Genomic DNA, 144,179 nt, shown 5'->3' with positions numbered 1-144,179 from the left:
GCAAAGAGGAAGGTCTTGAGGTGCTCCTGGTACCGGAGTTGGTTCTCCTCAGTTTTCAGAGAGGCAGGGAGGCTGTTCCAGAGGGAGGCCCTAGCCAAAGAAAGCGATCTACCGCCAACTCGTTGCTTGTAGAAGTGACTGACCCTGAGGGAGTTGGAGGCGGATGAGCCAAGAGCTCGATAAGGAAGATATTTAGGAAATGAAAGTTGAAGGTATTGAGGCCCCAAGCCCCAGAAGGCCTTGTGGACAATACAGAGGGTTTTGAATGTAATCCTCCCAGCCACTGGGAGCCAGTGAAGAGATTTCAGTCCTGGAGAGATACGATCCCTGTGCTTGATGCCAGGGACAAGTCTTGCAATCCTGTTCTGGATGAGTTGCAGAGGACAGAGAAAAGAGGAAGGCAGATTTAGAAAGAGGCTGTTGCAGTAGTCCAGCCTGGAGAGAACCAGATCTCTGGAGACAGTGAGCTTCTGGGGGAAGGAGAGGAAAGGAAGAATACCTCTGAGGAGGTGCAGCTGATAGTGTGGCTTCTTAGAGACATCACAAATGTGAGCAGAGAAGGAGAGTGTGGAGTCCAATAAGACCCACAGGTTTTTAGCCTCACAGGTGGGAATAGGGAGAGGGCCAAGAGAGGCCGGCCAGAGAGTGACAGGAAAGGAGGGAGCAGGTGTGCCGATGAGGAGAATCTCAGTCTTACTGGTATTAAGGCAGAGATCATTGGTGGCACACAACTCCTGGATAGCAGACAGACAGTCAGAGATGAGAGAAGGAGAAGAGGTGGCTGAGGGGAGCCTGAAAATGAGCGTCACCCGCATAGCACTGAATGTTAGGGCAGAGAGTGGTGATGCGGTGGGCAAGAAGTGCCAGGTATTGGTTGAACAGCCAGGGCGAGAGGTTAGACCCCTCGGAAACACTACAGGTAGAGAAAGAGATAGAGGAGAGGAAGGACCCAAGTTGGACATGGGAGGGTCGATCAGAGAGGAAAGAAGTCAGCCAAGACAGGGCCAGATCGGTGATACCCAGGTTATCACGGAGACGGTACAGCAGGACGCCATGGTTGACCATGTCAAAGGCAGATGAGAGATCAAGTAAAATGAGGACACAGGGGGTGTTGGAATCAAGGTTGGAGAGCAGGTCTTCATAGATGTTCAGGAGAGCAGTTTCCGTGCTTCTGGCAGCTCTAAAGTCAGACTGATGTGTGAAGATTAAGCTGGGATATGGGCAGCTTTTCCAGGAGTTTGCCCAAGAAAGGAGTGATTGAAATTAGGGGCTAGTTAGCAGGGCAGGATGAGTCAGCGGGTGGTTTCTTCAGAAGCAGGTGCACAATGGAGTGCTTCAGGGGGGAATTGTAGACCCAAGTGGTGAAAGAGTGGTTGCAGAAGTCCGCCAGAGCAGGAGCCAGGATGTCAATGTGGTCCTTGATGGTCCTGGATGAACAGGGTGAACCTGCTTTGATGAAACTTTCATAGATCAGACTTGTCTAGACACCTCGTCAGGAGAGAACAGGGGAATGGCAGAGAAGGAGGGAGGAGAGGTGGCTGAAGAAGGGGCAGAGAAAAAACATGGAGCAGAGGAAGGAGGGGGGAGGAAGAGATAGAGGGCAGGATGTCCTAAATTTTAGAGATGAAATGAGAAGCAAGGGCCGTGCAGAGGGCCTGGGAGGGGGAAGGAGAGGTAGACACTGCAGCAGGATTGGCCAGTTCCTTGCAGATTTTAAAGTGTATGCCGAGTTGTTTGATGCCACAGAGACACTGGTCTGGATCTGAGCTCTCTTCTTGGTGTGGACTGAGAGCCGGTATTGCCTTTTTTGGAGCAGGTGGCAGGCCGGTTTGTCAGAGGATGTACCGGACACCCGCCATTTCTCTCAGCCACCCTGCACTTGCGTTTAAGTTATTAAGGTAGTTACTAAGGTAGTCTTAGTTTTCTTATTCTGGACAAGATGTTAGTACACAGGCTAGGTGGTATGTTTTGGTTTATGTCTGGCAGTAAGTGAGGTTGCCTAAAGGCTCCAAATGACATTGGAGTGTCATTTCCAGACAAGGTATTAATTGGCCACATGGGTGTATTCTGGGAGATGTAGTCTTGGTTTGGTTCTCTTGATGTATAACATGTTTCAGGTCGAAAGGTGTCCAGGGCAGCACTGTCAGGGAGGCAAGGAGTCCTTTTTCCTACCTCTTTTGACATGACATAACACTCATAGGCTGCTGGGGGGGGTGAATACTGGGAGACAGGGCACATAGCTTCCGTTGGAGGAGGGGTAAGTGTGAACATCCCTGGTCAGCAGGATCATAGGATGTCAGGCTCAAATCCTCCTCGAAAAGCATTTATTATATTCACTCTTCTGTTTCTTTGCTAAAACGATTGTAGAAAATAGTGCTTGGTATTTTTTCCATTGGCTATGAACTCACCATGCCGGAGTATGGCTTTGAGTTACTTTCATTTCAGTCATGTTACTGAGCGACCCCTGGTGCTGGTTGTGGTTACTCGGGACACATAATTGCCAACATGCCCCATTCCAGTCGAGAGATGCCAGTGCAGTCCCGGTTTAATTATTGCATTCTGGGACTTGTAGTCGCAGGTTTCCCCATTGTAAACCCAGGATTGCAAGTCCCAGAACGCAAAGTAAGGCCAGGACTGGACTAATATCTCCCAAATGGATTAGGACATGATGGCATGTAAGCAGGAATATTCTTCAAAAGGGGCCAATTTAGAGGCACTCCTTTAGAATGGGGTTGATTGAAAAAGCCTAGTGTTCCTGCCGGTTTCCCACTGGCGTGCAGGATTGTATTTGCAGTTTGCACAGCTCTGTCTTTACACCGGTAAGCCACTGAGGGAAAGCTGGTGGAAAGTCTTGAATTCTCCATGAATGGCAATGGTGACTGGTGGCTTTACCTCCAGCGGTCCTTTGGTCAGTTCCTGTTGGAAGCTTTACCCATTTCCACCCGTAGAACACGGGCAGGTTTGCAATCTGACACTCTCCCAACTCCCAGAGAGTCAAGACACCCTCCCAATGCGGTTCTATGTGTTCTGATCCAAAACATTTTGGCCCTGATTCACAGAGCTTTTTCCTATGGGATTGCACCAAGATAAAGCACTTCTGTGAATCAGGCCCTTTGTCGTAGAAGAAATCATCACATTTCTTTTTTTGACAAGTTGATTTTGTCGCATGTATGTGTGGGTGGAGACCCCTGCATCCTACTTAACTCCCCCTACATTAATTATTTCCTTAAACCGACCCCTAACATATAAAGGCAGGAACATCAGTTGTAGAAAAAACTCGAATCATTCTTCTTGGGCGAAAATGTACTGCGGCAAAAACTCCCATTCCCTTCAAATGCAGAGCCTGCCCTCGCATGCAGGCACCCTCCATCCTTAATTTATGCTGAAGAGGCTGGCTCTTAAGACACAATCATATAGAGCACACGCTAGGGTACCCTGTTGAATGCATGAAGACATTTAGAAGGTACACGTGATCCTTCTGGACATCTAGGCGCTGAAGCGTATCCCTGATCCCCTCCTTGAGGGAGCATGGGATCAAGCACAGCAAACAGGATGGCCCTGTTGCCCCGTCAGAACTGCAGCTTCTTTGTGCTATCCAAGAAGAGCTGCATGGAGACCCGGCATGGCAGAATGCTGGACGCTCATACGCTTTTCTCACATTATTTTACCCAGACCAATGTTCTTTGCCAGGAAGGGGGTTCCTGAAGCTCAGCATCAGTTGGTTTTGGAAGAAGCACTGGTCTCACATGAACATCAGTCTGGGTTTACCTTGCCCCAGATGGGCTGGCTACATCTAATGACTGGCCAGAGGCTGGTCAATGGCAACTGGTGTTTGCTTCCAGACGATAACTCTCTGCCCAATTTTTTGTGTGTTGCTTGTTGATACTCATCAGAGCAGCGCTCATTATCTTCTGAAGTTGCTCCCACCAGGATGCTATTAATGGAAAGGTCAGTTTATCTTTTAAAAGGTTGTCTATGGACAACCAAGTGGTTGCTGTTTGCCAAGTGGGACACTTTCAGCTGAAAGTATTAAAGATGGTTCTCCCTCTGATTCCTGCTCCTCTTCACCCACCAGTGGTAGCAGCCCTGATACTATGACGGCTGGACTACAACAATTCACTGTATCTGGCCCAGCCAAAAGGTCTCATTCAGCGATTACAACGTCTCCAGAATATGGCAGCCCGGTTGGTGACCGGCACCTCTTACGGAGCACACATCTCCCCGGTGCTACGTTCACTGCACTGGCTCCCTGTTAACCAGCGCATTAATTTCAAGGCACTATGCATAGTCCATCGCACTATACATGATCAGGGCACTGAGCTCCTGCAAACGAAATGTTCACGCTATTGTCCTATCTGTCAGCTGTGTTCAGCCTCTGCTAACCTGCTTATCATTCCCCTTAACCATCGTATGAGGATCGGAGGCAGGGCTTTCTCTATAGCTGGAGCAAGGCTGTGGAACGAACTACCTCCCTCAATAAAGAAACTATTGAGTCATCTGGCTTTTAGGAAAGCAATTAAGACACTTCTGTTTTAGCAAATCCTGTCTCTACTCCGTTAGTAGCTTCTGCTATGGATGTGTGCCCATCTCTCCAGCGCCAAGATGCCTCTGGCGATCGTACGCTTAAGAAATGTCTATAACATAACAAAAGGGCACGTGTGCTACTCAATTTGGAATTTTGTGCTAATTCCTTTGGGGTATAGACCTCAAATTCCTTGATGACGCAAGTTTGCCCCGTCTTTGACAGCAGACGAAGCATCATCATTTTCATTCCTTAGTGAGATGGAGAGGAATTTGTGACCTGCTCCTAGCCCTGTTATCAAATAAGCATCACCGTGAGGAATAAGGACAGCCTACAGAGGGTTGCTCGTCCGAGCTGCCCTTCAAAAATGGTGAAACTGTTCAAGAGTTCAACACGCTTTCTCATTTCAGGACTTATTCTTTGCCGCACCTCTCTGTTCAAGCTTCCAACATTCATCTCATTGGCATTCATTGATGCCACAGGTGCAAAGCTGGGCTAGAAGTGGTCTGACTCATGCCCTAATTTATCTTCTATCCTGGAGACACCTCTATCTCTGAGGCTTTCAGTCTCCTTCATTTTCGAGCATGCGGCTTGCTCGGGAACAGTTCTCCATGCGATGCACGGGTAAGCTCCTTGTGTTTTCTCCGGTTCTAGGCCTTAGTCAACTCTTCATGGGGTGCTTCCACGTCTGGGTGCAAAGCCCTGCCTCCTCTCCCCCTCAGCACTCCTTCATCCCACACACTGCCCACCCACCCAACGCCGTATTGGTGTTCCAACACGGTCAGGTGACCAGGCACCTTCACTCTGCGTCAGGCGAGGAAATCCCTCTTTTGGAGCACCTTGGCTTCTTAGAAGGGCCTCCCAGGGCAGCCGGTGAAGGGCATAGGTAAAGGGTGCTTTCCTTTAGGCACTTACCTTGTATTTGCAGCACTTGGATTGTGCCTGATTAGAGCTCCTAACTCAGATTACGTGACACAAAGCCTCATACATTTCCCATGCACACTATTTGCCTACCCCCTACACTAAACATACATCACCTTCGGCCCGAGCGCCACTTCCCATAGAATAAAGCTGAGTCCCATGCAAAATACGTATCTAAGTGGGGTGCAAACCCAAAATTGAGCGCCTCCTTGTCGGGCGCGAAAATCATTAGTAGGGAGAGAACCTAGACTTGTAACGAAGACTCGTCACGGTCGCTGACCCAGTCTTCACTGATGTCCACAGCGGACATTAGTGATGACTGTGTCAGTGACTGCAATGAGTCTTCATTACTATGAACCAATGAGATAAGATCGCGGGCAGATAATAGATGCCTTGATGAAGGACTTATGTAGTCCGAAATGCATTGGCCAATAATGCAACTGCCTATGATCAGAAAATAGACACATGTCTACCTTGAGGAACATTGGGATATGATATGACTGGTTATTTATAACGCGCTTAATACCCAGAGGTGTCTAAGCGCGGACCGAACCTGTGTTGGTTGGTTTCGTATTGCTTCGGAGGTGAGCATGTTGCCGTTGAGCTATCCTCCCAAGACAGTGAACTAAACTTATTTGACTTGAACGTACCTCGAATTCAATCACTTATTTACATGACAGAAACAGATGACAACCACTAAGTGGATTTAAGGGGGTGCAGCCAACACCGAAGGCCAGGGGAGTTGCTAGGTCTGGAAAAGACCCGGGGCTAAGCTGATGTCGGAACTGTTGGGACTGGGGGCTAGCTAGCCTTTTGGCTGTAGCTCCTGAGATTCTATCCGGGGCTACAACCAAAAGATCAGGGGCTATAGCCCCCTTAGCCCCCCCCTAGCAACGCCCCTGCCGAAGGCTGAGAAGCCTAGGTTCTCTCTGTGCTAATCATCCTGCAAGCTGTCACATTAGGTGATAAACAAATGGCGTTCCATGACACATCCCCGAAATGTATGAATTTAACATAACATCAATCTCGGAACTTGCACCCAACACAGCAAGCAAGTGGGCCTCAGTCTAACACCAATACAATGGAGGCATTGCAAAAGACCTCTGCACACACACCGCTGTGGAATTGGTGTTGCAGTCAATAAATTGAGTACAGCTCTGCGGGATAATAATGCCTTCCGTTATTTGATATTTGTTATTTTGTTATTTGGTTATAGGTCAGAGGTTCGAATGAAAAGGATCGAATGACAAAATGGTTGAATCAAAAGGACAGAAAAAAAAGGGTTGATTTATTTTTTTTAAATGTTTTTTTTTTGGGGGTGGCTCCACCCTAAACCCCCTTTTTTGGGTAAAAAACACTTTTTTTCCTATATGAAAACCAAAAAAAATATATATTTAAACAAAAATATTCAACCCTTTTGTTTTAGGACCTATTGACTCGACCCTATGGCATTGGATCCTTTTGGATTCGAACCTGTGACCGGACACCCTTTTAGACCTATGGGTGTGTAGCGCTATATAAAAAATACATTATTATTATTATGACGACAGTATCAGGACCGATACAAGTCAAAGGAGTGTCCGCTAATCCAAAGTCTATACCCGCTCACGATCCCATCATAATGTCCATAAAATAGAGCCAGGTGCCGGGTGTCCGTTCCTCCACAGAGGCAAAACAATGTTTGAAGTGGAAGAACAAAACCTTTAAATACAAAAATAAATGTATTTAAAATTACAAAAACATATAACTTGTAATAATAAGAATCATAGGGTTGTTTATCTTTCACGAGACACAGAGGGGGTCATGTTCCATAGCGCTGTAACGTGCAAAGCTTGAACGCCCTGCATTCACGCCACGGCTCATTTTCTAGGATTTGTATGATGGAGGGAGAGGCGGAGTGCAACTTGCATTTCCGCCACCTCCTTCTTCTCCGCCATACAAATGCTCCGGAATTTGCGTCAGCATGGATTTTCCTGCCAGCGCAAATGCTGGAGATCCCTAGGGGGTCCGCCTGCTTTATACATTTTGAATAAAGCAGGCAACCCCGTAGGGATCCATTGGACACGCTTCCCAACCTGCTTGCATGTCGAGTAGGGTTTACTTATATTTTAGAACACTGCTTACCAAGTGCGCATGATAAACAGTGTTCACAATTGAAATGTTACCCTCCCCGTCATGCGAGCATAATTGTAATTCTGAGGGCCGCTTGCCATGTGAGCATAGCAAACGGTGGACACAATGAAAAGTAAATTCTGACTGAAATGCCGGCATACCAACCAGTATTTGCACACTTTGCGCTGCGGAGTGCAAATGCGAAGGGCAAAAAGCGGCATACGCGCCATTTGCACCCTGCCGTACAAATGACGAAAATTTGACAGTACAGTGACGTTTAAGTTGCTGTGCAAATGTTATGGCTCTCGCCCGCCAAATTACACATTTCGGGGAAAATGAGCTCCAGAGCAGGGGAAAAGATTCAGGGCTAATCTAATGTCAGCACTGTCGGGACTCGGGGCTAGCCAGTCTTTTGGTTGTAGACCCCATAAGCCCCCCTCCCCCCTAGCAACGCCTCTGCTCCAGAGTGTGTCAGTGATAGCGTTTATTGTAGAACAAAAAACTGCATGATTTACCATGGCTTATCAGTGGGGGTCATGTTTGTAATGACGTACAGTGAAATTCAGGCGTAAAACGGACGTGCAAATGCTTTACACATGAATTTTACTTCGTGCCACATGTTCATTCATTTATAAGGCAGATTAAGAGCACGGAACAGAATATCCGTTTCATCTCCCTTATCCTCTCCGCCATAATGCAGGCAGCAATGCCAAGGATTTCAAAAATGTATTTTTGGGACGGAAGGTATACATTTACTTGGATTCTAACATTGCAGCTAACGTTATATTTAATTAGCATATGTTCTTTTTCATTTAAGTTATTATACATGATCTATTTTTCCGAATCAAATCAACATGACCCTTCAAAGACAACAACCAGCAAGATTTTAATTCCGATCCTTTCATTGATATTAACCGTAAACAACTTCCCACTCAATTAGCGCTTATGAATTTTGCATTTCATGTACGTGACTAACACGATTGTCCTAATTGGATAATACTCTGCGCCTGTCACGCACATTCATTGTGTAATACATGCAACAAGACACAGAGGGGTAATTCATGGAATAAAAGTGCGCCGAAATTTGTGGCGCAAGCATGAAAAAGCTAGCGCACGCGCACGCATGCGATTCATGGAAGGCCCTGCGTGTGTTTTTCCCGGCATGTGCGCCAAATCCGTACGTGGCGCACACTGTCACACACGTCACTGTGACATCCTGAATTCAGTGCGCGACGCATACAACAAAAGAGCTCACTGTGTAGCACACACACCAAAAAGGGGGTGGAACACGCAGAATGTGGAAAACGCGTGAAAATGAGGGCGTAACTGGGGAAGTACTGCTGGGAAATACACGGAATGGCCACACGCTCGCAAACTGCCCATATTCATGGAATTGAATAGGGGAACCTGCACACGCCAAAAGAAACACACAGGTGTAAACACGTCCGCCACACAAAGGAAGGCAGAAGCATCCCTGCGCAGTATAAAAGCACGCGCAAACAACAAACATGCATATACAGCTACGATGAATGGCCCATTTCTCGCAGCCTTGATCGTGGGACTCCGCAGGAGGAGGAGAATAGCCAGGCCCCGCATTTTTTTTACCAGGACCAGCCTTTTTGGGATGCCTGATGACTAGGTCTATGACAGGTATAGGAATCCACCTCATATCATCCTAGACCTGGTCACTGAGTGGGAGAATGTACTCACATAACCCACCCTGTGCTCCCAAGCATTGAGCCCCTTGGAGAAGATGCTCAATGTACTGCATTTTTTGGCCACTGGGTCATTACAGCGGACAACTGCCATAGAGGGGGCGTCTCACAGCCCACGCAGTCACGTTGCCTACACCAGGTGTTGGCAATCATCACTGCGCGCTCCTCAGTCCTCAGGCACATATACATGCCCAGAACACCCGCAGAAAGGCAGGCTGCGGTCCTGGACTTCTACAGGGTGGCACACTTCCCCAAAGTGCTTGGTGCCATAGATTGCACCCATGTGGCCCTACGTCCACCTAGGCCCACTGAAAACATCTACCGCAACCACAAGCACTGGCATTTCATGAACGTGCAGGTTGTATGCAATGCCAAGGGAATCATCCCCTCTGTTCATTCAAACTATCCAGGGTCCACCCATGACAGTTTCATATACAGAATGTCTGCCCTGATCCGGGCCCTGGAAGCTGAGAAGCATGGCGACACATGGCTCATAGGTTAGTACAAATGCCTGTGCACATGCATGCATGTCACACACAGACAAATACACAAACCCAACTAATGACAACCATCGTCACCTCCCCAGGGGACAGTGCCTACCCTCTGAGCACCCACATGATGACGCCAATACGGAACCTCACCACACACCCCCAGGTAAGATACAACACACTCCATATTGCAACCAGGGCCATAGTGGAGGGCACATTCAGAGTGCTCAAGTCAGGGCTACGCTCCCTTGACCGCTCTGGCGGCCAGCTACTATATGCACCCCAGTAGTGTGCAGGATCATTGTGGCAGCACGTGCCCTGCACAAAGTCGCAACACAGCGGGGCGTACCGGTGGACATGGTGGTGCCCCACATCCCCAACACCTAAACTCCCACCCCTGCGGAGTGCACACAGGCCTGGCACATACCAGGTGACTACACCTAAACTCCCACCCTGCGGAGTGCACACAGGCCTGGCACATACCAGGTGACAATCGATGATGACAAAGAGACAGTCAACTGTCACAACCTTAACAACCTAAGAATGTTTGCACGGAAGTGCTACATTGTGTGTATCCTTAGCTACTTAAACATAACCAAAAGGAACACATGCAAGGTGAATATCCCACCACCCCCCATGCAAAACAGGTCATGTAAATCACTGGTATCTCACCCAAACCCTCCCAACACCTATGACCCATGACCCCTGTCCTCCATGCCACACCATGGCATGCAACAGCTGAACAGCCAACCAAATGCACAACACATGACACAATCGTCATTGAGTACAACGTGAGAAATGTAAACAGGCATGAGATATTCACATCTGACATGGGACCTGATGAACTCACTTGGCAAAAATCTACCACACATACAAAGGGGGTCATTATGAGTATGGCGGTACGCCATAGACGGGGCCGGTACGTCACTGGCACCATCCATACCGTACCACCATATTACGTGTAACCCTGGCGGGTGGCGGGCTGTGTGGTGGTCGCCACAGCTGCACCTGCAGCTATCACTACCGGTGGGCCCATGTCAGCACATGTTACATACTGTCAGCTCGCAAGGGTGCCAAGGTTGGATGCAACAGCAGCATCACCTAGAGCCGCAGGGGGTGGTGGCATGGTTGCATCAGCATGTGGCTAGACATCCTGTCACTGTGGTGCACCCCTGCCTCTTCCCGCTCTAAGGCCACCCTGGCCACCCTGGACTCCACGCACTCCCTGGTCACCCCGGCCACATGCCGGACCACTCCCAACACTGGCAGGACACCCAGCTGAGCCCCCCATAACCTTTGGTGGCCTCCCAACCATGGCACGGATGTATTAATGCCAAGGGGAGGTGCACTGAACAATTGTCCTGGTCAATTGGGGTGAAGGTGGCAGGGCACGTGATGGTAGACGCACCCCTGTGCTCCTGCAAGGCTGCCTGTGGACCCTGGGGATAAATGACATTCACACAATGCTCAGGCACCCCAAAAATACAAGAAAATGTAGATGCAACCCCTGTAGCCCACATGCATGTAAAAATAACTCATGCAGTATGCTGTGGCACCCAGGAACACAAAAAAGCATACGCGATTAACACGCTACAATGACGTTAATAAATGGGGTACACGACAAACAGGGGCACACGCAGTGGGAAAAATAGCATGCAATAGAGTGCGTAACTCACCATTTGCGTGGAAAAGAAATACGCGTAGGCACTGTAACTGCTGTGAAATAATCGCATATGAACCCCAAAGTAGGAAAAACACACGCGTTGGTCTCCACTGAAAGCATGTACAGCACGCTGCAGACCAGCGCGGACCATTAACATGTGCAGAAGGAAATGCCTGCGCGCGTTACGTCACTTACACGCTTAGGCCCTTTCCTCGAATTACACGCTGACGTGCTGTTTTTTCATGTGCCAATTCACTCTGCATCAAGCAGGCCACGCAACAACACACTGAAGACCACGCTCCTGCCCAGAAGGCCATTTTATTTCCCCCCAGAGCCCTGGGGATCCTCCTACAAGCCATCTGCTGCTGCCTGCCTGCCTGCTTGCTGCCAACAGTGCCCTGCCATTTGATGCCTGCACATCAGCCATCTGCAGGGGTCCAGTTGTTGTGACCACCCCTGCTGGAACAGAAGACTCCGGACTGGTATCCCATCGCTCCACAGCCCAGCCCAAGGACACAGTTGCCCACCCACACCTGCCTCGGGGGTTGCCATGTCCGACCCAACACCATCCGGCACCAGTAGCAACACCCCAGCAGGGAGGCAGAGGGCTACCAACTTCAGTGCTAATGAAGTTGGCATCCTGGTGGAGCAAGTCCTGGGGCATTATGATGCCCTCTTCACACCATTGCGCGCCGACAAGGAAGGACGGAAGAGGATCTGGAAGGACATAGTGGGTGCCATCCACGCGAAGGGGGTGGCACCCCGTGACATCAAACACGTCCAGAAGCTCTGGGAGGACTATAAGTCCAGGACCCTCAAGAAGGCCCGGCGCCTCTTGGACGCAGTGGATTCAGTGGGGCGCCGGGTCCACCTTACCACCCAGCAGATGATGGTCATGGAGCGCATTTGCCCAGTGCTTCATCACCAGATCCTCAGGATGCAGGCCCCTCTGGAGTCGAGCGGTAAGTGCCCATGCATTCCCGTTTTAAACAGTGCATGTTGCAGTGTGGTGGTAGTTAGCTACTTGGCTGTATGTGTGACATGGGTCATGTATGGATGTGTGAGTGCAGGGACATGATGGTGCTGCATGTGAGTCCAGTCAGGCGTGACCCATATGTGTTACAATGCATCATGCGGAGCAGCATGCGGAATGCACACATGTATGCATGCCTGTGTTTGTACTTGGACATGTTTGGGGTGTGAGAGATGGGTGCTGCTGTCATGGACATGCATGGTGTACATGTCCATGTGTCTGAGTAGTGTGTGAGTGACTGGTGAACACCATGGATGCATGACACATGTCCATGACGATGATTTGATTCACTGATACGCCTAGTCATCCTTGTATCCACTCTGTCTGGGGGTAGACGGGGCCAGGTGCATGACCCTCCGGTGATGTGTGTGCATGTGATCAGCATGTCCCATTATGCATGTGAGTTTCAGCCCACCATTGGATGTTTCTATGGTGCCTTGGACATGGATGCAAATGTTTGTTGCATGTGCCATGCCTGTTCCTGCATGTGTGTTGCCTGCACTAACCCATGTGTTGTGTAGAGACATGATGGAAGTGACGTTTGACAGTGCCAATCATGTGCTATTGCTATCTGTCTAGGGGACTATTGTACAGTACCCTGATGCTTGTGTTCAATGTCTCCCTTTACACAGCGGCGATGGAAGAAGAGTGCAGAGACGGCGCCGTGGAGGAAAGCAGCAGGGATGCCTGCACCAGCTGGCGATGCAAGGCCCAGTCACCCTCCCAGGAAATTCCATCATCCGGGAGTGAAAGGACTGGTGCTGCGTCCGCCACTACGGCTGCAGCAGAAGGGGCGGATCAACCCCCACATGGGCTTGCGACAGCGGAAGACGGTGCAGAGGCATCCAGGTGGGTGGTGTGTACGGAGGAGGAGGAGGCTGCTTCAGAGCCGCACATGGGGCCTGGTGGGGGTGGTACCACTGGTACAAGTGGTGCAGTCCAGGGGCAGGAGGCAGCACAGGTTGCCGCAGAGGGGCCTGTGCATGTCACTGTCCCTGACACTGTGACTGCATCACCATGCACCAGCAGGGATGCCCCGTCCCAGGCCAGTCCGCAGGTAGGGGGGAGGTCCACGTCATCTGGCACACCTCTACCTGCGGACGTGGGGACCTGTGACAGGATTGAGTCTGTCCTAAATGGTGTCGCATTGTTCACACGTGACATTCGTGATGACGTGGGTGGTTCCTGGGGAGACCACGCACGTCATCATGAAGAGCTGTGTGGCAACATGGCCCAGTTGGGAGGGATCATGGTTGGGGGTTTCCTCCATGTGTCGGCCAGCCTTGCGGCCCTCTCCTCCTCTATGCACACTATATGCCAGTCGTTCTCTGTGCTGTCTTCCAGCCCTGAGGTCACCAGGGCCCCCTGTGGACCTGCCCCAATCAACGCAGCCAGCCTGGTGGAGATCCCATCCCTGCCACAGTCGGGAGTCAGAGGTCCAACAGGGGTGGCCACCTCACCATCTGGACACCAGCAGATGGAGGATGTGCCATCATCATCGGGCAGGGCATGTGCACGACGGCGCCTGGGGATTCCATCAGCCCGGGGGCCGTTGTGGTGGCAGAGGCAGTTGCGTGGGAGGCAGCAACAGGCTCAGTGTGGGAGGCATCATGGCTTGGGCCATCAACACCCCGGGGGCAGGCATCGACCGAGGAGCAGGAGGACCCGGGCTGGGTGTGTCTTCTGTGTGGCAGCAGTTGGGCCAGCAAATAGGAGAGGCGGCGGGCGGAGAGGGCACGGCTCAGGATGGTCAGGGCGGAGAACTCCATGCACCAGGCTTTGAGACGGGCAGAGGGCCTCTAGGAAACTCGCAGGGAGTTGAGGGATTCCATGGCTGCATCCCTGCGAGACCTCGAGGCCAGGGAACAGGCCCGCCTCCGGAACATCGATGTGGAGTTTGATGATGCCCTGGCCCGGAACATCGCTAAATGAGCCATGGGATTGGCCCGCCGCCTTTGTAAATAGTTATGTAGGTGTAGGTTTCCTTTCTTATTGATTTTTCTTTGGGGCGCATGGACTATGCCCCGCTTTTTTTTAAATAGTTATCTATTAGGTAGGTGTTTGGTTAGGTTGTTTTCTTTGGATTGTTGGGCTCATGGACCCTGGAATATTCATTTGTATGTAGTTATGGACCTGGATTCAATTTATTTTTTGACCCATGGAGGAATACTTTGCTTTTTTTGGAACTTTTTTTTATGGACGGACGCTTTGTGGTCATTTTACTTTGGATTTTATTGTTTTCAGCCTTCATTTTTGTTGCTTAATTTCAGATATCCGGACTTGGATTTATTTTTTGTTTTCTTGTGTGCTTTCGTTTTATTCATTCAGTTTGGTATTTAATACATTTTTATTTTCTACTTTATTTGTGTGGTCTTCTCTCATTGGTTTCGTGCATGACACAATGTGGGTTTTCTCAGTCATGTGTCGCCATTGTGTGGGTCTGACAGACATTTATTAATGGGCATGCTGGTTATTTGGTATCTATCATGACATGGGATATTCAATGTGGAGTGGATGAATGCTTGGTTGGGTGTTTGGACTGGGGTGGCGTGGGGTGGGAATTGGGTGGCCATAAGGGCCATGGGTCTGGATTGTGATGACGTGTTGGGTGGGGGGATATGAGTCAGGGCCTGCTGGCAGGTTGCCATCACTGGGGGTGGGGGGACATGAGTCGGGGCCTGCTGGTAGGTTGCCATCACTGGGGGTGGGTTGGGGGGACATGTGTCGGGGCTCCCAAGTACATGGTGCCATGTGGCCTGCCTGCGGGGTATGGTCAGGGATGACGCGCTGCCTGCGGGTCATGGTCAGGGGTGATGGGCTGCCTGCGGGTCATGGTCTGGGGCAATGGGCTTCTTGCGGAGCATGTCCAGGGGTGTAGGGTGGTCCCCTGTGGTGTGGGCTGCCTGTGAGGCATGGGGAGGGGGAGAGGGGTACACTTTATTCATTCAGTTTGGTATTTAATACATTTTTATTTTCTACTTTATTTGTGTGGTCTTCTCTCATTGGTTTCGTGCATGACACAATGTGGGTTTTCTCAGTCATGTGTCGCCATTGTGTGGGTCTGACAGACATTTATTAATGGGCATGCTGGTTATTTGGTATCTATCATGACATGGGATATTCAATGTGGAGTGGATGAATGCTTGGTTGGCTGTTTGGACTGGGTGGCGTGGGGTGGGAATTGGGTGGCCATAAGGGCCATGGGTCTGGATTGTGATGACGTGTTGGGTGGGGGGATATGAGTCAGGGCCTGCTGGCAGGTTGCCATCACTGGGGGTGGGGGGACATGAGTCGGGGCCTGCTGGCAGGTTGCCGTCACTGGGGGTGGGGTGGGGGACATGAGTCGGGGCCTGCTGGTAGGTTGCCATCACTGGGGGTGGGTTGGGGGGACATGTGTCGGGGCTCCCAAGTACATGGTGCCATGTGGTCTGCCTGCGGGGTATGGTCAGGGATGACGCGCTGCCTGCGGGTCATGGTCGGGGGTGATGGGCTGCCTGCGGGTCATGGTCTGGGGTGATGGGCTGCCTGCGGGTCATGGTCTGGGGCAATGGGCTTCTTGCGGAGCATGTCCAGGGGTGTAGGGTGGTCCCCTGTGGTGTGGGCTGCCTGTGAGGCATGGGGAGGAGGAGAGGGGTACACCCGGGAGGGCCCACACTGCCAAATCGCGTGTGAAACTCCCTGCGCACCCCCAGAATACACGTACCCCGCTCGCGCCAGGCCAATCGCGTGTGAAACTCCCCACGCACCCCCAGAATACGCGTACCCTGCTCACGCTTGGCCAATCACATGTAAAACTTCATGCGCACCCCCGGAATATGCGTACCCCACTCGTGCCAGGCCAATCGTGTGTGAAACTCCCTGCGCACCCCCGGAATACGCGTTACCCGCTCGCGCCAGGCCAATCACATGTGAAAGTCACTGCACACCCCCGGAATATGCGTACCCCACTCGCGCCAGGCCAATCGCGTGTAAAACTACACGCACACCCATGGAATATGCGTACCCTACTCGCGCCACGCCAATCGCATGTGAAACTACCCGTGCACCCCCGAAATACGTGTACCCCGCTCGTGCCAGGCCAATTGTGTGTGAAACATCCCGCGCACACCCAGAATACATGTACCCCGCTCGCGCCAGGCCAATCGCGTGTGAAACTCCCTGCGCACCCCCGGAATACGCATACCCCACTCGCGCCAGGCCAATCACGTGTAAAACTCCATGCACACCCCCGGAATACGCGTACCCTGCTCGCACCAGGCCAATCGCGTGTGAAACTCCCCGCGCACCCCGGAATACGCGTACCCCGCTCGCGCCAGGCCAATCACGTGTAAAATTCCACGCGCACCCCCAGAATACGCATATCCCGCTCACGCCAGGCCAATCACGTGCAGAACTCCAGGCACACCCCCAGCCCATCCACCCTCCCCATGCCCCGCAGGAAGCCCATCACCCCAGACCATGACCCACAGGCAGCCCATCACCCCTGACCATGACCCGCAGGCAGCCCATCACCCCTGACCATGACCCGCAGGCAGCCCACACCACAGTGGGGACCTTTTCCACGCAATTTGCCTGGCACAGGTGGAGTACACATATTAAAGGGGGTGTGCAAGTTTATTTCCACACGTATTGGCTGCCACGGGGTACGTGTATCGAAGGAGGTGCGTGGGGAGATTTTCACACGTTTTGGCTGCCGCAAGCGGGGTACCCGTATTCAAGGGGGTGCGCAAGTACATTTTCACACATTTTGGCTGCCGTGAGCGGGGTACGCATAGTTTTTCACACAATTACAGTGTAGCAGGCCTGTAAACTGGTCCAAGGTTAGCACAGCCCTTTTTGGGCCGTATTGGGGATTTTGATGGCTTTTCCTTGTGCAAGGGGCGTTCTTGGGGGCATAACTGGTGCTGCGGAATGTTCGCTGCACCACGGCTCAAAATGGCTTGGGAAGTCCATGAATACGCAGTGTGCCAGAATGCTGTTTAGCGCACACGGCTGGCGCACATTGGCGCACACTCCCTCTCTGCGCCAGCCGCGTGCGCTGCTTCTGCACTGAATTCTATGAATTACCCCCAGAGAATTCGGAAATGCTGGAGGGTGGTAATGAATTCTGTTATTTTTCCAGGCAGGTTTTTATGGTTTTTGATAGTTAGGCACATGTGACCTTAATGTATTCCCCTGACCATGACCCGCAGAGAGCCCGTCAACCCTGACCATGCCCCGCAGGCAGGCCACATGGCACCATGCACTTGGGAGCCCCGACACATGTCCCCCCAATTCGCACATTTTTGTAAATGCAATTTTAATGTGTATAATGTGTATGTCGTATGTTATAATATGAACTTGCATTTTGTTAATGATGTATTTATAGATTGTTAAGCAGTGTAAAGTTTTTATTGGAAAACCAGACATACTTAAATATAAAATATATATATTACCATAAATCTGTTTCTTTGGTGAATGGAAGTAGTTTCTACTTGTATCTTTTGCCATTATGTTACTGAGAGCAGTGGCATTGAACATGCATTCTCCCAGGACCCTGGATTGATGGGGGACAGAAGATATGACCGTGTTAATAAAACACCGGGGTTTAATCACCACATTAAAGTTCTGAGTCATTTGTAGACGGAGTATCATAAATTGTCAACGGCAGAGCCCACGCGACGGTGGAAGGCTCGTGGATGGAATAAGAGAAGTTAATTGCTAGATTTAATTAACTTGATACAAACCACACATTAAGTCATCCCATTTCCAGGAACACCCATTGCTTTACAAGACTGAATTCATAAAAAGAAAGTTCCTCAAGCAAACTAAAAGCTTCTTAACAGTGACTGGCACAGAGTGAATCTGCAAGCTGTGCAAAAGCACACACTGCGAGTGATATTCAAGCAAACTACTCTCTCACACACACTGCTCAGAATGGAAAATATTTCCTGGGGGAGCTGTCACCTCTGTGATGGGGACCAGGCTGTGGGAAGGAGGGGGCGGGGCCAATGGGCAGGGCCCTCGGCCAGGTTACTGAACACAGTGGGCCTCATTACGACCCTGGCGGTAGCCGTGCCCTTTTTAAGGGCACGGTTGCTGCTGGTAATTCATTTTTACCGGGGCCCAGAAAAGGGCAATAACCGGGTCATGCCGACCTTGGCGGACCTGGTAATTGCCCTTTTCTGGGCGCCGGTAAAAATGAATCCCCATTCTCATTTGAGCCCGACAGGACCAGGCGTTCCTTAGCGGGTCCCGCTGCAGACCTCGTAATAGTACGGCCCGTAATGAACGGTGCCCGTCCCTTACCGGCACCGTTTATTGCAGATCCGCATGGCTCCTAATGAGGCCCAGTATCTCTTCATAGAACCCAATTATGGCAATTTACATAAAAGCAAAGAGCATTATGGGAACATCATAATGTCCACGATTTTAAATGTTAAACATGTCTTATAGCGATTCAGTAAGAAACCCTTTTAAGCAAATAATGGACTCTTCTGTTTTGATAGGTCTCAATATTTACCCTAATAAAGAGATGTCTGTAAATTGCAGGCATATATACCAGTTTGGACATTGAACTTTTGGCAGTTTCAGCATACAGTGTCCAGTGCTGAGTCTTTTGACAGCTCAGTTGATTCAACTTTAGAACAGGTCTGGTTGGCAGTGTTCTGTGCTAGCACTTGGACCTCATTATGAGTTTGGCAATATTTACAGACTTGTTTACATATACGTTTGTGGTAAGCATGCAGTAACAGGAAGGATCTGTATGATAACGTGTGATTGAAGACCCTTCAGTAAGCCACTGTTTTGGGTGTTACAGTGGTCTCCATTGGAGAAATTCGATTTTACAGCATGTGGTAATAATACATGGGCACGAAAGGTAGATAAGTGCAACAAATCGACCAGAATGGTAAGCTCTGATAATGCTCAACCCCCCCTAACACCCCTCCGATAAGAAGACCTTGATGACAGAATACACCATACTTCTCCGACAATATCTGCCTTGAACATGGTGATTAAGTCTTTCGTAACGCTATAAGATAACGCTAACCAAGAAGTTAAGGATCACTTGAACTACCTAGACGCTATTGCACAGAAGCTATGCCCATAACACGCACAATGACTCGCCAAGACAGCCACCAATGGAAGACGTTTGGATTCCCTTATATGGCCATAAGATACCTAAATCATGCCTTAAACATTATCCCGCTAATACCTCTGACCAAGCATCCCAACAACCTTTCTTCCAAGTAATGGATAACATGAACATAGGTATGCAAGTGCCCTACATCACCAAGCCTGAGAATCACCGGTGGAAAAACCTGTTGTACCCTTGACGAGTGGATCTGAGACATTACGGATCATTCAAAGGGAACTACCTCTGTGAGAGAACAGAGAAAAAGCTTACAGTGTTAAGACTGTGCCATCTGAATCAGCAAGTGCCCAGACAAATCCTCCAACCTTCTACTTTTCAAAAGTTAATGATCAGCCAGTCTTTTCCCGAAACACAGCCGCCCCCAGAGGATCAACACAGAAGGCCCCAACCATGCAGTGGACTTGCCAGAGGTCGATGACAATGCTCCTCGACCCTTGAAGGAAGCTCGTGAGGAGACTCCAGAATGGCGTGGAAATTAACACACCCGACAAGTGTCTGACGACCTACAATTTTGTCCCTGGATCAAGTCTCGATTCCAGCGGGGGCAAGTCCCTCTCCACAACCAAATTCAACGTTGATATGGAGACTCTTCTGGAGAAACTTTAGTGGCCCAGACTCGACAGAAAGGAAACTCACCTGTGTCCCACAACTGTGCCCCTCAGAGGGTGCTGAAAATAGTAACTCTATGAGACCAACAATTTCCATGCCTAAAAATCACTTTGATTCCTATCCTGTACATGGAATCACTAAGGGGAGGATAATTTCAACTCACAGCATCCTTCAGGGAGGCAAGAGTTCAGACACCAACATGGATGAATGCACCATGGGCCAAGGTTCGGAAACAGTCTTGTTCCCCCAAGACGAGACAATATGTAAAAAAAAACTTCTAAAAAGGTGCTTTTGACCTGTCAATTGCCATGTGTTCAGAATGTTTGTTTGAATCATTACAATTTGCTAACTATCTTTTCCGAACTTCCTACCCTGCGTTCCATCTCCTCATTCGATATAGAAAGGATACATTTTCCTAATAGACTGCATACGAACAGATGTGTTATTCACTTCTACTTGCACCTAGTGATGGGTCTTGTCCTAGCAGAGAAAACTACATTTGAAGATCTTGGATTTATCATTGTAATATGCCACGATTTAAATGAAGGTGATAAGCCAATGATGATGAGGAGTGGCCAACTACTAGAGGTGGAAAATCGCTGGGAATAGTAGATAGACTCCAGCATAAGGAGTATACCAGGACGCAGGGCCGTGTGTACACAGATGTAACCTCAGTCTGGTGGGACACTGAACGGAAATGACAAAGAGCATCTAGTTGATTTCAAGAGTTTGCTCCTTAAAATAGTTGGAATACCCATGGCTATGTACACTTAGATGGGACTGTTGTAGCCTGGTCCCGCCTGAAACATAACAACTTAATGCTTCTACAAGAAACCTGGCTAGCAACCTGACCTCAAGTAGACGGTTGCAATCTTTTCCATCAAGCAGCAAGGTCAGGCTATATGGCTAGACCATCCGGGGGATTAATCATCGCAATACCAACCAGCCAAGGCTTTAAGGCGAAGCACATTTGTAACTTACCTTTTGGGATTTTGGCTGTTGAAATGCACTCCCCTGAATTGTGTTCACCCATACTGTTGGTAAATATTTACTGGCATAGAGGTATAGCTGCCCTGGATGATTTCCTAAACAACTTGCAGCTGAGTATGTCTGATTGGAAAATGTTGAATACAAGAGGGTCTATTCTGGTGGCTGGAGATTTAAATGCTGACTGTTCTGACACTCTGTTAGATGAAGTTCTTGGCCGTGTTAACATCGAGCCTGTCCCTTACGAGTTTAAAAGCTTTGTCACAACCAAATTGGGTGACTACCATGAGGTCATTAGACCACATATGATCAACAAAGTAGATCAGTCTATGGGCAGAGAACTAGCCACCTGGCATAGAAGGCAATGCTACTCTACGCTGGAATACATTTCTGCAGATCCACTCATACACGAGGCCTGCACTGAGTTCTCAGTCCTGAGGAATGAGTGGAGTGACCACTGTATGATAGTGGCCAGTGTTGATGTCTCCTATGCTGGGTTCATGATAAATGGTCCAGTCAATCTGACTGTGAACAATAGCAGGAACAGGCTGAGATGGACTCATGGAACTACAAGGCAACTAAACAACCTACTTACGGCCCTTGTGCACCACTCAACATATAAATGGAAATTGGGCCACTTTGGAGTGGAGCAATTTGCACACACCATATCTCTCTGTCATCCTAATATAATAGCGGGCCTCACTGCCAATCCCAGACGAAGCCAAAGTGTGTTCTTACATCTCTATAACGAGAAAATGGCCACCAGAAAGCGGTTATTCAGAAGAATGCATAGTTTAATGAGATATGGGTCAGGTGAGCAATCTTTGAAAAACTGTAAAATAAAACGTTTAAAACAAGACCACAGAAGCTTCTGTAAACACCACAATGCAGTTTTATTTATTTATTTATTTATTTATTTATCTATAACAGGCCAAAAACCCGCAGGCATCAGGGCGTGGGTGGACACACAGACCAAACATAGACAGCCAACAGGCTAAATCAAGGAATGGAGAAAAGGCCCTAGCAAAAGAGCAGAGTTTTCAGTATCCTCCTAAAGATGGTCAAGTTTTCCTCTAGGCGCACTCCCCTCAGTAGCTTGTTCCAGGCCAGAGCTGCTTTCAATGGGAAAGACCACTCCTGCCGCACCTACATTTACATTTTGGACAAGTTAGTACCATTGCATCCATGGATTTAGTACCTTGTCCAAGCGCTGGATCACAATTTGATCCCTCAGACATTTAGGTGCCTGTCCATACAGACACTTGTGTGTCATATGGTGTTGATTTTGACATTTATTCTGGCTTCTAATGGAAGCCTGTGCAACTTTTTTCTATAGTCTGAAATGTGGTTGCATCTGGCTACATTTTTTATAACACGAATGGCACCATTTTGCAGAATCTGCAATTTTCAGATACAAGCCTTGCTGGCACCGCCCATCAGAGCATTACTATAATCTATTCTTGGTAAAATAAAAGCTCTAATCAGTGTAGCACAGTTTTCCTCTGAGATATAAGGCTTAAATCGGCGGATAGGTCTCATATAATACTGAAGGTTTTTAACTACACTCACAGTTTGTAATTCTGTGTTTCAGGATGCTTCCAAAATTACACCTAGAGTTTTCACCTTTTCAGCTACATTTATGGTGTGTTAATTTATACAGAACTCTGCATATGATGAACTTAATTTCTCTCGTGCTTGGGCTGACCCAAATACCAGAAACTCTGTCTTATTACCATTAAGACATAAACCATTTTCTGTCATCATGCCTGGATCACTTGATATGCAGACGAGATATATTCAGAATCATTATCATAATCGCCACTCAGCTAAAAAATGGGCTGAGTATCATCGGCATAATTAGTGAAATACAACCCCAAGGAGTCCAAGAGATCACATACAAGCCAACAAAAACATTGAAGAGACTGGGGGATAAACAGACCCCCTGTGGCACTATGCATACCACAGCTTCTGGTCTTGATAAAGCTTTTCCCCGATACGAGCTTTGCCATCCTATCACTGAGGAAAGCCATAAACCAAGCCGCTGCATGTGCGGAGCATGAACCAACTGTTATCAATCTATCTACCAATGCTTCATGTTCCACAAGAACAAAGGCCGCTGAGAGATCCAAAAGCATCAGAAGCCCTAATTTGCTCTGGTCCATTATATTCAACATTTCCGTCTGCAGGTCAAGTAATGCAGTCTTCGTGCCATTAAAGGAATCGTTCGGTCAGAAAATATTATTGTCCCTATGGTTCGGCCATGTGCTTTTAACCATAATTCGATCGATTGTACAAACATTTCCTATGCACCTTACCCGAGTTTTCGTCTCTTGAACACAAGCAAACACAGGCAGCAGGGCGCGGCCATCTTGTGATAATCCTATCACTTTCCGCATCGCCCTGGGTGACCTGCGTTTGCAGCACTAAATCATATCCCCCGCCCCTGAGCCTGACATCACTAGACGCACACCGCCCATTTCACAACGCCAAAGCACGTCTCGTGTCAACATTCTCTGCACCTCAGCTAATGACGTGTCACCATGGAAATGGCAGGAAGCTTCTTTCCTCAACAAGTATAAACAGAGCGTTTCACAACACACAACAGCAGATTTTCTTCTCCATTCCTCTCGCTGTATTTCTTTGAGTATTCTGTGACTCGTTTCTGTGCTCTGGTCAGATACCTTCGTTGCTTGTAGCCCGTGTGAACAGATACCAGTACGACCGCTATAAATTATTTTTGTTTCTGTACCACACAATGGCAACAATAATGCCCTACCTTTACGAGCCCGAGTATTCCGAGGAGGAATTACTGGAAAGAGCAAGCTCTGTAAACGATGGGGATTTGGACAACAGTTAGGCGGACGTTTCAACAGATGAAGAGCCTGGGCCTTGTCGCATGGACGGTGTTTCCACCTGGTGTACCTGCAATCGGTGTGCGCCAATGCCAACCGAGGTGGAGAACTGCTGCTGCTGAGAAAACTCTGGATGCTTGTCCTACATATCGCAAGGCGATCCACAGCCGCAATGCGTTACCGAGCTGCCAGACTTCACGGCAGTCTGTCTCACACGGTCCGTGTTGAGGATTTTGATGGTGCTTATGCACGAACCTCGCGCAACAGTTCGCCCTCTTAATCCAAGTAACGAGTAAGTGTACTCTGGTTGTGATGTCAGTTAGGCCACTACTATTTCACGGTTGTCCCCTATATTCTTTCTCGTAACTTCAAGATATCATTGTCATATCCGTTTAGTCTTGCAATTCTCTAGTAATAGACGCATAAAAGTTGTTCAATATTGTGCAGTGTCTAGTTAGCATTTGTCCTGGCAAAAATGCCAATGCATACAAGAATTGTCATTGACAACTAAGGTTCAATACACTTATCTTGGTCATTTAAAAACAGATTGTATCTTTCTCTTTCATAGGTGGTACCGGCTGATGGCCTATCGTTCGTACACATGGTGGCTTCATGGGAGGCTTGGACACCGTGTTCGACGAGTAATACCCGCCTGTGTCGTTTGCGCCATTAGACAAACTTTCCCCAGCGACAGTGGTCAGTACAGGGGATTTTCCCTCACTGAGCTGCAACCAGACCTTTACAATGTCTAGTATTTTTGTGCCATCAAAATAAGAAACCAAATGGTTGGTTGTTTCAGTTTTTAAGTAAATCAAGTGTGCCTCCATTCAGCAGTGTTCCGGTGCCTTGTCTGCACGCCTCCTGGCCCATCCATCCCACCCCCCACTATTAAAGGCAGTTTGCACCAGTAGATGTGCGCTGCCATGGGGCGCTGTCAGGGGCACGAACGGCCAAGGTGCCAAACAACATGTACATTTCAAAAGGTATCCCACGCCCAGGGGCCATTGTTCACATGGCCTCCTCAGAGCCCGTGTCTCCAGGCAGGCCTCCCCTGAAGCAGACCGTGCCCCTGCAATCCACATAAGTGTGTCTCCATTCAGCAGTGTTCCGGTGCCTTGTCTGCACGCCTCCCGGCCCATCCATCCCACCACCCACTATCAAAGGCAGTTTGCACCAGTAGATGTGCGCTGCCATGGGTTGCTGTCAGGGGCGCGAACGGCCAAGGTGCCAAACAACATGTACACTTCAAAAGGTATCCCATGCCCAGGGGCCATTGTTCACATGGCCTCCTCAGACCCGTGGCAGGCAGGCAGGTCTCCCCTGAAGCAGACCATGCCCCTACAATCGGTTCCATGTAATAATGTCACGACATAAATCTCGCCATGCAAAAATATCGCCGAAAAATGGCAGTTTTTTGTGGCGACATTATTGCATGGAACATGCGGGGGACACCCCCGCAACCCTGCAACCCCGAAACCTTTTTTTGTTGCCCCTGTCCCCATATATATGGTCACCCATATAATATCGCCACAACCTTTTCCCAGCGATATTATTTACGGCGACCATATATATTTGGATAATATTACCTGATACCCCACAATCCACATAAGTGTGTCTCCATTCAGCAGTGTTCCGGTGCCTTGTCTGCATGCCTCCCGGCCCATCCATCCCACCCCCTACTAACAAAGGCAGTTCGCACCAGTAGATGTGTGCTGCCTTGGGGTGCTGTCAGGGGCGCAAACGGCCAAAGTGCCAAACAACATGTACACATCAAAAGGTATCCCACGCCCAGGGGCCATTGCTCACATGGCCTCCTGGGAGCCCGTGTCTCCAGGCAGGCTTCCCTTGAAGCAGGCCGCTCCCCTGCAATGTACATAATACCACGACATATACACGTCGTTCATTCACAAACACACCCCTTTTTGTTATTCTTTATAAAACACTGGATATTTACCATGAGAACATCTTTGAGCACTGCAAGTCAACTCGTGAACGTGCTACTCTGTGACCGCTTCGAGTGAACTCGTCAGTGTGCTACCTGTGAACATCTCCCTGTTCTCCTGCCACTAATTACTCTGCTTGCTGAATCCAACTGTTTGTTGGTCAAGGTAAAGGCATGTATCCTAATCATATCTCCTTAATTTGTAAATGTATATCTATTCCGAAGTATCGACCTCCGTAGTGCTATGTTAGTTTGTATCATTGCTATTGACTTGAGTTTCTTTTGTTATGTTATCGATATATCAATTTTTATCAGTGTCAATTGGCATCGTATTGCATCTTTCGTGGACTGTGTCTATAATATAAGCATGTTTCCTTTTCATGCACGATAGTACATTCAAGGGACAAGTAACATGTTCTGATTTTCCACACAACAATGAATCGTTTCTGCAATTTATCCCATAATACAGCCACACACGCTGCACTGGTTTTTCTGTGGTGTCCAAAAGAAAGCCTGCAATGAACAATGTATGGTCCAATTCATTCTTTCTCACATGTTTATGCAAAATAATTTTCTGATAATGTTGACCTTTATTTTGAAGAATTTACAAGAATGCCTGCATGTTCTTTTTTCGGTTGCCCTTCGAAGACCCATGACAAATCCGAAGGCATTACAATGCATGTATTGAATAAGTGAATGGGTCAGACGTTGCGGATATCCACCGGAAGAGCTTGAAAGTAGAGTCAAACAAGTGTTGGAGGACAAGAGGGGTCATCGATACCGCATCTGCAGCCTGCACTTCTCCCCGGATATGTACGACACATCCTTTTACACAAAGAGGAATCAACTGAGAACAACTCGGAAATTGCTCCCAAACGCTATTCCGACTTTATTCGTGAAAATGCCACCACAGGTGAGTCACGCTTCCGGATTTAGCTTTACGCCTGTATTTATGGTGTAAATGCCACTTATAGTACTTTCCATATTTATGTGATTGAATAGCTGTTGAAATAATGACTTTTTTGCTAAACATCAGTCCTTGTTTTGTAGCACCCACATAGAAAACTGATTTATGGGGACGGATAACTATGCTTTATTATGCATTTCAACAGGTGTAATTTTCTCGCATTCAGTCTCCTTACATGCTATTTTGTAATGTTGGAATTTCTAAATCGAATAATACTTTCCCTTTACCACTCCATTACTATCCACCGAATATGAAGAAACAAGATTCAACATCCATGTCTTGCCTGGAGTCATCAACCACTTCGAGCGCGTATCAGGTAATCTTACCTAGCTATTCTGTTCCAGACTGGTTTTATGCACGGAATTCTGGATGATGTGATCATATTTTCGCAACGTATCATTGCATTACACAATGTTTCTTTCCTACTTTACTGTTGATATGTACCTTTGTCGTCTTTCTAAATTGTGTGTCCCATTTCCAATCTTTCCACCTTACTAATGCAAGTACTGTGTTTCAGGGGGAGGCTGAAGCGTCTACTACAATTAGAACATCCATCGTAGTAGATCCGGTGTCAGAGGTATGGGTCTTCATAGCTCAATAGGGCGAGATAATCTGATCATATTTTCATATCGTGTAATTGTTTTACACAATGTTTCATTCCTAGTTTACAATTTATATGTACCTTAGTCATCTTTCCAAATTTTGGGTCCCGTTTCCAATCTTTTCGTCCTTACTAATGCAAGTACCGTCTTTGAGGGAGATGCTGAAGCGTCCACTACAATTACATTATCCCTTGTAGTTGTTCCAGAACCAGACGTTGCAGTTGATCCGGAGCCAAAGGTATGCGTACTGACAGTACCATCTTATGAAAGAAAGTCGGTCTAATTAGATGTGTAATCCCAATGACTTATTTTAAATGGATACTATTTATTGTAGGGATGTATACAAGATCCGTATATTGAACCGGAGGAACGTGTATCTGAGTCGGTGCACCATTTTGCTGATGTTAGAGTAAAGAAGGTTTCAAAGAAAAGAAATAAAAATAAGGTTAGTTATAAACACTTTCTATTGTTGGCAATAGTTTTGTGCTAAGGCCTTCATTATATGTTTTTTTAATGTAAATTTTACAACACTGTATGTTGGATTTACACTGAATATCACTTTTCCTATCTGTCCTGTAGTTGCCCGATGGAGTACGGGCTATGCAGACACAGACAGCGATACAAATGACAGATGCTGCTTGCCAAACTGTTTTCACCATGGAGGAACTATTCATTGAGGCGCGCCGTGTTCACACTCGAGATACCTATGTCCAATGGCCAGAAAATGAATTTAATAAGACCGGCAAATCCAGCAAAGTGTTCTTGGACCATTGCTACAATGCGCCCGCTCCACCAGAGGATGGTGAAATTGAATTTATAGATGATAGTTTAACATTACTAGATGAGCACTTGACACAATCGACACCCGCCAAAAAAATGCCCCCCAAAAAACAGTCCACATTGATGTTTTCTCCTATCCTATCATCAAGTAGCAGATGTTGAAATGACAGAAACTGAAGCATCAACACTATTGACCAACGAAACAGACAAAGATTTCGACTATAGTATGTCCGGTTTGGCTGATATGTCCACAACGGTTCAGTCTGAAACAACAGGGTTGCCAGATGACAGTATAATAAAAGAGGCCAAATACAACAGTATTCGACAGCAGCTTAATGGAGATTTTAAAGATGCTGAAATGTGTGCATTCAGTGGGAATAGAAGTATGTGGAAAGCCATTGGTGAGCGTGACTCGTCTAACACAAAGCAGTAACCTGAAAATACATGCTGTGAAAAGTCACATAAAGCATTTTCATGGTCTGCTCAACCGATGCTGGGGAAACTGACAGCTGGCAATCTACTGTGTGCAGCAGTTTTACTTTTTAGTGGCTCTAGTTTCAAATACTACGTGATTATCTATTGCCTGCCATTAGTGAAGCTTGGAAAATTGAAAAATTAGCTATTCAAAGTACATTCACTGACAAACGGTTCAGGCTAGCCGGCGATGGACAGTGTGACAGTGTGACAGGCCCAGATTTTCTGCTAAGTACTGCACCTACCATCTTCAGGACATGGAAAGTAAGAAAATTGTGAGTTTGGTGGTCGTGCAGGTGTCCCAATGTAAATCCTCAGTGGCCATGGAGAAACTTGGTTATATAAAATCACTGGAAGATCTACAATCAACGGGAATGCAAATTGACCTCATAGCCACGGACAGACATGTTTCAATAGCCAAGACAATGAGAGAGCAGTATCCAAATATTAAACATCAATTTGATGTATGGCATGTTGCCAAATCAATTAATAAAAAAATCTCTGCTGCAGGGAAAAAAAAAGGTTTTGAAAGTATTTCACAATGGTCCCAGACTTTCAGCAACCATCTTTGGTGGAGCTCCAGAACATGTGATGGGTCTGTGGAAATTCTACTGGAAAAATGGCGGTCACTAATGCACCACTGTTCCAACGTTCACCAATGGACAGAAAACCAACATTTCCACCAATGTGAACATGGTCCTTTGTCCCCAGAGCAGGCACGGAAGAAGAAGTGGTTGATCCCATCTTCACCTCCACACAAAGCCCTTGAGAAGATTCTGTTTGATAAAACTCTATCAAGAGATCTTAAGGGACTCACAGAATTCTGTCACACAGGAGATTTGGAGGTGTTTGACAATATGTGCCTAAAGTACAGGCCAAAGAGATTGCATTTTGGCACCCAAGGGATGAAATGTAGGACTTTACTTGCGGTATTAGCGCATAACGAGAATGTAGGCCGGGAACAATCTAGGACTGCAGGAAACTTAGGGATGCTTCGCTACACTATGGCCTTTACGAAAAGAAGCAAAAAATGGGTTGTCAAACCAGTATATGAGAAAATGGAATTCGATTTTGTGAAAGATCTTATTGTTAATGTCGTCGAGATGCATACTCATGGAATTGCGCACAAATCTGTTCAGAGCACACATACATTGGCACAAAACATTGTCAGCGTGCCATGTCCACCCAAAGCAGAGCTTGTTAAATCGTTCAAATCCCGGTTGTAATGATTACCGTCTGTTTTTATTTTTGCAAAAAATGTTTCTATAAACTGTACAAATAAAGTGTGCATTTTGTCTTTTGAAATCTATCCTCTCAGTCCTTTTCTTAAAAATATATTACAATTATTACGATTGCTTTCACATTTCACAGTTTAGTCGAGCTACTGTGGGACCTTCATTTTTCGTGTTAATGGGTAACAGTGTGTAAGAATATTTGGGTTTTGGCAGTTGACTTGCAATAAAGTTCCGCAAAAAGCTGAATAACTGCTGGTCCTAGAAAAGGGATTAGAACTAGGCCACAAAACATTCTAGGCACGCAAAAAGTACTGACTGTGAAAACATGCCATGGGGTAGGAGGCCATGAGATAAACAGAGGTGAGCCTATCACTAGACACATTTTGACTCATTTTATGTGTTACATCGACTATAATTTCGGAATAGGGGGCATTCTGTCATTGGCAATTTTTCCCCTACAGCTCAGCAGCGCGACGAAAAACGAGCAGTGCCAGCCCCCAATTCCCTGTGCCCGTGCTTCAAAATGAATGTTCTCATAGATGAGTTGACACGGGATGTTGCAAAGTAAGAATGTATGTTCATTTTGAGTGAAGTTCACCAGCTTTGAATTTTTGCTTGGGAGCTGGGAGGCCCAGTATAAGGTTCTATTGTTTTTTGACCTTGAGAGGCAGGGACCATTCCGAAAGGGATTGAATTGGGGGGGGAGTGTGATAACGTATGATATGATAAGGTTGCCCATTCCAAAACTGCACCTAGTTACATATAAGTTCAGTTTATGAGAAATCGTTGACACGAACTGAGGAGTCTGCATTACGGTCTGCATTACGCCTAGAGAATGGAAATGCTGAATATAATGTTAGTTTCTCTTTAGACGATTTCATACCAGAACTAATCAAAATACGAATAGCTGACCGTTACTGCTGGGTGACATTGTACTTGTTCATTCTGTTTGGCATATTGCAATGAAGTGCTAGTACAACCTTTGTGTGCTGGGCTATCTACCGGGCACATGGGCAGGCCAAAATCAAGACGCATGTAGACCACCATTAGTTTCTCCCTGGCTCTACGCTAATAAATCATTACATTGTTTTTGCACCTCGAATTCTTGCCCCAGTTTACGCATTGCGTTTAGAGCTCAACATTCTCGATCGCACTATCCTCTGAAGCAAATAGCAGAGTACTTTGATATTCCACGCTGTATTCTCTCGGTTCACATTGTGGCACCTGTGCGCTAATAAAGGAAATGATTAATTGCAATAAAGATCGGCTACTGAGACACTTTTTGATTTTTATCTTTTGCAACCAGGTACATCATGCCGTTCTGCAATTGTCATCTATTCCAGACCCCGACCGATGGCTTCTTCAACCGCCAGCTGCAGCTACATGTCAATCACTGGATCTACTTAACCGTCTTTTGGGACGACAGACAAGGTCCAATGTGTCCGTACGCGGTACCGGCGATTAGGAGCAACATAACAACCTTTACTGTGGTCTAGTGCCAAGTTCATGCACCAGCCTTGCTATTCTCCGAGCGACCGAAGCGCTTCATTCAGACAACACGAACACCCTGTGTACCCAAAAGGAACAGCACGTGACTCACGATAAACATTTGCGGATTTATGAAATGAGAGCAAAGAAAAAAAGTTCAATTTTAATTGATTAGGTCAGATGCCGAATGTTAAAGAAACTTTTAATGTGAAATAAATGTACTTTACCAATTGCACAGTTTTGCTGTTTCCTTTTAAAGTTCAGTTTCATATTCCTAATTGTGACGCGCCGTGCTGTGAGATGATGTGTGTTGTTTTCCAGGTTCCGCGTCTAGTCACGTAGGTGACGACTGGGCGCGTTTGGCCACGCTGCCCAGCAACATCACAGAGAGAGGCGGAGAATATAAATGATTTGGTAATGTCAGGCTCAGGGGAGGGGGATATGATTTAGTGCCGCAAACGCAGGTCACTCACTGCGATGCAACAATTGATAAGATTATCACAAGATGGCCGCGTCCTGCTGCATGATTTTGCTTGAGTTCATGATACAAAAACTCGGGTAAGGTGCATATGAAATGTCTGTACGATCGATCGAATTATGGTTAAAAGCACATGGCCGAACCATAGGGACAATAATATTTCTGACCGAACCATTCCTTTAAATGACCTGAAGCCAGATTGTCTGAGATGTACAATCTCTGCACTCTCAAGGTGTTTTTGAAACTGAATAGTAGCAACTTCACTCAAGACCTTTAACAGTAGAGGAACATTTGTAATAGGTCTCAGGTTTCAATGACTATTAGGGTCTAGGTTAAGTTTTTTTTTATCAAGGGAGAAACCGGAACTCGCTTTATCCAATCCAGTACATTAGTATAAAAAAATAGCGCATTAATAAATCGAGTAAATAAGGAGGCACACCGTTCTGGATGCTCTAGGACCGTTTTTGATGGAATGATGTCTGTCTGGCATGTTGTAACATGTATTCCTTTTAGGATTTTCAAAAGGAAATCTACAGAAATAGTTTCAAATGAGAACAATCTCTTTGAATGGCCAGTGGTTTGTCTATCATAGACTGAGTTGCCGGTTTAGTACATCCTTTTGGACTATTGCCAATGCCAGACTGTGCTTTGCAGATTTTGTCGGCAAAAGCTTTCTGCACTGCCTCTCAGTCTTCATTAGTAGGGGTGTACAGTTTTGCCTGCGCTTTTGGTTTCTCCAGTGCTCTGTAAATCTCAAATAGGTTTCTAGTATTATTGAATGAGAGACTAATTTGACTGCCAAAGAAGTTTCTCTTTGCCAGGCAAATTTCAGCACAATATTTCTTCTCCAATGTCTTCCAATGTTCTTTATTAACCTCAGTTTGTGATTTCCCCCACATCTGCCCAGCTTTCCTCTTTTCTTTTTTAAGAGCGTTCAGCTGTGGTGTAAACCATTTTTGATTTGTTCCTCTTTCTCTCACCTTCTTAGATTTAAGGGGTGCCACATGATTTAGCATCTCTGTTACATGATTTTCATAGCTAAAGGCAAGAGAGTCCGAAGAATCGTACTCTGAGGTGGAATTCATCAGAGTGCTGAGACATTGCTTTAGGTCGTTTTGCATAATCCTGCTAAAATTTCTATTGATTGCTTTTTTAAATTCATTAGTCTTTTGATCAGCCTTATTCAGGAGAGTAAATTCAAAAGTGACAATATAATGGTCAATCCAAATATAGGGGGCATCCATACCGGGTTCTGTGAATGAGGATTTACCGGGTCATTCCAACCTTGGAGGACCCGGTAATTTCTAATTCACAAAACCAATCCCCATTCCCATTTGTGCCCCCATAGGGCTCAATGGGAATGGGGATGGAGCTAATAACGGGCCCGTTTAAAACAGGGCCGTTATTAGCTCCTTGGTCCCCTTGCGGGCCTGCAAAGGACACCTGGTCTGACCAGACGTTCTGTGTGGGTCCCGCTAGGTGACCTCGTAATAAGGCATCCCGTAATGAAGGGTGGCGGTCCCTTACCTGCACCCTTCATTACAGGAGCGCCATGGCCGTAATGAGGCCCAAGGTCTCACAAAAAGCAGCCTAAGGTGTATATTTTCGGCCACCATCCAGTCTAGAGTATTGCCCAACATTTGTGTTGGTTCTTTACTTAGTGTTTCGAAGTCGTGAGCACAAAGCAACTGCTCTAGCTCAATGGCCTCTGGGTCTTTAGGACTACCAAGGCATCTATTCAAGTCTGTGAGCAGAATGGTAGTGGTATGGGGTTTATTGAGATGGGACGCAATCTTAACCACCTCTTCCTGAAAAGTGGGGGTTTCATTAGGGGGCGGTGCATCAGAACTATATTCAAACAATCACTGGAAGTAGTGGTGACTTTTAAGAGCATAGCTTCACATCCTTCACATGTAATGAGAACCTGAAAGAAGTCTAACTCTTGCCTAGTAATAATTGCCACCCCGCCCCCTCTACAATTTTCCCCATTCTGTGCATGATATTTATATCCTTCCGGTCTAGCAAGATCAATGGTCAGTCCACTCGAATCTTTGAGCCATGGTTCAGTAAGGCACATGATATCAATCTTGTCGTCCAGATTGTAGTCTCGAATATCAATTGCATGCTTGTCCGGGGATTTAGTGTTTAGTAAGGCAACTTTTAAAGTCTGTCTGTCTTTACCCTCGGTGTGTGCATCAGCTAAGCAAGGAGAAGCAATTGAATAAACTGTTTTTCCATTAAGAGTTGGTTAAGAAGGTTCACTAATGTATTTGTGTTGTCCATTATCCAGTAGTTGACCCTCATGCAGTGTATAACTGAGTTTACTGGCTGATTGGAGTAAAACCTGTTGATTGCTAAGTTCATTTTGTTCTTGAGTTTCATATTAATGGTGGCTGAAGAAACGTATTCCGGTTCAGCAAGGGGATTCTGGTGTTTATGATACTCTCAATACTCGCCTTGAGCAAGAAAACAAAACGTTAAAGTAGAGGTGGCACTAAATATCACCTTACCTGTGTGACATTCATTAGCAAAGACAGCGTGTTCTAAGAAAAAAAAGAGCTGTAGCAGCTGTAGGCCCGTGCCGACTTGTGCAGACTGGCACCTCACTGACACGCCTTACCAATAATAAGTATCTTGAAAGAAACTACAAGTCTCCTGGGAGATGTAGTTTCTTTGTCAACAGAGGTACGGAGTCAAAGAGCTAGAAAACACACACAAGCCTTCCACTAAGCAGGCTAAAAAAGTTGCGTTACAATTTAAATCTGAAACAATAAAATGTTAATTAGGTAAGTGAAGGAATTGATGTTCTACATCACCTTGAAAGCCCATATCCTATTTACATGTTTTCTTCTTATTTTCTTACCTTGTTTTGCTCATGGTCGTAGGTTTCCCTTAGATGTGTTGTGCTCAGGCCTGGAGACTGCATTGGGACAAACATGGCCGCTATTTATGACAATGTGATGATGCGATTGCGTCAATCACGCGCAATTGCGTCATCATGCAGTCCACCATATTATTTTGGGCTATTTTCTTAATAATCTGTATATAAAGCTGACAGTTTCCTGCCTTTTCATACTCCAATGTTACCAAGTTATTTTCAATGTGCTGTTGCACAGTGAATTTAAAGATGGTACTGAATTGCAAAAAATGTATAAATTAGCCGCAACAGTGTTTTTTATACTATATGTTTGCTTGAATAAGCAGGAAGATTTTGCCAATTATGGAGCTGTGTCTAAATTAAGAGAATACTAACCATTCCGTTTTCTCTATACATTCTTATTAAGCACGGAGCCTAAGGGTAAAAAGTGGATGCATGAAGCTGAAGATGGTTAGGGTGACACATTATAAACATGAATGCATAGAGAAATGACAGACATTATGGTTGCATCATCACAAACAATGGCTCATCAAAGTTGAGTCCCGTATTACAAGTGTCCAAAAGGTTTAACCAAAAGGCTTCCTTATGTCTCAGGAGATTTTTTCTGTTGCCTCCTCTTGGGGGCATTTGGATACTTTCTAATCCTAAGAATTTGATTTTGTCAATAGGATCTTTATTGTGTTCACTCTGAAAATGATAAGCTAGAGGGTATTTTAAGTCTTTGTTTTTGATGGATCTGACATGTCCAACACATCTTGTTTTGAGTTGACGTATCGTGCCACCTATATATAACTTGGAGCAGATATATTCGATTCCATAAACAATGTATTTGGTGTAGCAATTCATGAATTGTGAGGTTTGACGTATTGTGCCATTTGGAAGATGGATTTATTTTTTCCCATTGTCTGAGGTTGCACACCGATTACATTTCCCACATTTGTAGTAGCCTTTTAAGGGTGGTTGAATCCACATTTGTGGAAGGCCAAGCTGCTGTTGCTGTGCCTGAAAGTGTGATGGGCTTAGAATGTTCTTGAGATGTTTGGCCTTTCGGAACGTTAGGCACGGTATACTATCCAAGAATATGAGCGCCCCCTATAGTCCTCAGGCTCTCCCAGATAGGACAGCTGTCCTGAAGCTCATAAATTTGCTTATAGTTTGCAGCCACCGCTAAAGGCTAATGACTAATGACACCCGCTAAACTGGTCCCCGGCCTTGCCTTTGGATTTATGCATGTAAATACTCTGAAACTTGTACTCTACTGAAACGTGTAACATAGACTACCCTTTTCCCCCCTGTGTGGATTTGATGTATATCTGCACTGTAAATACTGTTATAACATGTATGCATTTACTGTATGTAACCAAGCTTAAGCATTCTTTTACTGCTGCGCCCGGCTACCCCTGGGTTTTGGTGCGCATTATCAAATAATAAACTAAACTAAACTAAAGCTCTCAGGCTCTTACAAAGCACCCAGTCACCCCCTGAGGTTCACAGGCTCCCCCACACAGCTCTATCGCTCTCACGTGTGTGGAACCTAGGAGGACATCTCTACCCCCATTACCTTCTCATTTCTTCCCCCTTGTAGTTACCTACTGAAGGGAAGGATGGTATGACAGCACAGGCCTCTTGGTGGCAGCCACAATTGTCACAGAGCATAACTCCCTCTGGCTGAGAGACATGAGCAAATGCAAGCAGTACATCCATGTATGCCTCATGACCCATTAGGTGATTTTGCTCAAATGTGGGCATATGCCAGCGGCATATTGCCTCCAACTGTATCCAACTGCTTCTACGGGTGGCACTGGCAACATAGGTGTGCAGTTGCATTCATTTTCCAGTGCCGGTGGCACTGATTGGCAGGTGGTGGCAGAGTTTGCCGATTATGTTGTGCTGCACCGTGTCCCTAGGATGTGCTTTGTCACCACCGCTGGGTGAGGTGGTAGCAGGTTCACTGGTGGGATGAGTGTTGGGGAGGGAATCATTCTACATGTAAATCTCTTTGTGGAATTGGGGAATGCAATCCCACAAGGTTGCTGCCCCCAGGGCATGGACCTTGCGTCTTTGCCCCAATGCACTTCTTTCTACAGGCCTCCACCTCGCAAAAGATTGCACATTCATCACCTTTGCCAGTCTTCCATGTAACAGGTCCAAAAACCTCAGCACCCAGGACTATGAGAGCTGCGTGAAGGGAAATTAGGTTTTCACGCCCTGGCACTGCTGTGCCAGCCTTGCCCTCTAGGCAATAGCAGATGCAGAGTGAGTCTACTCCTATACGTCCCGAAGGTAGATCTGCTGCCTACTGGGGGACCATGAGAGGCTGGTCCTACCACTGAGGCTCCTCCTACGCACAATGCTCCTCCTCAAGTATCTCCACCATAGTTGCACCATCACCCTGCATGTTGAAGACCACTTTCTCCTCTGAAATTTCCCCCGCCACTGTGCTCTTCTCAGGTGTTTTCAGTAACTACCTCCTTCCGACTTCATCTACATGCTCTTGTGCTCCCTTCAAGGCCCTGCTTCTGTGGGGCGTCCAGCGGAACCCCTTCCTCTCCTGTATCTGATCCTCCTCTGGTGGACTTGCCTTCTTTTCCATTCCTCCTCCTTCTGACCCACTCCCCCATGCATCAGCCTTCCCCTCCCGACATGGAAGCCTGGAGTTGCTGCATGACCCGGGCCTGTGAGCTGATGCCATCAGACGGTCTTAGGTGAACATATCTTTTTTTATTAAACATAATCGAAAAAGATTGATTTAGAAAGACCTTTCGGAGACTGCTTCATGCGGTCATCCTAAATCGAACTGTCATGTACCTGGGCACACACGAGTGCGCACCCAACCTGACAGGTGCAACAGACAGCAAGTGGGAAGTGTCGGGTGTCCCAGGAACCAGGTAAGTGAGTGTGCATGTCAGTATGTATATGTTTGTGTGGGGGAGGAGGTAGAATGCTTGTCATGGAAAAGGAGTGGGAGGGGCAGAGGAGCAGGTACATGTTAGTGTGTTTGCGTGTCAGTGGTGGGGTCTGAGGGGGAATGCGTTGGGTGGCGAAGTATGGCATAGGCAGATGAAGGCGGAGTACTCAGGGGTGAACCCCCAATTTATGAGAAAACCCGAGTGCATGGGAGAGGGTGGGATCACATTCACAGGAGGTTGAGAGGGGTGAAACCCCTCCCAGATTGTGATAATTCTGCATTTTGAAGGTCACACAAAATCAGTCAAAATGAATCAGTCTTTTTTAGTGTTCGGCATTCAAAATGCGGAAATATCACATAGAAGCCATCAAACAGCACAAGGCTTCCACCTTCCCCATCAGGGCAATCCTCTTCCTGTGAGGAGATGTGCAGCTCCTCCTCCTCTCATGCCAGCTCCTCGGCCCAGTGGTGCAAGAGTGCCATAACCCTCCTTAAGAGGAATGGACATTTGGAAAACTAGAAAAACAGAGATTAAAAAACACCCAATCAACTGCATCCAATTAAAAAGATACAACTTAAAACACAGTACAAAACTCCTAATTAACTGCACATAGACAAAACAAGATTGACAAACCAGCACAACAGATATGTGGACAGATTATGACAACAGAAAACACACGTGGGAAAACTGGAAAGCACCTTTTTTGTTCCGATTTTTTCGGGGAAAGGAACAGGGACATAACAGTTTTTGGAACTTTTAAAGGGGCAACCCTTTCCCGCTTTTGTTTCCTTGAGATGAGGTGAGTATACCAAGGGTCAAAATATATGGGAGAATTAATAGAGGTTGTGAAAATTGATGCAGAGAGATAGTTTACAATTGTAGAGGTTTCAAGCACGAGGAATCCTGACCATCAGTCACTATGTCGTGGAAAGCCTGTACTCAGATGCATATCCATCAGTTATTGAGTGACAGAATGGTGTCCTTCTTTGACTGATCATCAAAACACTTATCATCAAAGAGACCCAAGCAGTATGGTACCCTCTTGGACTCCTCTGCAAAATTAAGCCTTCCACCATTGCCCAGGGGTTCAAAACTGCTGTCGAAGCCCAATTCATCTCCCAACTGGACAGGGGCCACATCCTACTGCTGGAGTCCGAGTCACCACTCTGGCCCTTCTGAAAGCCTTCCAGCATATCAAAGGACTAAGAAAGCTCCAGCACATCATCCCGATCTTCAAGGCGCTGCGCTGGTTACCCCTTCCTGCACACATCATGTTCAAGACATGGAATAAGCTAATGCTGTTCAGAAAGGCAACGCTTGGTAACTGCCTGCCGCAATTTGAGGTTCTTGGTATGAATAAACCTGGAAATAAAGAACAGGTACTAAATGAATGGAAAAGCGACTGCGAACAAATCATGACCAATCTTGGAACCACCCCAGATACTTTAACCAGAAATCCTATGCTGGTAAAGAAGATCCTCTGGGAAGACGATTGGAGAACATCTGAAGAAGCAAGAGCGAAATCTCAGATACACACTCTTCTGAAATCCAACTGTGGAATGATGAACATAACACCAGGTTATTTCAAAAGATTCCCTCATAATAAACAATGAGACCTGCTACTAAGATTCAGATTAAATGTTTTGCACAATGAAGCCACGCTGCAAAGATAATGAAGACATGAAGAAGGTGCAGAGTGTCACCTCTGCAACCTCGAGAGTGAAACTCCAAAACATTTGATCTTATTCTGCCTGAAATTGAAAGATCTTAGGACGACCAACTTGTATGATCAAATAATAGACCTGTGTGGTCTAGAAGCTAAGAAATGGCGGGAACTAACTAATTTATGAATGTCGAAACAAATGCTTGAACTATGCAACAGTAACATTCTTGGAAGCAGCACAAAAGAAATTAAGAGATAAAGTGAAGTAACTCGAAATACGGTGAACCAGTTGGATAATGGTAACGATAAAGAAAATGAAGAGTAAAGTAATAGGAAATAAGTTTTACTTTTAAATGCAAAATGAAATAGTGGAAGGTTTGTAATAAGCTACTTACACTGTAGTAAATAAAATAAAATAAAAAATAAAAAAAACAATTATGTTTTCTCACCTAATATCACTACTTTATGCACACTTATGTTATATAAGTCCTGTTGTTTTTATCATATGCCTTTGCTCTTCTTATTATAAATGTAGGACTGCATGTACCAGAATGCGGTATGATGTGTACCCAAACACTAGGTTGGGTTTTACTTGTCACCTAATGTGGCACGATTTTGGATCTCTGAAAAATACCACATTACAGTATTTATGTCAGAAATATACACAACCCAGAAAAGCCAGTATGATAGTCACCTGTTTGTAGCCATTATTTCACACATGCATGCATCTTGGTACTGTGTGTAATGTGCATATTTTGTAAATCCTAAAATAAAGGTGCTACAAACTTTTTCATTGGATGCCTAGGGGAAGCTCTCTGATTAGGTCTGAGCTAGCACTATTTATAGTTATTACTGGACTTTATTTTAATTTTACCAGCAGAGTCTGTCTGAAGGGATCCCCGGTTATTTTCTTTATAGCAAGGGGCTCCATATGGGAAATAACTCTTATTATTGATGTGCAGCTCCTGCGTATCACAGAATGAGCATCCAAAATCCTGCAGTTAGAGATAGCAAATACTGCCCCAGGCTCCATTTGCATCCAGGGATGCCAGAGAAATAGGCATCATTAATAACATAACATCATTGGATTTTATATAATTGAGGAGACAGAGCTGCAGACAGAGACTTTTTCCTTCCAGTCATTCCTTACCCTTTTATTCTGTCTTCTGTGTGCCCTGTGATATTATTCCGACTCTTATGTCATGAACCATAGCTGCCCCCTCCTCACTCATGCCATAGCCTGTATAAAATGTCGTAGGTTGAACCCTGGGGAAAAGAGGACGGGCCTTACGCCTCCTGTGAGGAATTGCCATTTGGCAAGGGTGCTAGCCCTGGCTTGTTTGATTTTTAATAATACACAAAATGATGTGGGTGACTCCTTCTCCAAAGGGGCAATCTGCTAACCAGATCCCCCTTTGTCGGAACTCCATGGCAAAATCATTATTGTACTTGTGCCCTGCTGTGTCAGTAGCCTGATCCACAGCAAACGCTCTACTCATGGCGCAAACCTGGTTGCAAGGTCACTCAATGCCCACAGAACCGCTGCAGCGATAGCAAAGCCACTGCTTCACAGGGGCGGCAATTAAGATATGCCCCTGTACAAAACTATGATGCTCATGAGTACGCCATGCTGGTATCAGAGTAACCTCTAAAAATAAGCTATGCCTGACTTTAGGCATAGTGCATGGTGATACTTATGATCGTGGCTGCCACATCTCAATTGATATTGCACATGTGTCAGCCCCTGTGAGTCAGCTCTGCAGTGAAAGGGAATTGGTACTCGGGTTAGATGTGGTGATATGCACACAGCAGGACAGAAATCCTGAGGATCCAGCCTCTCTTTGATTATTTTTGTGGGGGCTGGAAACATCCTCCCCCAGAGACAGCCACACCAAAGGCAGCTGTCCTGGCCTAGGTATCAAATGAGCACCCTCATTCAGGAGGAGTGACTTCACACCAGGGTGCTGCATGTCTGAAGGTCTTTGTTGTCAGTAGGAGCGAAGGGGTGGGGTAGGATAGGCAGGAGTGCCCTGGACACTGCACGAAGCCTTCCACCATCTTGTTTATCGCTGTCTCTATTTCCCTTTCCTGTTTCTTCCACTTCCTCTGGAGCAAAGCACTTTGTGTGTGACATCAAAATCCACTTCAGCCAGGAACAGTGATTGGTCCACTAAAGCAGGCTACCTTTTGACCAATCACCTGAAGACATGTGCCTTTAAAAGAAGCAGGTTCACACCCTTTCATCAGAATTCCCTCAGTTCCTCAAGGATCCTTTAAAGCCAGAGAGACGTTCTGAACATTCTCACCTGCACTTCCTTTGGGACAGTTGCACTGTCTAAAGCCCTCAGCGTGAGGTGAAGAAGGAGCCGTCCAAGCCAGAAGGAAGATCTGTCCCCTAACCACTCCCAAGGAACATCGGGAGTGATCAGTGCTGTGGACCAGGACCAAACATTATGTAATGGATCGTCTGAGCCAGAAGAGCCGACCCTGAACTGGAGTATCTTGTCTTTAAGTCCTTTGAAAAGGCCTGACAGCAACCGGAGGGCCAGACCAGCCGAGGCTCCCTGAGCCGAGGCTCCATGTTCTATTGCCCAAAACATCTCGTCATGGGTAGTCTTTGAGCTGTCTTTGATCAAGCCTTACCATCAAACTTTGCACTTGAAGTGCCTGCAAGTGTTTTCACAAAGCAGTCTTCTGAGAGTTAATGACTTAATTGGAGCTGTAAACCTGCTACTGGTGTAATAAAAATGCATTAACCAGGTCTGCCTTCAGCCACACTATTTACAAGCACTATGTGTGCCCTACACTGAAGTCCTGTTAAAAACAATTATAGGCAAAGCCAACAGTTTTGGCTTGTGTATAAGTAGTAGGCATTTGCCAGGCACTGCTATTAGATGCCCAGGTGCTCACACCATTTTTCACTTTATGCCATCAATGTCCAGTTTATTTATTGGTTATTTATAATTCACCAATAATACCTTTATGGCAGTGCCTGGCAAGTGCCTTTCCCATGCCGTCACAAAAACCCAAACTGTTGGCATTACCAATGCTTGTTTTCTATGGTGGCCATTATTACTGATCGTCTTGGTGAATGCGATCGGGGTGCATTTTCCTCTTATGGCTGAAAATGGAATGAGATTCTCATGACCTATCCACACTAGATGGAAAATAATGAAAACTTGGTGGACTGCCGGCACGGTTGTTGATGCAATCTCCTCTGCCGGGAAAGAAACTGAGGCTGTTAAATGGAACAATGAAAGACCGTTGCAGGAGGATCAATTCGCCATTCTTTTACTTCACTAAAAGCGTATTTTGATGTGATGTGATCCTCTGCACCGCAATGGGGGAGTGCCGCGGAAGGACACTTTGAAGCGGCCCTTCAGTATTGTTAGGGAAGTTTTATATATTTTGCATTTTTAAAGCACTCACCCAGCCTGGGGGAATCGAGGCGCTGTTACAGGAATATATCTCTTAGTGGCGTTTTTATAACGTGCTTAATACCCAGAGTTTTGTAAGCGAGGACCCAGGGGATCGAACCTGTGTTGCTCCGTGGCATCTTGTTTCCAAGGCGAGCACGTTGCTGCTGCGCTATCGTCCTGGGATTCTTCTACCCCACTAGTACAATAGTTTGCCTCTGGTGGTGCTGGCTCGTAACTGCAGTCAAAACTAAACAGAGGAGGCAATACTTGATGGGAGAATGCTATTATAGAACAGGATTTCGATTATGTTTGTTGTTTGTTTGCTTATTTATTTATATAGCGCATCTAACCCAGAGATATCTGGGCGCATTTACAAGGTTACATATAAACTAGGAACAGAGATACAGGTGATGAGGATATTAAAGTGATGAGAACAACATTAAAATGACTATATGCTTCCCTGTGACTTTAAAGATATGCCAAAATAAAACTATTTATTTATTTACAACCTGCTTGAGATCAAATGTATTTCAGCGCCTTCGGTCGTAAAGACAAAATATATTTACAGTAAGTATAGTGGTCTTGGAGGGTGATTACATTTGTAATGACCTGAGGTGTTTTTGCGTCGCTTTTCAAGCATAAAAGCCGTGAGAACTTCTTGCCAAAAAAGAAAGTGCAAACCCTTCTATTGAGCGGCGCTTATTTTTTGTTGGCAGCTTCCGTCCATTAAACACAATTGATCGACCGTTTGGCCAACGCAAGCAGTGTTTGCGCGCCTGCCACTTAATATCGCCCTGTCTGGCAGCATTTTTTATTTGTATTAATATCCAGATTGACTTGTAAAAATGATCTGTTGCTGTTGTGTTCTTTTCTATTTACAGCCCTGGCTGTGCCAACTTGTTCATTTTCATTTGCATTACAACGGAGGGAAGAGTGCGTTCTGTTTACAGAGCAGTGAGCACAACAGCCACCTCCTTCCCCTGAACAAATGGGCCTGCTGGCTGCTGCCAACTTTCTCAACCTTTGCAAAGGATAGTTTCTGAAATCCAGCAAATGTTTACAGAGGCAATTCTAGGCACACATAGGACTCCAATGAAACTGTAGTCCTACTTCTATGTCGGTGGCCTTTTCCATACAAAGTACGTGTAAATAGGTGTTCATTGAAAGCTCAAAGCTATCATTGTTCGAGGGTCGCCAGCAAAAACCGGGACAATAGCCAACCATACCCAAATCCAAGGACAGGGTTTCAAAACTCAAAAAAGTCTTGAGACACCCGGAACAAGGGCAAAATACAGGGACGGTCCTAGCAAAACCGGGACATCCGGTCACCCTAATCCATGGGTGCACAACTTGGGCTCGCGGGCCAGTTACGGCCCGCCACTCTGTTTTGTTCGGCCCACCAGGAACAAAGACTTTCCTAATGGAGTGAGGCCCGCAAGCAGCATCGGCTGCCCTCCATTAGGAAAAGTCTTTGTAACTCTTCCGGGACGGACAAAACACTGACCCTCATTGGCTCAGTGCACAGGCACCACGTAGCTCCTATGAGTCACGTAGTGCATGTGTGCTGCACCAATGGAGTGCCAGCACTTCGGCTGGCGTGGTCAATAAGGTTTGATGCCGGAATGCATTTCAGCCTTGCCACTCCAGCTGTAGTAACAGAGACCTCGCCAGAGTGGCAGCACATCTGCGGTAAATACATATTTGGGAGGGGGGATATCTGTCCTACCTGTTTCTGTGTGTGTGTGTGTGTCTTGAGATGCAATGGTGGGGGGATTTGTCGGGTCTGCGTCGGGTCTGCCTGCATTGTTGTTTTTGTGTGCATGTTGAGATGCAGGGTGGGGGGATGTGTCGGGTTTGCCTGCATGTATGTTAGTTTGTGTAAATTGAGATGCAGGGGTGAGGGGTTGTGTCGGGTCTGCGTTGCGTCTGCCTGTATGTTTGTTTTTGTGTGTATGTTGAGATGCGGGGTAGGGGTATGTGTCGGGTGTGCCTGTATGTTTGTTTTTGTGTGTATGGGCAGTGTATGCTGTATGTTGAGGGGTTTGGGTCTGTATGGGTGCATGGTGTATGCTTGTTAGTTGTATGCTGAGTTTGGAGGGTGGGGGTATTCGGGTATGTATGCATGGTGCATGCTTGGCAGTCTGTACGGGGGTTCGGGTCTGTATGGGTATATATGCATGGTGCATGCTTTGTAGTCTGTATGTTGGGGGTTCGGGTCTGTATGGGTATGTATGCATGGTGTATGCTTGTTAGTCTGTATGCTGGGGTGGGCGGGTTCAGGTCTGTATGGGTATGTATGCATGGTGTATGCTTGTTAGTCTTTAAGCTGGATTGGGGATTGGGGGGATCGGGTCTGTATGGGTATGTATGCATGGTGCATGCTTTGTAGTCTGTATGTTGGGGGTTCGGGTCTGTATGGGTATGTATGCATGGTGTATGCTTGTTAGTCTGTATGCTGGGGTGGGCGGGTTCAGGTCTGTATGGGTATGTATGCATGGTGTATGCTTGTTAGTCTGTAAGCTGGAATGGGGATTGGGGGGATCGGGCCTGTATGGGTATGTATGCATGGTGCATGTTTGGTGGTCTGTATAGTGGGGGGTTTGGGTCCATATGGGTATGTATTCATGGTGTATGCTTGTTAGTCTATATGCTGTGGTGGGGGTCGGGGTTCGGGTCTGTATGGGTCTGTATGCATGGTGCATTCCTGTTAGTCTATATGGTGGGGGCGTTTGGGTCTGTATGCGTATGTGTGCATGATGTATGCTTGCTAGTCTGTATGCTGCGGTGGGGGGTTCGGGTATGCAGGGGGAGAGGGGGAGATTGTGTGTTCAGGATCCAGAGTGGAAGGGGTCTAGGTGTGTGACGCCCAGTGAAGTACAAAAGTCAGACCTGCTGGTGAGGTAGCGCGAGGCAGCACAGACGGTGATCGGGGACTCAAGCCCACATTCCTGGCCTCCTTTTTAGTCAGTTCCTCTCTCCCCTGGGTAGCACTACATCACTTACCCACGGCAGCAATTACTTAATCTGCTGCAAAACATAGTGATGTAATGTTTTAACAATCATGTTTCTCAATAAAACTAACAACTCTATAAATGGCCCATGCATCCTACCTGAGAAACCATCCAGGGGTTATCTCAGATGGAATAGCAGACAGAGGAGTCCTGATGGCCGCTACCAGCTCCATGCCGTGCGCTATGGGAAAATACCTCTCGAGATAGAGGCACACACATTTCCTTTTTAATTTCTTTCTCCCCGCCGTACCACCAGTGTAAAACCTATTGAATTCCTCGTGTCTATTTGACACTGCAAGGCCTTTCTTTCCTTAATGTTCTGCTCAGTGAAAAAAAGTATCTATTTCCAGTGATTCACCGTGCCCTGGTTGGGCTCTCCCCATCACCAAACACAGAACATGTATTGCTGGTCATCCACCGCACCCTGAACAGGCTCTCCCAATCACCAAACAGAAAACATCTTTTAGTGTTTGGTTGGGGGGTGGAGGCCATGGGGCACAGTATTTGGTCAGGGGTGGGGGCCATGGGGCATAGTTTTTGGTTGGGGGCCATGGGGCATAGTGTTTGGTTGAAGGGTCGGGGGTAATGAGGCACAGTGTTTGGTTGGGGGGTGGGGGCAATGGGGTGTAGTGTTTGGTTGGGGAGTGAGGGCCATGGGGCATAGTGTTTGGTTGAGTGGTGGGTGCCATTGGGCATAGTGTTTGGTTGGGGGCCATGGGGCATAGTGTTTGGTTGAGGTGTGAGGGCATTGGGCATAGTGCTTGGTTGGGGGGTGGGGGCCATGGGGCAAAGTGTTTTGTTGGGGAGTGGGGGTGGGGGCCATGGGCCATATTGTTTGGTTGGGGAGTGGGGGCCATGGGGCATAGTGTTTGGTTGGGGGTCATGAGGCATAGTGTTTGGTTGAGGTGTAGGGACCATGGGGCATAGTGTTTAGTTGGGGGATGGGCCCATGGGGCACAGTGTTTGGTTGGGGGGTGGGAGCCATGGGGCATAGTGTTTGGTTGGGGAGTGGGGCCATTGGGCATAGTGTTTGGTTGGAGGCCATGGGGCATAGTGTTTGGTTGGAGGTTGGGGCCCCAGGGGCACAGTGTTTGGTTGTGGGATGGGGGCCATGCGGCACAGTGTTTGGTTGGGGGTGGGGGCCATGGGGCATAGTGTTTGGTTGGGGGCATGGGGCACAGTGTTTGATTGAGGTGTGAGGGCCATGGGGCATAGTGCTTGGTTGGGGGGTGGGGGCCATGGGGCTAAGTGTTTTGTTGGGGTGTTTGGGGGCCATGGGGCATAGTGTTTGGTTGGGGAGTGGGGGCCATGGGGCATAGTGTTTGGTTGAGGGGTGGGGGCCATGGGGCATAGTGTTTGGTTGGGGCCATGGCGCATAGTGTGTGGTTGGGGTTTGGGGCCATGGGTCATAGTGTTTGGTTGAGGGGTGCGTGCGTGGGGAATAGTATTTGGTTGAGGGGTGAGGGCAATGGGGCATAGTGGTTGGTTTGATGGTGGGGGCAATGGGGCACAGTTTTTGGTTGGGGTGGGGGCTATGGGGCATAGTGTTCGGTAGGAGAGTGGGGGCCATCGAGCATAGTGTTTGGTTGGGGGTCATGGGGTATAGTGTCGCACTTCAAGAGTGAACCCAATAATAAAGCTGGAACAGGCACAATTAGGAGATGTACATCCTTTGCTTTTTGTGGAAACCTGACTCAACGAAGGCCATACTCCTCTTGGCCAACCCAAACAGCAAAGTATAGCAGTCCAAAATAATGGAATGTCCAATCAAGGGTCAATAAAATATAAATATACTTTAATTAAACAGACGATATGCAATAACTAAATAGAAATAAATGATAACAATGGAAAAAGTGTAGTACAAAATATAAGTTTGAAATACAAATAAACACTGTTACATCTCAAAAACGTATTCTTTTTCCATGTGTTTAACGAAATGGGGGGGAGTTGAAAAAGCCTCCTGCAACGCCCCACCACGCCTACTACCCCACCCACATTTACTTTTCGGCCCACTATATGCATCATGTAAGGTTCTTTCGGCCCTCTGTCAAATCAGCTGTGCACCCCTGCCCTAATCAAATAAGACCACTTTTCTGGAAGCAGGTTGCCAAAATGCTGCTTCGCGTGATGCGGCGTAAGATCCTCCTTTGTGCCATCTCTGCTTGATCACAGCAAGTTAGAAAATGCAAAGGCCAATTCAAAATGAGTAAAGTGCATGTTTAAAGTGTTTTGTGTGAAGTGTTGTGGTCAAACATGTAGTCTAAGTGAAAAACGTGCACTTGCACTTAATTTAATCTGCAATATTTGCACAATTATAGTATTTCCTGATATGTGTCTGTGGTTCTGATTGTCTGGGATTCATAAAGTGCAAACCGAGCTGGTAAGGAATGGTGCGATGTAACACTTGTGTATAGGCGTGTTATAAATGCCAAATCATATCATATCATGTCATGTACAAAGTAGACAAAGTCATAGGTTGCAAGTAGGCTGCAGGGGACCAGATACCCTGGAATGGTTAGGGAGATTATGGGAGAGGGAAAGGTCCAGAGGAGGGAGAAATCTTCAACTTTTATTTTTGGGTCCTTCCGTGACAATATCAGCTCAGCGTCAACAAATGGTAGTTTTGCAACTCAGGGTCCAGATTTCTCAAGAGACTCTGCAGCTCCATGGGCAAGCCTGGGCAGTTGAAGCAGGGTTTCAAAGTCCAGGGGTCAGTGTATGTGCAGATGTTGGCTGCCTCAAAGTTTGTGTTTATTGCTAAACTACACAAGGGCAAGACAGTGATGTCTGGTGCCGATATGATATGATATGATGTGCCATTTATAACGCGCCTGTACACAAGTGTTTCTAGGCGTGACAAGACAAGGAGGGGGAAACAAAAGGAGGGCAAAATAATGATCTTACTAGGCCTTGTATCATTCAGATCGTGCAAGCACGGGGAAGAGGGAAGGGGAGAAGTGCCAGGGGAAAGTGCAGTTAACTCATAAGTGCAGCCAGTGGTTGGCTCATAAGTGCAGAGAGAAGGGACTGTAGAGTTGCAGATACAGACCCTTAAGTTGTTGGGAGGGTTCCCCTGAAAGGCCAGAGGCAGGGGTGTTGCTAGGTCTGGAAAAGACCTGGGGCTACGCTAATGTCGGAACTGTTGGGACTCGGGGCTAGCTAGACTTTTGGTTGTAGCTCCTGAGATTCTATCCAGGGCTACAACCAAAAGACCAGGGGCTATAGCCCCCTTAACCCCCCTAGCAACACCTCTGGCCAGAGGTCATCTAGATGTCCGCCCGACTCTCATGGGTCCAACAACCCTTCCCCAGAATAAACCGGGGACTCAGCCAACGGCAAGTCAAAACTGCAGTTTATTACAAAAACCAACAGGGATCATACAAGACAATCAAGATTCTCCAGTACATCTCAACTTTTCAATGCATGCTGCCCGTTTTTTGTGGTGGCATTGCATCATCACCTGGGCCCTTCTGGCAAAACCTATCCCCGATGCGGATTGGGTGCTAGGAGTGGTATCACTTATGGATGTACCCTATAGAGTTTATTCTACTGGTCCTTGCATGTCAGGTGGCTGGTCTGTCCAGTCCCCAAGAAACTATGTATTACATCGCTGCAGAGTAGTGGGCTTATCATTGGTTCTTTAACCCTTGAAAACCACACCTGATGTTTTATTTCATGATTGGCTAGAGCTGATCTCCCCATGCCTGGGTCTCAGCTCTCTGTGCACCTCTTCAAGGTAAAGTGAAAAGATTCTGGCCCTCATTACAGGTTTGCCGGTCCTGAATTAATGGTGCCGGTAGAATTGTAACGGCACCGTTTTCCGGACTGGCAAACTATCAGTTCTGCGGGTGGGTGCTGTCCTGCCCAACAGGTCTGACCTGCAGGGCAGAATGGCACCCGCCCGCAAAGATGCACGGAAACACCAGCACCATTACAACATGGTCACAGTGTTTCTGCGGTCCCCATTCCCGTGGAGTCCTATGGGACTCCACGGGAATAGGGATTTACAGAATTGGCGGCGCCGGATTTACTGGACCACCGGGCTGTAATGCCCTGGTAATTCCGGCAAGTCCGGCACCGGTAATTCACTACGGGTCTGGTGGCAGCCTGTCGGTTTTACCGGCACGGCTACCGCCCGACTCGTAATGAGCCCCAATGTGTCTGTATTGTATCTGATAGTGTACCACCTTTGCCTATGAGAGTGCGTATACACGTTGCAACACTTGTTACACTTTGTGTCTGGTTTGCTGCGACCTGCTCTCCTTCCTCACTGCCGGTGAATGCCCATTGTTTGGGTCTGCTGTATCACTTGCTCGTAGACAACAAATCCGAGCTCTTGGGCCTGCATTTACGAGGATGTATTCCAGTTTTCTGCAGCTGGTCCCTTTGTCATCTAGAGTTTGGAATGTGACCGTGTATCTCTGACCTTGGCTGCGAGTTTGCTTTCTGCTCCGTGCAGCCTGAGTCAGCTCCTATTGTCTCGTGTTCTGTGGCTTGAGACCTCCTATTATCTTCCTTTAGACTTACAATGTGATTTCTGCATGCTCATGTTATACTAGGTAAACTATAAGTTAGTCACACATGGTCCTACCAGGCTCCATATATACTCCTGTAGTTCCATAGGGTTATTTTGCCATACGCATATGCAAGCTTGCCCAGGATCTCTTGGTGCCTGACACTTCTGCGTTACTGCATTTGGCTAGTGATAGAAATAATAAAACTTTGACAGTATGTACCTGTTTCTGTCCTCTAACTATAAAACTGTGTAAGCATGTTCTTGTATGTGAGTGTGTGTTTGTGTAATGCGGTGCAGGGCTGCGAGTGTACTTCATGACTAACGCTGCTATGCCGTGGTGTCTCTAACAAGTTCAGCATAATTGCTTCTTGGTGATTAATCAAGACTGTCCATTAGGGTATTCCCATCCACAACCTCTGTTGATTCCCCTATACTTGTAAAGATATGTACTGGATTAGGTCTGCAGGGCTGACTGAGGGGATAACTTTCTGTGTACATGTCAGCCATTGGTGCCATTGGTGTTCGTCTGAAACATGATGAGTGACTTTGAGCGTTCCTGGCTCTCCGTCCTGGCATTTCCTTTGGGGTGAGGAGGGGCATTCCTGGGACCCTCTCTTCCGTTCCCCCTCTGGTCGACCTGTTGACCACTTCACTGTATGGTACTACATTTATCTTTGGTAGCCATATTTGAATCAGTCCTCTGAGGTGTCCATAGTAGTTTGCACGATCATCAAAATTCCAGGTCATGTACTTGCCCTCTCCTTCTGGGTTGCACCATTGTAATTGTAATTGTTTATTTGTAAAGCGCTTATTCACAAGTGAAGTGCTTCAAAGCGCTTCAAGGCGGGAAGAGAATGAGGGCATATCGTCGTCATTCTTAGGCCTTGAAGATTCTGAAAGATCTAACAGAAATAACTTGCATACTAGGCTAGGGCATTTCAACTAGTATGTGACAAAGATGGGGGGGAGAAGTGGAGGGTGAGAGGAACATACAAGACAAAAGGTTGGCCATCAATGCACCTATGCATGCAGGCACAGCAACGCTGAGGAGGGGAGATAGAGGAAGACAGGACAGACAAACACACTAAGTCTAGTACATTCAAGGTCGTGCAAGTGAGCAGACAGAAGTGCGAGGGAGGGGGATAAGTGCAACTGGTTCAGAAGGGGCCCGGGTTAAGGTCAGAGAGGGTGCCTCTCTCATGGAACATATTCCAAGTGTAGTAATGCAGGCAGAGTGCAGAGGCCTGCAGGACCTGTGAGGCTCTGGAGGTGCACCAGATGACCAGTCAGCTGAATGAACAGGTTAAGGATAAGAACAAATGAGGAAAGCAGGAGATAAGAGAAAGGAGGTTAACAAGGAAGAGAGAGAGAAAAAGAGGAAGAGAAGAGGAATGTCTTGAGGAGTTTCCGGAATTTAAGGCGGTCCGGCTCAAGCTGGAGAGAAGCACGTAGGCTGTCCCAGAGGGAGGCACCTGCAGAGGATCAGGATCTACCCCCAAATCTCTGTTTGGAAAATCGGCTTACTCACAGAGAGTTGAAGGAGGCAGAGTGGAGGTCTCTGGAAGAAGAGTATTTAGGAAGAGAGCGTTGTAGATAGTGGGGACCTCATCCACAGAAAGCCTTGTGGACTATGCAGAGGGACTTGAACTTGATCCTTGCAGCCACAGGGAGCCAGTGGAGGTATTTCAGCTTTGGAGAGATGCGAACCCTTGGCTTGAGGCCAAGGATAAGGCTTTGTGGTTCTGTTCTGGATAAGTTGAAGTGGTCGAAAAGTAGAGGTGGGAAGATTGAGAAAGGCACAGTTACAGAAGTCCGGTCTGGGGAGAACCAGGGCTCTAGAGACAGTGAGCGTCTAGGGAAAGGTGAGAAAAGGTAGAATACCTCTGAGGAGGTGCAGCTGGTAGTGGGACATTTCGGACATGTCCGAGATGTGAGAATAAAAGGAGAAAGTAGAGTCAGAGATAACCCCCAGATTTTCTGCCTCACTAGGCCTCACCATGCCCATCTTCCTCCATACTTTGTGTTGTCGTATGGATTGTCCAACTTCATCGTCTCCTGTGGGAATATTGGACATTCCCTTAGTCGTGCTCTTAGCTTGTCTCTTTCTTCCACTATCTTGTCCTTTTCACCTCATATATTCACATCCATCATCACCTTCATCCCTATCGTTTTCTCTGTCGTCTTGCAGCATTGAGTGATGCACATCTTTATCACACCTAGTCCACTAGTACTAATATTAGTGCCCCAAATAATACTTTCAGTCCGCCAACAGCCATGAAGGCATCCATGACCAGAGGTACGCTATCCAGCTTTGGTCTTTTCCAGTCCCCTTGGCTTCTTTCTCCATTTTCGTATGCATCTTGGACAATTGTGTCACTGCTTCGGTCAGTGTGCCATTCTCTCCATCATTGGCAGGTACGAACATACAACAGGAACTCCCAATTTTTGTGCAAACTCCTCCTGCCATTTCCGTGAGAAGGTCCAGAACATATCTATTTTGGAGCCCCATCAACCTTACTACTCGTAGCTCTTCCTTTATTGCGTTGAATCCATTAACTGTAGAGTTTATCATCAGTATCAACTTTTGCTTTGTAATCTGCAACCATTTTGCGTTTGCACATATCTGTACGGCTGGAACCACTGACGCGAAGAGCATTTCCGTCCTGTTCAATAACCTATGTTCAGATGGTACATCATCTAGGGTTGTTTCTGACTCTGATGAGAAATAGTTGTCTCTTTTCACTCTACTCACTTGCACTGACCATGTCCCTATTCCTTTTTCTTCTACTCCCACAGACCTCTTCTTCTTTGTATTAGTGTCCATCTTTGGGAAGTCATTGAGCGTTATATCCTTCTCGGGCACTACCAGTGATGGCATATTGATGTGTACCAATGAGCAAACTCCTCCCCACTTGGGTGGCAGATTCTCATATGCCTTGGACCCACACGCCCATTAATGATCCATCTGTACTACAGTGCCTATCTTCATTGCTGGATGCTTTTCTGTGTACCTGCATTCTGTGTTATCTCCAACTTTCACTTCTCCCTCATTCTTGTAACCCAATGCTGGTTTCTTCAGAGGTATTATGGGCATTGGTCCAGCTTCATTGTCTAACCAGGTGAGCAGTTTTGCACTTGCATTAGATTCCTTCAGGTACTTGTCATTCTCTCCTTGTACTGTATTCACTGTTGATTGTACTAGTGTGTGTGCTTTTCTTCCTACTACTCCATGCTTCCATCCTTCAAGCATCTGTGGTCTCTCCCAGCATCCTGCTTCTCCTATTTCCTTAACCCCATCGATTCGGGCAGGGCAGCTCCTTCAGTGTTATCGGTTTCGTGTCACCTTTCTGTGGCCTGGCAGTTATATATTGTATAGCTTGGTCTAACTGCCAATATTTGTTCATCATGTCAAGAATCTTTATGTAATTGTCTTCATATGGGTATGTTGCTTTTGACATCAATCTCAATGTTGCTGTTTTCCCTTGAAACCTTCCTCGAGTGGCCAGGTACATAAGGCATTTTGCTCTTGCTGCTGGTATTTCAGTTGCTATGAATATTCTGGAGGCACTCATGGCGTAGGGGATTAGTAAGCAGACATCACAACTCTCCCCAATGGTTTCCTTACCTACTTTGGTCATGTGTTTGTACCACATGTTATTAGACACTCAAGCAGCGTCAGTGAAATATAGGTCCACTCCCTTCATGTCTGTGTCAGCACTGCGCTTACCTCTCCTTGCAGTGCTTTCAGTGCTCTCCTGTCCACCTAACATGGTCGTTCCACTAGCTGGGGTCAGGGTAATGTTAGTAGAGGATACAGTGCTTTCACTAGACAGTACTAATATTCGCCAAAAGACAAATGCAAAGACCTCACTCAGGAATAAGAGGCACGACAATATAAGCATATTTTTATATTTTTTTAACCCATATCTGTGCTGCTGGATCCTTGTGCAGCTTGAAGATATCAGTTGCCCCCCTGAAATGCTCAAAGATTGTGTGTTATTTTGTTGGTGTTAGATTAGTTTTAAGACGTATGGATCATGTAGTCATTCATGGCAAAGACAAATAGCTTCTCCTACACAGTTCTAATTCTAGAGTCACGAACTACAGCGAGGATTGATGGGTTTCCTCGTTCGAGTTGTGGAAAGCTTGTGCCAAATATGTCAGAAAATGTGGTAATATATACCAGGAGGACGTGCTCAAAATCTGTTGGACCTTCTAATAAAGTGGACAAATTGGCCTGAAAAGCTATCAGGTTCTAAATCATAGGGCAACATGAACAGTCATGAAATATCACAGTCACACTTTCACAAAGAATGTATGTAGAGAATAAAATACCAAACAGACAGTGTATCCTCACTCTGGATGTGTAGGAAGTCCTTGCCCTAACTCTGTTACCCATGAGCGAGTAACCATTGGGTGTTCTCCACTCGGCAGTGTAAGTTCCAAATTATTGTGTTGTTCTACTTGCTGATGATCGTTGGACCTGTCGATCTCATTGCCAGGTGAGGCCACAGCTTTGTAGGGCTTGATGTCTGTGAGATGGTTCTGAACTGACCTCCCCTCCAATCTCATTGCTCATTCAGATAGTTCTTGCAACAAGTTCTCAGGGCCGTTGACACAGCTGTTTTCCCCGTTGACCACAGGGGCTCTCTGGTGTCGTTGTATCTGGCTAGAGATAAAAGAGGCACTAGCAATCAAGGAAGTAACATAGTCGTACATTTCTTGGCCTAAAACAGTCACACTACTCTCTGCATCTTTTAGTACCCTAGTGGGAGGAGTCAGGGGAAGTTGCATGCACCATTCTGTCACCACCTCATGTGGGGTTACATGGTGGTCTGACCCAGCATTGTTGCCCAAAGCAAATAATGCTAAGGGTAAGCAGTGGAGCCAATTATTGTTTGTACTTTTTTCATTTTTGCAATGCTTTCCTTCAAAAGGCCATTGAGGCATTCACACATTCCATTTGCTTGGAGGTGATAAGCACAGGAAACATTTTGTTGAATGCCCAGCAATGTTGTGATATGCTTGAACATCTTGTTGGCGAAGTGAGGGACATTGTCAGACCACAGGACCTCACACACGCCCCATCCTTGGAATACTTTGCAGACCAGAAATGTCACAGCTCTGAAGGCGTCAGCATGAGAACAGGGGCCTGCCTCAATCCACTGAGAGAATGGGCATACAACCACTATCATGTAGCAGTATCCTTGGCAGACTTGGATCATGTTTACATTGTTGATGTGGAGGTGTTGAAATGGACCAACTGGGCGAGGTATGACTCCTCTCACAACTCTCAACGTATATCCTGCAGTATACTGCTTGCAAACTAGGCAGTTGGTCATAAATTCAGCCACATGTTCAGCCAAATTAGGACAGAACCATGTTTCTCCAATATGGGCAACCAGCACCTCCTTTCCTGTATGTGTTGGATAATGAAACTGTGTGAGTGCTGTGTGCAACAACGTAAGAGGCATGACCACCTTCCCTGTGTTAGTCCTCCACCATAGGGCATCTGTCAGATATATTGTACATCCCATCCAAATCCATAGGTCTTTTTCCTCCCTCGGTGCAACTCCCTGCAGCTCCATTATTTGTGTTGCTGGCAATATATTGTATCCCACTTTTAGTATCATTGTTCTTGCATAATCACGGCATGTGACAAAGCCTCCATTTCGAGGAGCTCTCCAAAATATGCAGCAAACTTTGCTTCAGTGACTATTGCTTTGTTTCCCCATGAGACAGGGTCCTCCTCTCGCATGTGTGCTTGGCATTTCACTATGGCTATTTGCTCAGGATAATATATGACTTCTACTAGACTACAAAATAAAAGTGCAAGCTGTACTGTTGACCCGTCATCCCTCCTGAATCCCTCCCTCATCCATTGTGACAGTCCTGAGCGTACTGTGGATGCCACGTAGGTGAAATCTGAATAAATTGTCACCTCCTTTCATCTGCTGTGCTCCAATGTCAATATTAAGGCCACTAGTTCTGCTACCTTTGCTGAATAACGGAATGGCAATCGCGCACTGACCACTACCTCACTGGTTCCATCCTCTCTTAGCCTCACCACTGCCATCCCTGTATGTCTGGTGTCATCTGTCTGGTTAATTGTCAATGAACCATCAATTTAACGCATGTCTCCCATCTCAAGTGCGTCCTCCTGTACCTTGCTGGTGTCACAGAATTCATGTATGTTTTCTGGGCAGTCATGTGCGTAGTCACCGTCCTATGAGATGTCGGTGAGAAATGTTGCTGGGTTAACAAGTCTGCACCTCACTACCTTAAGTGATGGGTTTGATAGTAACACCTCGTAACTTGATGTCTCTGTGTTGTCAGTGCGCTCTTTGGTTTCTCCAGTATTGCAAAGAGGGCATGCGCCACGTAAAGAGTGGGTCTGCACCATATGGTAATACTTGCTGATTTGTCCACTGCAAATGCAGCAGCAGCCAAAGCTTATTCGAAGGTAAATGGAGCAGTTTTAAAATTTAGCAGGATATTGGGTGGGTGTTTTCTTGAGACCATGCACCCTATGTGTAATGCCAAAGCTGTACAAACTGCCGGCTATGAGGCTGTCATATGTGGCCACTGGTGTATAACTCCAATTCAACATGAAGCAAATCAGTTTTTGAGTTGCGTGTTCCATCTACCATTAGGTGCTCCTACATATTTATTGCACTTGGAAGCAGGTTGGTGCTATACCTCTAATACCATAAGCCTGAAACCACTAATATTGTGGGTAAGACTGTGGTGGACCTGAAGGGGCCCTTGAGGGACCCTTGGATGTGGAAACAAGGCACACTCACCACACATGAATGGATACGACAGACACAAGGTTCTGTTCCCAAAATCTAGGGTTTATTGCAATACAAAATAGTCCCAGTTGGCCAAATGGTCCCACGCCCCACGACGTGTGTCTAACAGACCTCGGGGGATGCAAGAGAGTGAGAAATGTACATCAGTTACATATATACAAAAGGAGCACCTTACAATCAGCAATGACACAGTATGACACATTCGATGCCGCCCCCAGTTCATTTCCCTTTGAATTAGAGGTGACGATTGACCATTGTGACAAATATGACACCTTAGACCACCATATTTAGTAACGGTTTGCAGTCTCCAATTTTACAGACACCATTCTTTATTTGCAAGAACACAGCGTTTCTGTTTTCATGGCAAGCTGCGTGTAGGAGACTGGCATATACCAGGCCTCACTATCTCTTAGTTTTGATTCTCGCTCTAGAGGTCAGCCCGCTCTCCGGGGCCTCACTGTGCTCAGAAAGGGGGGCCGTAAAGAAGAACATAATTCAACTCTTTAAATGCTAGTTTCATACATTGCTATTTTTTCAGGAGACTCGCTGGCATTCGTGTACTGATTAAAATGCCTTGCTCCCTGCCTTCAAGGATATGTGAGGGAGGGAATTGGGCATTTCTGTCTGGCTTTCCAGTGTAATGTTTCAACATGTTTCTTAGCCTTGGATCATTGAAGCGAAATAATATCTACAGCAAAGCAGTTTTACATGAGGCAAAGTGGCAACGTTAGAGAGAGCAGAGAGAAAACAAAATGACGATTCGGATCATCTTAAAATGGCCTCACTCTAGTTGAACTGATAGCTACGTAATAACTAATGATTATATATTCTTAACACTGTAAATGAGGTGATTGGTCTTCGGCCAACCAATTAATCATGCATTTCCTTCCGCCGAAGGGGTATTTAGTATTTCTGGACTGACAAACCCTCCTCTTGGCTGTATGCCAAATGCCTCATCCATACATTGAATCCTCCTCCGATCAAGTATTTGGATCAGATTCGGAATCTGATTCAAATTCTGCAACATATACACTTCTTTTCTCCTCCTTATTATTATCAATGTCGATTGCCATGAATTTGTTAATGGTTTCAGATTCATTACTATTGTGAGTGCTTGATTTAGTAATGTTTTTTCGTTCCATCATTTGTACACATTCTTCACTAATTTCAGTACATACTATAGGGAGACAATGTATGCAACAACAACATGTCACGAATATTCCTAGGATTGCTACTAGGATTGCAAATAGCTTCCATCCCCAGGATCGTAACACTTCCCAAAACCAGGAGCTTATGTACAATTCACAGCCTCCTTCAGGGGGGTGGAGATCGAGCTTAATACATGCAATTTTCTTATCGCCTCAAAAATCGTGGGGGAGGAGTCACTTACAAATACGCAACACGCTGATCCCACGATTTTGCAAACACTGCCGTGATCAACTAAGATAATATAAAGGGCCATTCTATTTTGCAGTATCAATCTAATTCCTTTCTCTTCAAGAGTCATATTATATAATATATCAGTGGTTCCATTTATTGTTTCTTCCAATATCCTAGACAGTCGTCTTATGTTATAAGAGTTTATCGCCCGGCCCCAAAATGGTATGAATGATTTTGCTATGTCTTCTGCAATCAACCCGTCCTCACTATTCCGGCGAGGTCGTGACCTGGTCAATCTGGTTATATCTGATGTTTTTAAAAAAAACACCCCAGGAAACTGAAATCCCAAATAACACGTGCCTCCCCAGTTACTAGGTAACCAAGGATATGCTTTTTCTCCACATATGAAATACACAGGATCTCCCACATATATTGGTTCCACTTCTTTATCAAGGAATGCTATGTTCCTGCATCTGGCAAATGTTCCTACCTGGAAAGAACCCTTTTTCTTTAAACAGAATGGGACAGAATGAGGGTTATAATTCACTGTATCTGAAGGGGGTTCCGCATTCTTATTCCCCTGTGGGTTCATGTGGAACGTGATCACAGAAGTTTTATAAGGTACAGACAATCTATCCTGTGGCATTATTGCTGGTGTAATTAATCATCTTTTATGGAATATGGAGCAACCCACCGGTTTCATAACCACTTCCTCAAATTCATTCATGTTTGTTTTGTCTAATTCACCAGTTTCACTTTCGTTCCATTTCCCATAGTATAGGGCACTCAGAGAGGCATAGCATGCGGAAGTCAATGGCAGGGGCTGTACATACCATCCTATTCCTTTGCCACCATGTTGAGGAAAGTGGGCACAAACCCAACAATTGTTTTTTCATAGGATTGAGTGTGTCATATTCATTATTAATAGCAATGTGTTGTTCCCATAGCCTTCCCTATGTTTCTCTTCCATTGGGGACAAGGTATAGGAAATCACATGGACTGGGCTTTCCGTTGTGGAAATGTTCACAATAGGCAAAAGTACTTCAAGAGGGTGCGTTTCTTCTAGGTACCATAATACTGATATGGTCAAAATTGGGGCTAATATACTCATTATACACATTATTATGGTTAGACCCAACATACAATTCTTTCAACCATGTCCTTTTTTCACCTTACTATGTACTGCGTTTAACTCGCTATCATCATTGGTGCAGGAGGGGGCATTTGCTGGTTCCGACATTCTTCTCTCGTCCTTCTTCTTCTGCTGTGCTCGTCGTGAATATCTTATGTTCATGTGCTTCTCAGGATGTTGAAAGAGTTCAATCAATGTCTACAGTCTTTCTATGCCAGTTTGCTATCTGCCTGGATTGCTTATTCATTTGGCAAGGCCTCCGTGCATTTTGCACATTGCTCTAGAATTTCAGAGCAGCTGCCTTTGTACCACGTGCACCTCGCTTGTTCGCTCGGGTTCCTGACACATGGATTTAGCACCGAGGAGTTGCGTTTGGTGAGCTGTCTGACTTACGCCACCCTCCTATAGGCCTCCGGTTCCCACTTCATCCGAAAATATGAAACAGAGGCAAGAAAATCACAAAGAGATGAAAATGTGATCACTCCCTTCTTCTGCTCCGCAGGTTGTACCAATTTACTCCTGGTATCATCTGATCGACAAATAGTGCGGGTGCATTTCCGGTCTCAAGCTTGGAGTCAGCCTGGGGCACAATGGCAGATGATGATGGGTGCCCAGGTGACAATGCAGGCTGTGGCGCAACAGAAGATGGTGGGCGCCACAGAGGTATGTGCTTGATGTCCGCCAGCAGGGGTGCAGCATTTGTTGGACAACGTTGAGGCACTCTTTGCCCTTCCGCTTCTATGGCAATCTCATCAGGCTTTGTTTCAGGATTAGGCAGCTTCTGTGGCAAGGAACTGGCAATGGCATTTTTCGTTTCTGGAACCGCTGCTGTCTCTTTCTGATCTTTGTCCCGATCAGTTGACGTGTCAAATGGCGATGGGACTTTCTTGGCGTGCGTGGCATGAATCCACGCCTTCCGTCCACCCACGCATATCGCTGTCTGCGTGATCAGTAGTATTTGGTACGGCCCACGCCACCTGGGTGCCAGCGATGTTTTCCGTTCGTAGTTTCTGATCAGCACCCAGGTTCCTGGCTCCAATGCATGTCCTGGGCTAGTATACCGCACCAGTAATGCCTCCTACACCTGCTGATGAATCAAACGCAGATTGTTTACTAACAGATTACAATAAATGCTGAGTACAGGGTATTCTATCTCTCTCATTCTCTTCGGCTGAGGTGCGCACCACACATTCGCCGGTCTCCCCATTATGATTTCATATGGGGAGAGCCCAGTTCTGGCCTGCACTGATGTTCGCATACACAGTAACGCTATTGGTAATGCATCTACCCAACTTAATTTGCTGCCTGCACAGATCTTACTGATTTTGGACTTCAAGATTCCGTTGTGGCGTTCAATAAGACCGGCCGACATCGGATGTCTCGAACAATGGAATCGTTTATCGATCTGTAATCCTGCACAAATCTGCAGTATCACTGCACCTGTCCGACCATATGACACTGGGCAGACCGAAGCGAGAGAAATACTCTTTTAGCATTACTTTCGCCGTGCTCATGGCTGTGCAGTCTTTCAATGGATATGCTTCCACCCATTTGCTGAATGCACATATGATCACCAAAACATACTTCAGATTTTGCCATCTCTCCATTTCTATGAAGTCAAAGTGAATCATTTTGAATGGCATAGAGGGAGGTCCAAAACTTCCTGTTGGAGTCACCGTTCCCTTTCTCACATTGTGCTGTAGGAATGTAATGCAGTTTTGTACCAGCCTCTCGGCATTCTTTTTTATGAATGGATTTTCCAAGTCTGTGGCTAAATGTTGGACTATTTTCTTCGCACAGATGTGTGTGGGACTGTGAGCCATTGTAACCATTGTGTTTACATAAGCATTTGGCAGCATCCAATTCCCACTTTTCTTGTCCACCCAACAACCCTCCAAGTCCAGTTCTGCAGAGCCCTTGGCCCATCCCTGTATTTCGTCGGCGGTAGCTTCCGCCTGCATCTCTTTAACAGTCACAATTCCATTCTCTAACATGCAGGGCACTTCCTCCGATTGTACTGTCAACATTTTTGTATTCAAATCAGTGGCAGTCTGTTTTTCAATTTTGTCTGCAAATGCGTTTCCTTCTCCCACTTTACATGTCACCTTTTTATGCGCCTCGCATTTCACTATTGCCAGGTGCTTTGGACACGTAAGTGCAGACAGTAATCGTACAATCAGAGGGCCATGTTGAATTCTAGCCCCATGGGATGTTAAGAAACCTCTCTCGGCCCATAATCGGCCAAAATTATGAACTACGCCAAAGGAGTACTGGCTATCAGTATAGATATTCACGCTCAAGTTCTCTGAAATTTCACAAGCTCTTGTTAAAGCAATTATCTCTGCTGCTTGGGCAGAGTTATAAGGAATTATTTTACTCTCCACAACACTTTTTAATGTCGTAACAGCGTATGCGGCAGTTGATGTGCCATCAGGTAGTTTAAAACAGGAGCCATCCCAAAACAATTTCCCTTCTGGTTCTTTTAGGGGTATATCACTTAGATCAATTCTCCCTTTTGTTTCTTCCTCAGTAACCATTAAGCAAACATGGGGAGGCAATTCAGTCCCACCAATGTTTTCCCCTGGCGTTGCCATTAATTCTGCTGGATTCAAAGCGCTACACCTCATAATTTGGATGTGGGGCGCGAACAATACAATTTCACATCTAGTCAATCTAGCAGAAGTGAGGTGTTGCGTCTGCGTTCTATTGAGTAGAACATCTATGGCATGTGCCACCATTAAAATTAAAGTGTGCCCCAAAACCATCCCTTCTGTTTGTTTCACTGATGCAGCAGCTGCTGCAACAGCTCGCAAACATCGTGGTAGTGCGCGCGCAACAGGGTCCAGCGCAGAAGAAAAATAACTGCACGGCCTATTTCTTCCACCTTGTTCCTGTGTTAAATCAGAAAACGCGCATCCTTCGTTCTCATGCCAAATAGCCTAAAAACCTTTTCATAATTCAGTGTGCCCAAAACTGGAGCAGAACTCAAAATGGTTTTTAGCGAATCAAATGCTTTCTGACATTCTTCATTCCACTGCAAAGGCATCACAGCATCCTTTTTTGTCAATTCCACCATTGGTTTCACAATCAAAGCGAAGTTTATAATCCATTGATGGCGATATGAAGCCAAACCCATTATTGCTCTCACTCCTTTTTGTGTCGTTGGAATAGGCATACCAGAAATGCTCTCTATCCTCTCTGGTGTTAATCTTCTCCCTTCCTTTGAAAGTAGGTAACCCAAATAAGCTACTTCCTTCTGACAGTACTGGAATTTCTTTAGGCTTGCTTTATGTCCATGCGTAGCCAGATGAGTCAATAATAGAACAGTACCTTTTTTACATATCTCTTCCGTGTCAGCAGCGATTAGTAAATCGTCAATGTATTGTAACAACACACAGTCTGCTGGTAATTCTAACATGTCTAGCTGTTCTTTCAATGCCCTACTGTATATGCTCGGACTTTCAGTATAGCCTTATGGAATGTGTGTAAATGTGAATGATCGTCCTCCTAGAGTGAAAGCAAATAAATACCTGCTTTTTTTATGTACTGGAATGCTGAAGAAAGCATTCTTCAAATTGATAACACTAAAGTATTCTGCCGAAGCAGGGATCATTGTCAAAATCGTAGTGATGTCTGGCACTAACGGGAATTGGGGATCTACTACTTTGTTCAGTGCACGGAGATCAATTATTAAATGTACACTGGAAGAATGGGGCTGTTACATACACTACCTGTAATTTCTTCAATCACTCCCAATTTGACCAAATCAGAAACAATACTTTTCAATCCTTTTTCTCCTTCTGCTGAAATTTTATACTGCAGAATACGCAGTAGCACTACTCCTTCTTTTATCTCAATTTGTACTGGCTCTATTTTCAAGCATCCCACATCATTGTCATTCACGGCCCAAATGCAAGTTGGTACCTCACTCAATTCCCCTTTTAAAGGCTTTGTCACAAATTCAGAAGTCAGTCTAGTCTGGGGAGAAATAGTCAAAAATACCCCATCTGGTGTACAGTGGATAACTGCGCTTAGTTTTTTCAATAGATTTAATCCTAAACGATTCTCCCCACAATGCTCTGTTAAAAGAAATGGACAATGTTCAGTAAAAGGCCCTATTGTCACTGCTACTGATTTGGACACAGGGTTTATTACTGGGGTACCTGCGAACACTAATGAGATATTCTGTCGCCCTGACAGAGGTATGTCTGGAACCAAGTGATGATCTATCGAGCACTTTTTTGCCCCCGTGTCTACGAGGAATCTATGCTCTTCATTCCCGATTTTCATCTCTACATAGGGTCCTTTCTGATTCACGGGAATTGACACTGGTTCCGAACCCTGTCCTGGGCTATCCTATTGGTATAATAACACATCATCTGATGTGTAATCACCACTGTTATTATAGTATGCACCTGTCTGATTATCAAAAATGTTCCCCCCTCTTCCTCTATTTCCAGTTTGTATACCCTGCTGATTTTGACTTTGAGTAGGAGTAATTTGATTCGGAGCCTGATCTTGATTCTGTGCACCATTCCCTTGATTACTTTGGTGTTGTGAAATCTGATTTCTGTTGTGACCATTTGTTCCCGGGTGCCCTCTGTGAGGGCTTCTCTGACTATATCCGCCTCTATTTTGCAAATGCGGACATTGTGCCCGCCAGTGTCCTTCCTCTCTGCAATATGCACATTGGTTTAATCCCAAAGGTCCTCCATGCATATTCGAATTTCCCCTGCTTTGTGCATTTCCCCTTCCCCTGTTGTGTCCTGCTACCTGCTGGAGTAACACCCCTACTATCGTCTGCAGGGCTTCTATTCTTATTTGCAAAGGGTACTCATTACATATCTTATTTATTTCCCCTACCGAAGTCCTAGAGCTTGACATCCATCTCATTGTTTCCCGCACACACACCTGCAGTCTTTGTCTATCACCTATCTGTCCCGGTGGCGGCAAGGATTTTTGCATATACAGTCCTGACGCTCTCTTCCTGACCCTCTCAATATGTTTTCTCCTATTTCCCGGTGTTGGCGAGTACTTCAGAATATTCTTCATCCAGTTCAATCTTTATTTCCAACAGTCGCTTCACATGTTCTTCTATTTCCTCATCTCTCCCTCTACAACGGGCTATTGCATTTTAAATCCAACAATCGTTGCGCTGGTAACTTCCCAATTAACTTTTTCCATTGTCCTGACAAATATTCCCCCATGCATTCCAACAATACCTGTCTTTCATTGTTCCTTCTGAAGTCATATAGTGACGCTAGCGTGGATGCCCCATCATTCACATCTATATACATTTCCGCCTGTTCTTGCAGCTCATGCTTTCTCTCATTGCTGATCGCGCTGTGAGTCACTCTCATACATTCATTTTGCTGAATTTCACTCAGGGGAGGGGCGGTCGGAACAGTGGCACCCTCTTGGTCAGAAGGTGCGGAGGGGGCAGTGAGAGTGGGAGATATCTGTTGGGGCTGTGGTAATTGCAAAACACTCTGGGCTGGCTGGCTAGTGGGCAGTGCAGTTACTGAAGTAGCCTGTGGCTGTGCTGGGGTTGGGAGGGGCTGAGCAATGGTAGGGGGTTGAGCGGCAGCTACTGACGTAGTATTTTTAGTCTCACTCCTCAGGCCCTGTTTTGTTTCAGTAAAAATGTTGTTTATTAATTCGTCTGATGAGTGTAGCTCTCTTTGTAGATATTTTATTTCTATGTTTAATTCATCGCACCGCCTTGTCTTTCTCAAACTATTACTCCATTCCTCCTCCTCCTTCTCCTCAGCTTTCTCTGTTTTTGATTTATGCCTGCGCGCATGTTTCTCTCTACTTCTAAATCGGAGCATTGCTTCCCTCCTCCAGTCCCTAAGGATATCAAGTGCCCCAGGGCATGCTCTCATACTTATCAAAACCTTTTCCAGGTTATCTATCCGATCCATCTCAAAACTACCATTCCTCGGCCATTGAAGGTCTTCCTGCTTTCTGGTTTGCTTATGCCAAGTTTCAGAAAACATTATCGCTCCCATACCATACTTTATATACATATCATAAGCCGGCGTTCCCCCCGGAGGCGCTACCGGGCCAGTTTCCAAAGATTGTTCGCCGAAGCGGAAAAATGACACTAAGGTGGACAATACCCCAAGCATGTTTTAACCTTACCCTTGGCTAATCAAACTTACTCTGGGTGTTTGATTTTGCAAAATCAACTCTCAACCAAAATCAGGATTACTTATGAATCGGGGCACGACTCACCTGATTAGTCAATTTGTCTTTTCAAGACACAATTTGTCTGTATATTGATGCAACCAATGACGTTGTGTCGGCGTATCTCGGCTCTGCCTCGTTTCGGGACCCTCGCCCCCTTGTTAGCTGGCCAGGGCCTTCGATCAGGGATCAGCTGTGTGCAGATCTGCAAAGGAGTCTCTCATCGCTTTCGCAGGGGCGCCCCGAACACCTCTTGATCCCGGCACGATCGCTCCCATCCTTGCCGTTATTACCGCCTTCCTTATTTTGCAACGTACACAATGGAATAAGTGGGGGAGGGTCCCTATTCGAGCGCCATCTTGAAGGGGCCCCTGAGGGACCCTCGGATGTGGAAACAAGGCACAATCACCACACACGAAGGAATACGCCAGACACAAGGTTCTGTTCCCGAAATCTAGGGTTTATTGCAATACAAAATAGTCCCAGTTGGCCAAATGGTCCAACGCCCCACGATGTGTGTCTAACAGACCTCGGGGGACGCAAGAGAGTGAGAAACGTACATCAGTTACATATATACAAAAGGAGCACCTTACAATCAGCAATGACACAGTATGACACATTCAATGTCGCCCCCAATTCATTTCCCTTTGAATTAGAGGCGATGATTGACCATTGTGACAAATATGACACCTTAGACCACCATATTTAGTAACGGTTTGCAATCTCCAATTTTACAGACACCATCCTTTATTTGCGAGAACACAGCGTTTCTGTTTTCATGGGCAAGCTGCGCGTAGTAGACTGGCACATACCAGGCCTCACTATCTCTTAGTTTCGATTCTCGCTCTAGAGATCAGCCTGCTCTCCAGGGCCTCACTGTGCTCAGAAAGGGGGGCCGTAAAGAAGTTAAATGCTAGTTTCATACATTGCTATTCTTTCAGGAGACTCGCTGGCATTCGTGTACTGATTAAAATGCCTTGCTCAAGGATATGTGAGGGAGGGAATCGGGCATTTCTGTCTGGCTTTCTGTTAGGCAGAAACCTGTGCAGTTCCCTCTGGGACCACTGCAAAAGATTTAAGACTACAGGTGTTTGGCAGTAAACCCACTTGGTAGCAGTCTGTACCACACAGATTCACTTGGTAGCTGTGGCTGAGCAGTCAGACTTCCCTCAAGAAGAGTTAGGCAGTATACAGAGTATTCACAATAGGTCAAAAGAACACAGTAGAACAAGTAAACACTGACCAGAGCTTGGTGTAAAAGAGATATAATTATGTATTTCAAACCACATCTAGAAAAACACACAGGCACTAATAGTAAGCAATTCAAAAACACGGTCACTAAAAGATATATACTCCCTTAAAAGAATATTAGACAATTCTTTAGTAAAGCCCCACTTATTTTCAGACAGCGGTGAGCGCTTAACGGAGATGGCACTCTAATGATTAGTTTTAAAAGGGAGAGAAAAGCAGAGTATAAAGTAAAACCGTGAGTTTAGAGTTCAGTAGGCCGGATCCACTTTAAGAGGATCAAAACGAAATGTGTCCAAGGTCACACGGTTGCAGTGCACAAGAGTCTTGCAAAGGTTCAAAAAGAGTTGGACCAAAAGAAAGGGACCAGTTAGAGGGTCAAGGCGGCCAGCCCAGTCCAGAAGGTTAAGGGGTTATTATTACCTTGTAGCAATCTTTAGAAAGGGAGGCCTGGCGGACACGGTACCTTAAAGTGGTGAGAATACTCCAGTGGGGGCAGTTGTTCCTGGCAGTGGATGCAAGTCGGTGCTTCATCCGGGGGAAGAGAGGATCTCGTCAGGGAGGAAGACAGGAGTCCGTTGCACTGCCAGGGAAGAAACCAGCCGCGGAGTTCTCCGGTAAAAGGAGCGGCCCTTTTATTCGCGGTCCAGTGGTAAGTGGCTATCCGGTTGCCGGGCTGCTTGGCACAGGCAATTCGACCACAAGACGGCCTGAGATGTGAAGAGAAGAAGGTAAACTGGTTGTGCCCACCAGTCAGGGGAAGAAGCCTCTCCAGCCGGGAGATCTTCTCTGTCGTCGGGAAGTGGTGAGTCGGTTCCGCAGGGCTCCACCGGTAGTGGTGTCGTGGTAGGTCGGCTCAGCTTCTCCCTCGTTGGATTCTCAGGTCCTGTGGCGACTTCTGAAGTTCCAGTCCCCAAAGCCCTGCTTTTATGCAGCACACCCCCATTCACTCAGCCTAGCTGTCAATCAAACATGCTAAGTGGTGAGCCGGCCGGCTCACCACTTGGGCCAATCACACAAGAGTGCGATTTGAGTTACCAAGGTAACTCAGTCCAGGGTGCCTAAACCCCCTCCCACACCCCCTGTGGTACCCAGACAAAGTGGCACCACTTTTGGAAGCTTCTGTGGAGAAGCCCACCAAAAAGTGGAACAAAGGGCTCGACTTGGGTTGGAGTCACAGAAGAGAACACAAACGCCATTTTAGAATCGAGTCCTGGCAAAAAATACCAACCGGCGAATTAATATTAATTAAATAAACCGGTGGTATGTTTGAGGCTATGAGAATTAAATAATTAAAGTTGGTAGCCTCGAACAATGGGAAAATCCCATAGGGATATATTCGCGGTCGAATATAAAAAGTAGTATCCACTGCCACCAGCCAAAACTCGATCAGGGGGGACGGAGATGTGCCCCCTCATCTAACAGACCCCGGGGCAATCGAATTGCCCCGACCAGTACGTCCACAATATGATGGCTTGTACTGGTTTCTGTTAATAATTTGGGACTAGTAAAGCCAATGGTGACTTTACATGCCCTGGGAGACAGTAGTCAGTCCCAGGGTATGGAGTCTATGGTGGGGTGTCACTATGACACCCCTGTGTTACTGCACGGAGGGTGCTGTGTAACACACATAGTAAAAACACATGAGACCCTATGGAGTAAAGGACCCCAGAGCCCATAAAACACATTATCAGTCAAATGAACACCATAAATCATGTCCAAGTGTGGGAGAAAAGGAGTCTCACTCTTGGCAGGAGAAAAAAACAAACTCCAGAAATCCAGCAAAGCTGCTGGGGGACTCACTAGGTTAGGACATTCAGCCTAAAGAGAGAATTCTCCCCAACACTTCCAGTGTAATGTTTCAACATGTTTCTTAGCCTTGGATCATTGAAGCGAACTAATATCTACAGCAAAGCAGTTTTACATGAGGCAAAGTGGCAACGTTAGAGAAAGCAGAGAGAGAAAACAAAATGGCGATTCTGGTCATCTTAAAATGGCCTCACTCTAGTTGAACTGATAGCTATGTAATAACTAATGAGTATATATTCTTAACACTGTAAATGAAGCCATTGGTCTTCGGCCAACCAATTAATCATGCATTTCCTTCCGCCCAAGGGGTGTTTTGTATTTCTGGACTGACAGACCAGGGCGAATGAGTAACATCTCTCACATTGGCTAATGAAGGACCTATTGAGATCAGATGTGGGGGTTCGCAGTCTTTGCCTGCAATACATACAACAACTCTTGTTTTCACTGGGTGTTAGTAATTCAATAATTAGGCTGTTTGATGAAGCGGCATTTACTATGTCAAAACGTAAAGCTGTCTTTGTAAAGAATCAAGTATTAACCCAGCGAACCTGTACAATGGAAAAGTCCACGGTGCAATATTTTCTGGAGCATAGCCCTCAGCTGAGCGTGGAGAATTATACTAGCTGGTTTGTCAACCCACGTAAAAGGGGTTTAGTATTTAATTTCAGACCAAGCCACCTACCACTAGCTTCAGAGATGGCTAGCTAGTCTAGAAGATCCAGGCCATAACACCTTTTTGTGCCTGTAATGGCACCACAGTGGAGGACTTGATGCATTTTGTATTCTTTTGTCCAATTTTAAAGTTAACCAGAAGAAAGTTTCTTTTACCTATTTTTAGACTGGACAAGGTTTGCATTTTAGGCGAGGCCAAGATGCTTCTGTTTTCTCTTCCTTAAAAAAATGTGGCTGATTCTATTTATGGTTTTATTGAGAATGCTTTACATTTAAGTAAACTTAATGTCGTTTAAGAACGTGTTTTAGAGATGTGTTGTTAGTGAAAGTGTACTTTTATGAAAGGAGAATTTCGAAATAAAGTCAATTTGATTTGATTTAAATGCATACATTGGACTGCCAGAGGGCTTAATACCGAAACAAGAAAATCTGGATTCTAGAGAAGGTGATACGATTGAAACTGATATCGTATTGATCAGAACATGTCATTTATTTGCAAGTTGGAACACCATGCCACTGTTATAAGGATTCTGCAGACACGTGGTAGGCCGAAGGTACTTGCAATTAACAATATGCAGCCCTTATTTTCATGTCCATCGGAGTTAGTTCTAAAATAGGGTAATCCTAGGCACTGCCCAATGGCCCCGTTTTAGGGTGCACATGATTGAACTTCAAAGCACCAATTCTGGACAAATTCACAGAGGCGAGACAGGGGGCCAAAATGTCACTTGCCTGCGATGGCACACATCTCTGAAGCAGCCATGATGTTCACCCCTAAATATGACATACACAAATATTGCATTAGTCAATTATATTAGCCAGTGCTGCGAAGCCTTATTTCATCGACACTTAAGATCTGCCCGGATGTGTGATATGCAATTTATCTTAGGAATGTTCTGTTCCTTCTGAAATCCACAGAGGAACATTTTCTTCCCACATAGTGATTTAATACTCACACCTTGGCGACCCTTGTGCTTTAGATTATAGTAGTCTGCAACCTTTAGCTTTTCAGATCTTTTGGCCTACGCATCCCATCAGCATTAGCCACCATAGTCAATGGTGTGGGAATTTGGGAGTTGTAGTCCAGGTTTCTGGGCTCAAAGTTAAATGAGCAAAGGGAAGATGTTGCCGGCCACAATTCTTATCCCACCCCATAGATTGTGAAGCTATCCTCGATTATTTATGCACAAGGTTGCCTCCTGAAAATGTGCTTGCATGCACCGATTTGCTCTAATTCATTTGAAATGCTCTTTCTAAATCAAATCCAGGCATTGAAAAGCATGAAGAGAATTATTTAAAAATGGGAGCTGAGTAGCGCATCAGGAAAAAAGATAATGATTTTTGAAGCATAAATATGCATAGCAAGGTGTCTCTTGACTAATCAAGAGTGTCAACTTTGGGCACCCTTCGGGAGCTGAAATCATTTGGCTGAGCAGGTCTCAGTCACTAAAAACACACATTGTGACATTCCTGATTAGCCAGGAGACATCAGGGCTCGCATATTTCCATGCAAAGTAGCCAGGTGCTGCAGTTGTGCTCCCCAAAGTGGCCGGGGTAAGCGATCGACTCTATGTAAGAATCTTCAGCTGACGTCCTGAAGTTAATGGAACAATTTCTCCAGCGGCGCCTGGCATCTGTCAGGGTTATCTCATCAAAATGTCGCGAGATTTTAAAGCAGGCCTGCAGGGACCCACGTGTTTGGGCCTATAATTGGTATTAAAGTGTTCTTTCTTCTATTTCGATTGAGGCGTTAGAGCCCACACCTGAATGTGGTAGGTGACCTCTGCTCACGTTAGTGGCCAAAGGCGAGGGCCGTTAATGAGGGCGAATTCATGTTGCACACGATAGGGCAGAATGGCAAGGAATCTCACCTGGTGCTGCCGCAACGGAGCCTGACCATTTCACCTTGCCCAGTGCCCAATGTGTATTCATCACAACGAAAACTTGGAATACAGCCTTTGCAGACAATTAGAGCCTCCATTTAAAGCTTGCAGATTGACTAGTGTGCTGAAAGCAGTAAGGAGAGCAAAGAAGACGTGAAGAATGGATCCTTTGATTGGTGGTTCGAGATTGCATTCTACACTTGATTGTTTTAGAAGAAATCATGCTCTAATGAAGCTATAATGGTGTTCTCAGTGAACTGTACCATTTGGTAACATCCCGTAGACCGGAGGTAATGACAATAGCCATTGGACTGTTACAATGATGATACATCCCATTGGGAAGGGCTTTATCACTATTAACTGTGTCCATTGGTGTGAGTACATGTATTTGGCCATAAAAAGCTACTGTGGAATAGCGATGCCAGATGCAGAGAGGAAGAGAAAGCAGCACTGCTTGGTTAGTGAGGGTGAGGGATAGCCACTAGACCCCAAAGAAGTAGCCCAACAGAAGCCAAAATGCCACATGGTCTCTGTTGATGTCAAACCCAAGGGACTAGGTGCAGGTGGCAAATTGGGGTGTGAAGCCCATGCAGTTCATAGCAGAGAGCCATGTCTGGATGTCAGGGTGTTCATTGTTGTTGGTCAGCAATAGGAATTCAGTCTTGGAGGGTTTGAGTTCAGGTAAGCATTGGACATCCACGACTGGATCAATGTGAATTAGGCCTTGACCCTGTTGATGTCTTCGATGGATGATATCTTGAGGCAGAGCTGCATGTCATCTGCCTATTGATGAATGTGGATGTTGTGTAGAGTGAGGAAAGTTCTGAGCAGTTCTATTTAAAGACTGATGATGACAGGGAAGTGGATGGATCCTTGCGGGACTCCACAGGTTATGGCTAGAGTTGGTGTTTTGGAGGAATCCATTTGTATGAACTGGTGGCAATTAGCAAAGGATTTGAACCAACTGAGGATGAATCGCTTATCCCCATGAGGCAATGTAAATTGTTGCTAAGTGTCTAGTAGTCTACTGTGTTGAATGCTGCTGAGAGTTCAGGGACAACAAGTTGGCAAGGATGACCATCATCGAGGATGTTAAGGACATCATTGATCACCTTGACGGTAGCCATTTCTTTGCTACATCTGGGTCTGAAGCCACATTGGTAAGACTGAAGCAGGTTGTTGGCTTCCATATGTTGGAGGCGTTGTATGGCTACTACTTTCTTAAGGATCGTACCTAGGAATGGAAAATGGGTGATGGGCCGGTAGTTGCTGAGGTCAATTGTTGTATTTTTGAGAAGTGAAAGGATTTGTCTGATCTTGAGGGTCAAGCAAGAGGAAGGTGCAGTTCAGTTCGAGAGCTGTTGATGATTGTCATATAAGGACGGAGGGCCTTCTTTGGAAGGGTCTTGAGTACGGAGGCAGGCTAATAATAATAATAATAATAATAATAATAATAGTAATAATGAACTTGCAAAGTGCAGGCTGGCCTCATGTCAGAGGTGAGTGCTTTTCTTGTGAGCTATCCAAATTGGTTGGTGTTTCCAACCCTAGCATTTTCAGATTAGGTAGTCAGGAATCTTTGGAGTAAAAACCACATTTAATGTACAAACTCAGTTTGTCTATTTACTCAGTCTTACATCTCCATGTTTTACGTAGCACAAAACCCCCAAAACATGCATTGTTTCCACCACACATGCTTAAAGTCTTATAGACCTCTGGAGAGGTCCTTATCACTTGGGATAATATGTTTTTTATGTCCCTTGGCCTGTGCTGTGGGGTGTTGCTAGCCATGCCCGCCTTCCCGCCGGGGAATGAAAGCCATTCGCACGCCGGGTTCAACCGGGGTGTGAATGGCTTTCTTTTTCTTTTTTCTTCAGTAGATGAGATCAGCATGGAGTGCGCAAGCCCATCTCCTGAGGAAAAAAGAAAAAGAATGGAAATAAATTGCTGCCACCATTTGAAAGGGGATCTAGCCCCTTTTCTATTTTATGCCTCAGTGCGGGCAGTGATTACTGGCGGGCAGCCAGTTTCTGATTGAATAATCTGTTTGCCCCGGTGGCAAATAACCCATCACCTTAGTAGCGGGTCATTATCCTGACCCCTCAGTCTCTAAAGCTATATTAACGATATTTTCCTTCTAACCTAAAATCAAATCAAATGAAACTTTCGGAAAAGTAAAATTTTGCCAAACAAAGTCAAACACTTTGGAGGATGTTAAAGCCATGTATACACCACAGTTAAGAATTTTGGAATGTGAACAAAATAGCAGGCAGTTTAACAATAAAATAATCAGGTTTGTCAGCACCACTTTTTGTACTTTTTAAAATCATGCACCAAATATCCTTCCACAAGGCAACACACTACGGCTGTACTGCACGTGACTTTAAACATCAGGGTCGCAATACACTGCCTAAAGTGCATTGTGTGAAGTAACGGAAGAGTCCTACGGCGCAGGGTCTTCTATCTAGAACAATAAAACATAATGTGCATTGAGCCTCATTCTGAGTTTGATTTTGCATCAAGAAAGTGGCGGTAATTCTATTATCGCCACTTTTTTTTGGTGGTAACAGAATGATACCAATTTTCCCTGCACCTCAAAATTATTATTTTTGGTGGATTTACTGCCGGCAAAATGACTGCAGTAAATTCTCCGATTTTTGGCGAAGTGGCGAATACATCTCCAGCTAGTTGCTGAAGGTAAATCCTCAATTTTTCCTCTAGAAATCAGTGTATTTACCACGCTCTGATTCTCTCTGTGGTAAATCCGTCTAACATTCCCAGGGAGTGCTATCGACCCCAAACATTGGGAATTTCACCACCCAGTCACCAGATGTAATCCCCATTTTGGTGGTAATTCGATGAATTGACTTCCGAATTACCACCAAACTCAGAATTAGGCACATAATATCTCTTAAGACATCTAGCCCCCAAGAACATGTATCCTCAGCAGTGTGAGATGTGCTCCACTTCCTTCTTAAGATCTTTAGAGGAAGTAAGCCTCACCTGAACTTGGTAATTAAAATGAGTGGGAGTATAGGCTTCTGATCCGTATCTGATAAGAGTCCGCAAAAGAAGACAGCTCTGTGGTTAAATAGATGCATGGCCTTCGCCAGTTCACGGTCTTCTCTTAATGTGTTATAATGACCAAAATAGAGTTTGATTGAAAGGAGCTTTCAATGTTGGCCTATAGGAGAGGGGTCAGTGAACAAGAGCCTAAGCCAATACTGGTTAGCTCGGTCTTTACATCCAGTAGCTATTCTACTCTAACCCCAACATCAATATGAATTAAGTTAATTAGCATTCCATGAATTAAAAAGGATGAAGAGCTTGTCCATATATAGCACCTCTACATTAATGGCTTGCCTCTGATAGCCATGATATTGTGGTTATTTCTGTAGATCTGGTCTGATTCGGCATGCAGAGTAGAGCGTACTGGGGGATCTTCAATATCCTCTGCAAGAAAGACTTTTGAGCACAGACTGAAGGTTGCACGTTGCTGTAGCCCTGTACACATGCCATAATTAGCCATCTATGCCGAATGTCCTTTGTAAGCCAGCAGGATTGCCTTAACTGGAAAAATTGAACCACGCACGGTTGGATTGAGTCATACGTGCCGCTTGATCTTGAACATACCCTGCCATGGGCTGCTCGAGAAAGAAATTCCCAAACAGTGGTAATGGGGGACACAATCCTTTTTCCTATCTTTACAGAGGAGTCTAAAATCCGGCATCCTCTCTGGCCCCCAATGCCATCACCGTAGATTTTAAAACATGTGTTACTAGTCTCGGGAGGATAGCTCAGGGGCAACGTGCTTGCCTTGGAAACAAGAAGATACAGAGTAACAAAGGTTCGATCCCTGGGGCTGATCTTAGAAACCTCTGGGTATTAAGCGCATTATAAATAACCTATCATATCATAGCTCCCACAGCCATGAAAAAGTGATTGAAGTGCTTTTGGGGTACAGCAAATAATATAGTATCTAGTTTTGTATTGCGCTTCAAACCCACAGGTACCTAAGCGCTGAGATAACAGTTGACAGTATTCTCCCACACTGCGATAATCAATTTATTGACTTCAGAAGGATGAAAGGCTGAGTTGGCCCTTCTGGGAGCAGGTTGCGCACAGATGTCAGAACGAGCTCTCAACTCACTGTGCTATCTGACCGGCGATAGGAAAGGTAAGGAGCCCTATGTCATCTGCATAGAGGAGAATAGGCTAACGATGTTCGGAGAGAACAGGGCCGTCTGGCACACATCTCAAGTCACTCTCAATGTCATTCATGTCAAGATTGACTAGGAAGTGGGTGGGGGGAACAGCACACATCGCTGGCGCTCCCCGCTCCTAGATTTAAGACGTGAAGCTAATGAGGCTGCTGTGCCGTATCCTACAGACACCCTTAGATCTGTGTGCAGGACCTTGAGTAAATTAAGACAATTCTGCGGCAGTCTCTTCTGTGCTAATATTTGCTTCAGTTTTTTATTTTTTATTTTACTCTGTGTATAGCACTCGCGCCACCAAAGCCGTTTCAAAGTGTAGGACACATTGAAGGACACAAACTGTCCTCCGTTCCACAAATTGCTGGGCTGATGCCAAAACGTTGCACGCACTATTGCCTGCTTTCAGCAAACAAAAAAGAAATCTGGCCGGCTAATTGAAGTTACTTGCCTTCTTGTCTTTTCTCTTCCGCGGGTTCCATTTGAAATCACTAATATTTCTTGCGAAAATCTTACCATCTCACCTTGTCTAACACACTGAAATTACACTGGCCCTTGATGCACGGCAGAGGTGCTCAGCAGATCAAGTTTTGGGAGCTCTTTAATATTCATTTAAATTATTTGCATCCATCTCTGTAGTGGTCCAATTTGCATTTAAATTTGACTGTCTAATATAATTCCTTTCTTCATTATTATTATTTGCTTTGGCCCAGGTTACGGCTGCAACCTCCCTTCGTCTCGGCACAAACAGATCTAATACAATTTACTCGTTTTGATTTCAGGCTGAGTGGGCAGGTGTGCGTACAGGACGCCAGGTGTCCTAGTATAATGTTCACCTTCTCCTCCTCGTCCAACAGTTTACACAAAAAAGGGGTAAACACGGTGTTTTGTGACAGTGCTGAGGAATTGCTAACATCTGATTAAGATATGCTTCATGATCACAACACAGAGGACAACGGCGGCCATGTTCAAAAATAGCTGGGGCAGCCATTTTGTATTGAATTTCTGTAATTGGTTTGCATTTTGACAGCACAAATAACGCCGAAATTGACAAAGTTAAGACTTCCACTTCTCTGCATGCCATTCTGGTGGTTAGATGGGCTTCTGAAACTGAGGAAGTTTCACATTTTTTCGTTGGTTTTTCTCCATTCATTCATGACAACAAAATGCTTTGCAGCAAGTCAAAGAAGCACAACACAAGAGGAAATGTGACGTGACTCTTCCACTCAAACACAAATCAGCAGATTAAGCTGTTGTGGAAGGTCAGCTGTTAAAAATCAATCATGGCTGCCCATAGGAAGAATGGCCTTAGCAGCGGGTTAATGCAAGAACTACACAAATACCGAAGCACCTGCCTACTGCAGTGAGTATTATAATTTAGAACAGGTGTTGCATGCACAGTAGCTTTTAAGTGGTAAAATAACTTAATGGGTTAATGCAACTGCTGCCGTTGGATTAATTGGGGCAATCTTTAAATCACTACTTTATTCTTAGGTAGGTTCACTCTACTATCCTGTTTTTTTTACCTTCTTCTCGACATTTCTAGCACCCTTCTCCCTCTTCTGTTCCTGTGTCCTTGTTTGTCTTCTTGCCCACCCCAAAGCCTCCCCCTGCTGTTTTTCATTTCTCAGCCTCCCCTGCACTGCATTTTAGATCCGGAGTGCAAGTGAGGGGTGACCACTTCCACTGTGTCCCCCCTGACACCCATTTTAGTTTAATTTGTCCTTGCTTTGGTTTTCCTACCTTTTTCTCTGCGCTTCTAGCACTATTCTCCCCTTCCTGTTCCTACTTCCTTGTTTGTCTTGTGGCCCCCCACAGCCTTCTCCCACCCTCCATTGGTTGCAGACCTCCTCATTAGTAAAGCCGACAGGGCAGCATCACTGCCCATGCAGGCCTCTGCAGTGAAAGGCCCCGAGGCAAAGGGCAGCTCCTTCAGTAGCAGCTCCACTCTGTGTTTGCCTGATTTTGCCAGTGAGCATGCAGCGCAGCCGTCAACCAGAAGTGACTGACAAGGAAAGAAAGGTGGGGGCAGGAGGAACAGCCATTACTGCTCCTTTTTTAACTGTCCCTCCTCTCTTAGTACTCCTTTTGTAAAAATGCTTTAGTCTGCTACATCGCCCACAATTGTATGTTGCCCATATCTGTCACTTAGGCTCTTTCTAGGCAACTCACATCTAGGTGTTTTACTTTTTCTGCTGTATATTGAAACCTAGGCGTTACCCCTTTATCCTGGACAGCTGAAGAAGCTAGATGGTTGCATTGCTGTTGTGTTGAGGCTGGCATTGTGCTTCTCTCTCACCTGCTCACAGGCCTCCTTTAGTGCCCCACTCTCCTTCCCCAGACAAGCCCGCTCAGTGAAAGTCTCATCCAAACAGGTGCACCCCTCCTCCTCTAGAACTATCAAGGACAGCATTGCACCCCTTGCTCCAGGTTTGGCTGATTCTGCAATCTTCCTGGCTCCTACCCGCTACTCCCCATGCACTTCCTTGTGCACCCTCTCCTCAATAGTGCAAGTGAACCTGTTCCACACCCCTCCCCTGCATCCTTGTTACTGCACTTGCATGATCCGAATGTCTCAAGACCTAGTAGGAACGTTAATGTTTTTATTTTCTTCCGTGTACCTCCTTCTTCCTTGTCTTTGTGAAACACCATTTTGCTGTATAGGCACCTTATAAATACCCAATAAATAAATAGATCCTGCGATCTTAGGTCTAAGAAAAGACAGGTTCATCTGTGACTGGAACTAACCAGAGCACCACTCTTGCTAGTCACTTGAGTTCCAGCTCCAACAACAAGCTAACTCTGCAACCATATACTTGTGACTTTCAGTAGGCCTGCATTTGATTTCTTATTTCTTCCTAAATAATCTTATTGTGGATATGCAGTGCTGTGCCCTGTGCCAATAGAACGGCCTGATGAAAATTCTAAACTTTATTTTCCGTTTATTGAATTATATTATCACATTCATTTATATTATCTAGACAAACTTAAGCCTGCACGTGTTTCAAGCCATCTGCTGTTCTTCAGAGTGTCAATTTCATGTGGTGTTAGTAATAAGTACTTTGCAAATTGTATTTTTTCCATAGTAGCTGTACCTTGTGCACATATCTCATGTAACTTCATTCAGTATCCCCTCATGTTCACAATATGTAGAATATTTCCTTTGATTTTCTGTTTGTTATTTTTTTATCAGGATACTATTCCCTTGGTTCTTATGTCTCATAGATTCATCAGTGGTAGCCTGCAGATTCAATTTCTATTTTCACTGGCTGATGCCTCCCAAATTGACAAACTCCATTCTTCTCTCAATCTCCAAAAGCCCTGTGTATGGGACACTGAGTCCCACGATCGGCAATTGAGAGAAGAATGGAGTTTATGAAATCGTACAATAGTAATATTGAAATATAGGGCATGTCATAATTATTCATGGCTGACATATAGGCCTTGTTTATGTATTTTTACATTTGTATAGCGCACAAATAGCCTTTGAGCATCGAGGCGCTGTTACTTGTGAGGAACTTAGTTACACTGAAATGTTAGTACAGGTTAGACAAATACATTTACACATTCTTGATGGGCAGGATAGGCATACGACCAGTATCATGTCTATAAGTGCTCATACAGTTTGCCGGCTTCTGCCATTATATTTTATGTAATGTCACTATGTTAATGTACATGGATGTTTCAAAGAGCTAAATCCTTGTCCGAGTCATATTGAGCCCTCCTCTGGGGTCACCAGACCGTAGCCTTTCTTGTCTTCTCCTCCAACCTATCCCAGCTCCTCTGCTCCCCCTGCACCCTACATGTAACCCCCTGGGAACATCCCTTTTCTACTGCGCTTCATAGCTTTCCAACTAGGTTTGTCTAAGTCCGATACATAAACACATACATACATACTTACATACATGATATGATATGCATGATATGATATGATGTGATAGGTTATTTATAACGCGCTTAGTACCCAGAGGTTTCTAAGCGCAGTGCGGGGGATCGAAACTGTGTTGCTCCTTGTAGTCTTGCTTCCAAGTAGAGCACGTTGCCGCTGAGCCATGCTACTGAGACACATGAATAGCATGAGCAAGGGGGAAGTAAGAGGAAGGAAAGTGGGAAAAGAGTGTCATGAACCGTCGTCTACGTCCCTTCTGGACGTCCTGGTCCCTGACTCGCAGGGGACTGAATGCAGTGATCCTTCCAACATGGCCGCCCGGAACAGAACGCTCCTGGCCGGTCTATACATTCCACGCTGCTCATCGTACAAGAGAGACACGCCCCCGCGGCTCAGTGAGTCTCAATGCTACCGCTACCTGTAGTCGGACGTGTTTAGCCGGAGTTCGATCGGGGCTCTCGCTTCTATCCCTATTCCCAGTTCCTTGAATCCCGTCCTATTCCTTTTCCCTCTCCAAAACTCCTGGAAACCCTTCCGCGCTCGAGTCACGTACCTCTGTGTCTCCGAGCTTACTTATTTACATCCTGGTATTACCCTGGACTTACGAAGACTCCTGGAAGCTGAACCGATATCCTCACACTGGACGCCGAGGACCAGCGTTCGGGTCTATACAAATCCTGGGCCGTGAAGAAGAAGAAAACCCAGAAGGTTGCAAGTACACAACAAAGACAGGTGAGAAGGGGAGAGACTTGTGACAGATTGAGATGCCTTAAAAATGAAACAGACACAGAGATGGAAGCCGCAGTTCAAGACCTCATGCGAGGTATGCAGGAATTAACTACAGAGGTACAGAACCTCAAGGCAGAGAACGCTGCATTAAAACAGCTAGTTCTATCACGTGATTCCGCATATTGGGATATTGGGAGGAATAGTGGACAAGTATGATGGTTCTTCCAAGACCCTCTGCGCCTTCTTTGATTCATGTTTAGTTCACTTCACCTTCAAGCCCTACTTTTTCTCCACTCCTAGAGCAAAGGTGGGCTTTATGATCTCCCACCTCACTGGAAATGCATTAACTTGGGCAACCCCCCTGGTCAATTCAAGCAATGGCCTCTTGGATGACTATGATGGCTTTGTGAGAGCCCTTAAAAAAATGTTTGATCGCACAGAACAGGTGTATAGTGCTCAAGAGAGACTAATCGAGTTTCAACAAGGGTCCCAGGATATGGTCACCCCTGCTACTCATTTCAAACAACTCGTGAAAGAAGCAGATTTTTCTCCAGAAGCCAGCTTTACTCTCTTGCGAAGGGGATTAAACGAAGAAATAAAAGATGAGCTAGCAAGGGTTGCCCGCCCAAGCTCCTTCCAGGCTCTTATGGACCTCTCATTGCAAATAGATTTCTGAATCCAAGAAAGAAGAGCAGAGAAAAGGAAATCTAAGACGACTTTTCAAAAGACCACTATGGAACCTGCTCCTAGAGCAGAGCCTACTGTTCCTCCTACCCCGGACCCAGAACCTATGCAACTAGGAGCCTTCCGTGGTCCCATTACCCCTCAAGATAGGATGCAGCGGATCCATACTGGTCTGTGCATGTATTGCGCCTCCGATAAACATCTAGTGAGAGAATGTCCAATTGCCCCTCCACGGCGTTCAGGAAATGCCAGCTCCCGATCCTAGATGGAGCACGGTGTCGGGAGAGAGATGTTTGCTCCACATCAATTCCATCCTTGAACTCTCCTGGACGAAATAATCTTGTGGTTCTTCAGGCCCTTCTATCACCTTCCAAGACAGAATTCTACCCCATCCTGGTTTCAATTGACTGCCGAGCTATGGGAGTTTTTCTAGAACAAGATTGGGCCACTGCCCACAACATTCCACATGAAAGCCGAGCAACAATGCAACCAGTGGAGGCAATTGATGGGAGACCTCTTTCTTCAGGACCCATTACCCTTCAGACTAAAGAGATTCTACTCTCTATTAAGCACCATCAAGAAAGGATCAGATTTGACCTCATTAAGTCAGCCCATCATCTGATGGTTCTTGGAATGCCCTGGCTACAAAGGCATAATCCTTACATCAATTGGGCAGCCGGCTCACTGTTCCTAGGATCTGAATATTGTATGGCTCACTGCTTATCCCAGGATACCTTACCGAAGCCCTCTGAAGACATCCCAGAGAGCCAACAAGGCTCAGTTACCGTTTCTAACATCATCCAGATTCCCAAGGTCCACCAAGCCTTTTCTGATGTCTTTTCGACCGCTATAGTTCAAGCTCTCCCTCCTCACAGGCCAGAGGATTGTGTCATTAATACAGAACCCTCAGCAGTGATTCCTTTCGGCACAATGTTTATATTATCAGAACCTGAAAAGAAGGCTCTCCGTGAATACCTGAATACTAACCTGGAAAATGGCACCATACGCCCATCCAAATCTAAAGCGGGTGCTTCATTGTTCTTCGTGCCCAAGAAAGACACCAAGGAACTCCGACCATGTTTGGACTACCGTGGGCTAAACCAGTGCACTCTCAAGGACCGTTACCCATTGCCCCTCATCTCAGATATCCTAGAAGCAGTCAGAGGTGCAGCGATCTTAACAAAATTAGACCTAAGGGGTGCCTACCATCTCATTCGTATAAAGGAAGGTGACAAATGGAAAACAGCCTTTAGAACCCCCTTCGGCCATTTTGAGTACCTGCTCATGCCCTTCGGTCTTGCTAATGCCCCAGCAGTCTTCCAACGTTTCATGGATCGAGTGTTCTCTGAAATGTTGTTCATCTTCGTTATAGTATATCTAGATGATATACTGATATATTCAAAGGACCATCGAAAACATGAGGAACACGGGAAGGCAGTCTTGCAACGTCTACGAGAACATAAGCTCCTGGCCAAGCCTGAGAAGTGTCTTTTTTATGTTTCAACTGTTCACTATCTAGGTTTTGTCCTTAGTCCTAAAGGGATTGGTATGGATTCTTCAAAGGTAGACTCCATTTTGTCCTGGCCTACTCCTACCCCGTGAAACAGATACAATCCTTCCTAGGACTTGCACATTTTTATCATAAATTAATACCAACCTTTTCTGAGATTGTGCACCCTATCGTATCCTTATTGAAGAAAGACACCCCCTTCTTGTGGACCGTAGCCCAAGACGCGGCCTTTCACCACCTGAAGTCGGAGTTTACACAAGCCCCCATCCTAGCCCAACCTGACATAGAGCGGCCTTTTTTTGTTGAAACTGATGCTTCCAACTACGCCATTGGTACCGTCTTAAAACAAGAATTGGACGACAACTTAGAGCATCCTATTGCCTATCTTTCTCACACTCTAACACCCAGTGAAACCCATTACTCCGTTCTGGAAAAGGAATTGCTTGCCATTCGTCAAGCCTTTTCTGATTGGCGCCATCTTCTCCTGGGAGCCAAACACCCAGTGCAGGTCCAAACGGATCATCGAAATCTTCAAGTCCTACATTTCCTGGAATGCAGAAACAGTCGTTAAGCCCGTTGGGCCTTCCTTTTTGCTCAATATCAGTTTCAAATCCATCACGTTCCTGGAACACATAACATAATTGCTGATGCCCTATCCAGACGTCCTGACTACGAATAAACTGAGGATCGGACCTTTCCAAGGATGTTTCCCCCCACAATCTTTGTGGCCTAAGCTCTCACCCTCCTGGAAAACATCCAAGGCCAAACTCGAAATTCGGACATCTGGAAGGAGCACAATAGAAATAACAGATGGAATCTCACAACAAAGGATGGGTATCTATTTAAAGACAATCGCTTAGTCATCCCAACTCCTGGGCTGAGAAAAAGGATCACAAGTCTCTGTCATGATACCTTACATTCGGGACATCGTGGAATTACCAACACTTTCCATCTAGTACAGAGACAGTTTTGGTGGCCGAAGATGAAGGATGACAATAGGATCCATGTCCAAACATGCGCAGTTTGCAATCAGAACAAACGATAATAGGAAGCCGGCCGGACTCCTACTCCAACCAGCAATACCAACAAGACCCTGGGAAATCATCGCCACTGATTTTATCGTGGAATTACCACCCTCTAGAGGCTACACGACAATCATGGTTACCATTGATTTGTTTACTCACATGGCTCATTTTACACCCTTATCCAAACTGCCGTCCTCATCTGACCTCCCTGGAATCTTCCTGGAACACATATTCCGACTTCATGGGCTGCCTTCCAAAATCATTTCAGACCCGGACCCCAGTACGTATCACAGTTTTGGAAGCAAGTATGTCGTATTTTGGGAATTCAACGTGCCTTATCATCTGGCTACCATCCACAAACCAATGGAGCCACTGAGCGTGTGAACCAGACTCTCGAACAATACCTTTGTTGCTTCACCACCAAAGTTCAAGATGATTGGTCACTCCTAATTCCTATGGCCGAATTTGCTTATAACAATTCAGATCATTCAGCTATCAAGACCAGTCCCTTCTTCTGTAGTCATGGATTTCATCCATTGGTGCTACCTTCCGTACTCCCTCACCCTACCCCAGTGCCTGCAGTAGACTCCTGGATCGGGAACCTTATCACAGTACACAAGGATGTTAAGGAATATCTAGAAAGGGCCCGAAAAGATGTCAAACATTATGCTGACTCCAAAAGAAGACCTGGACCTTCATATTCAGTAGGAGATAAGGTTTGGTTATCTTCGAAGTTTTTTCTTCGACATCTGAGCCCTAATAAGCTGGCTCCCAGATATTATGGTCCTTTTTCTATACAGGAGATCATCAACCCAGTAGCCTTTCGACTTCGATTGCCTGAGTCCTGGAAAAGAATCCATCCAGTATTTCACACTTTTCTGTTAAAACCATACATTCAGTCATCCCGAACGGCTCCTAGATCCACCCCTGTTATCGTAAATGATCAACTGGAGTACGAGGTTTCCAGGATTTGTGACTCAAGATATCGACGTGGTCAACTACAATATCTGGTTGAGTGGAAAGGTTACCCATCCAGTGAGTGTAACTGGGAATCCGTGTCAAACATGAATGCTCCCAGACTGGTTCGACGATTTCATCTGATCCAGGGTTTCAGAGGAGGCATGCTGTCATGAACCGTCGTCTAGGTCCCTTCTGGACCTCCTGGTCCCTGACTCGCAGGGGACTGAATGCAGTGATCCTTCCAACATGGCTGTCTGGAACAGAACGCTGCTGGCCAGTCTATACGTTCCACCCTGCTCATCGTACAAGAGAGACAAGCCCCCGTGGCTCAGCGTGTCTCAACGCTACTGCTACATGTAGTCGGACGTGTTTAGCCGGAGTTCGATCAGGGCTCTCGCTTCTATCCCTATACCCAGTTCCTTGAATCCCGTCCTGTTCCTTTTCCCTCTCCAAAACTCCTGGAAACCCTTCCACGCTCGAGTCACGGAACTCCATGTCTCCGAGCGTACTTATTTACATCCTGGTATTACCCTGGACTTACGAAGACTCCTGGAAGCTGAACCGATATCCTCACACTGGACGCCGAGGACCAGCGTTCGGGTCTATACAAATCCCGGGCCGTGAAGAAGAAGAAAACCCAGAAGGTCGCAAGTACACCACAAAGACAGGTGAGAAGGGGAGAGGCTTGTGACAAGGAGTTTGAAGACACAGGGAGGAAGTCAGGCAGGGATAAATGCTGTATTAGTCTGTATGCATGTTAGAGAGAGGCAAGACTAAAGAGTATGTCTTGAGATAATATATGCACTGCGATTTCAGGGCAGTTTGGCAGTATTATAAGATAGAGACCGAGTAGTGTTGGGAACATGGGAATCTTGAGCTCTGGCAATCCTGGGAGATATATATCCTTAAATTACATGATGTGTCTATTTATCGTACTACAGGTACATTCCTGAAAAGTCAATTCTGGGGCAGCCAAATGAACTCAAAAGTTGACCTAATTCCAAGAGTTGGACTTGTGAGGGATGAATGTTACTGGAACAAAAGGTAAGGGAGTGTGTATGGATGAAATGAATACAGTAAATATATTATGTCTGGCCCTAGATGGAAAGTAAACGATGTGAATGTTCAGCAAAGCTTTTAATGCCACTATAAAACCACCTCAGAGCACCGAGGAGTAGGAAAGCCATCTTTCGGCATGGAAGCCAGCAATGTAAGCCCCTAAATTGTGAACGGCTCCAAATGGACTGTTCTATGGTAGGGATAAGTGGGTGACCCTCACCTCACCTTCTGTTAATCTTCTATCTACTGATCTTTCTACTAACTCCAAATGGGTTGCTGGTGCTAATGACCCGTGTCTGAGCTATGGCTGTCAAAAATAAGTGCTGCTTATTGCTTGCTCTGTCCCTGCTTACTCTTTTGAAATCTGGTACCTTATTTTAGAATTCAAGTTAGATTTATTACCCATTCCAGATACTTGGCTCAAGGATTTTTCTGGGCTTGCTATTGCAGCCTCCTTACCTTTGGCCTAGTCCATTGTTACCTCCGATAGGCCAGAATGCAGGGTTTGTTGGGTCACTATATTCATATGTTAACTTGTCCCCTTGCACAAAGATTCTAAAAGGCACATTTTTACATGTAAAGATCCTGGGCCAGTCCCCCCGCCATACGCCTACTTGTTATTTATCAGTCCCCAAAGTAAGACCATCTCTTTAGAGGTACTCTTATCAACACTGCTTTAACAAAGATTTCCTCTAATCCTCCGTAGGGGTTTTAATCTTGACTTTTCACATCTCAGAGACTCTTGCTCTGCATCTTAAAAATGATGTGACTGATTTGGGTATTTCACAGCAGGGCACCCTTCAAATCCATACAAAGTGTTGATCCTTGGAAGTGGTGTTTGTGCACAATATAACCCTCCCAGGAGGGTTTTCTAGGTGGTGGAAAGGACAGATAATGCCCTGCGTCTTTTTTCCACTCCAATCCGGCTGCCCAAATTGGTCTTGCCCAAGCAAAAGATGGTCATTTTTTTATTACATTAACTTCCAGAATCCTTAATCTGACTTTTAACGATTCAGCAGAGTTTCCTGACTCACTTGAGTCTGAAGATGTGAATACTTGGGTAAAAACCTATGATGAAACGATTGATCAAATCAATGATAAGTTTGCGCCCCTAAAGACAAAATAAAGACACACATAGAATTATTCGTTCCATGATGAGCTGGCCTCCATAAAGAGCAACCTTAGAGAAACCAGACCTAGATGGAGGAGAAATCCCAGCTAGGAAAACTGCCTCTGTTTTATGTGTCAACGAACTAAATATAAAATGGCTGATGACTAGGCACAAAGTGAACATCCGTCAGAGAGAATTGACCAGGCAGCCAATTCCTCTAAAGACCTTTTTAAGTTCCAAAACGAACAAAGAACCCTGGACCATGGAGTTAATAACCACGATCCTTCTAGTGAATGGTGCAATCAGATGCAATCATACTTTACCAACACAAATAGCAATATACAAACTGGTATTAGGGACTCTCCTGACCACTCAGATAACAAGGAATCACAAATAACGATACCTCATACTCATTCCCCCATTGTCACTAGTTTGGCGTTTCACTCCTTTCAACTGGAATTTAAGGATCTCACAGTTTTAGAAACGTAGCATGTTATACGTGGCTTAAGCCCGGCAAAGTGCCCTGGTGACCCCGGCCACTCTCGGGTTATTAAGGATTGTGCTGCGGTGGCGTGTCCCGACTCTTTTCACTGGGGTGGCCCAAGTGGGGCACGGACTTATGCAGGGGTGGCATGAAGTACGAGCGCACACACACATAATGACCATAGTTTAGAGTAATGGGGGTTGGCACCTGGGCTGGCCAATTAGATTCCAGGGGTAGCACCTGCCATCCCAGGCCACGCCCTGGACACGGCATTGTTGTGCTGGTGCTCTGTCTTATACATATTATAAATACTTCCTTCAGAGCATCCCCCGTTCCTGTTTTGCCTGAAATCTTGGGTCACTTCTCTTCCCCTCTCATCACTGGACCGTGGAAACGTTTCTAATTACAGACCAACTGCTGCCGCCCCTTTCCTTTGAAAGATCTTGGATAAGGCAGCGAATCTCCACTTCTTAGGGCCATTTAGAATCTAAGCAACTTCTAGGCACTAGGCAATCAGGATTTCTGGATTTCAGAAGAACGGGAATGGTGATAATGGACGTCAAACACACTCTCCTGAAGATCTCGGATGAAGGCCACACAGGCGTGTTAATGCTTTTGGACTTCTTCATGATTTTTGGCACCCTGCACCAGTCAGTGCTACTGAATCATTAGAAAGGAGGTTGATGCAGCATCTGGCACAGCTGTCACATGCTTTCAATCTTGTCGATCCAATAGATCATCGAGCGTGAAGATTAAAGAGTTTGCATGCACCCCAGAGGTGTAAGTGTGCTCTGTGCCCCAAAGGTCTTTTATTCCACCTTAGCTATTAAACATGTGTTAAGTGCTGCCAGGGTGTGGTATGTGTGGGACACTCTTGTGGCTGGTTGTGTGTGCAGAGTTGAGCTTAGATCAGTGTGTGTGTGTGTGTGTGTGTGTGTGTGTTTTTGTGTGGATCTATGTTAACCTGCAGTGCTGGGGAGGTGTGTACATATACAGATACACAGTGTGGTATTGGGGTCATTGCACCTCTGTGTGTGTGTGTGTGTGTGTGTTTTGATGCAATGTGGGTGTGGTGTGCATGAGCAGTGAAAGGCACAGGGGCACGTGGATGTGCAATGCTAGGGTAGATGGGAAGGGTGTAGGGCTATTGGTTTGTGTAGTCCTGGGGGCAGTCTGTGTGCAGTGTGGTGTTGCAGGCACTTTGTGTGTGCTAGTGTGTAAATGCTCGCGCTTCAATTTACGCTAGGATAAGTAACATAAATATTAATGACCTCGACAAAAAACAACAACATTTTTTGCATTACATCCTTCATGATAGAGAAGCCGCATTGGGTTGGACCTGGCAAGTCTCCATTCCAACATGGCCGGTCCATTTGCAGTAGTCAAACAGCACATACAGGTTGTTCATTTCTTCACTCTATGGACACCACCAGCGCAATAGTTTCAACACACTTGGTGCCGCATTGTGACAACTATGAGGCAAAACTAAAAAGAAACTGCAAACATGACATGGCTGATGCTTGCTCCTTAGTGCACCTAACACTTCACATTTAATACATACTGCAGGAAAACAATTATTTGGGAGCTAGAAAGCGTCTGCATCTGGCGCTCAATAAACGCCATATACGAAATCGAGAGCGGCACATCAGGGCAGGCAACTAGAACAACAGGGACATACAACATTGTGCATCACAATCCTTGGCCCGACCACACCCAAACGCAGGCACATTGGGAACTGCCGAAAAGGCTGTTTCAATAACGTTTAGGGGAGCCTTTCTTGGCACCCTGAAGGAAGATGGGATCCAGGGTAGCCTTTTCCTTCTACTCGCGTTCATCTACCATACGTGGCACATAGAGGCTAGTGCCCTTTACTGCAGATTTACTGAAGCTGATGAAACATAGCGCCTTGCCGCTCTCAATGTCATAGAGTTCTATGGGTGGCTCGGTGGTAGGGAAGTGTAGGGGGTCCAGCGGAGTAGGGAGGGGTCCGCAAGCAGAGACCTCTCCTCTACTGGAAATATTAGGAAGACTCAAGGAGGTCATGTCCCTTTATTCACCCTGGTTCATTCCTGGTGCTGACAGAGCCATGGAAGAAAGAGGGAGCAGGCCAGTGCTTTCAATGAGAGGCTTTCTGCTCTCATGGCAACTTGAAATAGGTCAATACTGAAGAGCCTGGCATTTGTAGGGGAGGACTGGTCTTGGAGACCCCCCTCGCCTGCATCTTCTCCCCAGGTGAGGACCATGGCTCTGTGGGCACCCCCTCATGCCACCCGGGCCCAGGTGGAGGAGGGGTCACCCGCTGATGACATTGCCCACACGTATCCATTGTTCACATGTACTAAAATTTAGTTAGGCCTAGAAGCCATCTTGTCTAGCAAAGATGGCGTGAGCTCAGTGCACTGTAGCACGGCCCCCACCTTTGGAGGGCTTTCCAGCATCCCTGTCGCCGCAGCACCCTGGCAGATCCGCTGTGAGCGCGTTCCCATGAGAAAGATGGGTATGAGCTAACGCGAAATACTAACACTGTAACACTTCACCTTCCACAATGTAATACTGCGCCCCGCGTGACCTGGTCAGCCAGGCCGGGGTGATGGGGAAAACTGTAGCATAGCCATCTGATGGAAGCAGGAAAGAATTCAAGTATTATTGTTAAAAAACTACTTGTCTTAAAAAGAACCTGCAAACTGTGTATTAATTGCAGAAGTGTACGCTTATATGACACCCACACCCCACGATTCTTCACCATAACTGAACTAACGCTGCTAGATCACAGAGAAGGGTGCACACAATTATGCAATGAAATTTACGATATAAATATGCAAGTATTTTAGTCCTGTGTAAGAAAATCAACTCCTATATGTCTCCTCAGACACCCACAGTGGCGGGCACCAATCTCTGTGTTCCACAACCTAGTACTACCTCACATAATGCGAAATGTATATAAATAACCAAACAATGTAGTGGATAGAATGCTTTACAGTTATAAGGTACTCAGACTGACTGTGTCAAAAGAAATGTTTAATGAAGTTGGAATACATGTGTATTCAAGTAGTTTTAACAAGTAATGTTCTGCACCTAAAAATCGGCAACACACGAGAAAAATACCTTAGTGAATATGTGCAAGGCCATTCTCCCTCCCACCCTGCGAAGCCTGCCAGACAAGAAAGCTGAGGCCTGCGCCGCGCTACCCCACCTCCCCCAACCAAGCTGGAGCCGCTTCAAAGATTTGTAGGCCCCGTTACAGCATCCAAGGCCACAGCCCGCAACCTGCGTTATTTACAGCACGGCAGTAAACCTCCGTTTGAATCCACAGATCCACCAGCACCCTCTCGTAAACCCCACAACCCCCCAGACCACCTCAAGATTCATGGCTCCGTACAAGCGCGACCCCCAACACTGGGATAAGACACAGCGGCCCATTCATAACAACTTCTAACGAAACAGAAAAGCATGTACCACCCGTCCCATGCTCCAGAGCCCAGCCCCTCGACCTCTAATACCAGTCAACAGGACACAGGTAAATCACACTCTGACAAACGGCCACCAGACCCCTCACAAGGTGCATTCCTCCTGTGTTGCATTTATTCGTAAGATAACCTATTGAAAGATTTACTGTAGAAAATAACATGTCATTTCTGAAGTAACTGCAATGTGCATGGCCTAGGGCAAACAAGTCAGGGAAGGTATTCATCTCTGTCACAGGCTGCCCCAGCATACCAACACCGCCCGGATGAACTCAAGCCGGCCTGCCAGGCCCAGCCCAACCTACGAGGCTGACCAGTGACGTCCTCCCGCCAAGACCAACCACGCTGCAGCAACACCTATAGTTAGTCGTCGCCACCCAATCCCAATGAACTTGTGCCCCCTATAGTGTGTAGGTTCTGATGACGTTTTTTGTATTAGAAATACGCCTGTCTTTGCTATTGTCAGACAGAGCGCTCTCGGAGGTTGCAGAGTTCTTTGCATGCCCTATTCTGATTGATAAACTCCCACTTACGCTCACCCGCACTCTGTCTTGGCCTTATTCCCATTACGGGAGAGTCCTTTATTGTCTCTCATTGCGGGGAGGATCGTGCTGTCTTGGGGGCGCTTCCCTTCACATTCATTGGTCAATTTCTTGATTTTGACAAGGCCGGTCCAACTTTGTCTCCAATGGCTGCACATTTTAAATAAATGTAAAGATCCTTACTTCAATACGTAATAAATAATAACATCTAGTTTTATATAGCGCTATAAGCCCGCAGTCATCTAAGCGCTGAGATTACAGTTGATATTATCATCCCACAGCATGATATTGCATGGTACTCAATCTATCGACCTTGGAAGGATGAAAGGTGGAGTTGGCCCTGGCGGGATTCGAACCTGCATCAGTGGAACACAGATATCCAAAACAGGTGCTCAGCTCTGACCGGCTACTGGGGTGCTGTATTAAAACAAAGGCATGATGGACCGCAATCCATTTCTGCAAGGAACTGTTTCTTTCTTGTTATATTTTTCACACGTGGATCGTTTTGAAGTCACCCACCCTCATGATTGCTTTGTCTTACCTTCTGCGTTAAACTTTGTATCCAATTGTCCATAATTCCCTCATACTTATCCGTCATAATTATCCAGGGGTCAAGACCTAAAAATTAAAGTCGGCGGACTCAAAAAACGCAATGGAATGTGACTTCGCCAGAATCGCCATATCAAGGTGAAATGTGCACTTTTCATTACATCCGTTTTGCATAACTACCATAGTCCATCCTCTGAAAAAAGTGGGCAGACTGTGTGTACCCTTGACTTGAGCCCTGTAATTATCCCTCCCTATATTCTACTTCTCCCCTTCAAATCATTCACAGTTCTGACATTCAGTGGTTCAGCCAGAATTTCAGAACAGCGGGGGCCTTCCATGGGCATAGGTCCCCGTCCCAATAAATAAAAGAAGAAATACTAACTCAGGTGGTGAGCTTGCTTTTACTCACGGCCATAACCAGGCTGAAGTCTGAGATTTTATAGGCGCTCTGCATTCCATCGTAAATAACAGATATTACTAGTACCCAATAAAATGGCCCTCATTTTATCAACTGCGTATGGATGAAAGGTAGAAAGCACACTTGCCGAATTCTAAAATATGAGTGCAGGTTCCACAAAGCTCTTTAGTGATCCAACACATGTGAACCTGACCCCATGGAAGGAACCCTTACATGGGTCCTTCAACCCCCTGATTCTCCCCGGCATTCTGGAAGGAACCCTTACCCGGATCATTCAATCCCCTGACTCTCCCTGGCTTTCTGGAAGGAACCGTTACACAGGTCCTTCAACCCCCTGACTCTCGCTGGCATTCCAGAAGGAACCCTTACACGAGTCCTTCTACCCCCTGACTCTCCCTGGCTTTCTGGAGGGAACCGTTACACGGGTACTTCAACCCCCTGACTCTCGCTGGCATTCCAGAAGGAACCCTTACACGGGTCCTTCAACCCCCTAACTCTCCCTGGAATTTAACCCCCTGACTCTCGCTGGCATTCTGGAAGGAACCCTTACACGGGTCCTTCAACCCCCTGACTCTCGGTGGCATGCTGGAAGGAACCCTTACACGGGTCCTTCAACCCCCTGACTCTCCCTGGCATTCAACCCCCTGACTCTCGCTGGCATCTTGTACTTATGGTGGCCCTGAATCATGCTGTTCCCATCTTCATCTTGTATCCTGGCTTGCAACATTATGTGTTACTACTGACTTCTGCAATTGTATTCGCTCTCCACTCTTGCTTCTCCACTCTTTTTGACTGCTTACTCTCTGTTCTCTCCTCCTTTCCCTTCTCCCTTTTCCTATCTCCTCCCCTTACTTTCTTCTTTGTATTTACTCTATCAGAATTGTCACTGGACCTAATATGATAGCAACCTCGTCTGTTTCCTCCACCCTCCCATTACTGTTTTTTTCCACCACCCCTCGAGCACAATATGAAATGTCGTCAGGCCTAGTATGATAGTCGCTTGTTTTGTTCCTCCCCTCCCTTTCTGCACCCCTCTCCCTCACCTTTTGCTTTTCTCCGGCTCTACCAGAAATGTCATCAGGCCTAGTATGGTAGTCGCCTGTCTGTTTCCATTTCCTTCCCACTCTCCCCCTCCCTTCCTTATCTATGTCTTAGCTCTTGCACTATCTGAAATGTCATCAGGCCAAGTACGATAGTTAATTTCACATCCTTACTGTTCATGGCCTGTAAGAATGTCGTTGTATTTTCCCTTGTTCCCTTCCTTGCCTTGAAGTGCTTTGAAACACATTGTGCATAGGCGCTATATAAATAAATAATCAAATCAAATCATTCTGGAAGGAACCCTTACACGGGTCCTTCAACCCCCTAACTCTCCCTGGCATTCAACCCCCTGACTCTCATTGGCATTCTGGAAGGAACCCTTACACGGGTCCTTCAACCCCCTGACTCTCGCTGGTATGCTGGAAGGAACCCTTACACGGGTCCTTCAACCCCCTGACTCTCGCTGGCATCTTGTACTCATGGTGGCCCTGAATCATGCTGTTCCCATCTTCATCTTGTATCCTGGCTTGCAACATTATGTGTTACTACTGACTTCTGCAATTGTATTCGCTCTCCACTCTTGCTTCTCCACTCTTTTTGACTGCTTACTCTCTGTTCTCTCCTCCTTTCCCTTCTCCCTTTTCCTATCTCCTCCCCTTACTTTCCTCTTTGCACTTACTCTATCAGAATTGTCCCTGGACCTAATATGATAGCAACCTCGTCTGTTTCCTCCACCCTCCCATTACTGTGTTTTTCCACCACCCCTCCAGCACTATCTGAAATGTCGTCAGGCCTAGTATGATAGTCACTTGTTTTGTTCCTCCCCTCCCTTTCTGCACCCCTCTCCCTCACCTTTTGTTTTTCTACGGCTCTACCAGAAATGTCGTCAGGCCTAGTATGGTAGTCACCTGTCTGTTTCCATTTCCTTCCCACTCTCCCCTCCCTTCCTTATCTGTGTCTTAGCTCTTGCACTATCTGAAATGTCGTCAGGCCGAGTACGATAGTTAATTTCACATCCTTACTGTTCATGGCCTGTAAGAATGTGGTTGTATTTTCCCTTATTTCCTCCCTTGCCTTGAAGCGCTTTGAAACACATTGTGTATAGGCGCTATATAAATAAATAATCAAATCAAATCAAATCATTCTGGAAGGGACCCTTACACAGGTCCTTCAACCCCCTGACTCTCGCTGGCATTCTGGAAGGAACCCTTACACGGGTCCTTCAACCCCCTGACTCTCACTGGCATTCTGGAAGGAACCCTTACATGGGTCCTTCAACCCCCTGACTCTCCCTGGCCCTCTGGAAGGGACCCTTACACGGGTGTTTCAACCCCCTGAGTCTCCCTGGCAATCTCTTTCTGTATTAATGCTCCATTGCTTGGTAGGGAGCTCTGATACAGACATTGCTTCCATATATACGGTCATATATGAGCAAATGTTTTCAATTCTGCCACATAACCTCAGTCTGTAAACTCCTGAGTATGCACATTCTTAAGTTTTAAATGCGGGCACGCCACTGCTCACATCTGGCACACAACGGCTTCATTCACACTTGTTTCGTATAAATGTGCTGGAAGAGAGTGCTTGTTAGCACACGCCATTTTGCATTGCTGCACAGTTTATAAATACAGGGATCAAGTGCAAGCATTACATATATGACGTGAGCCTAAAAGCCAAGAAAGGTTGCTTCTTTCTGACATTGTATTTTATTGTATTATACTTGTCCTTGTATAGCACCTTTTACCATGATTATAGTCTCAATGCGCTGTTAGTGTGAACGCCCCGCCCTCGGAGGACGGAAGTCCACAGTGTTGGAAGTCATGGAGCACGATTAGCATGCGTGTGTGCATTTGGTGAAATAAGGCTTAGCAGGGCTGGCCAGGCTCCGGTAGAGATGCAACCCATGTGGTCAGGCATGCTGATGGGTGCTGTGAGGAATCGGGGTGGCATCAGTGCTATAGACTTGCTATGTGTTCAGCGTGCCCGAATTTGTCACAGGTCTGCGCTGCAATCTGTTGTCAGATGTGTTTAGGCATAGTCTGGTGTAAGTAGGCAGAGAATTATGTGAACGGCACAACCACATTTTGTCATAGTCCTTGGTATATACTGATGTGTGGGATAGCCATGCCTGCGGCCACTGGAGTGGTGTATTATACGTACCTTACCGCCACTGATGGCACTTTGTTGTTAGGGCACCGCTCAGATATTTGGCTTCTTCTGTCGGTTCTTGATGCTCTTTAACTTTCATGATGCAACTTAAAATACTGCCCACAGATTTGTATTACTTTGAAGAAATAGACACACCCCAGGAGCGCCTGTGCAATAAAGTCACGTGCTTATTGTCCTGTTTTAACACAGGCATGCAGCTTGCTTTTAAGCCCAACATATTCAGAGCTGCCACAAAAAGCTTAACACACTTTTCGCGCGTCAGTCAAGAAGATATGCTCCCTAAACACCTGAAAATAATAGCTCTAAATACAGCCAAGCTGTGGCTAGAATGGCAGGAAGGGTCCTGGGATAATGAGAGTGGGTCTTGCTTCTCATTCCACACCCTGTCTATGTCCCTGCTGACTTCTCTGTTTTCTTTTACCCATCCTTCACCTCTCACATACCTTGCTATAGAACACCTTTAAAAATAAAATCCATTTTGTTATCCATTTCATTCCTGGGGTCTTGCCTTAAAACGCAACCAAAACCTGCCTGGACACTATGCAGTGTGTTTTAGTGTCCTTTTCAAAAGAATGGTAGTATGAGAAATGTTTCTAACCATACTTTTTTGCCTCTGAATCATGTTTTCAATTGTGTTCACATTTTAATCTGATGGGCATTAAGCATGATATAAATGCTCCCCCATTCTGGGACTTCTGTAGTAGGGATGGGTGAGCCTTAGGGTGATTTGACCCAAAACATGATACGAGACGGCTTCCATACCAAGCGCGAAAATACCCAATTATCACAGCTTCTGGCCTGAATCCTTTGAAACCAGTGATCGCCATAGTGAAATATTGGTTCAAATCAACTTGGAAATTGATTGAAACTGAAAAAGTCAGGTGTAAGAATAAGAACGCATGAAAACAAAATGAATCCAAAATAAAAATAATTAGACGAAAAGGAAACAAATAAAATTAAGAGGAAGAAAGGAAATGTTCATGTGGAAAAGTAAAAGGAATGATGTAGTTTTAATAAGGGTGGTGGGGAGGAGTGGATGTTGATAAGAATTGTGAAAAAGTTTGTAAGAAACTAAATGCACAATAAAAAAGAATTAAAATAAAATAAAATAAAAATGCAAAAATGTGACAAATATTTGACCGTGGTCAAGCCGAGAAGTGGTCTTCTCTATACAAGCTGATCGAATTGAGGACAAATCATTTGAATCATTTTGTTTTTCAGTTCCTTATAGTGCCAATCATTGCAGCCAAATAGAGCTACGCCCCATTGTTTAGGTGGGTTACAATGTGATTTGCGCCAGATTGCCTTTTCCTTATCTGAGGAATGGACATCTGGCAAGGGTGTAAACGCCCTAGCATTTTGTATTTGTAATAAATGATAAAATCATGCAGGTGATTCCATTCCATAAAGGGTGGTGTGCTAATCAGACCCTGCTGTGACTTGCACCTGGGTGGATGCAAATGAGATGTGCATGGCCGGTAAGGAAGGGAGGTGTGCTGTTTCTTGCTTTGCTGGATGGATGGTTGCAAGCTAGTCTGGAACACATGGGTACCTGTTTGAGGCACTCAATCAAGTGTATCATTGGATAACATTGGCATGACATTGGCAGGCTCCAACTCAACACCTACAAAAAAGAAACACAATTCTGCTGTACCAAGCCACGCATCCTCATAACCATGCCATGGACTGGAATAATGGATACCTGTCTCTCAAAACCAAAAGTAGTCAGGAACCCAGGAGTCTTGCTAAACAACCCACTTACTTTCGAACCACAAAGAGCCTTTGCGCATCTTCCTGCCAAGGATGCTGGCGTCCACCTGCCTGGTTCTCTCACGGCTAGACTAAACAAACCTCATGTACCTCGCTCTTCCCGAAGATCTCTTGTGACAGCCAAGAGAGTACCAAACCAGTTTCAATGCACTAGAACAACATGCCACAAACCAATAGCAGTGAGAGAGCGGTGCTCCCAGGGGTTATGCTCCATTTGCATTAGTGAAAATTGTATGGGGCCTTACCATGAGATAATTGCCCTTCGTTCAGCCTTATCGTTCATTGTCGTATTTGGGTCCGATCTTGGTTGGAGGTCACCCGTGACTAGAGTCCAAAATGCCAAAGTGTTGAAAGACTGACATATGGGTGCACACGTCCGCACAGCAAGCCATTAAAATTAAATCAATGCAACACCAGATTAATCTTTTGTGATTGGCGGAAAACGAAATGCTCACATATCACGTGTTTGGGCCGCTCCTGGACAAGGAAAAGCTATGATTTCCGACGTCTTCTGCTCATGTACATTCCTGGGTAAACATCCAGGGAAAGGGGGCGGGGGTGACTTTCTTTACTGCACAGCCATAGAAAACATGCTGTGGGCAACTGGCAATGCCAGAAGTGTCATTAACGTAAATTGAGCCCCGGGCCTCGTCTCTGGGTCCCTTGGTACCAGCCTTCATATTGAATTGGCCTTCCCAATTTTTCGGTGACCTCTGCCGTGGCGCCGTCTCCTGCGGGTTGAAGGTGGACTCGCCCTTGTCTGGTGCGGCGAGCCGGAGTGCGGCGTTCAAGCGCCAATGTAGCCCTCCGGCGCAGCTCTTGCAGCTGAGCGCTAAAAGCCGGCCATCCATCTTTGCTGTGAAGACCACAGGGGCAACAGTCGCTGGAGCAGTGAAGTCTGCTTTCCCACGAGAAGCACTCATGCCTCTTCCTCAAGGACATGTTCAACCTATCCTCTGTGCACTTCAGCCAGGAAATCCACGTGATGATGAATAGTGTTCCATGTGGGCACGAGATCTCTGATAATCCCAGCTTCCCCAGTTCAGCAAAATGTCTGGCCCTGGGCAGATCACTTTATCTTCCTGGCACTACGTTGCAGACAACGTGCACCAGTGCAAAAATTGCACCCGTGCAAATATTCGCTGTTTCATTTGTGTGCTGGCTTGAAAATGCATCGTGCTGATGCAAAGTTTCTGCAATGGGGCCCCTGCTACCTTAGTGACTTGCTCTGCCAAATTGAGAGAGATGGAAACCCACATTAGTGCCATTATCAGAGGCTATGTGAATGCTTGGCACATCCACCTCTTTGATCAGTGTGTCAGAGTCAGCGGTGGCATAGGAAACATGGCGTTATGGGTATGTGGCTTCTTTATGGGAATGGGGATATTTCTGGAGGAAATTCGGCCACATCCGTTTCCTGTTGTCGCCACTCTTTTTGGCAGTAAATCCACCAAATTACTGGTGCTGGGTGGCAGCGTTAGTTCCCATTTTGGAGCCCCATAGGACTCCATTGGAGTGTGGCGTGTTTACCACGTCTGGCAATTTTCATCCAGGGTAAATCCTCAATTTATCTGGAGGCGCTATCTGCTTTCAAATGATGACACTGCAATTACCAAGATACCACTGAATTAATTGTACATCAGCAGCTGTTGTGAAGGTCTCCGCCAATCAGGAAGCTCAAGCGCGGGCATTATTTGCTGGTGTTGGGAGGATAGCTCCCGGGCAACGTGCTCGCCTTGGAAGCAAGACGACAAAGAGCAACACAGGTTCGATGCCCGGGTCCACACTTAGAAACCTCTGGGTATTAAGCGCGTTATAAATAACATATCATATCATATCACGGCAATCCTTCTGATGGTTCCCTAATCACCTTGTGCTCCTCTCCCATCCTCCCCACTCTAAATTTCTTTTTAACTGAACACTTGTCTTCACTTGCCTTCTCAGTCCCCTGTCTTCTATTTACTTTCTTCTGTGCTCCTTGCCTGCCATGGAAACAGAAAGGGGCTCTTTTTTTTAGTTCATGGTGAATCTGTTAGCATCATTTGTTAAAGCACTGCCATATTTGTAATGGGGGCAATTACACTGTAGCAACAGAAACCCAGTGTGCTTCAAAATATGCTAGTTATTTCGGTTAGGCCAAAATAACTGAGGGTAAAAGGTCCGAGAACCAAAAGTCCGACCCCCATTTGTTCGCATAGATATATGTGCGGGGGGAAAGGTGTTATAAAATGTATAGGCGTAAGGTGGGGAGGGTTGTGGGGGTCTCCCCCCCACATATATATATATATATATATGTATATATATGCTAACAAATGGGGAAAAAAGAAAACAAAATCGGACTTTTGGTGGTCAGACTTTTAAACTCGGTCATTTCATGCAGATCTGTTATTTCACAATTCACAGACTTATAACCATGTTAGCATGAAATTCCTTGATGTTTTTCTATGGGTTACGGACTGTGGGTTTGTAAGAGGATTCAATTCAAGACTACAGCTAAGTCAATGCCTAGTCTGGGATACTGAATGGAAACCCTTATTGATATATCTTTATGTCCAGTTCATGAGTTCTGGATGACTACCCCTATATAACACCCCTCTCTTGGAACCCCCCTGACCCCACTGAGCCAAGAAGTAGTTCTGTTTTGCAAGTTTAAACGGTTTATTTGAGAATGTAAACAATATATATATATCACACTTTATAATAAATTAATAATTATTATCACACTTCAGAACATGAGCAGTTAACAACAATGGGTAATGTTCTACTAATAAACTGATTTGATTACCCAGGAGTAGTATAAAAGATGAGGTAGCACACTTGGGAATAGGAACAGAAGAATAAGGTGGTAGAGAATGCTTTATCTAGTTTCAGATGGATGCAATGTTGAATGAAAATGCAATACAGAAAATACTCAATATGATTTCAACAAAACAATGTAATCACTTTTCTCTGGCAATCAACCCCCCCACCCCCTTTATGCAATGTAAGGAAATGAAGAGGAGAGCACACAGTTCTTAGAAATGCAATCAAATGTAATTCAGTTCACCCCAGGAAGCTTATACAACAATAGGAGTTTTGAAACACAGGCAAAATGCTTTGAATATGGTGACAATGCAGTGAGAAATATGCTGAAAATGCTATTAATTCCCTTCAGGAGGTTCAGGGTGAGTGGTATCTAGTTAATATGAGTTCAGGCTCACTCTAGCAATGATTCAGGGATGGTTCTTAAGAGGCAAACGAAATTTAGCAGTTCAGGCAAAAGCTGCTGATTTTTACAGTAAAGAAATCGGGCCAAATCGCAAATCGCTGCAAAATTCGCAAATGCGTGAATCGTGATTGCGGCAAAAGTATAAGTAGCAAGTCGGTTCTAAGCTTCAGAGGAAAGTTAAACCAAGTTCCTAGCACAAACGGTTAAGGAGTTATGAACGATTTTGTGAAGGTTGTTTTTCGGATTTGAAATTTTAAAAGTTCAAAGCGACAGGTTACAGCTTGCAGCTAGAAAATGACAGGTGACAGTTTTTGAAAATGACAAGTGACAGCTATGCAGCTTCAGAATTGACAAGTGACAGTTAGGAGGCAGTTCTACTTAGGTTAAATAGATTGAATTATATCACTTGAAACTAAGAGATTTGGTTTCACCCCGTCCTAGCTGCACTCACAATGTGTTTTGGAAGGTCTAGGTCTAGGTCTCACGGATCGGGTCACGATGGCTTCGGTTCTGGTTTTGCCCCAGACGGTCTCTGCGCACAGCACTTCACAGCGATCTGGTCTCTAGTTCTGTCCGGCACCGGTTCTGGCACAGTCTGGTCTCTGGGTACAGCGTCTCTGCACAGCTCCTGGATCTTTCTGCACAGCTTTCTCTGGACACAGCGCTGATCTGCACGGCTCCTGGATGCTGCTACCGCTGTTAGGTTTGCTGGATTCTGAGGCCTGCTGACAAATACTTTTGCTTGCAGTGGGCCTTCTTGGTTCAAAGTTCTGTAGTCTCTGTTTAGCTTGGAAGTCTAAGTGTAGGATCTCTGGATGTGAAGTCGTCGGTCAGCATGCTCCGCAGCAACTGGAATTGAATTCCCTCTCTAACTTCCAGTGGCTCTTTTTATGTCTTTTGAAAGTGGGTGTGTGTGCAGCATCACTAGCCAGCCCCTCTCTCAACTGCCCATTGGTCAAGCTTTCCGCACTGCTTTGATTGGGGGAAGGAAATGTGTGTCATGGTGATGCTGTTTTATGGTCTGCAGAAAGGATACTCCCCTGTCAAATTGCACACAAATTCATATTTGACCCAAATACATATTTGCACAGGTACACATTTGTTAAAATTACATGCACCCATCACATATCACATGAGGTATACTCTGTTCAAACTCTGCTCTTCCTGGGGGCTTGCATTCAGAAATGGCAACATTTTGTGCTTTTTAGTGGGTTTTGCAACATCAGATTTTTCTCCAGATTTATGCACATGTACACCCCCCACCCACACATATCTCAGTAACTTTCCAGGTCGCTAGCTTAAACACAGAGTATGTGGTGTCAATAAATAGCGGGGTTTTGCCCCAGAACATCACACAAATTCCCAACGCGTCTTAAAACGTGCACAGAAAAATCACAAGAATTATGGTATCAATAAAATAATTTTGACAAGTCCGCACTGTGAGTTATACATCTTTCTTAGAATCATATTCTGGCCAACAGGGGTGTGTCTTTTCAGGTCACATGGTATAGAAACCAGTTTATCCAGTTTCTACCAAGCTCAGAGACCCTGCCCCTCCCAGCTTCTGCCAAGAGGAAGCTGTTTTACGGTCCCCCCAATAAACCATCTGCCTGAGTCAAGGCAGGGCTTTGTTCAAAAGGAAGCCATTTACGACCACCCTAATAAACCATCTGCCTGGGCCCTTTCTTTAGTTTCTTGCAATCCCCTGATAATTCAATCAGAGAGTGTGTGACCTCCTTTTGGCAGGAGCAACAGAATGCAGCCAGGCCTGGGAATGCATTTGTTGGGCAAGCCCCCACTCCTGTCAGGGGTAGCTGTCTGGCAGAATTCCAGTTTCCTTAAGCCAGGTTTCAGGTAAAATGTCACTTTTTGTTCCCCAGTTTAAGTCAAGACAATTTTTACATATGCAGCTAGAATGCTGATTCTAAGTTCAAAACTATGACATTTTAACAGTTACAAACTATGTGACACTCAAAAGTAGGTCACTCAGTTAATTTAAACATTTTCGATTTTTAGTAGTTTTAAATCCAGTTTCAGTTAGGCTGCTGCAGACCTGCAGAGCTCAGCCAGTCTTGTTATGAATTTGTTTTGGGGCTCTTCAACTTCCCAGATTTAGTATGCACACATACTTCATTCTGCCAGATGTCCGCTGGTGTCCAGTGAGATTTTTGGATGTGTTGCAATGTGTCCAGTGAGATTTTTGGATGTGTTGCAATGTTTGAAAATAGGCATTTTGAGCTGGCATTCAGAGAAACCAAAGGTAATTTTAAAGTGCGGTTTTTCCTTTGGCACACATTTCACTCATGGCACCCCGGCCCATCCTGCTCGCACTGGTGGGTGGCAAGTTAGGCCGCCATTTTGGTGCGCACACACACTCCGTGGTTCTCCTGGATTCTGGCGCACATGTGGGCTTTTTGGCCATCTTGGATTTTCTAAGCCCACAGCACCAAATGTTGCAGCCTGATAGCTAAAACGTGGGTCAGGACACCCAACAGGTTCTACCGGACCGGGGCGAGTAGTGAGAAAGGGTGTAAACAAGAGGAGACACAGGGAGGGTGTGGGATGGTTAAGTTGAGTGCAGAGGAGAATCGAAAGGAACAAGATGGTGTGTAAATTGTGATACAATCAGACAAGTACCGAGAAGCAAGACCATTGACAGCTTTGTAGCATAGGAGAAGGAACTTCAAACGAGAACCAATAAGCATGTTGTAGGTAGGTAGAAGCCGGGCAGGATCTGGGTAGGGTGTAGACTGGGGACTTTCTCTAGAGAGAGGAAGGAGTAGAGAGGAAAGACAAGGAGTAGGCTTGGGAAGAAATCCAGTTTTCTGAGCACAAGAGTGAAGATCCAATTTTGTGTAGAGTGCTTAGTAAGCAATCAATGGATTTTCCGAATGTTGGTGAGCTTAATACGAGCAGCAGAGGCAGTGGTAGTGATGAATTGTTGCAGTTGGAGGCTGCTAGCAAAGAGGAGCCCAAGATTGCAAGCATTGGGTGAGGGAGCAAGAAGTTCAGGCAGGATGGGGATAGGAGAGGAGAAGGTAGGGATGTTATTGGAAGCTGAGAGAAAGATGACTTCCTTTTTTGAAGAGTTCAGAATGAGGCAGCAGCAAGCCTTCCAGTGACAAAATACATGAAGACAGTTTGTGAACTGTTTGGAGATGGCTAGGGTGAAAGAAGGAAATGATAAAATATTTCAGTGTTTTCAGCAAAAAGTTGATAGTGTAGGCCAAAGCATGAGATACGTCTTCATAGGTCAGAGCTATAGAGGAGGAAGAGCAGTGCTCCAAGGACGGATCCTTGGGAATGTCGACAAGGAAAGGTTTGTGAGTTCGAAGAGATTTTAAAGGGTCATCGTTACAGGTAAGAGACAATCCATGCAAGAGCATATTTGCAAAACCCAAGTTCCTGTAGAGTGAGAAGGCGAGAGGAGTGGTTGACAATGTCAAAAGCTACAAAAAGGGTCAAAAGGAGGAGTATAGAAGAGAGCTTGGAGGGGTGAACATTAGACAGAAAGTTAGAGATATGCATAAGTGCAGTCTAAGTTTAATGTTTACTACGGAAGCCAGATTGAAGTGGATCTCCAAGGCCATTATCCTCAAGGTACTTAGTGAAGACCACCTGCTCAAGGACTTTTGAATAATGAAGAAGGAGATAGTTTGTTGGGACATTTGGTTCATGTGATGAATGTTCTGATGTTGTCCCTTCTCTCCTAGGGGATTGCCCCTTCTCATGAGGCCAGGGAGGAAAGGCCGCTACTCGATAGTTCCCCTGTGGGTGGTACTCAGCAGGAGGATCTAATGGGGAGGGATCCCCCTGTGGGACTAGGGACGACTATCCGTAATGAACGTGGTATCCTAATACCTCACCCAACCCTCACTCGCCCTCTTACCCTATCTCTTTCACCTCTGTCCCCCACGCTTCTATCTATTCCTGTAATGTAGAAAATACTGGGATGATAAAGAATAGAGGCTACTTAGATACAGCGTCCTTGCATTGTGCTGAGATGATGGAGAACCCAGTAGACCCAAGGAGAATCTGAAGATCAGTACTGGGGAGAAGAAGAGTCCATTGACACAAAGGAAAACCACAGGTACTGGGATGAGGAAGTGCAGAAGCATAAATAATACTCCTGGAACACTCGTGAGCATTCTAGTGGTTCCCGAATTCCTGTTAGTCCAACTTTAATTGAAAAACAAGAGGGAATACAGGAAGCTTAGTTCAACCCGCCTTCGAGGGACTGAAGTACAGTGGGCAAGACAGGACAGAGAAGCTGGACGTGCCGAGGCTGGTGGCAGGATGCTGGAGAGTTTTTCCAGGGTCGAAAGGAGGAGAGCCTTACCTCGTGCTGGGGCAAAGCTGCCACCATCGACATGAAGGGTGGGCCAGAGTGTTCTGCGTTGGCAGAGCACGCTAGGAAGACCCAACCACTGTGGAGATACTACAGAGAGGACTGCTCAGGGGTAACGCACTCGCCTCGGAAGCAAGACGACGCACAGCAGTGTATGTTTGATCCCGGGGCTTTGCTTAGAAACCGCTGGGTATTAAGTGCATTATAAATAACCAATAATAATTATACATTATAATTATAATAATTAAAGCTGGGCAAGACCTTGCAGAGGTTCTGAGGTACCAGAAAGCATAAATCTTCCTTGACTGGCCCGATCCCTCAGCAAAGGCCCCTGGAGCGAGGGAGTCATACGGGCTGCCTGGAGCGAGCAGAAGAAGGTGCAGGCCACTTCTTCATTGTGGCAGTACCTCGCAGGTTAGTGGTTTGATATGATTTGGCATTTATAACACGCCTGTACAGAAGTGTTTCTAGGTGCCACAAGACATGGAAGGGAAGACAGAGGGAAGACAAGACAAACCGTCCTACTAGGCCTTGTGTCATTCAGATCGACGAGAAGTGTAGGGGAGGGGAGCGGTGGAAGAGCAACGGAAGATGGGAATGGGAAGTGTGAACAGGGCAGCTTGACTAAAGAGTGGGTGCAGTCAGGTCAGCATGATAGTGCACGGTAGGCTGGGCAGCAGTGCAAGGAAGACAGCCCTAGGAGGAGCCTGATACCCAATGAGACTCTGAGGGTACCAGGCAAACAGTCAGCACAGCAGACAGGTAAGTTAGCAGGGAAGAGAGAGAGAGAAGGCAGAGGTGAAACGGAGGGTCTTTTACTGCATCCAGAAGAATTTCAGTCTGAGAAGGTCAGGCAGGCCGTTCATGAGGGATGTACCTGCAGAGGAGAGGGATCAACCCCCCACTCTCTGTCTAGAGAAGCGTCTGACCCACAGAGAGTTGGAGGTAGCAGAGCAGAGGGCTCAAGAAGGAAGGTCTTTTGGGAGAAATAGTTGGATTAAGTGTGGGCCCTGGCCCCAGAAAGTATTGTGGATGATGCAGAGGGTCTTGAACTTTATCCTTGCAGTCAACGGGAGCCAGTGGAGAGATTTCAGGGCTGGAGAGATAAGGTTCCTGGGCTTGAGCCCAAGGATAAGTCTTGCAGTCCGGTTCTGGATTAGTTGCTGAGGGACGGAGAGTAGAGGCAGGTAGATTGAGAAAGAGGCTGTTGCAGTAGTCCAACCTGGAAGAACCAGAGCTCTAGGGACAGAGAGATTCTGTGAGAAAGTGAGAAAAGGTAGAATACCTCTGAGGAGGTGAAGCTGTAAGTGGGCCTTTTTGGCAAGGTCCATGATGTGAGGAGAGAAGGAGAGAGTGGAGTTGAAGATGACCCCAAGGGTTTTTGTCTCACAGGAAGGCGATGGTAGAGGACCCTAGGAGGGTGGCCAGAGTGAGAGAGGGAAAGCCGGAGCAGGGATCCCAATGAGAAGGATCCCCGTCTTACTGGCATTGACGTAGAGATCATTGGAGGCACACCAATCCTGGATTGCGGATAGTCAGGAATGAGTGAGGGAGATGAGGCGGCTGAAGAAGCCTGAAATAGAGCGTCATCCGCATAACAATGAAAGTTAGAAGAGAAGGTGGAGATTGAGTGGGCCAAAGGGGTGAGAGGATTGAAGAGCCAGGGTGAGAGGATAGAGCCCTAGGGGCCACCACATGTGGAGAGAGAGCTGTGGAGAGAAAGGACCCAAGTTGGACCTGCAATGGTCGGTCCAGGATGAAGGAGGTCAGTCATGCCAGACGCTGATTCATTATGCCCAAGTTCTCATGGAGTTGATTGAGCAGGGTGGCATGATTGACTGTGTTGAAAGCAGAAGAAAGGTCAAGGAGCATGAGGGCAGAGGGAGAGCAGGATACAGATTAAAGAGCAGATCTTCACGGGTGTTCAGGAGAGCAGTTTTCATGCCTCTGGCTGCTCTGAAGCCAGACTGATGGTCATGAAGACAGCCAACAGATGTGGAGAGTAAGCTGGGAGATGGCTTGCTTTTCTAGGAGTTCGCCCAGGAAAGGAGTGATAGAAATCATACAATAGTTTGCCGGACAGGTAGGATTGGCAGAAGGCTTTTTAGGTAGGGGATGCACAAGGGAGTGCTTGAGGAGAGAGGTGAAAGAACCAGCGAAGGAGTGATTGCAGAAATTGGCCAAGACTGGAAATGTGGTTCTTGATAGTTCTGGAAGAGCACGGAAGCACCTGTTTGGATGACACTTTCATAGATCAGACTTGCCTGGAAACATCATCAGGTGTTGTCAGATAGAAGGAGGTAAAAGGAGGAGGAGAGGGAGAGGTGGCCAGGAGGGGCCTGAGTTAGGTGGAGGAGGAAGAGGTGGAAAGTGAGGACATGATTTCCTGAATTTTTGTGGTGAAATGAGAACCCAGTGCTGTTCAGTGGGCCTGGGAGTGAACAGGAGAGGTGGAGACTGCAGTAGGATTGGCCAGTTCATTGCAGATTTTTAAGAGTTTGGCCGTGTTGTTGGATGCCGCAGAGACATGAGCTTGGATATGGATCCTCTTCTTCGAGAGGACAGAGAGTCTGTATTGCCTTTGGAGAAGGTGGCAGGCCAGTTTGTCAGATGATGCACCTGAAGCCCTCCACTTCCTCTCCACAAACTCTAGTGAACAGGTGCTGCCATGTGGAACTGGAATTCGGGTCTGGCACCCATATAGCATGCATCCAGGGCGACAAGGTCATCCTCATAGTCACAGTGCCTGGCAGGGTAGTGTACCAGGTAGACTACTGAAAGAGAATGCGTCGTTCAGGGTCTGGGATCCTCATTGCATGCATCAAGGGTGCCATGGTCCTCCTCACAGTCACAGTGCCTGGCAGGGTAGTGTGCTGTTGGGGGCCAGAGGAATTAGGGATTCGCAATAACAATGTTCCACCTTATCAGAGATTCTTAGATCCATCAAAGGCTCCCCAATGCAAAAACGTAAGACTCAGCCATGGGGCAAAGTTTGCTGTCTTTTTTTTAATCCAATGTAGCTAGGGATCATACAGGAAAACAAAATCTCCAGCAATCTCAGCTCTCGAACCTGTTTCACACGTTTTTACCACATCACAAAAAAAACTGTCAACTCCAAAAACCTACAGGTTGTTCTTGTTGGTTAGCTTAGACTACCTATAGGGCCTATATGGGATAGCAGTTCTACTGGCTTTCAGTATCAGATGGCTCCACCAGAGACTTCCCCCAATTTGTTGCAAGCTACACTGTTGTAGGGTTGTAGAAAGACCATTTACCCTTATAACATTTTACACCACCTCATAAATCGAGCTTCTGGATTGTCTAGGGAAGGTCCACCCAGACCTGGGACCCTTTCTGGTCACAGAGCTCAGTGAACCTTTTCAATTTGATGGGAAGGGACATGAAGGGCTGTGTGTTCCCTATTGTTGCTACAGGTCTAATCCCCTAGCCTGGGAGAGTGCCTGCAGGTTGCAGTTTTTGATGGGCAACACTTGTATCATTCCTCTTCGTCTCGCTGGGAACAGCTTCTCTTCCCAACACAAGTAAATGGGCATTGGCCTGTCCTGCTGGGTCACGTGTGAGTGGACCGCAAAACAAAGCCCTTCTATCTGCAATTATGAGTATTTTATTATGAATTCTTGCAGACAGCTTGCTGCCTCGGGAACCAGGAATTGTCAACCCCCTTGTCCTTGGCTGTGAACACCAGTCCTGTGCCTTGTGCTGCAGGGATCAGTTCTCCCCTTCAATGCTTGAGGCCTGACTTTTCCTACCTGATTCACTTCAGTCATTCTATAGGTTCTGTATGTCTTTTCATGGCTTTTTGTAGTTAGACGCAATAAAGCATATGCAAGCTTGGTCCACGTATATTCTGCAACTAAGCTTGGCCCACGTACATTCTGCAACTTGCGTTGTTGCTTTGGTGAAAGAAATAAAGAAAAGGGTTGTAGCATTATGTAAATGTATCTGTCCTCTGCCTACAGGAATTATAAGCATGTAATGTAAGCTTGTAAATGTAAGCAATTTGCATGTCTGTCTAACTATGGATGCATATTTACTTCATGGCTAATGCAGCTATGTTGTGATGTCACTAATTACATCACTGATACCTGGCTTTATTGTCAGTCAATCTGATCCATAGATGAGATCTCTATCTCCTCGAAACCATGAAAAGGATATCGTTTGACTGGCTGACTGAGAGAATATCTGTCGTCATATCTGTGATACTTTGGTGCAGTCAATGACTGGCCAAACAGCGAGTTATACCTTTCATTCTTCATTCTGCCGGTCGACATTCGGATATAAGTCAGACAGGCCATTCCAGGGTTCTCTCTTCAGTACCAAGCAGACTACTGGAAGATAAATACTTCAGGTTCTGGGACCTATACCAACAAGACTGGAGAGAGTCAAGTTTGGGACAATGTGTAAAGCACATCCAAAGCCAGGGGAAGAGCCATGCCCCTTGACATTGTGAAAAGCACTTGAAAAGCCTGAGGAAAGACAGTTCCGCTGGAGTTGAAAAAGTATGGAAACTCAGCCTAAAGAAGGTTAAGTGGAGGGAGGTATTGCCCTAACATTGTGAACTGCCAAGTAAGGTTGCTACAGGCCATGGGAATGGAGCCATTCTCCCTGGGAAGGATGAACTGTACAATAAGTCTGAGAAAGACCAGGGGAAGGTACACATTCCTCCTGATTTTGAACCCCGCTTATTGAGCAAAGTTCAAGGCCAACAGGAGAATCAAGGGGAAGGGTGGTATTTCCCTTTGCTGGGAAAGACACAACAAACAATACCAGAGATACTTTTTGAGAACCTTTGTTTGATACTCTTTGTGTAACTTTTTGTTGGATACTACTTCACCTGCAACCTAAGGAGAAGATCACAGTATGGGAGAAGTGAGCCATTCTCTCAGCCTGTACTATCTAAGAAGAACTTGGTTGTGAACCTACGGTCCAGAAGAAGGGAGTCATTCTTCTGGACCAACAAAACATTTTTGTTTATTCGAATTAGAGTTGAGTGTAAGGGACAGAGTGAGGTTTTTGGACACAGGACATGGGACTTTATTAGATTTGGACATTCAGAGAGGACCCTTAGTATTTACAGTGAGGATGGGAAACCCTCTTAGTTTTAGGGATAGGCATCTTTTCCTTTTCTTCTACAAACTAAATAAAGCTTATTTGTTTGAACATGCCCCCTGTGTCAGTTTCCTGCTTCTGAACCCTTACAGTCACCAGAGGGTTTCTTCAATAGGGGTAAAACAGCTGCAGATTTGAATAGGCAGGGAAGAGTCCTGCAGATTGAAAGGTTAACAAGCTTGTAAAGATAAGGTCAAGTGATTAAGACTAATTCATTAACCATTTGATGAGAAAAACCGTTGACACTAGCGCAAGATGGGTTGGCACTGCAAAGGATGGGTGCTAATTCAATAGGAGCTCTAAGGGAAAGTATCCAATATTAGAAGAGGTAGTGGGGAGTAGTGCTGGACAGAGGAAGAGTTGGGAAGGGAGAGAGAGGAGAGCTGTGAGAGTATCATGTATTTTAGAGATTTTGGAGAAAATGTAGTGAACAAAAAGTCATTAGCAGAAAGGGAGGAGGTGATGGATATTGGCTTGGGAAAAGATTGGAGGGTAGATGAAAGATTGCAGGGGTGATAGCGAAGAGAGGAGATTAGGTTTGTGAAGTAGGAAGATTTTGCAGTGTTTAGTTCAGATGTTACAGCAGCTGGGGAATTTGTGGAGACTAGGACTAGGGTAGGTGTCTGTAATTTGAACCAGTGTCGGTTACAGCGCACACTTGTTTTCAAGGTCTGAATTTCAGACGTGATCCAAGACTGAGGATGGGGACAGGAAGGTGTGAAGGCGGAAGCAGAATAGTGTAGTTCAGACAGAGTAATACGTGGATATTAAAAATCGGAAAGAGCACAGTCAATGGAAGGGGCATGAGTAGGGGAAAGAGACAGGAGAAAAATAGAGAAATCCTCACATCGCCAAGCTAAGGGGCAAGAGAGACCTGCCTGAATTTCCTCTTAGTCAATGAAGACTGAAGATGATGAGTAGAAGGTGGAAGGGCTGAGATGGTAAAGTGACCAATGGAGTGATCAGAGGAAGATGGGTCCCTGGAGGTGCCAGAGTAGAGTGAATTGGATAGTGAGACAAGGGATGGCATAGGGGAAGAGTTGAGGGCGTTATCGATAAGGAACCCCACACCGCTGCCATTCCCAACATGTCTTGGAGAGTGGGAGAAGGTAGTGTAGCAGAGTCATGAGGGGAGATCCTGATTTCTCTGATAGCAAGAAGTGAAAGTTCGGGAGGTGATAAGATTCCAAGTGGTGAGGTAGGAAGACTTGCTGCAGAGGGATTGTGCATTCCAGAGGTCAAATGAACGAGTAATAGGAGGTGGGGGAGATGAGCAGGGGTTGTGTGGTAGGTGAAGGGGGTAGATGAGGTTTGAGATCCTCAGAGTATTTAAGTGTCTTATTTAAGGGTTTTGGTGCAGGCGGGAAGTAGGAAGATGGGCAGTTTGGAGACTGATGCAGATGTTACACCAAGTTGAGGCTGAAGGCTTTGAGAGATGAAAAGGAGAATGGTGAGCAGAAGTGGAATGGAGAGAAATCAAGATGCATGATGGATGTATAAGAAATAGACAAGCGAAGCCAATAATGAAAGGGTGCAGCCCAAAAAAGAAAGAGGGTTGGTGTTGGAATGGAAAGGGAAGGGATGAATGGTTGGCTGAGAAGAAATAGCTGTAAGTTCTTAGCTAGAATGGGACTATAGTAACCAAATGACAGTTAACAGACCCAAAACAGCAGTGTTCCTTGGTCCTATCTGGTAACAGAAGCTCTGTGGTGAATGGAGAGTCAATGGGTGGATGGATCCATGGAAGCTGAAGTCGGGTAAAGGGTAAGCTTAGTGAAGTCTTGGCTTGAGCAAGGGTTCTGGCTCTGAGCTCTTTCCAGCCACATTAGGTTCTAACATGAAGCTGCTCTTTGCTGAATTTGGCCTTTGGCTGCAGACACGTGGGCTGGACACAAAGGGAAGACTGAATAAGGGAGGCAGTTGTCACATGCCCTTCTGAGAGCCAATCAAAGTGTTTCAGGTGGCTTCCACACTTGCAGGCAAGAGTACTGGTTTTATAGGCCCAGGGTGATTCATTTTGTAGGCAGGACCCTAAGATGCTGCACATGGTCCCCTGGCAAAGCACAATGTCATCCACTTCATGTGGAGTTCTTCCAGTTGAAGAGGCGCATGCTATTTTCTAGTCCTCTATCCCCAATCTATCATGGGTGCACAGGGTAAGCATTCAACCACGTGACCACTACGGCCATGTAGAGAGAAGGAAGTATAATCCCCTACATGCTTTAAAGGGAATCTACGCCACATGCCCCGGGTAGGCCATCGTATGAAGTTAAAGCTGCTTCCGCCCCTGTAGAAATGCAAGGAGCCACCTAGTAAGGAAATAATAAACAGTGCCAAGAAAGGCTATGCAAATCGAGTATCATAGAGGTACTGACGACAAATTAGCATTGAGCTAATGACTGACTGCTACTGTAAATGGCATCCCTGGATTGTAAGAATAGTGAGGCACACGCAGACTGTGTGACAACATGCCATCTGGAAACGGGTGTGAATGCCCTAGCATTTCTGATTTTTATTAAAATAAAATGATGCAGGAAATTATTTTTCTGAAATCAGAGTCTGCTATTCAAAACCCTCAAAAAGCTCCAAACCGATAGCATAGTGTGCCCATGTACATTTACTGCACTTGTCTCCTGATATCTGTAGCTCCTGCTCTGCTGGGACACCGGACAGGTTTAAAAGTCACATGTGCCTCCCTGACAGCTGCTGTGACCCGAAGACAATGTAGGCAGAGGTACCATTTTAAATTCTGCACTTATAGCTGCGGGATACATTGACCCACTCAGCAGAATTCCCATCCACTACCAAGCTGAGCTTCTGCAGTCAACAGTAAAATGGGGGTGCTGGCTCCTTGGAGCACCATTGCATCAAAACTGCGTTTTGCAGCGACAAAAGGATGGCTGCACCATCTTGCCAAACATCTATAGGGCGAGTTGGAACAGGGAGCACATCGGGAAAGGTGCTGGTGTGTTCTTGGGTGCACCCAAAAGAAGAGAATCAAAGCAGAGCTGCTCTGCTGCTTGCAACAAGTTCCCATTTAAAAGGGAGCCTTTTCCACTAAAAAGGATGCTGCCCTGATGCCATTTTCATCTATCGCACATCACATTGCTTTTATCCATAAGGCCCTGCCAGGCCCATCCATATCTACATTGCGCTTCAGCAGAAGACAGCATGATCCCTGCATGACAGGCTGTGCCAGCCCAATCTGAAAAAAAGGGTAAAAGAAACTTCACTTTCAGCCGCAGAATACCTTGGACATTTGAGTCCCAAAATGTCAAAAGACCAATGCTTCAAAGAAATCCTAGCTCTGTGGGCTATGTCAATTTCAGTACATCTGTGTTTCAAGCAAATTGCTGTATAAAAGGAACTGACTATGGCAGCAAAACAATATTGGGAAGTCAGATGGAAGAACCAGCAGCTTTCACCATGTGTCAAAATGGGCTTTTGCAAACCAAAAAGAAAAATACCTGTTTTAAAAACACAATGTTGAATAAAAACTTGTCCTTGCCTAGCAATATAAAGGGGGTTTGCTGAGGGACATATATGAGATGTTTTATTCAACAGGTTGTTTTTGATTCAGAAAAAAATAAAGAAAATAAAGAATTAAAATGTATTGGCTGGATTTTGCAAGCTCCAGACAGGTTTCTGCTGGCCAAACTGAGGCCATCCCCCACAAAGAAGCCACCATAAACGTCTAGGACACATGCATGCTAATTGCCACCTTTGAAAACTTGAATGGACTCAAGAGCACTAATGAGCATGGGCTCTGCAGACTTTTGTCTGGGCTGAGGCCTCTTACAATTGAAATTCTGGGACACGGACATGTGAAAAGGGAAATCACACTTCCCCAACACTTCCGATGGGGCTTGCAAAGCCAACTCAAGAACAGTCTTGTAAGCTATATCCATATATGGTGAACAATGCTGACCATTTGCCTCAAAAGACTATTTTATAAATAAATTGTAAGACTTTTATCTTTGCAACAGGACTTTGCAAAAATGTAAAACGTTAACAGTTCAAATGTAATTTTGTGGGTTTCAGTTTAAGACATGGTAGCCTTCATTGCCATGTTGGGAACAGAAATGGCAGAGAAGTGGACATTCTGAGGAAAGTGTACATGATGTCACTGTAACATTCAGTAATGATATGCCTAATAATAATCTATACACTTGTACAAAGTTATAGAATTCTAGGCTGAATATTTCTCACTGAAAACGGCAAACAATTGTTAAACAGATGAAACAAGGTCCTACCACTGTGAGAATTGGACTGCCATGCTCTACATAAAATATGTACCTGCCCATGTGATTTGTTAGGATGCCACAACTGTAAAAATGTGCCATTTATGTCAAAACTGGATTGTGGCAAAATCAACTGTGGGAGGTTCTGAACATAGTAAACCCACATCATAAAGCTGATGTCAGGTTTCTAAAAGTGCAATCAGCTGACACGAAGGCAGTAACAATCTCCCCTGACCAATCCAGTCATTAAGGAGCATACTCAGCCTAAGCATGCCCTAACATATAATTCTATGATGTCACCATGCTTGATATATGGGGTGGCTGACAGAACTCTAGAGAGACTCTCTCCTGAATTTCCAGCGCCTCGTTCCAGATCGTCTACATTCATCTTGCCAGATTCCAGATTCCATTGCAAGGCCAAAGCATAGCTGACCCAACTCCAGCAAGGCCAAAGCATAGCTGACGCTACTTCAGCAAGGCCTTGATCTAAAAACCCCACTAACCAAGGGGAAAAACTGTGGTACCCTTTGTGGAGAGCATCCTGTGACCACCAGCTTCTTGCCCACTAGCTGCATGCCCGCTGTACTTCTGCCATCCAGCTGTACTGCTATCCAGTTACCAGAATTGGCCAGCTGTTTGCTGTAGGCGGTGTCCGCCGTGTGTAGACCAGACCCATTTGACTGACCCAAAATTCCAAACTCAAGCGTGGACTGTATTTCCTCATCCCATAGAAACACATAGCCTATTCCATATTGACCCTTTGTCTTTGTTCCACTCATTCAGCAACCCTATCTATGCCTTGGTCATTCTTGGTGATTTGTCCAACTGTCAGAGATCTTTTTGCATCTTGTCTGTGATTTCCTAGTGTTAGCACCATTCTTTCATTCACCCCATCTTGTAACTCCTTAGCAATATTTTGAATAATTTAATTAAATTCCATGCAAAGGAAACGCGGCGGGGAGCAGGTTAATGCGGCCAACTTAACCTGGTTCATGGGCAGCGCTATCTAGCCTTGATAATCTAGCTTAAGTAAAACTTGTCTTTCTTTCCCAGCCCCCAGCCGATTTTCTCTCTTTCAGCTACAACCCTCGTTTCACTTCTATATTGTCCCTGTGATGTGCATCTATCCCCAGTCCAAAAACCGCATTCCAAATCTGAGTATTTCACCCGTTTTTCATAAAAACAGTTTGTGTCATTTAAAACGGCAATTGATAAAAAATGCAACTTTCCAACGTGTGATTCGGCTGCATCGTGTTCTTACTTTCAACTTGTTTTTCAATTGTCTGCCTTTCGTTGAGAACTTGCCTTGTGGTTGCTAGTGTTTATATATTCCTGCATGTGTGAGCAATCATATTTGTCCGAGTGTCATTTTATGCCTTTGTTTTTCTTATTTTGTGAGGGAAGGTCGGATTTTGATTCTGTTTACTGAACAATATTCCTGACTCCCTGCTGCTTCTTTCTGTCCATTCCCAATTCGATTCATAGGGTTTGGGAGGGCATTGCAGGGGGAAATCTTAACCCAGGTGCTATCTACCCAAAGAGAAAAAGTGCTCCTATGCATTTGTGCTTTGTATATGATCTTGTTGGAGGTTAACCAAGTGTATTGCTTCAGTTTCCATTGTAATTATCACCCCATTGGTGAGTGCAGCCCAATATTAAAATTTGTATGATTTTCTATGAAATTTAAAAATAAATAAATATTGCATTTTTCACCAACCGGCCTGGTTCATGGTCCATTGTGACCCAGGGTATTTGAAAAAGGGGGTGTGAGACAGGTTGTGTGCCATCTCAAATTGAATTCGCATAAAATAAAGAGAAAGGCATCTCAATAGAGCGCTACCTCCAAGGCTAGGGGCAAGGGTCCTGGACCGGTGTCTGTCACCTGATTGAAATCCTTAACATAGCCTAAAATACAATCACTGCCTAATCAGTTTGGTGGCAGGGTATACCCTAAAATATGCCATACCTGGTTATGGTATGGGTGACTGATAAGTGTAAACAATCATTAAAGCCACACAACTGTGATATCATGCAGTGTCAACCCTGGGAGCGCAGGCCCACCTACGTCAGTTTAATATGGATTCATGGCTAGCTTGGAAGTCTGTACGCCATTCCATGAGAATATAGCCAGAAGCTGCTTCTGTTGATTCCCAGGAATGAAGAGGACAGGACTTCTTAGGTGATCTCCTAGTAGTTATTTCAAAGGCAGCACTGATATTAGAAAGCCAGCCTCACACCAGAGTGATGCACTACCGAGGGCCTTTGAAGTCAACAGGCATGGAAAAGGGGTGGTGTTAGAGTAGCCTGAGAGGGAAGGTAATAGCATTGTGGAGCTGCCTACGTCTACCCCCAATTATGCAGTCCAACAAGAGTTTGGCTGGTAGTTTATGAGTGGCCTGGCTGCATCCTTACCAGCCAGCCATTGGCTAGGGATTTGGGGGAACAATAAAGCTTTTTTGACCCAGGAATTAATGAGCTACTTGGTCTCTAGAGACCTCTATTCAAAAATCCCAATGCTCAGATATGTGAAAATGGTTCCATATGACAATGGCCCTGCAAACATGTTGCTTGCCAAAAAAGTCCCTGAAAAACAGCCGTTGTTTGCAGGGCCATTATCACATCGAACATGCAGGGCACACCCCGCAACTCTCAAACCCTTTTTGTTTTCATGGGGAGTGGTGTACACTCCTGCAACCTTGCTCCCATTGAGCCCATATATATGGTCACCATATGTAATGTCACCAGGGCCTTTTCCCAGTGACCATATGTATGGTGACCATATGTATGGGGATTATATTACCGGATACAGTGAACACAAGGTTGGCCGAAGTGGGCTAGATGATCATTTCCATAGGCCAACTTTGTCTGCGAGAACTAGAGTGCACCAGTCTCTCTTGGCCAGAAGAGAGTCTTTAGAGCTCATGAAGCCAGCTAAAATGACTCAACTGATAATTACATCCCTCAGCTTTCAAAAATATCTCCCATCCCAGTGCTTTCCTGTCACAAGTGCCCATTTTAACTGTATACATCTGAGAGCCGTGATGTCGGCTTGGTCTAAAGGGAGCTTGGATCAGTCATGTCCCTTCAGTGGGGCAACTAAAGAAGACCTGGCTCATTTTTTTCTTTTTTGTCCTATCTTTTCACTGATTAGGGATCAAACATTGAAACCCGTTTTACAGGGCCGGGGCTTTCGATGTTCTGAGGCTGCACTGTATCATCTGCTAAGGGCAGATTCGGCTCAGGTAGGCTGGGCCGGTTTGATGTTCCTAAAGTGTGCCTTATCATTAAGATAACTCCTATTAAATCGTGACTGTTCATGATTTCACAGTTTTGTTCGGACATTTTTAGGTTGATTTTATTTGCTCAGTATTTTATGGATATAATGTTTTATGGATATTATGATGTAATTTGTTGTGTTTTTATGGCATGCTATGTCTTTCCAAAATAAACTTTATTTGAGATTTGGGAAGGTAAGCTTGAGAAGAAACTCTGGGAATGATGCCAGAAGGCATGTATCATTTCTTACATAAACTGTGGTTGGACCCCTTACAGTAGGCTTGCTTCAGGACAATCACTTCTGATATGTTGCCTTTTAAAGGAAGGGGTCTCCCACTCTTCTTTTGATTATACTTTGTACATTAGGAAGAAGAGGATACACCGTTGGACTTCTATTAGGAGTGCAGTCCACTGAAGTATACCCTGCCATGGATGGGATGATAAGCACTGTGAGGAACAGTGGGGTGAACCGCTGCAGACCAAGGCCTGCCACTCTGTCAGATGCACTGGAACTAGGATCCTCACTGGTGGGGAAGGATCTGCTGAAGCAGCTAGCCAAGCTCCTTGGACTAGGAGTGAAGGACAAGAAGGACTCACCTTGTCCTAGAGCCCCTGGAATGAAACTCTCAGCACCCATGATGCCCAAGAGCAGCAGGAATCCTGTTTAGGCACTTCAAACCATCCTCATGCCGATTCGACCATGTTCAACCGCCTTCTTACCAAGACCGGACCAGCAGTGCTGCTTCTGCCACTCTCTTCGACTTCGAACAACTTGATGCACTTTGATCCATCCATATGCCAGCTTAGCTCATTGCTGCAGAACGCCTCAAGCCCCCGGAACTGCAGACTCAACCTTAAAGGAAGAAACTGACTCAAGCGTTGACTCGATCTGCTGGACATCATCAAACTTGCCACCCTTAACACTGACTCGAATCAGCAGAAGTCATCACTCACCACCGATTTGACTGCTACTCGAACCATGGGAAGACATCTTACTCAGCGTCTCAAAAGCAGGCCGACTCAACTCATCAAGAGCCTGCACCTTTGAAATGACCCGACTCTGACCGCCAGTGGGATTGCATCTATTGCACTGTCTTGGAACCTGCTCAACCTCATCTCAAGCGTCAGGAAGCCCTGTTCAACTCTGATGAACCTCCTAAAAACAAGAGTAAGGTACTGCTGAGAGGCCCAGCCCCCTGGTCCAGTTTCTGGGAGCAGGGGGACAGGTAACATGTAAGCCCCATTTTCCACATTGTTCCCAAGCATATCCTTTGAACATTGACATTGCTGACATTTCTAGCCTAAAAATCCCTGTGTAATTACCCAGAGTGCCATAGAAACTGCATATTATGCGTTGTCTTACACGGGTGGGTTTTGCTTGTGTTGTTAGATAATTATTTGCATGTTTTTTGTTTCATTAAAAGTCAATATTTTATAGAACCTTAATTGGACCTTTTTATTTTGGTCTGTTTTACTTAAGTCATTTGATTGCTACTGCTATCACCTTACACCCCTCCTGAGTGTACAGCCTGCCATCAGTCCAAGTTACCACAAAAGGAGAAGGAGGCGAAGGAGGTGACGCTCAACAGAAAATCCTAAGTAGATCTAAGGAATCTCTTATACACGATAAGGTCAGGACACAAAGTCTATGATATATACTTCACGATATTGTCTACAATGTAACAAAATAAAAAATGCATACAGAAACATTGGAATATACTCAAATGTGATAGCAGAACCAGCAATCTATTATTTTATGTATGTATGTATTGTTCACTTGTTAGGCGTTTATACAGGAATCAAATACTGTTTCAAAGCGCACATAGGATAACAGGGAGTGGGGATGATAGAGAAAATAATTACAACAATAATAAATAATTAAGTTAATTAAATAAACCAAAGAAGATAAGTGGGGAGGGGAAGACAAGCCTACTATGCCTTGTGAGTGTTCAGAACGTGCAAGTGCAGAGGGGAGAGGGGTTTGGGATAGGTGCTGTGGTGCTCAGGGTGAGTAGAAGGTGAAGTGCTGTGAAGAAAGATAAGTGCAACCTCCACGGGGAGGGTGAGCCGAAGCAAGTGCAGAGGGTTGATAAGAAGCTGGAGTTCAGGTCCCCTAGGATGCATAAGGGCTATGCGCTTCAGACAAGCTACTGTGCATTTAGCAGGGGAGAGAGGAAATGAAGGAAGAGGTGAAGAGGAAGGTCTTGAGGTTTTTCCGAAACTTTATGAGGTCCTGCTCAAGATGAAAAGGAAGGGCAGGATGTTCAAAGAAGAAACTGAGGAAAGTGATCAACCACCTGCTCACTGCTTAGCAAACCACTTCACATGCAAGGAGTTGGTGCCAGAGGAACACAGGTGTCTAGAGGGGGAGTATTTGGTCAGAAAGAGTTGCAGATAGCATGGTTCCCAGCCCTAGACAGCCTTGTGGAAGATGCGAAGGGATTTTAATTTAATCCGGCAGCAAACGGGATCCAGTGGAGACTTTGTAGGGCTGTACAATACAGATGTTGCCGAAAGACTTTGTAGGCAACATCTCCAGTATTTGTGTACAAAAGGAGCAGTAATCCATGTGATTTACTGGTGTGTACTGATAATGCAGCAAAGAGGAACACGGAGACTACATGAACAGGAACATTTCTATGTCTACATTGTTGAAATTGCAATAATTGAATAATGACGGGTGAAACAGATTCCATTGAGACATTTTGCCACATGTGATTCAAAAAATGTGATCTGTTCTATACTTAGCCTTATTGCATTCATCATGTGGGCCAGACTTCGAGAAAAGTGTCAAATAGATGGAACGAGCATTGGACAAACACTTTAAAGATACTGGACACTACATAATTCAGTTATGTTTCCAAATCTTGGAGGCAATTGATAGAAGATTTCCCCCAGGGCTCATTCATAAAAAATGTTAACTGTAAGACGTATGTGGGAACACTGATTAAAGGCATTGATCCCTAGAGGAATGAATGATGAATTCCAGTATGGAGGATTTACAACATGTTATTTTGGCATTATAATTAGGATCTACTTCTAATTAGGATCTACTTTTAGCTCTCCTGCATGTCTTTACATTACATGCATGTGACATGAATGTTTTTCTTACATTACTTACCCCAGTGTTACCCATGTTTGATATTATGTCAATAATGTTCGAGGGATACATATGTTAGTACTACAGCCTAATTTATGGTTGGAAGGAGTACTTTTATGTTATAATGTGTGTTATGTTATGTCTTAAACCTGTCCCACTTACACTACTTCAGTGCAATGGTTCTTACATGTATACGAGTGATGGTCTATTTGTGAATGTCTGTGGACTTCCATATAATTTATTTTTTGATAGTCTGCATTAGATGGACAGTCTAAATGGTATCCTATATACGCGTTCTCTTGGATCATATTGTCTTACCTTTATGTACTCTCTGATCTGATTTGCTTCTTTTATGATAACTATAAATTACCTTTTTTGCACCCTCTGGCCATGTCTTATTTTTCATTATATGTTCAATTTTTTCATCTTTTTTCTTACTTTTCATCATTATCAACAATATTCTTTTTTCTTTATTTGCTTTTTTAAAACCTCTTTACTCTTTTTGTTTGTTGGTTTATTTTCCTATCTTTTGGTATTATTATTTTTTGATACTTTAGTTTTTCCATTTACCATTTTATTTTCTATATTTTTATATTTGTGGGCATTTTTTATATATTTTTAAAAATGTTCTGTGTTCATTTTGATCTTTTTATTTTTGATTTGATGTCATCGTGTTTTGGTATGTGATGCCTTCATCGCATGCAGGTGTTAAAACCTAGCATTTGGGCACCTCAAGCCATGTCATTCTGCATTCTTGGTCTGGCAGTCTTCTATTCTTTTTGGAGAGTTCACTGGTAAGGGTATTTATTATTTTTATGTTGCTTAGGTCTCGGATCAGCTCTCCAGTTTCTTACCTGTTTTTTTATTTTTCGTACTGTTTTGTTTTATAGTGTTTCTTTAGAATACATTTTCACTCTCACACTTTATTCTTTGGCCAACATGTTTGGCTTCTTGGTTCCTCTTTGCGCAAGATTCGTTTTGGCATTATGATTATTTCTTTTTTGTCATTTTCTTGTTCTTTTTTTTGTCATGATGTTTTTATTACACTAGTTTTTTACATGAGCTTTCTATGTTTATGTTGTCATTTCAGATTGTTGTAGCACATTTCTCATTTGAATGTTTTACATTTGGCACATCTTCAAACCAGGTTTGTTTACATTTTTTGGGGGGAACTTTCATCAAACATTTATTTAATCCTCGGGTTTTCATTCAGCTATTTATCTTCCATCTCTATCGATTTACAGAAGACATCGCCCTGAGGAAGGACCTTGCACGGTCCAAAATGCATTGCCAATTTCTATTTGACTATTGAATATGTTGCAACTACATCAAAACATTATGATTGTTTTATCTCTGGATTAGGTTCTGCATATGTGCATGCAAGATTTATTGACATATCTGCTGTTAAGGTGCTGCCATTACTGATTATACTTGCCTACATTCTCTTTGGCCTTTTACTACAATCTAGGCCAGGGATCTGCAACCTTTGGCTCTCCAGATGTTTTGGACTACAACTACCATCAGCCCTAGTCAGCAGAGTCAATGGCAAGGGTCAATAGTCACGGGAGGATAGCTCAGTGGCAACGTGCTTGCCTTGGAAGCAAGACGATGCGGAGCAACACAGGTTTGATCCCCGGGTCCGCGCTTAGAAACCTCTGGGTATTAAGTGCGTTATAAATAACCTATCATATTGTCATGGTAGCCATAGTGCAAAACATCTGTAGAGCCACAAGTTGCAGACCACTGATCTAGGTGGACATGTGGTTTATAGGCTACCGCCAAATAACTTGATTGCCTTGTATATTCTAATATATTGTTGTACATGAGATGATGCCTGTCCCCTCCCCATTTCATATCTCCTAGCTATGCCTATTTTACCTTTTTGATTGAAGTCACTGTTAGTTTAGTAGTGGTGTGTGGATCAACAGGCACGTTAGCCACTATTTATCCCTGGACTCCTGCAGAGCAGTAGCCATTTTGACACAGACTTTGAAAAAGCATAGTGTGCTAAGAAAACCGTGATTCTTTGAAGTGGAGCACAATACGTTATTTCAGGTTTAGGCCCTGATTCAAGGAATTTTTTGTGTGAAAAATCAGGGATTTGCATGCCAATCTGTGCGCAAATCCCTGTTCAGCGATTCATGGAAACAAATACACTGGACTTTTCCAGGACTTGCAAGGAATCCACGCAGGCCTGACATGTCTCTGCCAGTGGAAGAGCGCCTAAGCAAGACTCTAAGCAGAGTGTGGGCCGGGCCTACGCGGCGACCCAAATAGTGGATGGAACATGCAGAATGAGGAAGAACATGTGAAAATGTGGGCGTACTGAGGTACGGTCCACGGCCAAGCAATCACATGCCCATACCAGCAGAAATACAACCGTATTCATGGATTTGAACTCTGAACATCAAGATACGAAAAAGCAGAGGCAAACCCCTGGACTCATACGCCACATGATAGCAGGTGCAAACGTCAATGAGCATAGGAACAAATGCGTATAAAGCATGCCATACACACCAAACGAACACCTACAGCCACAATGAATAAAGCAATAGTCAGAGCTATCATGTACGGACACTGCAGGAGGAGGAGGCTGCCCAGGGCCTGGATCTTCACAACACGCACTACGCTTTTTGGGATGCCAGATGACCAGGTCTATGGCAGGCATAGGCCCCCCCACTTATGATCCTAGACCTTGTCAGGGAGAGGCAAGATGGCCTAACATCACCCACCATGTGCTCCCAGTCCCTTAAACCCCTACAAAAAGTGCTGACTGCACTCCATTTCCTTGCCAGTGGGACCTTCCAGTGGACCACTGCAATACTTGGTGGGATATTGCAGGCCACCCAATAACGCTGTCTACACCAGGTGCGGTCATGCATAACAGCACGTGCATGTGTGCGCAGGCACATATATATGTCCTGAACACCGGCAGACAGGGAGAGAGTGATGCAGGATTTCTATGCAGTGGCACGCTTCCCCTGTGTACTAGGTGCGATAGACTGCACACATGTTGCACTACGGCCTGTGCGTGTACGTGTCACTACGGCCTGCGCGTGTACATGTGCATGTGTGTACGTGTGTGCCTGGTGTGTGTGGAGAACATGCCATCCCACAAATGACCAACAATGCTGTCATGTGTGTGGACTTGTCTTGGGACAGCACCAGCAGAAGGGGAAGAAGGACCAAGATTGGACTGCCTGCGTGGGTGGACATGACTATTACAAAATCATTGCCTGGGATGCCATGTGGCTGGCAAGACACATATGAAAAGCAAGGAAACACTCACCACCACAACCATCACCATGTGTCACAGCACACAAACATCTGCGTCTGCCGCCCTCATGACAATTCACCAACAAAGGCCCTAGAGTAACGGCCCCCCTCACAACTAGGAGCCCGCAACCAGTGCCACCCTGATTGTCTTCAGAAAACAGCATGCATAGAAACACCAGCCTATCATCGCCATGTGGCCCATGCACCCACAAAGCGGGACCCGTTCACCTCATTCCAAGCAAAAGAAAAGTGTCCCCACACAGTGACAGACTCCCTGCCAGAAACAACTACACAAGTGGCATCCTGAGTGCCCTTCACTTACCTGCACACAGTACCCACCTGGATTGCATGTACTGCATCACACCTGGAAAGATATTTTAAAATCCCAAAGACATGCATGCATTAATATAAAGGTACTGGAAATCCATGACAACTCATGCAGGGAACTTGAAAATATGCAGGGACCACCCAGTGTCGAAAGATGACAGAGTGCAAGAGGGAGACAGGACACAGAGTGATGATTGCCTAGCAGTGGAGTGCAGCGCTAGAGAGAGGGACAGGTAAAAAGGACTGCAAGGAGGAGACTGGCAGGAGCAGAGATGAGGATGGATATGTCTGACATCATACTGGGTGAGGGCAGAGATAATTTGTCCAAGTGAGAAAGACGGAGACATGAACACTTTTGCAAGAAGCAGCCTGGTCAGAGAGCCTGGAAGGAACAGAGATGGAAAAGTACCACATGTAGTGGGCCATGAATGACAAACGTGGGGGACGGAGAAGGGCAGACTGGCAAAGAATGTGCATATGTGAAATGTCAATCATCAGCTCTACATCAGACATATCACCGGCAACACCCACCATTGCATGCAAATTGGAAGAAAAGCCATGTACGCTACATGCCTGCAAAGAAGTGCCTACAACCACATACCCATATCAAACACCAACCAACATTAACCCCTGTTGGACACCACTGCAAATGGACCTCAGGACAGCATGCAGCTTTTCACTCACCCCCCCAACAGACCACACACCTGTAAGAGGATTCAATTCAACACTACAGCTAAGTCAATGCCTAGTCTGGGATACTGAATGGAAACCCTTATTGATATATCTTTATGTCCAGTTCATGCGTTCTGGATGACTACCCCTATATAACACCCCTCTCTTGGAATCCCCCTGACCCCACTGAGCCAAGAAGTAGTTCTGTTTTGCAAGTTAAAAGGTTTATTTGAGAATTTAAACAATATATATATATATATATATGTATATATATATATATCACACTTTATGATAAATTAATAATTGGATATCACACTTAATCTGAGCAGTAATCAATAATGGATAGTCTGGCACTAGCACACTTGTGAATAGGAACAGAAGAATAAGGTGGTAGAGAATGCTTTATATAAGTTCAGATGGATGCAATGTTGAATGAAAATGCAATACAGAAAATACTCAATATGATTTCAACAAAACAATGTAATCACTTTTCTCTGGCAATCCACTCCCCCCCCTTTATGCAGTGCAAGGAAATGGAAGGAAAGCACACAGTTCTCAGAAATGCAATCAATTGTAATTCAGTTCACCCCAGCAAGCTTAGACTACAGAAGTTTGAAACACAGGCAAAAGTGCTTTGATATGTGCTGGCAATGAAGTGAGGAATATGCTGAAAATGGTTTTAATTCCCTTTAGGAGGTTCAGGGTGAGTGGAATATACCTGGGATGAGTTCAGGCTCACTTTAGCGAGGATCCAGGAGCAACTAGCAGGTTAAACGAATTTTTGGCAAAGGAAAGCAAGGAAACTGCTGTTTTCACACGTGGCTGAATTTTTAACCAAATTGCAAATCGCGGTAAAATTCGCGAGTGCGAGAATCGTGATTAAGGAGGAAGTATAAGGAGGAAGTCGGTTCTAGGCTTGTTGGAAAGGTAAGATTCTAAGCTTTCAGAGGAAAGTTGAACCAAGTTCCTAGCCCAAACGGTTACGGAGTTATGAACGATTTTGTGAAGGTTGTTTTTTGGATTTTAAATTTTAAAAGTTCAAAGCGACAGGTTACAGCTTGCAGCTAGAAAATGACAGGTGACAGCTTTGCAAATGACAGGTGACAGGATCTCTAGGAGACAGTTCTACTCAAGTTAAAATAGCTTGCATTAGATTATTTTAACTAAGAGATTGGGTTCTGCACAGTTCTGCTAGGTACTCACAAAATATTTTTGAAATAAGCCTCCCCACGAATCTGGTCAGGTTTTGGACTGGTCTCCGGTTTTGGTCTCAGCACTTCACAGTGATCTGGGTCAGCTCTCTGGTTCTGCTAACAGCGGTCTGGGTCAGCTCTGCTTTGCTGGTCTAGCCTCCCTGGATTCTGGATACTGCTCTGCTTTCTAGGTACTGCTACAGGTTCTGGAGATTGATGGATTTGAAGTCTGGATCTCTGGATGTGGTATGGTCCGGCAGCATGCTCCGCAGCAAATGGAATTGAATGTCCTATCTGTCCTGACTGTCTGCTTTTATGTGTTTTGAAAGTGGGTGGAGAGGCTAGCTTTCTAGGCCCTACCCCTCTCCACTTGTCATTGGCCACTTACTCCTCTTCCCCTTGATTGGGGGAATGAAATGAACTGTCATCATGATGAGGTCTGTTTATGATACAGAGAACCCACCCCTGTCAACTTTACACACACTCTATATCTGATCCAAATGCATATTTGCATAGGTACACATTTGTTTAAAATTACATGCACCCATCACATATCACATGAGGTATCCCCTGTTCAAACTCTGCTCTTCCTGGGGGCTTGTATTAAAAAATGGCAACATATTTCACTTTTTGGTCGGGTTACCAATATTGGATTTGTCCCCGCATTTACACAAATGTTCGCAAAGCATGTGGGCATTAGGTGGTGGAGTGTCAGATTTTTAACATACATACATTTAGAGTAATATCCTCTTTTCCGCTAAAAACCCCCCTGAACATACCACCGGGTCCTAACACGTCTTCAAATGTGCACAGAAAAATCACAAGAATAATGATATCACTTATAACATTTTCACAAGTCCGCTCTATGAATAATCCATCTTTTTAGATTAATGTTCTGGCCCCAAAGGGGTGTGGTTTCCCAAGTCACAGGGTGTAGAAACCAGTTTGTCCAGTTTCTGCCAGGCTCAGAGGCCCTGCCCCTCCCAGCTTCTGCCAAGAGGAAGCTGTTTTACGGTCCCCCAATAAACCATCTGCCTGGGCCCAGGAAGGCCCATTGTTCAAGAGGAAGCCATTTATGGCCTCCCCCCAATAAACCCTCTGCCTGGGCCCAGGACAGGCCTTTGTTCAACTCCCTGTAGCTGCTCCACCCCTAATCTAATCAGAGAGGTGACAACTCCTTTTGGCCAGGGGAAGAGTGGCTGAGCAGGTTTTAACTCCTGTGGGGGTAGATGTCAGGCAGAATTCAGTTCCTTAAGCCAGGCCCCAGCTAATGTCACTTTTAGTTACCCAGTTTTCTGCATTCAAATAAAACTAACAATTTTTACATATGCAGCTAGAATGCTGATTCTAAGTTTAAAACTTTGACATTTAAACAATTGCAACCTATGTGACAAACAAAAGGAGGTCACTCATTTCTTTTAAACATTTAGATTTTTAGTGTCTTTCAGTCCAAATTTACTTAAACTGCTGAAATCCACAGCTCAGCCAGTTTTGCTATGAACATTATTTTAGGCTCATCCTCTTCCAGATTTTGTGTGCCCACAAGACTTTATTCTGTCAAATGTCTGCTGGTGTCCAGTGAGATTGTTGGATATTCTGCAATGTTTGAAATGGGCATTCTGAGCTTGCCTTCAGAGAAACAAAGGGTGATTTTTAAAGTGCTTTCTAGCGAACAGGCACTGCTGTTTTTCTCTTTGGCACCCCATTTCACTCATGGCTCTTCTGACCCAGCACACCCGCACCGGGGGGTGGCAAGTCAGGCGACCATTTCGGTGTGCACACAAACTGCGCGGTTTTCATAGATTCTGGCGCACATGTGGGCTTTTTCGGCCATCTTGGATTTCCTAAGCCCACAGCACCAAATGTTGTAGCATAATAGTCCAAACGTGGGTCAGAACACCCAACAAACCCCCCCGCCCGACTGCACTTGGATTTAGTCGAGGGGATGTCGGGTGCACCAGGGTTTTGACCCACGCACTGGTATGTCCGCATAATCTTCTTCCAATTCTGCAAATGGCACAGTTCAGCATCTTTTCCTCCATCCGGTATTGATCGATCGGTTCTCCTCGCCGGTCCTGATGGGAATATTGTGCGGTACCCCGGGCCCCTTGCGTCTCTGCTCCCGGTCTCCGGATCATCCTCCCTGGCCAGTCTCAAGGTTTTCCTTCTCCTAGGACGACAAAGGAAGAGCGGCAATACCTATTCATAGACATTTTTCCCCCACCATTGATATAGTGGGGTGGCATATATATTTTAGAACTCAACAGATATGAACATGCGCATTTCTTTTTGCATTCAAAAACGAAAACACCCACATTGAGAAACTCAGAATTTGATAGGCGATATGTAGGATATTTTAAGTTAGAACTGAATTAATCTGAGACAGTACCCTCTAGGATTCCAGAGGATTCCTCCAGTTGTTGCAGAGTGTGCCTGGGATGGCAACACTTCAACTGGTTAATGTGGACCCACTTGTCTTCCCCCTCTGCCAAACCGCCTTTGGGGATGCAGATCTTGTAGGCCACAGGGGAGATCTTGTCTATAATCTCAAAGGGTCCCTTCCATGTAGGCAAAAATGTTCGCTGTTTGGCCTGGTTCCTTTGGAAATTGTATAGATAGACCCGGTCCCCCACCTGATATTCCTTCCTGGAAGTCTTCAGGTCATAGTGGGTCTTCATGCTATCAGCTGATCTTTCTAGATTCCGCTGAGCATAAGCAAAAGCATGTTGAAGGTGTTTCCTTAAATTCTCTACATACTCATGAGTTGTGGAGGCATTTATCAGTGTCTGCTCTTGGGTCCTGTAGAGCAAATGCTGAGGAAGCACCATCTTGCGCCCAGTCATCAACTCAAATGGTGACATTTTGGTTGCAGATGAAGGGGTAGATCTGATGGCCATTAGGACCAGAGGTAATCGGATATCCCAACTTGGCCCAGAATCTGCCACAAACTTCTTTAATATGCTCACAATTGTCCGGTTGTAGCATTCTACTGCTCCAGAAGAAGCTGGCCTGTAAGCAATATGTAACTTCCTTTTGACCCCCAGTATCTCCCACATATTTGTCATTACTTCACTGGTGAAGTGGCTACCCCTGTCTGACTCAATCCTTTGAGGTAGACCGAAACGGGAAAAGATGTGGTTAATCATCAGGGCAGCTGCAGTTTCTGCCTTGCAATTTGGGGCTGGGCGACATTCCACCCACTTGGTAAACAAGCATGTCACAGTCAACATGTACTTATTACCCCTAGCAGAGCGAATCACGGGGCCTACAAAGTCGATTTGTAAATCTGACCATGGCAGTGTCATCCCCCTCTTTTGGAGAGGCGCACGGTGCGTGAGGGATGATGGCTGAAATTGTGCACACACAAGACACCCCTTCAAGTATTGGTCGAGGTCCTGCCCCATGTGTGGCCAGTATGCAACCTCTCTTAAGATTTCCAATGTTGTGTGAAACCCCCTATGACCGGCGGTGGCCGCCTCATGGGCGTGACTTAACATCAGGCTTCGGAATGAGGTAGGACCCACCCACTGATCGTGGCCAGCTTTGGGTTTCCTTACCAACAAACCGTCTTGGATCCGGAACATTTTTGGACATTTCATCAACACTCTTAGGTCCTCTTTCCCAGTGTAATCGGTATCCGTCAGGGGAAAGTTCTCAGGGTCCTCAAGGTGCTGGTAAAATTTACCAATTATTGGATCCCCCTTCTGAGCGGTAATCAAATCAGCATCAGGGGTCTCCTTACTCCATTGTGCAATTGAAAGGTCGTTGTGAGCATTTGTCTGGGACCTAGTGATAGCAGTGACCTGGATTTCCCCCAACAGGGACTCAATCTCAATTAGATCCCCTTGGATGGCCCCGGTTTTGGCCAGCTGATCAGCTAAGTCATTTCCAGTTTTGTCTGGTCCCTTTACTTTGGAATGACCCTTGATCTTTTTCCAATGGATGGTCATCTCATTCGAGGTGACCAGATCATCAATGTTTTGGATCAACTTCCCATGTTTCAAGGGTTTGTTATTAGCACATAACATGCCTCTGGTTTTCCAATTAACCAGGTGCTCCACGAACCCGTTCCGTACATAATCCGAATCTGTGATTATGACCAGTTTGTGGAGTTGATGCTGGACAGCAGTGAGGATGGCCTGATGCACAGCCATCAATTCTGCCACCTGACTACTTCGGGGACCAATTTTGTATCCAGCGGAGGGTTCTGGGGACTCATTCACCCATGCATTCCCTACGCCGGACACCAGTTCTTTCTCCCCATTGTTGTCAACATGGTAAGAGCATCCATCCACATAGACAGTGGGCATTCCCTCACACTTGTCTTCTTCAAAGACTTTGTGTGGGGAATTAAGGTATGCCTCCATGTTGTCCTTGATTTTTAGACTTTCGTCCTCGAGACAGTTTTCTCTGGCACAATCATGCAAGTCAGCCAGACCTTGCGCGAGGGGACTCTTCTTGTTTTGGCCATATCGGACCTCCACAGGAAAGCCTTGCATTGACAGAATCCAGGAAGTAATTCGGGAATTACTCACATTTCCGGCCCGGATTCTGTCACTTTGGAGATATTGCAGAGGCTGGTGTGGAGTCTCCACTATGATGTGTTCCCCCTGGATAAATGGGTGGTAATTCTTCAATGCCCACACCGTTGCCAGGAGTGCCTTCTCACAATCGTTGAATTTTTCCTCCACAGAGGATAAAGTTTTGCTTGCATAGGAGATTACTTTATTGACCTTGTCATGCTTTTGGTATAATACTGCCGTCAAGCACGTATTAGAGAACCCCGTCTCCAGGAAGAACTCCTTGTTTCTGACAGGGTAAGCTAGGCAGGGCGCTTGTGAGAGGCTTCTTTTGAGTTGTCCTACTGCCTCGGCTTGTTCTGGACCCCATTCCCACTTGACCCCCCCCTTCAGGAGATGAATCAGGGGTCTGGTGATCTCTGCGTAGCCCTCAATGAACTTTCTGCTGTAATTAGTCAGTCCAAGGAGGCTCCTTAGTTCCCGCAGAGTTGTGGGGTCTTTCAGTTTCTGAAGTGCTTCCACTTTCTTTTCCTGGGGACAGAGACCCTGAGGAGTAATCTCATGCCCCACGGGTTCTACACCACTGTGCTTTCTGAAAGGAAAGTTTTGCTCCGGCGGCCCTCAACTGGGTCAGAACATAACAGATCTCTGCTATGTGTTCCCCCACCGATTAACTTTTGATGAGGACATCATCTACATAAGCCAGGTTACCCCTTGCACCCAGGTCGGGCATGGCCTTGTGTAGGAAAATGTTGAATTCATTGCCGGAGTTGAGGTATCCGAAGGGAGTCCGGGTCCATGTGTACTGCTGGCCCCCAAAGGTAAAAGCCAGCTTGTATTGGTCCTCCCTACTGACAGGCACAGTCCAGTATCCATTGGTCAGGTCTATTGCAGTGAATACCTGTGACCACTGGATCTGGGCCAGCCCTTGGTCAATGTAGGGCAGAGGCCATCGGGAAGTATGGACCCGTTTGTTGAGCTCCCTGAGGTCGGTGCAGAGTCTCCACTGGCCGTTTGGCTTCAATATTCCCAGCACCGGATTATTGAAAGTGCTGTGGACTGGGCGGATTATTCCCCGGGACTCCAGGTTCTTAATTATTTCAGTAAGGGACTCCATTGATGCGAGAGGCAAGCGATATTGCTTCACAAACACAGGAGTCATGCCAGGGTCCGTGGGGATTGTTGTTGTGTGGATGTCAGTGCGACCACAGTCATATGAGTCTACCGCAAAGAGATCTTGGAAATCCAAGAAAACTTGTTTCAACTTTTGCTTTTGTTCCAGAGTCACACAGGCATCAGCTAGGTTGACTCTCTCTTCCACCATCTGCCTGAAGCCTGGAAAGACTTCTGGTTTGGCTATCTCAGGGGCCTCCTCCAGCTGGGTGGAGAAGTCCCTGGTCAGAGTGCTGATTTGGACGGGAGGCCTCAGGTGGGAAAGGCAGCCTTCATGAACCTGGAAAACCACCTCATCCCTTCTGAAGTCACAAGTCACGTCTTCCTTGCCATAAGGGCAGGAAGTGTACACCAGGAAGTTCCCCCCCATGCCGGGTGAAGATCCTGTCTGGTGTTGTATTGTCATCACTGTCACTGTCAAAGCAGTCCTTGGGGATTGGTCCTAACAGTTCATTTCCTAAATCGATGGAAAAATGTCGGTCATCAACCGCCATTCCAATAATGGTGCCTGCGGCTAGAGTAATACTCTTTAAGTCGCTGTTATCCACCTCTATTAGAATGGTGTCATGTTCTATGTTGACTAATGGAGTTGGGTTTACCCCCAACCCTTGCTGTTGGAGAGAAGCGTTCAGATGTATATAAGCATCAGGGTTTTGCAAATATTGTCCTCTTTTAACTTTCACTTCCAGGGAGAATTGTCGGGTCCTTTCTGGGATGGTGACTTCCTCTTTAATCTGAATTTCAACTGCATAAGGTAGCAATTGAGCTGACCTAAATGCTTTTTCTGGATCATCAAAGCACATGGGATTATCAGCTAATCGGGACCAAGCTTTGAAGTTTATTAGGTCCAAACTAATGGCAAAGCGATTGAGAATGTCACTGCCTAAGTAAAAGGCGGCAGTGACGTCTCGCACGACCCAACAATTATGGACTATGCTCTTGTTGCCAATGGAGATTTTGAGCATACACCTGCTTGGCAGGAGATGTTTGAAATGAGGTGCTTCCAGGTCCATTTCCCATTTGTCTATCAGTTTGAATGTGGGAATGGCTGGATCTTTTGGGAGTTGGCGGAACATGGCTTCGCTGATGAAGCTCTTACCGTTGCTCACACACACTCGGGCGAGAACAGAGTCCTTCCCATCATTTAACTGGACAGGGATGAACAACTGCTCTCCAATTTGCTGAATATCAGCCAGGCTCTGAACTGATTTCCTCTCTTTCTGGACTTTAGGAGTGAGAGTTTCTGATTGTGGATTAGTAAAGAATTTCAGGGTGTTTCCTTCCAGTGTGGAATACCACTTTAAACTGGAAGGAAGGTTGATTTTCAGAAATAGAGAGGACCCCCCATCACCAGTCTGTTGTCCTACTGCTATTACTGTCACGTCTGGAATTTGGTTGTTCTGGAAGTGAAATTCTACTTGGTCAGATTTTTGTTCAACCATGTGGCAGGTGCCGTTTAAACTAACATGGTTGACACTCTGTTTTAATTTTATTGGTCGGCTAGTCTGGGTCCAGAGGACCTTGTTTACACAATCTATTAGAGGTGACAACCTTCTCAGGAGGTCATTCCCTAGTAAACAAGGGGTGCCCTCTGGAGTCACTACTATGACCGGGTGTTTCATTTTGTGTCGCCCAATTTTAATGTCCAAATCTGCCGTCCCCTCGACGGGAATTTCCTTCCCGTCAAAGTTCTGGAGTTGTCCAGGAAGAGAGGTGAGAGGAATACTGTAATTCTCCCCCCTTCCTGCATTTAGTTCCTCGAAGGCCCTTTTGGACAGAAGGGTATCTTGGGATCCAGTGTCCACCAGTGCCAAAATTGTACCCTGCCCCTGTACTTGTACCGAGGCATAGTATCTTCCCTCCTTCTCCTCAAGGGGGCACAGATAATGCACATTTTTGGACAACTGGTGGGCTAACTTTCTGGTTTTGGACATTGCTAGAGAAGAGATTTGGGCAGAATTCGGTGGAGAGCCACTGGAGATCAGAGCCATTGTGGGTTCCCTGGATTCCGGTTCCGGGCCGCCCCCTCCCTTTTTGGAGGCAGTCACCAGTATGGGTTGGAACCAGGGGATTTTGGCATTGTTGGTTCTGGGATAAGATAGTGGGCGGCGGTAGCTCAGTCTCCACATCTCCCCAGTCTATATTGAAATCTTTTGGGACCCATTTTTCCTTGGGAGGAGTTCCCCCATCTCTGAAGGAGAAGATCCTTTCCCCAGGATCCTCTGGGGATCCCTCTCCTTCAAATTGGAAGATCTGTATTTCTTCCACAAAACGGATCTGTTTGGGTCCTTTGTTTCTCCTACCCCCCCTCTGCTCCTTGGGAGGCAGGCTTTCAGGGGCAGGAGATTTTGTTTACGGTTCCTGGTTTTCCAGGGGCTGTTTACAAGTTGGGAAGGAAGCTTCCTCCAAGGCTTTACACCCCCCTTCCCCTTGTGCCTCCTCCCTGGGAACCGGTGTGTTATCGGGGTGCTGCCCCGTCATTGTTCTGGAGCCCCAGGTCCAGAGTTTGGGGCATTCTGCGGTGGCACGCTCATCTGAGGGTTCTGTTGAGCCCTCAGTATGTGACCCAGATCCCGTGCCATATTTTGGACCTGGCGCTCTAACTGGGAAACCCGCTCAGGCTGATACGGGGCTCTATTTTCTCCCCTGGGCTGATCCCGGGAAGGGTAGCTATCCCTTCTCTGGTAGTACCCCTGGTTGGGAAGATTTTGGTACCCCTCCACCCTTGGCCTCCCCTCTCCCGGATTAGGTTGTCTGGGCTCAGGGAATTGGGTAAAGAAGGATGGATGATTTTGGGGTTGGAAGTTGGGTGGATACCTGGGGAAAAAGTTCTGCCCAGGATTTGGAGAATTTCTGCCCTCCGGTGGGAAGTTAGGAGGGAAGTTCCCTGGGTTAGGTGCTTTGCTGGATCCCCCCCCTTGGGCTGGAGGAGTCCACACATAACCCAGGATTGGGCTGTTTCCCTTGTAGCGAGGACTTACATAGTCAGGAGAGCGAGGGACCCCATTTGTGGGACTACCTCCTCGACTCGCTGTCTGTGACTGGCCTGAGGGATTTCTGGGTTTAGGATTATTAGGTGCAGGTAGGTTTTTAGGCCCCCCCATCTCCAAATCCAAAACGGGGGTGACCTTTACCTCTGCCACCTTGGCAGCAGCAGGGGTGCTGTTGGTTTTGGGATTTTTCTGTGTATTGTTTTTATTTTCTATGGGCTTCTGCACCTCATAGATCCGGGTAGCCTGTTCAATGACCCAGTCTAAAGATCTTTTCTCATGAAAATCTCTCACGAGCTGGGTCATTATATATTTGGGCAAGGCATGGAAAAATGTATTGACAAATTCTCTGCTGTCTGTGCGCACCCTTCTGGTGGTCTGCGCAAAGGCACGTTTCAGTTCTTGCACGAATTCTTGTGGGGCCTGATCCTCCCCACATTGCAAATTGTAGGCTGCCTTGCGAGCCTCTTGAGGATTTCGGTGCACAGAGAAATGTTTCAAGATGGCCGCCTTATAGGTGGACCATCTTAAATGATTTTGGTCCTCCAGCCCTGCAAAGAAACTGGAGTATTCTAGGGAGAATGTCCATTTGACGTACTGGATGCAGCTACTGCTGTCCTTCAAATGGAAAGTCTCCATCATTTGCTCATAGAGCTCCAAGTGTTCCCAAACAGAGTACTTGGCGTTCTTATGATAAGGCGTGATGACACTCCTGATTGCCTTAATCTGTTTCAATGGGTCCTTAAGCAAGGCCCTTTTTGCCTTATTGGCCTTTTTGGTTCGGGTAACCCTTGTCCATTCATTCTCTGACTCAGAGGCACTGCTCCCAGAGGTTCCTGTCTGCTCTTCCAGGTTTTCCCGGATTCTGCGAGCCTGGGAGTGGCTGGCAGAATGTGGGGACCTGGTCTCCTGTGTCCTGCGCCGTTCAGAGGAGTCTTCAGATTCCTCCTTGCTGCCAGGATTTGATGGGTACCCCCCCCCCCCCCACTGACCTAACTGGGCAGAAGTTTTCAGGATGCCCTTAATGGGCCTATTCTCCTGGGGTTCCCCACTAAATTGCACTGTGCTTGGGTGCCCATTCCCGGATCCCCGCCCATCCATTCCTGGGAGGTACGGGCCTTTGAGCCCCCTGCTTCTGGCTGGATAGTAATCTGCCATCCCTGTGGCCCGGTGCTCATGTGCGCCAGGGGACATGGGGCTGGCAGAGTCCAGGGACTGAGAGAGATAAAAGCCTCTGGTACTAGGGCTCCTGAGGTTATGCTCAGGAGTTTCCCTTTCCCAGCGAACCTGGTCTCTATCCGCCCCTGCTCCCTGTTGCAATGCAAGAGCCTGCGCTTTCAGTTCCTCAGTTAAGGCCTTACTAGACTCTATCAGTCGCTCCTGCATCGCTACCTGTTGTTGGAGCCTATCATTGTGCTGACAGAGAGCCTCATTTTCTCTTTGTGCCTCCTGATTGGTCCTGGAGTACTGGGCCAGTCTCTGCTGCAGGAGGGTTACCTCCTGAGCTGTGTCCCTATTGGCCTACTCCTTTCTTGCCAGAGCATCCTCCACCCTCCTGGAGTGCTCTAACAAGTTCTGGTGTTCTTTTTGGAGGTCACTCAGTCCCTGGAGGGCCAGGTGATTTTCTTCCATTTTCCTTTTTAAGTGGCAGACTTCCTGGCCTAAGGTATCCCTTTCCTGACTAAGAGCCTACATCTGTGCCGCCAGGTCGTCCCTTTGCCTTTGGAAGGCACCAGCTTTCTGGCGCTCCTGGTCAAACTCTGCCTGGGTATCCAGGTCTTTCAAAATCAGTTTATTGCTCTCTGCCTTCTCCCTATCTAGGTGGCTTTGCAGGGTGACTACCTGCTCAGCACATGCCCTATTGAAGTCTAACTGTTGCTCCAGCTTTTTCTGGCTCTGCAATAGGGAGTCCAAACCTTCTTGGTACTCCTTCTGCAAGGCCGGAAATCTGGTATCCTGGTCCGCCTTTTCCTGTTGCAGCACATCCATATACTCCTTTATTTTAGTGATGTACCGTCTGCTGTCATTTTCTGACTCCTGGCTCCTGAGCAGCCTCTGCTCAGAAGAGTCCAGATCAGATTGGGACTTCTGTAATGCCAGCAGTTGCCTACTCGCCAGATCTTGGCCTTCAGCACATTTCTCCTGCATGGCTCCCATATGTAAATATAAATATGCCGCTACCCTGGCAATCTTGTGGTGCTCATCCTTGGCCTTCGGGGCCATGTATAGTTCACTCAGGGCCACATGTAAGGGACCCTGATCTCTCCATATATCTGACCCTGTTTCCGTGACCTGTTGCGTGATGGCCTGCAACCAGACCATGCGGTCCTGGTGAGTCCACTCACCTCTCACAAATAACTTATGTATGAAGTGCTCTCTGGCTATTTTCATGTCTACTAAGGTCGTCATTCTAGAGATTGGTCTCTGTCCTGACTTACAGAAGTTTGTATTTTATTTTTGCAAAACAGAACTTTTCCTTAGAGCGTTCCTTAGATGAGTGCTTTACAGCGTAACACAGTGTGGTGATCTGCACAAATGGTAAATCTAACCCAGAATATCCCGGCTCGAGCCCCCAATTTGTAAGAGGATTCAATTCAACACTACAGCTAAGTCAATGCCTAGTCTGGGATACTGAATGGAAACCCTTATTGATATATCTTTATGTCCAGTTCATGCGTTCTGGATGGCTACCCCTATATAACACCCCTCTCTTGGAATCCCCCTGACCCCACTGAGCCAAGAAGTAGTTCTGTTTTGCAAGTTAAAAGGTTTATTTGAGAATTTAAACAATATATATATATATATATATATCACACTTTATGATAAATTAATAATTGGATATCACACTTAATCTGAGCATTAATCAATAATGGATAGTCTGGCACTAGCACACTTGTGAATAGGAACAGAAGAATAAGGTGGTAGAGAATGCTTTATATAAGTTCAGATGGATGCAATGTTGAATGAAAATGCAAAACAGAAAATACTCAATATGATTTCAACAAAACAATGTAATCACTTTTCTCTGGCAATCCACTCCCCCCCTTTATGCAGTGCATGGAAATGGAAGGAAAGCACACAGTTCTCAGAAAAGCAATCAATTGTAATTCAGTTCACCACAGCAAGCTTAGACTACAGAAGTTTGAAACACAGGCAAAAGTGCTTTGATATGTGCTGGCAATGAAGTGAGGAATATGCTGAAAATGGTTTTAATTCCCTTTAGGAGGTTCAGGGTGAGTGAAATATACCTGGGATGAGTTCAGGCTCACTTTAGCGAGGATCCAGGAGCAACTAGCAGGTTAAACGAATTTTTGGCAAAGGAAAGCAAGGAAACTGCTGTTTTCACACGTGGCTGAATTTCTAACCAAATTGCAAATCGCTGTAAAATTCTCGAGTGCGAGAATCGTGATTACGGAGAAAGTATAAGGCGTAAGAAGTCGGTTCTAGGATTGTTGGAAAGTTAAGATTCTAAGCATTCAGAGGAAAGTTGAACCAAGTTCCTAGCCCAAACGGTTACGGAGTTATGAACGATTTTGTGAAGGTTGTTTTTTGGATTTGAAATTTTAAAAGTTCAAAGCGACAGGTTACAGCTTGCAGCTAGAAAATGACAGGTGACAGCTTTGCAAATGACAGGTGACAGGATCTCTAGGAGACAGTTCTACTCAAGTTAAAATAGCTTGCATTAGATTATTTTAACTAAGAGATTGGGTTCTGCACAGTTCTGCTAGGTACTCACAATATATTTTGAAATAAGCCTCCCCACGGATCTGGTCAGGTTTTGGACTGGACTCCGGTTTTGGTTTCAGCACTTCACAGTGATCTGGGTCAGATCTCTGGTTCTGCTAACAGCGGTCTGGGTCAGCTCTGCTCTGCTGGTCTAGCCTCTCTGGATTATGGATACTGCTCTGCTTTCTAGGTACTGCTACAGGTTCTGGAGATTGATGGATTTGAAGTCTGGATCTCTGGATGTGGTATGGTCCGGCAGCATGCTCCGCAGCAAATGGAATTGAATGTCCTATCTGTCCTGACTGTCTGCTTTTATGTGTTTTGAAAGTGGGTGGAGAGGCTAGCTTTCTAGGCCCTACCCCTCTCCACTTGTCATTGGCCACTTCCTCCTCTTCCCCTTGATTGGGGGAATGAAATGAAGTGTCATCATGATGAGGTCTGTTTATGATACAGAGAACCCACCCCTGTCAACTTTACACAAACTCTATATCTGATCCAAATGCATATTTGCATAGGTACACATTTGTTTAAAATTACATGCACCCATCACATATCACATGAGGAATCCCCTGTTCAAACTCTGCTCTTCCTGGGGGCTTGCATTCAAAAATGGCAACATATTTCACTTTTTGGTCGGGTTACCAATATTGGATTTGTCCCCGCATTTACACAAATGTTCGCAAAGCATGTGGGCATTAGGTGGTGGAGTGTCAGATTTTTAACATACATACATTTAGAGTAATATCCTCTTTTCTGCTAAAAACCCCCCTGAACATACCACCGGGTCCTAACACGTCTTCAAATGTGCACAGAAAAATCACAAGAATTATGATATCACTTATAACATTTTCACAAGTCCGCTCTATGAATAATCCATCTTTTTAGATTAATGTTCTGGCGCCAAAGGGGTGTGGTTTCCCAAGTCACATGGTGTAGAAACCAGTTTGTCCAGTTTCTGCCAGGCTCAGAGGCCCTGCCCCTCCCAGCTTCTGCCAAGAGGAAGCTGTTTTACGGTCCCCCAATAAACCATCTGCCTGTGCCCTGGAAGGCCCATTGTTCAAGAGGAAGACATTTATGGCCTCCCCCCAATAAACCCTCTGCCTGGGCCCAGGCCAGGCCTTTGTTCAACTCCCTGTAGCTGCTCCACCCCTAATCTAATCAGAGAGGTGACAACTCCTTTTGGCCAGGGGAAGAGTGGCTGAGCAGGTTTTAACTCCTGTGGGGGTAGATGTCAGGCAGAATTCAGTTCCTTAAGCCATGCCCCAGCTAACGTCACTTTTAGTTACCCAGTTTTCTGCATTCAAATAAAACTAAAAATGTTTACATATGCAGCTAGAATGCTGATTCTAAGTTTAAAACTATGACATTTAAACAATTGCAACCTATGTGACACTCAAAAGTAGGTCACTCATTTCTTTTAAACATTTAGATTTTTAGTGTCTTTCAGTCCAAATTTACTTAAACTGCTGAAATCCACAGCTCACAAAGACTTTATTCTGTCAAATGTCTGCTGGTGTTCAGTGAGATTTTTGGATATTCTGCAATGTTTGAAATGGGCATTCTGAGCTTGCCTTCAGAGAAACAAAGGGTGATTTTTAAAGTGCTTTCTAGCGAACAGGCACTGCTGTTTTTCTCTTTGGCACCCCATTTCACTCATGGCTCTTCTGACCCAGCACACCCGCACCGGGGGGTGGCAAGTCAGGCGACCATTTTGGTGTGCGCACAAACTGCGCGGTTTTCATAGATTCTGGCGCACATGTGGGCTTTTTCGGCCATCTTGGATTTCCTAAGCCCACAGCACCAAATGTTGTAGCATAATAGTCCAAACGTGGGTCAGAACACCCAACACACCCTGAGTGAGACTGTCTCAGTAAGTGGGCATGGATCCCAAGGTGCGCTCGCAACTCACACAGGGAGAATAGATGAAGGAAAGCTGAAGGGGAGTGGACAATGTTACACATGCATGGGCACACAATGTGCACAAACAACATGCACTCACTGACAGTGCTGGGTGAGATGAACAAGGAATGCAAACCAAGAAACATGAAACAAACCCAGTTGTAGAGAACCAATAGAAACAAGCACTGTACAAAAAGGGACCACATTGCATAACACAGAAGCCGTCAGTCAGGGGTACACATGCACATGTCTGGCAAACCCTACATGCAGCAAGTCTGACAAACCTGGCCTGTGGAGTCAATGTACACAAATGACTAGAACTGTGCCACCACAGGTTACACCATGAAGCAGTGCTGCGGAAGATGAGCATACCTGACACTCAACGTGTGTCGTCCATGTATAACAGTGGCAGGGTAGGGCAGGTCATGTAAGTGGATAAGGGAGTGGATGGGAAAGTGGCACATGTCAAAGAGCAGTGTGCACAGGGAGTACATCTGCAGTGCCCGGTAGGATATATGGTGCCAGGGGGACTATAACAATCTCAGTAACGTGATATCATCACGAACAGTGAGCAAAGTGTTGGAGAACCAAAATACACAGAGTGCATATGCCCAGAGAATGAATTCCCTCAATTAGTAGAAACATCTAGAATTAATAAAAAGCTTCCCAATGGTTAAAGTGTGACAAGTGCTGCCCAATCACTTTCATGAATTGTGTCAATTGTGTAAAGTGCCTCCAACAAAACAGTGCACCTGCATTGTTTTGTATTCACCCAGGTTTGCAACTGCACATATACACACACATGTATGGGGACACCACACCTCTGGACAGACATTCGCTGTGACTCAAGGATCCCCCCCACCTAGTAAAAATGTGTCATGCATGCAAAGACCATGGTGACCAATAATACTGACACAAGACGATAGGCAGTGCACATGCTCCCATGCAGACAGATTTGGCATGATGTGATATCCTCATCACCTCCACTGGGAACTGAACCACCAAATATGTGAAAGAAGTGCCTTTGTCTGGCAGAGGGCATGAGGACTAGGGATGTCAAAGGGTGCAGGGTGAACCTCCAATGGTGTGCTCTCACAGGAACTGTAACAACATGTGAAATTGCATTTAAACAGCCATAGTTCTCAATCATACACACAGCACATATATGTTAAGATTACATACACCCATTGTCATCTGCAAATCTCATCCTCTCGACCTCAAGGCAGCCATGTCAGTTAACACAACTCTGCATGTCTTCATGTCCACAACTGCATTCATCATGCCATTGAGAGGTCAACTGCACATCTCAATGGAAAAAATAACATGGAATAAACAAATAATTCCTCCTTGAAAATGGCAAAACAAAAACACATGCCACCACCCGGGCCAGGGAGAGTGAAAAACAAAGTGACCATCCCGAATCAAGGGGCCAATAAAAACATTAAAAAGACCACACTGGTCAAGTACTAAAGAACTGGGGAGGGGGGAGAGTACACCCTGGCAGGGTGAGGGGCAGGGTGCATGTCAATATCCACATGAGTGGAAAAACTAAAAGAAAATATAATCTCCATGGGCTCATGGACCTCAGGGCAACGATGGGCCAGGTGGCTGGCTTGTGCTGGCACTCCCATCCTGCTGTCGATCTCCAGGTGGCTGTGGTGTTGGAACCCTACCATGCAGTTCCTAGGCCTGGTCTTCACTGTCCACGGCCAGCCATGACACGGTTGAATGCACCAGCACAGTCACGGTGGTGAGGTATCCTTGCATGTCCTCACGGATGGCTGCCGAGTCTGAAGGTGTGCTCACCCATGATGCATTGAGTAGCTCAGAGAGTGTCTTCCTAAAGGCATCCACCTCCCTGTGGATCAGTGTCCTTGTGGCTGCGGGTTTGTAACTTCTGCCAACACCACCAAATCTCCACAGCACCTATCCAGGACACAGGAAGACCATACCTGCCTTGGGGGTGCCATGTCTGTCCCATCTACAGCTTCTGAGGAGTGCGGCACCCCCAGGCAGAGGGCTGCCAACTTCACAGCCACTGAAGTTTGCATCCCGGTGGATCGGATCCTGGGCGCCTCTGATGCCCTCTTCAACCCAGCTACGCAGCTGCGCAACGACGCAAAGCTGTGAATCAGGGATGAGATCACAGCTGCTATCAATGCATAGGGGGTGGCAATCTGCATCAGGAACATGGTCTGAAACATTGGGACAACCTCAAGACCCAGTAGCCATACCAAGGTGGTAGCAGTCCTCAACACGGGACCTGCCATGGAAGTGCACTGTGCTGGCTGCTATAGTTCAACCAGATGGAGCTGTGGGTACTTTTGAGGTTCTATCCGGACCTGCACACCCAGATCTTGGCATGGAAAAGTCACCTGGATGCGCTGGTGAATACCCATGTGGGACAATGCTGTACAACGTATATCTGTAGCATGCATGTTTGGAGATGCCACATTCTATTTGTTTTGAGACACAGCTGATTTCTGCATCATGCCAATGCTGGGCATTTCTGGCATCAGACATATTATACTGACATTTGCGTGAGTATTGGAAGATTGAGCATATATGGCTTGTTGTACTTGGGCACATGCAGTGTGTGCACATGGAGCAGGTGCTTGTTCATGTGAGATGTGGACATGCTATGTTGTGGGCATATGAGTGCTGTGCATGATGTCAGAGTGTATGTGTGACACATCTGACGTACAATTTGTTCACTGATATGTGCGCCGCAACATGTTGCTTGCTTGCAGGTCATGTTGTCATATGTGCCCATCAGTGACTGTGTTTGTGTGGGCAGGTGCCCTGGTAATGTTCACATGCACATGGCTGCATCTCATTCTCGTGTTTGTTGTTCGTTGGTATGGTGGAGTTGCCTGTTTTTGGTGTTGTGTTGTTGGCCACTGTAGAATGTGGTTTTTGAACATGTGCATGTGTCATGACTGTGATTGTGCCTTCACACTACACTCATGCAGCATTTGCATTGCAGTTTGCCTGTGCATGTACATGTGTGTGCATTGTGTGTGTGTCAGTTCATGGTTGGTACATGCTGCGTGATTAGTCATGTTTATTTTGTGTATGGCACACATCCATTGACGGCAGTTACTGATGTCAATGCTTTTTTCTCCCAATTTTCAACAGTTGCTGCAGTTCGTGATGATGGCCGAGACATTGCTGTGGAGCATGAGGGCAGGGACAGAACCACCAGACCGAAGAACACACCCTGGCCAGCCCGACTTGACTCCACATCATCTGAGGGTGAGTTGACTGGAGGAGCATCAGTTCCATCGGGCGGAGCTGCTGTGGGGTTTTCCTAGGAGGTTGTTGTGGTGGGGGACTCTTCAGTGGCTGTGGGCCAGGAGGCAGAAACAGAGGGAACATCCAGAGAGGAAGGCTCTCTGGAGTCATCCAAGGAGACAAATGGGGTGGAGGAGGAGGAGGCAGGTGAAGGCCAGCACACAGTGTCAGGTGGGAGCATCCAGGAGGGTCTTCAGGCTGCACCCGTGGGCTTGGGACAGGAGGATGTGCAGTGCACTGTGGAGAGAGCTCCCCAACCTCCTGCCCCTGCGCCATCTGATGCAGCAATGACCACCATCATGGATGCCACCCCCCTTGGGGCCAAAGGGATTACCCCAGAGATGATATACTCCCTGCTGGCTGGCATTGCATGGCAGTGGGCCTCAATTCATGATGATGTGAGAGCTTTGCATTCCGAGCACTCACAGCATCATGAATCGACGGCCAGCTACCTTGGCCAGATGGCTGGTGCGCTGCTATCGGGTAGTCTCTATGTGCTGGCACATTCAGTTGCCCCCTCCTCCACTGCCTCCTTTGTACTGTAGTCAGATTCCATGGGGGCCTTCCTTGGCACTTTCCATCATGCCCCCCTCTACTCCAATCCCTCCCATACCGCCCAGTCTGGTGGTCAGCACGTCCCTGACTCAGGTGGAAGTGTCGGCAA

Source organism: Ambystoma mexicanum, chromosome 11 (assembly GCF_040938575.1).
Source record: "Ambystoma mexicanum isolate Mex_15411 chromosome 11, UKY_AmexF1_1, whole genome shotgun sequence".
Lineage (NCBI taxonomy): Eukaryota > Metazoa > Chordata > Amphibia > Caudata > Ambystomatidae > Ambystoma > Ambystoma mexicanum.
This window is presented reverse-complemented; position numbering follows the sequence as displayed.